A 143737-nucleotide genomic window follows, 5' to 3' on the forward strand; every position below is an offset into this window, starting at 1 on the left:
ATGCAACAGTATTGCAGGAGGTGAGTAAAGTAACTTACATCTCACGGTTTCTACAGCTACGAAGAGTGGATTATTAACAGGTTTTCAGAAGTCGATTACAAGGATCAGCGATACGAAACATATTTCGAATGATACTCCGATTTCTTCGAATCAGAATTAATTGACAACGCACTGGACGTTGATATTCATAATTTAAAGGATTAACGAGCCTGTCAGACGATGTTATAGATATTTACATTTCTTGGAATCTCGTAAAATTGTTGCATCCAGTAAGGGACCAAAGTTGCTTTAACGCAATATTTCATTTCGGATTACTCTTTAGCGAATTTGCGTTATTAAGTTCCGCCGAGTCCTCGTTGCAATTGTGAAAATGGAATTTCCTCCTCTGTCTGTTTCATACGGTTTGTATCACTGCGAACTAAACTATCTTCTTCAGATTATAGAAATACTTGTTGTACCGCTGATTCGTGTAACGAAGTTCTGCGATATACCTGTTATTTGTAACGTTTACGCGCAACGAAGTTGTTTGGATCTCAATGATCAGGCGACAGAACAAATGATAACGAACTAAATATCGATTATGTACATTTTTCGAATTTTCTCGCACAGTGTAAAAAGAACGAAACGTTTGGTCGACGCTCTTTCAATGGATTAATACGAGTTGTTCCGTTACATAACTTTCGTGGCTATCGAACGGAACCAAAATATTCGAGAAAAGACAGTCGATCGACTACGTCGCGGATTAATAATGGCCTTGGCGGGAGATAAAATTTAACTTGATATCGAGCTCGCTAAGGATACGCGTGCTGTTCCACGATTGTGAAGATAAACAATAGATCAGAGATTGGCTCACGGGCATCCAATGCGGTTATATTAAGTAACCGCAAGACTGGCTCGTAATCGCGATCGTATCTGGTCATAGGATGTCCCAACTTATAGGCGGGATATCCCAAGAATTTATGTCACGCGTTGCCTTCCGACAATCTACGCTCGACTCCACGAGACGGCCAAATTAAAGAAACACACCTCGCTTGCAAATCTTTCAAAATTCTTGTGTAACCAAGGGATAATAACGAAGAAAAATCACACAAGGTGTAAGGTGGTATTTAGGCCACGGAAGGAAAGCGACCAAGTTCTAAGAAGAAAGGATTTATGCAAAATGGTGCGCTTAATTGCATTAAACGATACTTATCTCGAAGACCGTCGTCAAAGTTGCGTCACGGTACTTGCGATTATAAGGGGGCCATCGAACGAATATCAACGAGGATACCGAGCCAAAGGGGCACCTGGACAAAGTTTGGATAAAAGCGCAAACTAGTCGCGTCGTTGTCCGGGAGATCGTCGCGCGATGGATTTATATTGGCAGTCGATTAAATTTCTCCGGCCAATTTACATCGACTGGTTTATCCATCGGATCGAGGCGGCCGTAAATAAGTGTACCGTGGTCCGTGCTGCGCCTCGAATATCACCGTTTACGACTGAATCGCCAGAAAAAAGAAAAGGGAAAGGGACGAAGAAGGGAACGGTTTAGGGACAGCCAGATAGAGAGAGGAGGAGGTGAAGGAGGAGGAGGAGGAAGAAGAAGAAGGCAAGAAAGAAAGGAGAAGAAACGAAGGAATCTGGAAAGCGACGGGGCTCTACGAGGAGTCGTAATTTCGGTGCAAATCGCGAGGGTGAGGATCCGCCGTGGAAACGGAGAGGAACGGTGGACAAACCGTCGCTGGACTTTGGATCGCGCTCGCGTGCACCCGCGACGACGCACCGCGAGCTGAACAAGGAGAGGGAACGCGCGGGGGGAAAAATATGAAAAAGAAAAACGACCGGGTAAATAAAGATCGACCCGTCTCCCACGCCCGTGACCATTGTTATTATATATCCCGTGGGGTATTGTTCCCATGGGAAAACTGGACAGGCCCGTTCTACCACCTATAAGACACGACGCCGGTGAGTGAGAGAATATGCACGCACACACGAGCTTTTACCTGAGGCCTCGCCAGACTTCAGGTAACACACACTTTCTCCTTCTCTCTCTCTCTCTCTCTCTCTCTCTCTTCTCTCTTCCCAACGACGTGTATGCTGCTCGCCTAATACACACACTCGCGGCACGGTTAGGTGGCGCGTGCGTGTAACCACACGCACGAGACAGGCCGCACACTCGAGCGCAGATTTGAGATATTGTGGGGGGCGTTCACCTCGCATCTCGGTCCTCGTGGTTCGTTCGTGTGAGTAACACTCATACACGGCAGACAAGCGGCGTTACACGTTCGCCAGGTATACGTCCGTGTATTTCGTCTCCTCTCTACGTTTCCGTGCAAGGCGTTGCAACGAGTATCCTCGTGGCTCTGTTCGATCGTATGCGAACGATCCGTATACGTACATGTATGTATACAGCCGTGTATACACACGACATCGTCTTATTCCACTGCGAACGTATACAGATACGCGAGGCTAGCCGCTTGTGCGTATATGTAGCCGTGGTGGTACCTCGTGGTGGATGCTTGAGGAACAGGGTGCGGCTCAACCCACCTCGCTTGACTTACCTACCCGTATTACTGTCTAGATAGGTATATCCAGGCGCGAGCCACGCACGGCCCAGGATACTATGCCATATTTGCATCCATGATCCAGGACACGTGTGTATCCGCGGGAGCGCGTGTGCGTCCTTTTTTTCCTTTCTCCTTCTCCTTCTTCTTCCTCTTCCTCTTGCTAGTTGTTTCTTCTTCTATCTACCTGGACCATTGCCTTCACCGATGCACCACCGTGTCGTGATCCTTGCTGTCTCTCTTCTGTCTTCTATAACCCTCTCTCTCTTTCTCTCTCTCTCTCTCGCCATCTCTATCTCTGTCTCTCTTTCATTCTACCTCTCCCCACCCCTCCATCTTTCCGTTTATTTTTTATCTGCTCGTTTTTATCTGCCTCCCTTTTTGCCGCGCTCTCTTCTCTTCCCTCTTTCACCCGGAGCCTATCCTATCTTCCTCGACGTATCTCTCGCGAGTATGCGTGTCTCTCGCTCGGAGGGATGCGTACGCGAGTACTGTTCCTCCGGGCGCAACGTCGGTTCCGCAGGACGACGAAGGATTATAAATCCCGGAGGAAGAACGGGCATATCGATACCGCGTCGTATGATCGCTTACGGACCGGATAGACACCTTCTTTACCCGCCTTTTTCTTCTTTTTCATGCGTTAGTTATGGTTAGATCGCAGATGTCTATGTAAATTCATATTTTTATGAAGACGATTAAAAGCGTAGAACCTGCGTAGAGATTTGTTGCACTTTAGATATTTCACGGATTTTTCCATATTTTGCATATTATCGATCGTGACGAGTTCCTTTTTGTTTCCACGAGCTTAAACCCAACCTTTGAGCAACCGCGTTATTTATGGGATGACTTAATATTTATAGTGATCCACACTTGGATACGATCCAATAGACCACTATCTACGTGTTAAATAAGATCGGACATAAAAAACAATTTCGTTAGAATAAACGCTTCGCGTGTTTACATTTGAATTTGAATGTCGAGTGTTAATCGTAAAACTGGAATCATTTAATTCTCGCTTCCTAAGAGAAATAACTCCAGGCGGACGCGTATCGATATATAATAAATTGCAGCGGAAAGTCTGTCCAGGGCTATTTTTATTTTCAAAGCAAGCATTCGAGCCTCGTCGAGTTGATACCTTCGCGATTTCAAATTTACCAAATGTTCAAGCAGCCAGATCGTAAATTAGGCACGAGATTCTGTACCTAAAAAAAAGAATGACTTGCTCTGCCTGTTACCGTCTCGCCAATCTACTTTTTGCCTCTGCACAGTACATATAGTACGCGGATGAAAATTTTCAAACTTCGTTCGAATGGATCGCAAACTCTGACGAGGTTGCTGTTCGAGTTTGTTGGAAAACCGAGAGTGTCACGGCCGCGTCAGTAATCAATAACGATAGACGACTGCGAGAGAGCAGATCCGATAAACGAGCTGGATACGCAAAAAGAAGATCGCGTGGAGGAACACTCGGAGACGAGGAGCAGTGATTAACACGTGGTCGATCCTGGAACTGGCCGACGAAGATCGATGAGGATCGGAAAGGTGGCCGAACGGTGTATCACGGTAGCCGACTCGTTATTCGAATTCCTGGGATTCCTGGCGTCGCGTCTGGAGCGACCGGCACGCAAAGTCTCACCCGGTACGGCCGATCCCCGGTCTGGCCACTCTCCTTGTCTTTCTAGCTTCGGACTTACCGAACCGGATGGCACGATCACACGGGGACCAGGGGACCGCGTAATTAATTGATATAATAATCGCGACGGCCAGTCTTAATTTCATCGAGACTCAGATGCCCGTGCACACCGCCGACGCCATTCTCGTCCCGCTGTATCGTCGTCTCTCCACCCTTCTCTGTCCCTTTTCCCTTTTGCATCAACGACTCCGACGACGGCGACGACGGCAACGACGGCAACGACGACGACGACAAAGACGACGACGACGACGACGACGACGACGACGACGACGACGACGACGACGACGACGAATCGACGTCCGCCGGCACAGTCTCACCAATAAGTCTCTTCAAGGTTGCCATCGTTGGACTACCATAATCCGCCTCGTAGATTATTATCGGCGAGAGAAGAAACTTGCGACACACACCGGTCGCGCTCGTTCTTTCCTCTTTCGTCCATCCTTCCCTACCGTTCTGTTTCTCGATTCCTCTCTCTTATGCTCCCCTGGTTGTCCGCTTCTTTCCCCCCTCCCTCCCCTTTTTTCTCTCTCGTCCACTCGGAGAGCACGGAATAATAAACCCGGCACGGTGATCATTAAGAAGAGGCTAGCTTATAGTCGTGGCATATCTGTGTTTGATTTGCGTTTGGCAGGACGACGTATAATTCCTTATCTTAATTGACCCGATTAGCATATTGTTAGAGGCTGCGAAGGAACGCTTTAAGACGCGCGTTGCACGCAATTCTGCGTGGCCGTGTACCGCCGGGTATCGCGTGCGTACGAGGCCGAAACACACGGCGCGGCGGCGACGTCCCGGCTACTGGAATTTCGTTTCACGAAGCTTCCTGTTTGGTCGATTAATCAAACGGGACGTAACGATCGATGAATATCCATTTGGAAATTAATTTTCGTTGGCCGGGACGGCCGATCGATTATATACGACGTGGAGATGTTGTCCCGTATGGTACTCGCGCGATTTCAAAATGCTAATAGATCGCCTCTATTCGTTTTAATTCGTCTCGTGCCTCTTGGGCTGGCTCGAGACTTGCTTGATCCTTCTCGGAACGATCGTGGCTCTCTGTCGGTCATACAGACCGAAGACTTTCACCGCGGCGCTCGGTTGTTCATTCATAAATTGATTATTAGAGGCTCGCCGGGCCCGTTCCAACGCGAAACATACGCGCGTACGCGGTGGCACGAGCTACGCGAACGCTGTTGCTTTTTCATCGTCGATCTCTCTGCCGGACGAATAAAATGAAGAGAATGGTGGTACGGCGCAGGAATCGCGAAACAGGCTGAAAAACCAACGAAAAAAAAAGATACTTCCGCGTTCGAGCAGCCGGCTATTAATTTGTCCGCTGTAAGGAGTACTTAGCCGCGCGAACAAGAAGCTTTCGTCCATTGGTTTTTCATCACGCGCGACCCGTCACCGTGTTCTCGGCTCCTCTCCACCGCCGGCGTCGCCATACTGTTATTAGCATTATCCACGTCCGAGAAACAGGCTTTTTAACGTAAAACTTACTATTACGCCAGTGGAAAAGGAAGAAATGGAAATAAACGCTTGTCCGAACGAAGATCGAGTAAATACATAGTTACACAGTCTCTATGCAACAAGTGGTTAAACCCGGCTTCGCAATTTTTATGTCTCAATCTCCTGTTCCGACCAGACTTTTCACGCTTCCAGAGAAACTATAACGTAGAATTGAAACGAGATAGTATTCGTATTAACGATGATTCTCTCGATTCGTGTATATTTTCGTTGAATTTAACAAATTGTTCAATGATGGAAACACGTCGCCAGGTTGAAAACGATCCAGCATCGCAACAGTGTTGAAAAGGAATGTTCTGTTTCTGTAGAAAATCTCTGTCGTTTTCATTTCTCGGAATATTTATTCGATTGGGGAGTGCCAGATAAAAAAAGAAAAAGAAGAAGTAAAGTAATTCTTCCAATTATTTGTCTATCGAACGAAATATCTCGACGAAAAATCACTTGCTTACTTAAATAAACTAACGCTTAACTATTTTTAAGATAACATCCGATCAAACGAAATAATGTATCGTTTAAATAATCAAACGTTTAAGCCGAATAACGTCCGAGTCTGACTTCTCTAAAGTAAATCGTGTTGCCTTTTAAAAATATGAAAAATCGTGTTACTCGTTGGTAACATGGAAACATCGGCTCGGTATCTGGAATTTCCGGCACAGATTTATGAACATATTACGTTTTATGGATGCTGCATTTCCGAGGAACGGTTCTTAAAACGGTTGCCAGCGTCTTAATTAAAGAATATATCGGCTATTAAGCGCGCCCATTGAGGAACGGAGACAGGAGATATCTGGTGGATCGGTCCCCGTGTTCTTCGGCGTGACAATTCGTACACAAGCACCAGACCGGACACGGCGCGGCATAGGCAGCGCGACGATCGTTTCTCCACTCGCCGGTTTGACCTGTGTCTAACGAGTTTGGCCGCGTGTGCACGCTCCGTCGTGCTAGTTTCCAGTGGCCAAAGATCGTTTCGATGCATTCTTATCGAAAACTCGAGGGTTTCTTTTTAATCCTGCGACGACGAAGGCTGGGTTAGTCGAGACAAACGCGGATATTTTAATACTTGGTGTTTATTATTCCCTAGATTACGTTTGTACAGCGGTTGGAAATAACGTTCGCACGTAGCCTTATTTTCCAACGAAGCGCCTTTTCTATCAGGCTCTGTACGTTACATTCTCATAGCGTCAAATAAAATCGTGGAAGTTGTACGACAGCATCGCTAAATGATACGGAATTTAATACGCTTAGTCGTAATCGATTAATATCTCAATGCTGTAACACGTACAATGATGAATACTTTTTATAGCAACTGTACTACTGTGCTATTATCCTAGCAAGCTATTGTAGTTGATTATTAGAGAAAATCGCGGACGAGAGATGAGACGAGATAAAGTTCACCGGAAGATAAAAGAAGGTATAGATTTCGTATCCAAAAGTGGAAAATATTGATCGACTACGAATCTATAGCACGTTTCAAAGAGTAATTTCATTTTGATTGATTTCAACGTGTTGTCCGTTTACTCGGATTAATTGGAAACTACATAGATCGTCTACTGTTATTCTGGAAGATCATTTTAATGTCCACTTTGCTGGTATCGTTTGAAATTATGATGTACAGCTTGCAATAAATATCGCGAGAAAAGGGTGAGGTTAGCACCGTCGAAGGGGCGGGGGAGGGGCGGTTAATCTCGAGAAGGCGAGCGGATCTTGCGACTCCAATTAGTACTTTGTCATTACTTATCGGGAGGAACGCGTGTTAGGTGTTGGTCCCATCGCGGCGCGTTATCGTGGCCGAAAAAGTGCCGGGGCTGGTCTCCAATTTCGATCGACTTATCCACGGCCGTCGATCTCCCATATTTACGTGCGGCGATCTGTCCAAGATTCAGGATCCTCGGCGTTGGCTTATCACGAGACCGACGAAACTCCACGACGAGTTGCTTGGCGAGAGGACGCGAGGGGAATACGCGAGTAAATCCAACGGAGGCGCATAAAGACGCGACGAAATACGAGCGAGGAGGCTTGGTGCCGATACCTCGTCGAAGCAGAAGGGATGTAAAGAAGGAAAAGAAGGTTGAGGAGAAACGAGAAAGACGAGAAACGAAAAGAAACAGAAGAAGAAGAAGAAGAAGAGGAGGAGGAGGAGGAGGAGGAGGAGGAGGAGGAAGAAGCAAGACGAAGCAAGAAGAATAAAGGAATAAATAAAGCAAAGAACAAGTAGGAAGAAGAAGAAGGAGAAGGAAGAGGAAAAGGAAGAGACAACGCAGCGAGGGAGAGATCTACTGCAAGGGCGCGGCGAGGGTCCAAGATGGAAAAGAAGGAAGAAAAGAGGTGTGGCACGAACCTCTCTCCAGCATTGTCCGCCCGTACAGCTCGCGCACGCCGGGACTGGTCCACGCACCATCCGAATCTATCTACATACGGCATACCATACGCGCTCACGCATAGGAAAAGAAGTCTCTCCTCGGGCCTGTCGTGGTACTGGTACGCGCGTGCTCGTCTACCGATGTGTTGGTCCGTTAAATCGTACCTATGAGTACTGTTCCTATATCAGGAATACGTGAACGAATGTGTGCGAGTATAAACGCGTATGAGGAAACGTGCGTGTAAAAGGGAGGACGCGTGTGAGTACCGTGGTTAACTCGACGACCGCAACACAGCCGCACGACAGACCCGACCGGTATTCAAAGTCAGAGCTCGCGGGAGGGACAAGAGGGAGAAGAAAAGGCAAGGAGCAAGGAAGAAAGAGGATTGGTAAGAGAGGGAGTAGGCACGAGCCTAACTGCAACCAGCATCCCACGCGCTTGGACCAACATTTAGTAGGCTCTTTCTCTTTCCCTCTCTCTTCCTCTTCCTTTTAGGACTCTTTGCCTCGGTCGAGCTCTCCCGTTCGCCTCTCTTTCTTCATCTTACTCCTCGATCTGTCTCCGTTGGACGCGCGTACATGACGAGACATACGTACACGGTCGACCATTAGACGCGAGTACGCTGCTTAAGATCGGTCTCTTCTCTTCGTTGGATGCATCTTGGTCTATCTTCCTCTCTTTTTCTTCTTTCTTTTCCTTCGGCTCGTTTCTTCTCCACTCGATCTCTGTCGATGGTCGGAGCGCGACCACGAGAGAATGATTCTACTCGGTCGTAAAGAGAGGCAGCGTTTCCATACGGGACGAAAGGAAGGCAAGAAAGTCGAAAATTCGTGTCGAGATTACGTGTTTCGGACCGTTACGCGACCCCATGCACGTGGACGATCTATCCAAGCACGCGCTCCGTATGCGCGAACAGTGTGAAATTAGATACGAACCGGCTATTAACTAAGTCGTATCGATGTCTTGAGGTTGGATCGCTTAATCGTCGATCCCCGTCCGTGTCGTAATTATACTTTTCCGTGCTGACGGCTCCAATCCACGTTTCCCTTTTACGGATCCCGGTTTTATGATTCCAGCACGAATAAAGCGCGTTCGCTTTTTGCCGAGAATAGACATTGCGTATCGCGCAGACACGCGTTGAAATAAAATTATACCTATCGTACGAGTCTTTCAGAAACTGATCAACTCCGCTTTTTTGTCAATTCTTCAATTTCATTACGCGATCATTAATTTTCAGTCCTCGACGAACACACGTATACGATATATATATATATATGACTTACTTCTATAAATTTATTCATCGTAAAAGCATGACACGCAGTTGTGGTCAAAAGAAAGTTTAAACTTGGAACTTGCATATGAGTATTAATAACTTCGTGCTAGGTATTTTTCACCGTGCAGGTGACAATCGTCTATTTCGGGATATACGTTACGTCATTGCTCGTATAACATGGAGTTCCGCTTTCTAAAATTACAATAAAATTAAAATAAATTGATACCTTTTAAACTTGCTTTCGTCACTGTAAGTAATAGTAATTCCTAAGATGGATTTGAAAAATGGAGTTTTCAATGTTACTACTTTCCTCCACGTCTCGATTTATGGAGTTGATCAATTCGATCTCCGAACGGCTGTAATTTGTAGACTACGAATGTTTACGTATCCTTGGGAAATTTAAGATTCCAACAAATTTACAGAACGCGCCTAATATGCAAAAATGTATAAAATATTTAAGGTAAAGCCCTTGTCATGATATTTATTATATATAAAATTATATCATATCGTACGATTAATAATATTACGAGATAAATTTCTACTTAGATTCCATTTATTTAATTACGTTCATAAAGATATAAAACTACACAAATATTCGCAGTTTCGTATATAATTTTCGTATGAACCGTCGTGTGAATCGTCGTCATAGAAAGATTCGGACATCGCTCGATCATCGTTGCATAGGTTGTACGTGCGTAGAGGAACGCACGATCGGATCGGTCTCGTCACGAAGCGTTCCATTGACCCTGCTAATTGTTGCGGAGGTCGCGAGAGTCAAGAAAGTCGAAAATTTTGAGACAGTGTCCGCGAGCACTCGCCATTTGTAAAGCTAGCCGGTCGTACGAGGATGTCCGCTATATAACGTCGAGAAAATTAATGGTCGTCGTTATTCGACTCGTTCTCGGGCCCCGGCTAAGATACGAGGATCAATGGCGGAACAACGAAGCTGTAACGTATAGGCTTAGAGAGGTGAGCTCGTCGAATTTTATTTCTTTTCTCTTTTTTTCAGAGTGATGTATTACGCGTGGCGCTAGTCAGCTCGCGTTGACGTATCGGTGACAAGATGTTGGAAGAACCACGGTTACTATCCTTCTCGTTCGTCGACCATGTACATTTTAGAACGTACAGAGGAAAAGAAGCTTCTTGTTTGTAAGGACACAGTTGTACGGCCATTCATTTGGCGAGTCGATTCACCCGTCGTATCTGTTCCGACCGATTGATACCAGTGAAACTGGTTTTCTAGAAAAACTATCCCATCGAAATTAATTCTTTTAAGTGTCGTGTACGGTTTTGTGAATTTTATGACATCCGTATTTTTTATCGATTTGCGTAAATGTATGTGGCAAGAAGGGATATTCGGCGAGAGTTTTATTCAAAGATTTTGAAAATTGATCAAGTTATCGTCGGAGAATTCAAACGTATCCTTCTTGAAACGCATTCTTTCTTCCCCTCAAAATAAAAAGGAAATTAATTTATGGAACAGTTTCTCGAAAATACATTTCTGAAAAGGTTTATCCTTTCGTGATAAAGCTATACCTATTCGCTCGCGATACTTTCACTGTTCACTGACGTATACATTTGGTCGATTCAATTATTCTACTCGTACGACTTTAATTGTAAATAACACCGTTGAAATATGTAGCTATTAAATTTGTGCGTTGAAGAAATTTAAGAAAAAGGACGAAACAGTGAATAGCGTGTTACACAAAGTCGTATTATTGGAAAAGATAATAAACGAATAGTGGAAGAGCGACGATATTTTAGCAGCAACGAATGTACGAAACGACGATACGAGTTCAGATCGTGAGACCTCTGCGTAGTATAAAATAATAATGTTGAGATAATACTGTTGATATACGCGACCATTAAATTTGTACTTCTGAATTTGTCGCGTCGAGAATGGACCCAAGGAAAGAGACAGAATGTGTTAGACGAAGTATAATACTTTTAAAAAATATAGCGAGATAATAACCATATCTATAGCACCGAAGAGTGAATATATTAAACGACGACAGGAGTTCAGACCTCCTCTATATATTATACTGCATATCTTTTTACATACAAGAAAAACCTGATTAAAAACTCAATCTTCCGATGACCGTCAAAACGTACATCTCACTTTCCCACACGATCGCGCGGTAGAAGCGCAGTTTCGTGAAACAAGATCCGGAGTGTAAATCACGGTCGATCGTCTCCCTCTTACGAGATCGCTTTCCCGTATGCTCGAAACACGAGGAGGATTACGATTTCGATCGCCACGACGACGCGTCGACGACGACCAAACGAAAGGGTTACATCGACGAACTCCACGAGAATTTCGTGGCGACGGTGACGATCACGGGAACGACCCCGTTCTCGTGTTGTCTCCGAAAAAAGAGAGCTTGTCGTGGCCTGACGCGATAAGGAACCCAGAGGAACGAAGAGGTGGAGGAGGGATATAATGGCCAGAACGAAATCGTATTAGGGCACGAGGGAACGTTCGCCCGGGTTTTTATCGAGCCGGATACACCTCGTTTTCTGTCTGTTGGTTACACCACTACAAGGCCGCGCGTACTTACGTGGATACCCAGGCGGGGAAATTAGGTAGACTCGATTTTTTTGTTCGGCCACCCTGCACGCCGAGGGTGATTTACAGGCGCCTCGGTAAACTTATTGTTGGAAGACCATCTAGTAGGTTGTTCTAAGCGGGAGGGGAGGGGGTCTTCCTGAATGGATACTTATGAAGTGCTTGCCTCTTTCTTAAACCGCCGTTTAGGTATTTCGAAGATTTATGGAAATTGTGGAGAATCTCGTATAACCCCTACATTTTGGAGTTACATTATATTCGTCGACTGAGAATCGAATACTGTATATGGTAAAGCTGAGAAAGCTTTAACTCTTTGACAATGTAATAAAACGAACGAGGAATTTAGGACGAATTTAAAGAATATGTAATTACGATATTTGTTCATCTATGAGATTTCTCGCGTTTTTTTGCTTCGATGATTTGTAGGAAATTGATATTGATGATTGAAGAGAGATGAGCCTCTGTTGGAAAAAGGAGCATCAGACAAAACGGTAGAAACGGATTTTACGAGAATTATTATTTGCTTATCATACGTATGGTAACGTTCAACGTGTAAAGTCTATACCGCGATGCTACAGTATGAAAATGTTAAAGACTTGTTAAAAAGGATCTCTGCTACGATCGTTAAGTTTTTCCACGCCTGTGTCGCGTGGAAAATCGATTAAAATGACGGACAACCCGTGTGAAACAGCCGACACGTTTCGCGTTCCCAGAAGATACTAAAGAGAAGTCGATTATCATAGCACAAGGTCGGTGTGGTTACGTCAGATGAAAGATATCAATTAAGTAGTTTATCGTGCGTGTTCATCAGAAATCAGAGTACCATGACTTTGATAATAACCCCGATGTCCGGATTTTAGATTAACCAAATCCATTGCTCGCTCGGTGGTTGCTCGATGTAAATTTAATATCTGCCTTCTTAAACCGATTACACCTGAACATAATTGAACTATGAGTCTTGTACAATCCTCAGCCATCGAATTAGGATTATTCGAAATTTTCTCAATATCTTTCCGCATTTTAGAGGAATAATTTGAATAATTTAAATAAATGAAACAATTTAACAGAAATATTCGTACAATACTATTAGATTAACGTTTGTATTATAGTTCAGAATTTCGCCTTTCTATCTGTTATCTGTCGGGCATAGATAATATTAAATTTTTAACGAAATCTATATTTCTAGTTCTATATTTTCGTACTAAACAAAATTTATCAAAGTTCCTTTGACATGTCTTTCTGACATTATATGGTATTCAAGGAGTACCATCTGTACATTTAATTTACTTTCATAAATTTATTATTTCGAATGTCTATTTATTATACAGGGTGGTTGGTAACTGGCGATACAAGCGGAAAGGGGGCGATTCTACGCGAAAAAAGAAGTCGAAAATATAGAATAAAAATTTTTCGTTCGAGGCTTTGTTTTCGAGAAAATCGACTTTGAATTTTCGCTCGGTACGCGTACGGTGCGTTATAACGGATCTCACTGTAGATCGTTGTCTCATGGAAAAATTAAAAAAAAAAATTTTTATTCTATATTTTCGACTTCTTTTTTCGCGTAGAATCCAGTTACCACCAGTTACCAATCACCCTGTATATTTAAATTTGTTCCAGTCAATAGGTCCTAGCTTTTACGTTTATGATTTTGAGACTAACTTATATTTTAAACAATTGATGGTATCCAAAAGCTGTAACGTACGCATGAAGAAATAAATGTACGGATGTATATGTGTCTAACATATACATACTTAAATTTGTATGGTTCTAATTCGATGGTCAGAAGCTGTACAGTAGCATGCATGGTCAAACTAGATCTCGTAACGCAAGAATTAACTAGAAGTTGTTGCGACTTTTGACGAGGATCGATTTAACATTAACGCGGCGCGGACAAACTTAATTTTCCACTGAGACACGAAGTTGAAGGAAACGGACGCGTGGAAAACGAGACTAACCGGCAGGAAAACGAACCAGTGTGAAAAATCGACCAGGCCTCGTTTACCACTCCAGACGGGCAGACGACGACGTCGATAAAGGAAACCTGGGGACCATTAGCGGAATACGATCAAACGGAATATGTAATTGTGTAATACGTTCAACATTAACTCGTGGCGGTATCCCGCAAGAGGTAGTTCAGTTGGATTCCATTGCGGTCGGTCAACGTGGTTTCAAGCGTCTCAATGAACCAGCAGTGAATTAAAACGTTGATTCGCCGTATGTACGACTTGACCATGGAATTCGTCACCTCAAGAACGATTGCCCTCTCGATACGTACCATTCATGGACGCCTCGGTTCGAGCGCACGCATCGATACCTTTGAACTTGCACGTAACGTACTTATCGTTAGAACCGAATAAGAATTCCTCTTGTCATTCTATCGATCGTATCGCTTCGCAGCTCGAAGACCAGAATCAACGTTGGGATCAAAATCCAATATGTGCTTATAGATTCGAATCGAATAATCAATACTCACGGCCGATTGCGGATCTTTATACATTTATGGGAAATTGATCTTTCTTACGGATATTTCCATTTTCATTTTCATCATATATAAATTGACGAGCGAGTGAGGATATTTGAATGCTTTCTGCGGGAAATATTCTACGTTCGTATCTTGAATTATAAGTCCGATCGTCTCTTTTGTGGTCTTTGAATTTGCATATCCTAAACTCGCTTCTGTTTCGACAAGCGAAGACAAAGTTTTCATGCGTTGAGAGATTCTTGAATAAAATTGAAATAGAAAATTATGTGTATGATACTTTCCTATTTTGGAAACTTTTTATCCATGAGAAAGTATTAGGTTGAAAAAAGCAGCAGAATTAACAACGTCGACGACGTTAATACAAGTAACAGTACATCGCGTATAGCATATTATAGCAAATAATAAAGTCGTTACGTTTTTTAACATGCAACTTAAATTCATAGTCTGCCGGTTCCATGACGAAACGCTAAACGAGCTTCTCAAACTATTAATTCGCACACTTTGTTCAACTTCAACCATTGTTCCTACAAATTGACCAAACTGTCCAAATACATAGAAACCTTCAGTAGCCACGTCTCCAAACGCGTTGTCTTGATCTCTATCTCGTAATACCATCCACGAATCCACGTGTAGTGCTACACGTATACTCTTCGATCTCCTCGCACAAGCTCGTAAAATCGAACTAAAAGAGTGTAAGCTTAATTGCACGAATCATCGGTTCTCTTCGTGTACAAGAAAGAGACGAAGAAGAAACGAGGCTGTTGTACGGAAAGAGATGCGGAGGATGCTGGAAAGAACTGGAAAGGTCTGGAGGCACGCGTCTGGGCGTTCCGGACGGTAGCTACATCACTGGATGATCCAACGTGCACGGGAGCAGCGAAAGAACATCGCCGGTAGTAGCAGGCCGGTCTGAATTGAGCAATTTTCTCCAGGCGATATCCGTCACAATATGCTTGATACGTGAATAGGATCCCGGTCCCGCGGCGCTCACAAATCAATCTTACCACCGTGAATGTTGCACCGCTTTGTTGTCAATCGCGAAACGTTCAGAATGTCGCGTTCAGTGCTGCCCAGACAGTGGTTGTGTTCGCTGCTTGTGGCTGGCTAGTTCGTTTCGCCCCGGTCGTTTTTACTCTGAACGCGCACGTGCGGGCCGAACAATAAACGATCGCCTTTCTAAGGTCGCGCGTTGCACTGTTAAGCAGCGACTTTTCTGTCCTCGCCATGGATCTGCATAAAACATAATAGGGGTGTAACGCTCGCGTTAAATCGAACTATTATCGAACCATGCTGCCGCGTTTCCAGACAGATCGTGAACACAAGAGCGACATTTGAAAGCTCACCTATGGCGATTATTAGGTGGACGGCCTCAGCTAACCGAGTATCCAAACTACTACGCTTTTATACCGTGATGCAATATCCGACAGATCAACGTTATCCTCTGAAACGTCAATGGTCTTTTAGAGCATTCTCCTACTCGTCTCGATCCGATTTTGTTGATCCCTTTTGACGATCATGCGCTCTTGCTGGCTCCCACAACCACAAAATTCACCTTCTCGCGTGAGAAATATACAGCTCCTCGTAAAGGTAAAGGCATTCTTACCGTAGAAAAATTTTATCCGCATACTGCGTGCGTTACGTAAAACATCTTGAAATGCTATTAGAATAGCAATGAGACACGATTGTCGTGATTATGTATGTCGATCTTTTATACCAATCTGAAACTACATGTAGGAATTACAAGCTATTTGTTGTAAATATATATTTGGTAAAAGATTAGAGTAAAGGATGAATAATCATTTGAAGCATATAACAAGTGTTACAGATTGTCCGATTGAGTATTGAAATTTATTAAGACAGTGGATAATTGTTTAGATACTCTTTTGATCTCTGTAAGATGTATAGTTGCACTATATCTGGTAATTTCTGCATACATTTTCGGAATCGTGAAAAATTGTATCAATATAATCGTGACAGTTGGGTGTCGTCACAGTACCAAGGAAATTTCAAAATGTTTCACGTAACGCAAGTGACATGTTCGTGAAACATGTCGACAAGTGTACGAATGCTTTCGCGAACCACTGTATATAAATGCGTTGAAGACCACGTTCTACGATCTACTGTCTCGATTACTCGAGTGCCGTTTAACCGAGTTTCCGTTCCGTATTATCCGAGGTGCTTTGAACTTTAACTTCAATTTTTTCGGGAACTTAGACGGGACGTAAGAAGCGCAAAAGTGTAAATAGCCGGATATCGTTAAGGCAGTTAATCGTACTTCCAATCGATTAAACAGTCGATTAAACTTTTGAATGCACGTACAATATTACGTTATCGAAATGTTTCTATGATTTTATGATTCGATCTATAAATACACATTCCGTATTATCTGAGTCGTCGATCGTTCGGTACACGTCACCTCGGATAATCGACACTCTCTCGAAACTGTAATAATCGAAACTGTATCTAAAAATAACGTCTAATTTTTCTGCCGATAACAAGTGTCTCTATGCGTAATTTAAATTCTATTTTATTCGCTATTCTCTCTTTATCGTTACTTATTTATTTCATATTTTTCTATCTTCCTCGCTCCCTTACGTTTCTCGGTTGTACAACTATGACGTACGCGTTTGTTTCGACCATTCCTATGTAGGAAAATGTGTACGCGAATCTACGTAACAAAACTAAATTACAAATTCATTTTCGAAATACGGTATAACACGATTATGCAGTCTTTATTGCGGCATTAAACCGAGTGATTCATAAAACCGATCACACGGTCCGATCGGGTAAGAGGACGAAAGGGTAAAGTGGCGAGAGCTATGGAATTTACGCGAAGGAAATGCCTTGTAATAAAACGCGATGTCACGTGACACGGTCTAAGTCCCGGAGAACGCTTCAGGAAATTCGCGCCGCTCGCCGAGCCGAGAGAAGAATAGAGCGAGTAGCTGACGAACAGAGTACAACGATATCTAACTAATCTTAAGGCGAGTGTGGAATCCGCGTTGAAGTTTCGGTGTACGAGTACGTTTATGGGATACCGCGCGATAGCCGAGAAGTAGCCGTTTCTGAGTTGCAAGATTTGTAAACGAGATTGCTAACCCTGCGCTTCTCCGATCTTTTCCGATCTCGATCCCGTTTCAACGAGCAAGACGACCTGTAACATTGAAAGGAAATATTTGTGGATAAAATTGCAATATAAAATAACACGTACTAACAGCGATCCCCTCGCTTCGTAATTGTAACATCGGCATAACGGAATATTCCGATATACGGGAATCGAACTCGGGCTAATAAAAGAAAATCGTAGCAACGACTCTTCACAGGCTAAACCGCTCGAATTTGCACGCTTCTGACCAGATTTTTTCGTGCCCATCTGAGATTCCCAATCGTCTTACACAGATAGTTACATGTTTTCGCGTCGAATTTTATTTTAGACCTTAAAAATCCTGCTGCTCGAAATAATCAGGTGATCAACGTCAAATAGCGAACGCGTAGAATTACCGAGCTACATATGAAACGACGAGACGAAGAAAGCAGACGAGACGAGCGCCGGGGTGCAACGGATGTAATTGAGAAAACAGACGATTCCCATGGAGAGAAAGAGAGGAGCCCTTGGCAAAACGAACAGCGAGGCGATTAGAATTACAGGCTTAATCCTGAGCGATCTGCAAGCCTGTCGCCGAATACGGTAGGAGGTGAATAAGACGGGTATACACATTCGTCACTCAGCAAGCGTCCCGCGGTATAAGTCGTAGGCCCGACCCTCTCGGTCCCTCCCAAGTCGCCGGTCTCCCTCCCGGCTTCGGTTCGAGCACGGAAGCCCAAATAAGGGGAAATGTACGGCGAATTAAGGTTCCCCTCCTTTCCTCTTTCGCCTCACTAGAGGCGCCGGCTTCAACCTCGGTCACGTGGCGGCCCGACACAATCGGCGCAGAAATTGATCTTCCTGATAGGAGTAAATTAAGAACGACAATTGGCCACCTCGTAATTATCCCCGTCGATATTACGACGAACACCCTCGAGAGGTATCCGGTGCTGGCATGTTCTTTTCAAAGATTACTCGTGCAGTAAATGCAGTACCGAGTAATTTGTATGTAAGTGCAGCATCGAGTAGGTATACAGGGTGTTTCAATATCGATGGTACAACCGAGTAAAAGGAGCGCGATTCTACGCGATAAGAAAAAAAGATGGAATATTTGCAGTCAGATTGTATAGTAGGGCGTTTCGTTCTCGTGAAAGTCGACTTTGGAAATTCGATATACTTGAGGTTGGCTAAGTTTGAGCTGGACAGCAGCGAATAATCGATAGGAGGTTATCGTACGCGTACGTACGCGCGAAAATAAATGCAAAATGTAGAATAATATTTTTCCGTTTAAGGATTCGTTTTCGAGAAGATAGAGCTTGAACTTGTTCGCTTGAGAATTAGCCCGGTGCACGTGTACTTGATCAGTTCTCATATTTTATTTTCTCCCGAACGATTCTCTCCGGAGCGCCCTACGAAAAAACGTTATTCTACATTTTTTATTTGGAGAACAACCCGCTATCCATTATTCGCTCCTGCTCGGGATTGGCCAAGTTCAACCGTACTTGACTACTTTTCAAACTCCATTTGCCCGAGAACGAAGCGTCGTCCGACAAAATTTTCTTCGACATTTTCCATTTGTTTCTTTACGTAGAATTAGCCTACGCTCGGTTATATCGTCGATACTGGGACACCTTGTATAAGTAAGTGCATATATCGTGTGTACGATTTTAATGAAACGACGCATATACGTACCGAATGATTCAGAGTCAAATTGGCCGGTGGATCGATCGAATGATTGGTGGACGATGGAAGAAAAATCGATGGCGCGAGATCGAGGGGGAAAAAGGACGGCGCCCACGCTGGGTGCGATCGGTCGAAGATCTCTGGCGATCTCTGGAAACGGCGTCCTCTCGGACGCTGCTCAATGGGAGGAGCTGGTCGGTCGCGGATTTTAATGGCGGATTTTTGCGACTCGCCAATCGCACACTACACGAGACACCGTCCTCCGTTTCCCGCTCTGTGATTCAACGATTCGACGATTTCACCGCGAAGAGAGGAGAGATATACATCGTGGCGAGTTACGTGATTTGATTTGAGGAGAGCTCCTCGAAGCAAGCGCGCGTGGGACACGCGCTCTGCCTTGTCGCGTGCCTCGCCACGTTCACGCTGGTTCTCAACCTGCGCTTCGATACTCGATGCATTCGATTAATCGCCACCGTTGCGCGGGAAACTTTCGCGCCATTATCCTGTGGTCCTATTACCGCACGTGTTTTTCCAAGCGAAGACTACGAGGGGAAATACGCATACGATTTCGTTGATTTTCTGACGTTGATGTTATCTCGTGGTTGGAAACGTGTACTATACAGATCCTACGATCTTTCGGTCACTTTCGATCCAATTATACTTCTTTTCGTCTTAAAGAATATATTCCACTTAAACAGAATTTGAAAAAAGTCTGATCGGTACGCGTTATTCTCGTTTCGATTTTCTGTTAAAATATCGCGTTGCAACGTTGTAAATACTTTTTGTGCGCCGAGATGAAAGATGAAAATATTGGAATTTGTGTATCATCGTAGTATCGTCGATTGGTTATTACGAGATTATCGTAGTTGGATAGAGGAGCAACGTATTCGACCGAAGAACATAAGCTCGTTAGCGACAGACGATAAATATACGAAGTTCTGTGAGAGAACTAAGGACGCATATAATAAGCAAACTAAGCAAAATAACAAGAAAAATCAACACTTTTAAAATCAATATTTCTCGAGAGAGAGTTCAGGTCAGTATTTTTTATGTAAATATTTTTCGAAAGAATCCCAATACCAAAAACTTACGAAAAGATAATTTTGGTAATACGCGTGATTGGTTGACAAGATGTTGGATTTTAAAATCGTTGTCATATGAAAAATAAAATATCTGACGTATCTCGTCTTTCTCCTGTTCGTATAATGTTGATAATATCCGTATAAAGTGTGGATTTTTTTCAGCCATTCTAATTTCATGGAACTGCTAAATATGTATGAATAAATACAGAGATGGATCGATGGATAGTTAAAACGATTCGATGGCTAATGGCGTTTCTGTTTTATAGTTTATGAGTTTACACGTTAAGAAAGCGCAACGTTCTAACGGAGCAAAAGCCCGCGAGAGATCTTGCACGGGGTTTGGCACATAATACGAGAATCCTCATACCGTTTCGACATTCGAATGATATCATCGCCCGCAGGAGCGGATTCAGTCATTTGTGGCAAGTCGCGTTCATCTCCTCCGTGACGCGGTAAGTGCTTCTGCGGCACAACTTGCAAATCATCTAATGTTATGACATTTGAAAGTAATCGAAGCATATTACCTCGTAACTCGGAGCGTATTTCTCCTCGTCACTTCCATAAAGTTCAGATTAAAAGAACGATTTCATAACGATACGATCGTTTACGTTTTCATTGAAACTGAACGTTGCATGTGACTCTAAAAGAAACGTCGTTCGAGTAGGAAATCCTTGAATTATAATAACAGTTGTATTCGACCTTGTGTTAACTTTTAACCCTTTGCACTCGAAATGGCAAATGCGCTGATACGATTTCTCACTAGGTACGAGAATATCCGCTTTAAGAAATCATTGAACGTGTGCTTCGTATTGAAAAATATATTCTTCTTTCTCAAAGCGCGATTCTATCCTCTACGCGATCGACTAAATTTTGAATATCACGGTTAGAAAGAGATCAAGCGTGAAATACGAGAGACAATGACGAAGATTCGGCAGTTTTCCTGATTTATTCCTGAGGAATTCGTGGAACATTTCGTTGCAAGAAGAAGTTTATTAGTTTCAATGAGTCTGCAACGGGATTTTCTAACTACTCTCTCGAGCAATCATTGGTGCAAACGTTTCGAAGATACCACGCTCTGAAACATTGTATAATTATAAAATATAAATGTACAGTAACAGATTAATGTATAGATTAATATATCTTAATCATTGGGAACAGGTAGTCGTAAATCTTTCCTCGTAAGTCCGGTTTCTACTTACCAAGTTCATGGAAAGAAACTTTAAAACACTTTCAAGCGGGAAGGATTAGAACCTCGTGTCAGTCAATAATATCGTTACCAGTATTTTCGGCTACACCGGGCGAATTATCCAGCGAATATCCGTGTTACAAAGTTGCTCTGTGGAGCGTGTAGAAACTAATGGCGTAGGAATCGAGATAGCGTAGGTACTTACTCGGATGCCTACCGTCGGAGAACAAAGAGAAAGGTACGCGGATAAATTGCCTATGCCGTTTACAGGCGAGTCGGGCCTGAGAACAGCCTAATTACCGCGTTTACGCACTGCGTAACGTGCACGAAGTATCGCTCGATCGCTTGGACAAATTGGACACGCGTGATGTTTTCATTTTCACGGAGCAACGCAGAAACTGGAGGCGTACGATTCCTTGAAACGAAAGTCGCTCAGTTCGAATTTCAAGGAACTGAAAACTTGAATCGAAAGTTTAAAAATTCGAGTGTTCGAGAGTTTTCGTACGAAGGTTCGAGAGGAAAGTCGAGTCAGATCGAATTTCAAGATACCTAGCGGAAACTTAAATCGAAAATTTAAGAACTCGAGAGTTTTCGCAATTTCGTTCGAAATATCGAAAGGAAAGTCGTTCAGTTTGAATCTCAAGGTACGGAAAGCTTGAATGGAAAGTTTAAGAATTGGAAAGTTTATTACACAGTTCCATTCGAGGCACGTGGAGTACGGTTTTCACGACGATAGACGCACGGCAGTTTCATCAAAATCTCACGCCACGTCGCACCATGTTCCGAGTATTCTAAAAATGTAAATGCAACAATTGAGACACGGGTTAACAATTGAGTCCAATTTGTACAAGTCGTTCGCTGATGATGTTGACCACGTGGACGCGTTGGACGCGCGTGGAATTTTGCAAGATCTTGAATTAATATAGGTTAGTGATGCGTAATTAGAGGCCGACCGATCGTTTGCGGTTATGGTGCGGTGTAATGCCGTAAATTATATTCAAGACCTAACCGGTACGTTAACTGATCGCGTAACGTTTCGGTTTACTTATCAGGAAGCGATTAACGACACCGTACGCAGGTTATAAATATTCACGATTGCGAAAGCACGTGTGTAAAAACACCACTGAAAGGAAAATCCGCTTGTGGAATGGCCACAGCTTTTTCTTACGTTCCTATATCCCCGGTTAATTTGCCGAGTGAATTGTTTTTCACGTTGTTTCAGTGACAACCATAGGTATTTTATGCCTGAAGATAAAAATATCATGGGGTCGTAAAAATTAAAGCTTGTCCGATAAGTATCACAAATTCAAGAGAAATACCTTGGAACGCGTGAAAGAATGGTCGTAGATTTCCTTTAGAAATTTATTCCGGTGGAACTAGTCGATGAATTAATTCACATTTAATTTGAAAAAGAAAAAGAAGATTAAATATCGTCACTAAAATATTATCTTATTTAGAGAATAGGATTATTTTATAATACGAACGGATAAAATAGTATTGATAAAATAATTATTAACATTGTACGATGGTTGGACTGCGAATGTTTATGCGAAATTCATAAGTATACAAAATATATAAAATAGGCCGCTCTTTGTAATATCTAACGGGTGAAACAAACATCTACGCGAATTTTTTTTCCTTTTTTTTACTAGATTCGTAAAAATATAAAATCGTTTAACCATCCGCGAACTAACGATAGTAGTAAAGTCATACTACCAGAATATCGTTAAACGTAAACTCTTACCATTGCAATATCGTTAAATATCACCTGTTCGTTATTTCATATGAGAGCTGATTTTCAAATCGTAAGTTTGTTATCGATGAGAATCGACAAGAAAATTTGTTGATGAGAATCGAGAAAGGAAATTTTCATCGTGTTTCACGCTGGATTTTTCCGGTCCGATGAACCGCGTACCTAGATATCAAGTACGAAAGAACATAACAGCGTTCGGAATCCGGATGACGGGATGGGATTTCAAGCGCTCGGCGCCAGATACATAGAACGAATTCGAAATGATTTCGAAACGTTTCGTCGTAAACGTCGCCTCGTCCACGCCACTACCGTTCGACACTCCCAGTTTCTAATCTCGTCTAATCTTCGAGGATCTACCTGTATGCATGCGCGTTCAATCGATCCGGCTGAAACGAATCGATTCGCCGTGTGTACCATTAGCTGTGTTGAACGCGACACGGCAACGCGATGAAGATGGGTTACGCGTTACACATAACTTTCTGCGTCAATTAAACGTTTTGCGCGTTTACCACGTTACCACGTTACCACGATGAATGAAGAAATGGATTTATGCTTTTGTCATTTGTTCTTCCTGCATAAATGTAACCATCGTGCATGCTATATACATGAGAATTATGTATATTTCTATACACTACCAGGCATAAGTGTTAGGCAATATTTCTTGATATTTAGTCCAAATTGGATGCTTTTCTCTGCTTCTGTTCTCCAGCTATTTTATCGTAGACGTGTTGTTTCATTCGCATTGCACGTATTTCATAACGTCAAATACTAATTGAAATAAAATTTGCAAACGTAATAGGCAAACGTAACGAGTAAGTATCGCGATACGTATAGCAAGCTTGTATATTTATATTTATACGTCGATAGAAAACTTTCTTAAGAGATTATCGATAAAAAAATGAAGATTTAATGCCGTGCGTAACGGAAGCTCGGTTCTGTTGACACTGTCCAGTTCCCTCGTGTTTCCGGGGAAAGTATCAGATTGTTGTATATGAAGTGGCTGCGAAATCATTTAGAATTTATTGACTGGAAGTGTTCAATATATATATATCGATCGAAGATTGCAGGAAAAATTATGATTATCTATATATTTCATTGTCTATAGTAAGTTTGTATATTCAACACGCTAGCAACTGATTGCTAGAACATATTAATGGAACCTTTTACTTATTGGATTTTGAGATTAAGTGTTATTCTGTCACATTTTATAAATATATAGACTGATTGTCATAATATTATTACATTTTTAAAAGATACTTGGTCATCGTTTATTCTAACTTATTATTATTTGTTTGATAATTTAAGAATGCTAGTAGAAAACATCGTAAGCGCCAAGGAACGAGATTTTCACGAGGAAAAGGAAATTTATTCATCGATGTAGTCCAAATTCATGGAAGTGGAAAGTGTATCTGTAGAAAATCCTGTACGTGTCACCTGTTAGTTGCAGAGAAAACTCAATGTTCCGTTGACTCGGATAGATGGCATAAACAAAAGCCAAGAAACAATGATCTAATATTTATTGGCATTATTAACAAGTATTTAAAAAGGGAAATCGCGCTTAAATTCTATACTGCGGTATTATCATTGGTACGTAGAACATCATCCGATAAAAGATGAAAATTTTTTTTAAAAAAATCAATTTATCTCCCTAAGGTTCGTACGTACGAAGCTAGCAAAGCATAATATATTAACTGATACGCAGTGCTCGCATCAGGATTAAGAACTTAGTCGTTTCATCCGCAATAATCCAATGATCGTTCTTCTTGGCTATTTCTGTGAATCAACTGATTGCGTTCGATACAGCAGAAATTCGCTTAAACCACGCGAACTGTGGGTGGTTTCGGGTGTTAGAGAAACGGCGAGCTGCCGCTAAAATACCGGTTTACCCTTATTGTCATCCCACCGTGGAATTATACCCCCACGTGCACGATTCGTCTCACCGGTGGCCGTTTTACCATTAATTATTATTTTTTGCAAAACATCCGGTCATTACGGTTGTAAAGCGGATAGAAACGAAATAACAGATCGGACGCGTGCGACACGGGCCGCGTTAATGGTCGTGACCGGATTGCGTTAGCTGAAACCAGCGTTTAAATTCAATACGTACCTCGAGGTGTTGTGTTGTGTCGTTTCGAGGTTTCTACGCTTTTCAACGGACAGCCAAGAACAAAAGGAATTTCTAGTGAATCTGGCATAAGTGGCAGGTTAATTTTTCACCGAGCCTAACGATACCGAGAAACTGGCCGTATGGTCTCGCAGCCGAGCCGAAGATTTATCGTGCATTTTGCGTGTGCAACAGGCTACGAGTATTTTTAGGTGTAAACCCGGAACGCATAACGTTATTACAATCGGCTATCTCGGTGTGTGAGCGTACGTAGGGTACTTTATTCCGCATTATCCGAAGCCATTGTTCTTGAACGGCAATCGGGCATCGTGGGATCAGCGAATCATCCGTTCGCCGATGATTTCTATCCACGGAAGTACACGATCGACGTTGTACCAGTATTTTTGTTAAGAAGACCTCTTTATTCGACTAGTTCGGCCAGACGATTACGTGGCAAACGATATTGCTCGACGTCGAAACTCGGGAAAAAGACAGGTTTCAAAAGAGTCGAGCGTTGAAAAGTGGGTGGGTGGGGGGGGGGGTTGTCGGATCTGGTAACGAGCGTATTCGAGTCGCCTATTCCCGATGTAATTGGACATTAACGGCGACTCCTGATGTAATGCGTTTCGCTTCATTTCATTTCGCTAAATCGGCCGACGAGAGTGCCAGCTTCTTGATGATATCTGGATTATCCGTGTCGTGTATTCGTTCAAAGATTCCACTGCGATATACAACTCGTAACACGCAGATATCTATACGGCCTGATAAAACGTACATCTTTGCGTGTATCGCTTATTGCAGTATGTGGACACTTTGGTCGGTTTGTAGCAATAACGCGCAATTTTAGCAGAGTGTTGAAATTGCGATGAATTAGTAATTAGGAGGAGATTATTAATACCTTTTCGTGGAATCGCCAAAGCATAAATTTAAGCTGGATATTTAAAAATCTAGCGGTAGTATATCTTACTGTTTGCTATTGTACGTACTACTACGTGTATTTACTATATAAATATCGCTATGTACCTGTACTACTGACGTCAGATGTTTTCCTATTAGTTTAGGAGAACCTTCTTAACCCTTCTGCATTCTTCGGTCATTTTCGACCTAATATTTTATTCCCAATGTGGCCAACGGAAGAAAGATTTCTCCAGTTTCAGACAAATATGTGAGAATCGCTTCGTTCGCATACGTAGTTTCATATGCGATTTCCAATTCCGAGTTTATGTTAAATATTTCCTCGGTATTTAGTTCGTACAAAATATTTTCAACGCGTATGATTCTTGATACGTTATCTTCCTCTGGTAGCTGATAGAAATAGTTGTTAGAAAAACTTGCATCGTATCTTGCACGAACGCAAAATCATGGTCGATTAATCGCTTCCTTAACGATTTAAACGAATCATCGCGTCTTTTACGAAGCCAGGAGGTGTCCTGCTCTACCGCTGAACGAAGGATGCGAGTATATTCGCAATACAAAAGGACGATCGACTTGCTACAATCCCAAAAGAGACAAAATAAAAATCCAATAAGACTCCGGTAGGATGAGCCACGAAGAAACGAAGCCAAAGGTTTAGAGACAAGCGTTAGGATCGAGCCACGGCCCATATTCAAAAGTCTCGACTCCAACCGTGTTGGTACTTCTCTTCTCCCTTCTCTCTGTCCGACGTTGCCGCGCTCGAGTCGCGCTTAACCGAAAACCAGGTGTCTTCCGTAGCCGGCGCGCGTACTGTAACTCGTTCTCCACCCACCGGCGGATGGGGCGAGGTAAGCAACGGTCCTGGAACCTGTTCCGAACCGTTTGAGAGTCTCTGCCCTACCTTGTCCCGTCGTCCATCCACCTTCGTCCCCTCTCGCCTCGACGACTCCCTTTCCCCCGTGCCACCGCCCCCGCCGCCGCCCCTTTTCATCTTACTTTTCTCTCTTTTCCCTACCAACCGTCTCTTTCTTACGCCGATCTCCTTCTTCGTTGCACTTTCAGGGATTCACGTTCGCCAGCCGGCGTAATATCACGCACATCATCGTCACGGCGATGTGTACGCGTGCTCGGCTGAAATCGACGGGCCAACGAAGACGTTCGCGCGACGAGAAGAACGAAACTCGCGCATAGAACGTTCGCTGGTGCGACAGAGATGTGTCTGGTGGAAAGCATCGGTGATAGTCGAGCGAGGAACAGGGAAAGGCGAAAGAGGAACGAACACGATCGAGGGAAAAAGAGAAGATTGGAGAGGAGAGAGGAGAGAGGAGAGAGGAGAGAGGAGGGAGAGAGAGAGAGAGAGAGAGCAGGAGAGGAGACGATGTTCGAAGCGTGCAAGAGAGCAGCGAGGAGGGGAGAAGGCGCTGGCAATCAGGGCGAATGGGGTACGGCACACGCCACACGCCATCATAATGGAATAATGAGGCAAAGACGATAGCAATCGCGCAAAGGCTCCTTTTCCGCGCGACACGTCCGTGCCTTGGCGCGTTGATGCGCGCGACCGCGCACGAGCTCTCTGGAACGTCGTGGACGAATTGAGCGAATCAGAGCCACATCCGATGAGGTCACTTTGGCTCTCTCGGCTGCTGCAGGACCGCGTCAGACTTCTCTTGCCTTGTCCTGTTTCTTTCTTTCTTTCATTCTCTTTCCTCGTCGCCCTTCGTCGTCTTGTTAGATCTTACGAATTCCTCCTTCCTTTCCCTTTCTCCATCAGCCACGCGAGATATCCCTGATAGTACAGACGTTTAGAGCTGCTTCATTTCATCGAACCGTGTTCGTCGATAAGATCACCGACGGGAAATCGAGAACGGACGTGAAAAGTTCGGGAACAAGAAGATGGAGGATTTAGATACGAGTTCACGTGATTCGGCCGTTTCCCGGTCGATGAAGAGATTTTTAATGGTCGTGATAACGAGTTGAATGAGAGGCTACGAGCATCCAGGAGAGACCGATCCGCTCGCACAGGGAGGTGGAATCTCGAAGACCACGCGAGGAGAGGCAACGTCAGAAGAAGTAAAGAAGCCGTGGCACGTGACCCCAGAGACCGGCAGAGTCAACTCGCTCAAGTAGCCGGGCTCTGCCCTTTGACCCAACCGACAATTTCGAATTATGTCTCTCCGAGAGAGCGGATATACTCTCGTCAGGGACGTCTTGGCCGGGAGGTGGCTCGCTTTGCTCTTCTGAACGGTGCTCCGTCCACCGAGGAAACATCGATCAACCGGCACACGAATTTCGAACACCTTTGTCTTCGTCAAATACCGATTCACGTCTATACGAACGAAGGCGAACGACGCGAACGAGAATATGAAACGCGAGAGGCTCGTTAATCACGTTTGAAATAAAAGATTTGCTTTCCGTCTATTAATTAGTCGTACTATCCCCGAAGAACAATCGCGGTAAATTTTATTCAAATTTCAGAACACACTGAGAGAGGCGAGCATCTCCGTGTAGAGAATGGCTCGTGCCAGCCGACGGAGAATCCCTGGAGTCCGCGATATGCGCAGTTGTTCTTCCCTGAGGAAGACAAATGATCCACTCGGACGCGAGACAGTTAGCGTATCCGCGGGGAGGCTTGAACGTCGTCGACGAAAGAGAAGAAGAAGAAGAAGAAGAAGAAGAAGAAGAAGAAGAAACAGAAGAAGAAGAAGAAGAAGAAGTTGGAGAAGAAGAAGACGAAGAGGAGAGGAGGTTTGGTCTCTCCTTCTTCGTTCCTCTGTTGCAGAAGATGAGCGCGCGCCTTCAGGCAGGCGGACTCGTTCGCTTGATCCCGTGCCATTACGATATTAATGTAATGCCGCTAAAAAGGTGTGTTTGCTCGGTTAGGAGGAGAGGGAGAGGCGAGCCGAGGCGAGGATCGAGCCCACGTAGAATAGTCTCGCCAGATATGGCGTGTGCCTGTGCCGCGGCCACCACCACGGTTATCGTCGTCGCCACCATCGCCGTCACCGTCATCGTCCTCTTTGCTCGTTCTCCGTTGCGGCTCTACACCCGGCTGATCCCCCTGCCGGTTTAAGGAGAACGATTAGACCAGTCGCGAAACGGGACCTGGATCGACATTTTTTTCTTCGCCTCAATTTGGTCCTTGTTTCTCGCATACAAGCGCGTATACACGACTCGTTCAACGTTCTCGATCATCGAGAACGCGCCTCGTATCTTCGGACTATCTATTGTTCCCGCGGTATCGCTACAACGGACCTGTCGGGTCGAAATAACGCCACGAATCTTTTGTTCGTTTAAAAATCGTACGAACGCCCGAGGGTACACCGGTTAATGGAGAACTCGGTCCGCAGCGAACGCGGAGAGCAGGGAAAAGGTTCTACTCGAGTAATCGAAGACCGAGAAATTATAGTGTCAGATATCCCTTGTTGCTCGCCACTCGTGGAAATCATTATCGTTGGATTTATGATTCTTTAAACGATCGATCAGGTGAGACGCGGCTGTACGTGTCGGTTCTTCGTTTCAGTTTCGTCGTGCACACCGATACGATACCGCTGAATTTTCGTCCCGCCTCATGGTGACTGTTCTCTTCCCTCCGGTGTCCGTCGTTCTTTCCTTGTTTCGTTCAGTCACGGTCGCTCGCGACCTCGTATCTTTATTCGGTCATGAAGGCAACGAGAGCGGTTGCGTGTATATTCACGCCGGTGATCGGTACGACGACGCCGACGCTGGTCGTCGCTGAACGTTCCGGGGGGAAGTTGCAACCCTTTTTAGCTAGAGGGTATACACGTCGGAATAGTCGTTTTGACATAATTGCGAAAACTGGACTGACCTGTTTCGATACCTCTATGCTCGCTGGAGGACATCTTCTGCCGGTCTTATCTTTCGAGCATCGCATGCAATTCTGCCTCGACGTAATGATAAAATTGTCGCGGCGTAGAACTAGAGGGAAAAAGAGGAGAATAGAAAGAGTAGGAGAGATTAAGATCGAATCGTATCGAACGTTGTGTCTGCTAGCGCGAAGGACGTCGTTAGCTTTTACAGTTGCAGCTACCACGCTCGTAAACGCGGTCTCGTTACCGGCCACTGCGCTAGGATTCCATGTTTGAAATTTAATGGCTTCAATTAAAGAATAGGATCTTTGCTTTATGGGAACTCTCGAGGGACATCTCTCCGTCCTATCTCCATCTTAATTCACATCGAATGAGTTTATCTTTTGACAGATTTTCTTCGCCCGAGCTATTTCTAACTCAAAGTTTTCACAGACCGTGGCGAGGAAACGAGTCCGTGCATGTGGCGAAGGAAGTCTCGATGGTGTCGTTCAAATGGTATAGTGTAGCGGCCAAGTTAAAAACGCGTCTACAGTTTCCGAGCGTGTCGCTTTTCGCTCGAGCATCGCTTTTTGCGGTTTCTCTTCCCTTCGTTTAGCCCGAAGACAGAGCATCGCGCTGCCTTTCAAACCGTAATACGCGTGACGCGCTTCTGGCACGCGTCGAAACCTGCACTTAACGAACCACTTGTGCCCCTAATATTACGTGCCAGCCAAGCGGATATTTATCCCTACGCGCGTAAAGATAATGCATGCGAGGCTCGTGCCGAAATACGCGTCGCTCTCATTCGCGCTCGTTGCCATCATTTCTCCGTTATTCCATGTACGAACGAATCTCTGTATCTGTAAACTATTCAGGATTAAGTCCGTTAACTATATATTTGCAATTGTAACGTCTACATATTATCTATATTTTCTCGTAGACAATCAGTACGTACGAAGACAGACGCTGGATTAAGCTACGATGAAAGCGCGAATGCTCCTTCTTTCCTCGTTTTAACGCGATCAAAGCGCATTCTCGCCTCGTCGCGAGAATCAGCTCTTCCGATGTGAACGAATCCTGTTTATTTGTATGTACATTGTACTTTTATTAGCAATCAGAATATGACGTATTCTGTGGTACAATGGTGGTATCTTAAAGAGCTGCTGGTATCTAAAATCTCGTCGACGAGGACTTCTGCGACGAGTAGATCTTCTCGTAAATGAATGTACGAACGGCGTTTAAACTAAACGAACACGAGCGAACGCTTGCTCGCTTGTTCTAAACGCAGCTTTACGAATCAACGATCCGAGAATCGAAATGCGTACACAAATAAGAATCTATGTATATAGGTATTCGATTGCTCTCGAAATGACAGTTCGTCAGAACACGCGCACACGCCGTAGCCTTGTCCGGCTAGGACAGAACAAAGACGAACGAAATTTGAATATCCAAGGACCTCCTTATTCCACGAGGATGCTTTTGTCCGACGGGAGAGACGAAGGATCGACTAGTCGGAATCGAAGGGAGGAACGAAGCGTGGACGACGCGGGGGCAGCGTGTTTACGGTAAAAGTCATCCAACCCGGGAGAGTATCGACCTCAACCTTCTCCTCGCGCGGTCGTCCCTCTCTCTGGACGCTCCAATTTCAAGGTCGCGACGCGTGGCAGACCGGACCGAAAATTTCCGCGAGATTCGCGTACTTCCGGCGTCGAAATCTGCCGCGTCTGTAACGACGCGGGATCGGGTAGGTGGTTTAGTAGAGGCGCGCGAGCGAGCAACGAAAGGAGATAAGTCGAGGCGAAGTTACCAGGACGAGCGCGAAGCCGAAGAGAAATGCGAAAAGAGAAGAAGACGAAGAAGAAGAAGAAGAAGAAGAAGAAGAAGAAGTGGAAGAGGAGGGGGACAAGTACGAGGCAGAATGAGAAAGAGGAGGGAGGAAGAAAGAAGCAAAGAAAGACGCGCTCTCTCTGGCGTGGGGGTGCGCCCACGCCAGTGACGTCACCCGGCGAACGTTGGCAGTGTTACCGGCGATGAACGCGTTGGTGTTCAAACCTCCGCGAGAGGAAACAGGAGGGAAGACCAGAAGGGAGAGAAAGAGAGGCTACGTAGCGCGCGCGTCGAGGAAGGGAATCATCGCGCGAGAGGAGCAAGAGGAACACACAGGAGGAGACGGTGTACGAATAAGCGAGACAAGGTTAGAGGCAAGACGAAGAGTAGGAGAAGGAAGGAAAAAGCACGCGAGGAGACGAGTCGAAGCGGGAGGATCACGAGTGGAAGAAGAACGGACGAAGAGGAGAGAGATGAAGGTTGGCGTGCTGTCGCGATGAAGAGGGGCGGCGGTGAGGCGGGAACAAGGGCGGGGGAAAGGAATGAATGGAAATCGCGGAGAGACACGCGGGAGAGACGGATGATTCGAAAGGAGCGGAGGAGACGAAGACGGTGCGCGTTGCCGTGTGCGTTTTAAAGAGAGGAGTAAAAAAAGAAACGTCTCGGACGAGGAGAGGAGGCGACGGACGAGGATCAGGGCGTCTCGAGGAAGAAGGAAAGGAGGGGAGGCCGGCGTATAGGTGAGGAGCGTGTACAGTATCGGGAGTATGCACGGGGTGATGTTGACGACACGTGACGCCAGCGAATCTCGTCTCGCCGGTCGCGAGGATCGCCGCCGCCGTCACCGCCACCGCCACCGTCACTGCCACCCGCAGCAACACCACCAGGAGCACCAGCAGCCGCGGCAGCAGCCTCCTCGCGCGCTCTCTCCGCGCGCGCGAGCGCTCTCTCGAGGCGACCGACCACTTCCCGCGCGAGCCGCTCTTTATTAGTCTACCGCGGACCATCGCGAACCCCTTTGGCTGCTTCGCCGGCTCCAGCATCCACGAACCGTTCCTCGACGTTGTACGAGTTCCTAAAGTCGTCGAGAGGAACGTCGCTGGTGGACCCCTTCATCGAGGGAGAAAGAAAAGAAACGAACTCTCTCGGGGAGAGTCCGCCGGTGATCCAGACCGGAAAACGCTCGGTGAGCGACAGAGACGGGCGGGCGGCGGCAGGCTGGTGGTACGGGAGGAAGGGAGAACCGACTCGGTGTGGAAGAAGAGGAGGAGAAGAGGACGGACAGAGCGAGAAAGAGCAGGATCCACCAGTGATACGATACCGGGCAGCACGCGCGCCGGTACGTCGGTTTATCGGGCGCGAACTACGAGCGAACCTTTGACTTCCGACCGAAGCGCGGAATTGAGAACGCTCCAGTGTCAAAGTCGTCCTGTTACTCCATCGAGGCAATAGTTTCTATTGGATTTCTACGAAGACGTCGACGGATCGATTACGACACTGGGTCGACCGGATCCACCGTAGTACGTTGGACGCTTATGAAGTTTGCGAGTTTCGGATAAAGTTTTGGGCAACCAGCATCTCTGTCGCGGAAAGATTTCTCCGACGCTTTCTTCTCCTCCTGATTAACAGGGAGAAATTTGATCCACCAGTGCCGCGCTTTCTACCTGTCGTTCGAGTGGCCAAAGGAACAAGAAAAGAAAAAAAGTATCATTCGACGATTCCGTTGGAACACCGGCCGCGTGAAAATCTCTCTTTATCCGTTGTCCCCGAGAGTGGAAACGCAAACATCTCGAGCGGTGGCTGTCCGCTGGCCTGTCCAAACGCTTCCGCGAGTGTCCTGTTCGTCGAACGAGGAACTGATCGATCGCGACAGTGATTTCGTTGACGTTTCTCTAACGGCGACTTCCTGCGGCCGGTTGTCGCGTCGAATCGCTCCGTTGATCGTCCGTCGCGCGCACAGAGACCGACCGGACGCGACGGTGACGCTCGCGTCGTCGGTGACGTCGTGACATGTGCGATAGCCTGGCCTCCTCTTCGTTACCACGCTCGTGCTCTTTATCGCGGCTATCGTCCTCGTCCTCGTCGTGGTCATCGTCGACGAGAATAAAGGAGTACAGGGTGCCGTCGGTGGTTGGCGAGCAGCGGATAGAAGGCAAGAGGAGCGAGAGCACGTGGACGACTGGCACCGCGACGAGGGCCGGCGGCGCGACAGGTTGAAAAGATGCTGGCACTGGCGATGCGCCGCGAACACACGACCGGGCGCAGCAATTACGAGCCCGCGAATCCGCTCGCGGGTTTCGACCACTTGCAGCATAACAGCGGCAATCCGTTCGCGGTGGTGCCCTCGTCGGAGGGCCGGCTACGCGAAACCGGCCCGGAGCCCGACGGCGAGTTGCAAGAATTCGTAGACATCGCTCAGGTACAGCAGCTCCTGCAGCAGCAACAGCAACAGCAACAACAACAGCATCAACAGCAACAGCAGCAACAGCAACAGCAGCAACATCACCACCACCATCATCAGCAACAGGTGGCGGCCGCTGCGGCTGCGTCCTGTATCTGGGGAGCGGTTTATCCTCCGCCACCTCCTGCACTCGGATACCATCATCACCACCATCACCATCACCACCCACCGCCACCACCTTCAGGTAACGTTATCACTCGGTTTGACACCTTAGTAAGTCGAGGCCTTTTAGGATTCATTTCACGTAGACGATTCCAGGAGGTGTCTCCTCGAAGATAGAAATAGCGAGCAGATCACGGTGATTTGTCGCCACTAAATCTAGAGTGCAGAGTCTAGAACCTCGAGCGTCGAGTGGTCCACGATACGGCTACGTGCTTCTTATCGGGAATTTCTTTATGGATCGAATACAACGCGAGGATGGATACGCTCAGCGTAGGCATAGCTGCGCCTCAAGACAGTTTTTCGTAGGATTGGATCGCCTCTTGGTGCGCGGGCAACACGTTGCTACCGGTATTGGCGCCGATCTAAACACTCGGTGATAATCGATCTTTACGAGCGACACGTCGAAACCTGTATTTCAAGACCGGCTATTAAGTTTCTTGTCACCACTCGAATGTGGCTCGAGGGCCTTCGGGTGTATCGCGCCAACGTCGACGGTGTTGGCCGCGAAACGTCGAACCGCCGGCCCCGTTAAGATCCTGTCGCGATTAACTTCGCCTCCGTTCTGAAATATACTATGAATTCTCGTTGGCACCGCGGATTTTCTCGTTCGCCGGACCGATACTCGCAGACAGAATGTTTCCTTTCCATTGTCTTATCGTGGACCGGTAGACGAAGTGTAAGAGATATTCTCTTTTAATTTAACGACAGCCTGGAATCTTCCGTGTGATCGTATCGATGACAACGTCGATGGATCCGAAGACTCCAGCATGGACTAATGGCTTTTACCTATTTCTCACCTGACCGTATTTTACGACGAGGTATCGAGAGCAAAAGTGGACTAATAAACCGAGTAATTCTCTATCGCCGACGTAATATTCGGTGTAACTAATTTCGTTATATTATGTGGACTTGATTTGGGAGAAACGAGTTCCTCCACTTTTATGCGATTAACCTGTTTTCAACGAGAATGATTTTCATGTAACAACTTTTGTATTTGCGAATCTTTTATTCCTTGATATGTCGCATCGTCTCTGGTAAAATTAAATTATATTTATACTTGCCAAGACAGTCTTTATTCGTTCTATAATTTCGATTCTCTTCTATCAATTTTTAACTCTGTAATCGCAGAAATGCTCGATTCAGCAACTACTCGGTTAACAGATTTAATAATACGTCTGTATAAATTAACGCAAAGGAAACTCGTATTCGGAAAAATGTGACTTCAATTTTGCTCTCCGATGTCTCGAATAGTCGCTTGCACCTTGTTCCGCTTCGCTTGTCAAATGCAAAACGCTCTGCTTTTTTTTCGCGATCTTCGCTGGTGACGGGTATCTTCGATTGGCGTCTCAACAAACAACGAGAAAAAGAACGATGTATCGGCGAATGAGAACGCGCGAACGCGAGCGACAGATGAACGCGATGTTGCCGTCGGACCGCGACAACCGCTGGCCCGCCATCCGTCGAGAAAGATTTCACTGACAACGAATAAAAGTCGTTTTAATCATCGACGATCAACGACCACAATGTTGATTGTTATTTTATCGAATAGACTGGAACACAAGGGTGAATATTGAGATTATTGCTCGAACGAACAGCACGCTGTTGGAGATAAGATTAACGATAACGTTGACCGGTGATTAATTACGCGATTAACCCTTCGGACGTAGCTGTCTATTGTTTGCGAAGTGTGAATATACGTGTTCTAATTTTACAAACGTCGACGACTGCATACCGTATAGGTACTATGAGAAATAAGCGCGTTTAATGTTGCCCGTTATATCTTTTTTATCGTCAAACGCGTATAGACTGTGCTGTGAAAAGGACAGCAGATTAATACGGCTATGGTCGAGGTGGTTGGTTAAATAAAGAAGTGGAACTGTAAAAGGAAAGTATCGATACTTGGTGCCCTGTGCACGACAACCTGATGAAGGATTTTCATTTATAAGCGAACGCGAAGGTCATTTGCGTGCGAAGATAAAAGACGATAGATTCTAAGATATAGAAACACGTTAAAGTTGAAGTAGGAAGAAGTGACATTTTCGTAGGTTTCCGTTCATTTCTTCGTTGGACGTGTAAACTCGAACGTCCGATCGATCTGTTAATTGCTTAGCTTGCCGCCGCGAAGATTATGCGATACAGCGTTTACGATAACGTGTGATACATGGAATGTCCGATTTTTATCCTACTGATTTTCCAAATATCCTCCATTGTTCTCTACGTTATTATAGATGTGTAATTATTTTTAAGATTCGACGAACAACGAGTATAGATATAAAATTCGATACAAAAATCTGTATAAATCCGTAGAAATCGAAGGTTTCGTATACGTACGGCCTAGTAGAAACGAAGATAATGAAAACATCGATAGTCAAGATCAAACGACATAAACACGGAGCAAGACCGTAGCAGAATACGAGTGGAAATACGGTAAACGTGTTTTAAGATGTTCGTGAAGCGCACATTTCTGACATTAAAGGGCACATACGTTAGAAACTTGAGAATGACGGCTCTAGGTAGGGTGACACGATATACCCGATCTATATGACTGGTGCTATAGATATACGCGTGCGGACGTTAGGGGTTGATGCGAAAGATAGGAGAAAAGAGGTCAGACAGCGCGGTCCTCGATCTTCTGACGCGCTGTAATGTCATTAAGGATGCCGACCGTGACGATTAATGAAAGAGGCTCGATCGTCAGTGGCGTAAAAAAGCTAGCGAAACGAGCTCGGGCGTGAGCGTGTCGTTTAAAGACAATGGCGAGAAACGTTGACTGTGGCGAGAGGAAAGGAGACCTGCGAATCGTGATTTGCCTTTCGATTTAAAATTGAAATAAATCTTTCGTGTACAGTACGGATGTTCGTTCATAGGTATCAGTTCAAGTTGAAAGCTTTGCGCTGTTTTTCTTGTCGCAAGTTTGACAATTATAGGAAAAATACAGCGTGTATAATTTTGTCCTTGTTTTGTTTGTCTCTTTGTTTAAACAAGAATCTCCCTCTATTTCATCTTGAGATTAAATACAAGTTGAACCAGCTCTCTAAGTATCTTCAAAATATCGATTAACGTAGCCATTGGTCCTTTTACGGAAGTTTCTTCTTCGTCGATTTGTCGTTTGTTTTTAAAAAATGTACGATATTAAATCTACGAGTTTCTTCCCTTTTCAATTAAACGAGAAGTTCAAGAAACCATAGCTTGCGATGTTCACTTCCATTGTAATTCATTTCCATCGTAGCGTGTGTCTTGTAACGTAAAATATAAAATATATTGTAGTAAAATTTGTTGGAATTTTCCAATGAATGCAACGAGTAGGTTACCTGATATTCGTGACCAACGATGCACTTTCGTTTATTCGTATTTTCGTCTGCTTTCGAAACTTTCCTCGTCGACTTTGATCGTTCGTGATTTACACTTCTGGGACGATTTTAAAGGAGAATCGGAAGGAAAAGTAAGGGTGCGATCGGTGATGTCTTTTAGGAGCAATTTGGGACACTCGAGCGTAGTTTATGTGTAGTGGCTTCGGTAAACCGAAGGGTCGACGCCGTCGGCCTGAATTCGTACGAAAAGAAAGATTAGAAGTCCAAACGATCCCCCTCCGAGAGGAAACGATTAGAAGGACGGTTGTTGCTGGACCACGCCTAACCTTTCCATCGTACATAAATAGAATTATTCGTTCCTACATGGAGTTTTTGATATGTGTAACACAAACGAGGATCTTCGCTCGGAATCAATCTGAATCTTAAACTGGTCGAGCCTTAAAAATTCTTCCATAAGCTTGCCATCTTGATAGTATAATACGTACACTGGATCTCATAACTGTTCGTAAGTATAAAACCACCGAAGAACCTTCGACTTACGTTATACGTTTACGTATAAATCTTGTTTTATTTATTAATTTTCTTTTAATTAATTTAATTTTAATTAATCTTATTTTATTAAATGCAATTTATCATTCTCTTGCCCCCAAGAAAGGATCGAAAAGATCATCGGAAAGGAAGAAAAACGGTGGGAAAGTAGTTTATACTTGTTTCTTTATAGACTACGGTTATTTATACGCATTTATATTTTTAGGGAGATAATTTAAAAAATGAAACCTGCACATAGGTGGAAAATCGTTTCGTGTACCAAATATCGTAACGAGTACACCATATTTTGCATATTTTCTATGTTTCTACGTATCATGTGCACTCTGTACGTTTTTGCATCTTTCAGTTTGCCAAAAACGCGCAAAAACCAACAGTCCATTCGTAACTATAGAACCTGCGTAACAGAATGTTTTACTACAGCAAGAAATTGAACTTTGAGCTCAAGATACGATAAAGTGAAATTCGTGACAGTAGCTTTCGTAACTGGTCGCTTTTGCATATTTCTAATTATATCTTATCGTTGTTTTTAATTACATCTTGCACTTCGTGCTCGGGTAAGAAACAACAATTTGTTTAACGCTAGAATTACCACATCAGTCAAATTGACTGATTTTACAATTTTATTTTAAAATTTCTACTTCATGTTATATTTTTTTCCACAGTGACGTAATGACTTTCGCGACGATAACTAAAAGAATAACATAATGAATTTTATTTCGTTTTTTACGTATTCAAACTCGAAATAATTTTGTATCAAAGCTACTTGTACCAACACCAGTCTAAATGGCTGGTACTCGTCAAAGTGTAAAAGGGTCCTGCGATCTGTCCATCGAACCCCAATCAACCAGATTCCTCGTTTTGTACAACTTGCCACACGTTTTTGACATTTTTACCGCGTATCGCTAGAAATCGCTAGAAATACCACACCAGTCAAAATCACTGACTCTACAATTTTATAAATGTGTCAATCCTCGTTTAAGGATCATAGTCGTAAATGGATTAACAATACCAAAAATATACTACGTAACATGGAATTCCTTCTGTAAGAAAGTAATAAATCAATAAATATAAAAATATTCCATTATTACGTATTTTTTAAAGACCAATTATTTTGACTAAAATAGGTTTTGGTAAAAATAGCTTCGTGTCGACTATCGATAGTTCTAGCGTTAAATGATATTATAGCTGCGAGACGCAAACTCGTGTGTCTCGTTCTTTCTAGTCGTTCATCTCGTCGTTTAATTCTTGGGATTTGAAAAAGTTGCATTGAAGTTCGATGCGTTAACAGGTGGTCGGTTCGCGAGGGTTCGCCTCCCTCGATGCGTTTGAACCCTCGTTTAACCCCTTCGTTATGCAATCGGCGCATTGAGCGTGGCAGACCTTCCTGTCAAAACCAACCGACCTCGACATTTTCAGTTCGTTAAACTGTCACAGTTGTCTTCTTCGAGTTCCAATACTACTATCTACCTACACAGTTTCAGCTACTTCATTGAACTTTTTCGAATACAATACGTACAATATGTTCATAGAACGAGCCATCATATCCTTATTACGAGAATAAATTCCTCGAGTTTGAGAACGGTCGACTCCATAGTGCCATTCACAATTTCCCAGCGAGTTCGCAGGTAGCCAATGGGAGACGAGATTTTTTTCTCATTCAGAATCAGTGACGGGACGAGACGTGCGGGCAGCAGCTTTCATAGATCATTGTTTAAAGTGTCGTGGCTTTGTATGGTAACGCGAAGTAAATCGTACGTACACTCCTGACATTTCGTTATTATTGTACGACCCATAAGACAGGAAATCGTACATCATGCACGAACCTACGGTGGGCGGGTAAAAGGGAACGAGTCACCTTCTTCTCTCGGCTCATTGGCGTTCCCCGCGATGTTAAGTGTTTATACGCCCTCCGTCTTTCCCTCTTTCCCTCGTCTGGAAACTGTAAATTCTTCGCGAGCCAACATTTTTCACCCGGTTCCTTCGTTCTCATTGAAAACGTTCGATTTTCGTGTTACAACGTACCAACGTACGATCGACGTATACGTAGCAAAGTTACGAATGTGAACAGATTTGCGTAATCCGCTGTGAACTTTGTAGAATATATTTTTGCGTCTTTGTGTCTTTGGAAAACTATACGAACGTACAGTGGCTCGCGAATATATTCGAACGCTTGTTGGCAACTTTTTTCGATACGTTTGAAATTTTGAAATTCTGTTACATACACTGGAAAAGTTTGAAACAAATCTGAAAATGTACATAGAAGTCGCGACATATTTAGCGCGAGTATATTTCTCGCAGAGATCGCAAAGCTGTTTAAACGATCGATCGTCCATCGTCAAGTTTCGTTATTATTATCGATTGAACCGATATAATCGTGAAAATCATGTAACGAAACTTGAAAACGTTTTACACCACACGTACGATATACAGGGTGGTTAGTAACTGGTGGTACAAGCGGAAAGGGGGTGATTTTACGCGAAAAAAGAAGTCGAAAATATAGAATACAAATTTTTCGTTCGAGGCTTTGTTTTCGAGAAAATCGACTTTGAATTTTCGCTCGGTACGCGTACACTTTATCGCGTCTCGTTATAACGGGTCTCACTGTAGATCGTTGTCTCGATGGAAAAATTTAAAAAAAAAATTTTTATTCTATATTTTCGACTTTCTTTTTCGCGTAGAATCACCCCCTTTCCGCTTGTCCACCAGTTACCAACCACCCTGTATAAACGTGAAAACTTTCCATGGTAAATATCCAGATACTTTTCCTGAGCCAATGTAATCGCGTTTCTGTCTCAACAAAAGTAAATATCGTCAAAAATATTCGTATGATTTTAGCAACTGCAAGAGTAGAAAATCTGGCTACAGTAATTTTGGCTGGTTGCTGGAATCGACGTCTCGAATCTCGCCGCACACGAAAGGGAAACATGTTGTGGAGAGCATGGAAATCGCGAAGCGTTACGTAAAAGCCGCGAGCCAGAGAGAACTAGGCTCCCGGGAAATTTGGCAAACGCGACGAGTCTCGGGCCAAGATCGACGAACTTACTCGAACGTGTTAACGCCATCCGGTCTGATAAAAACGAGTCGGCCGGTCTGGTACGATCGTTCATCGATCTGTTTCCACTTGACAACGAAAAAAATCTAGAGTATGCTTCTTGAGAGTTCATTGTCGTTCGTGGATATGGGTCACAGACGGAAAGTGGAATGCAGCTTGACAGACGGTTCGCTATTTCACGTACAGCGACGACTAGATGAGGGAAATGGGCTGTGGGAGGCGAGATGTCATTGTTTCGAGAGACTAGGGACGATCATTTCAATTGATTAACACGTTCGCTGCCACTAAAATACAGCTATTTCTCTGCAGAAGTTGCTTATCCCCTCCTTATCAGAAATTGTTTTCGGTTTAACTTTAATTCAGATCTACTACGATCCTCGAATTTCTGTATTTCGAAGAAAATGTTCAACCCACACCAGTGACAATTTTTTCACCTTTCACTCAAACTTGAGATATCTTTTAACGTTAGAAAAGTACAATTGAGCGGGAAACGATGGAGAGAAGGGAACAGGGTTAAACCTTTCTCGACTGTACGCGACGCTAAACAAGAAGCTGAACCAGTTGACTTAGTGAAATTTTGCGTACCGCGTGCAAACTTGGTGACACAATTACGTAACAGAGAAAATTCCATCCGGAGAGTTTCGAAAATTTCCAACATTCCGCGAAACTGTAATACCTACGATGACGTTGATCGTTTGATCCGAAATGCGTTTGATGTACACGTCAAGAATTATCGAGATTGGTTTGATAAGAGAGTTGACACGTGCAACGACGTCGTCGATGACGACAGCCATTAGACGTAGAGCCGTATTGGCCTGTTATCTGTAATCAAACTTGCGTATGAGTCGTTCTAATTTTTTATCGGCTAATAAAATTGTTCGATCGATTTCGCACGCTTATGTTAACCGACGTGAGTCATCGTGAGAGATTTCGAGCCAAAAGCCTTTTTGCACGTTCCAGTTGGAGATGCTTCTCCTTTTCCTCGCGCGATTTCCGTCGCACAATTTTGTTTTTAGTACTCAAAATGTGCCAAACACGCGGTTAAGGAAGTAAGCATCGATTCCAAAACGTTTCATCGTATAACATGTACACGTAATAACTCGAAACATACACGGCTCGCGGCTTGAGATTATAAACACCCATTCGTCATACTTGGCCGGCGATCCAACGATGAGCCAGTCGGTTGCTATTGCCAAAACCACTGTGGTCGTCATCGATGATGCATACGTCACAAAGTTGGATCGCGCGTTGCTCGTACGTCGTCGAACAATCTGAATCAGTGAACTGAAATAAACGTCGATTCTTTTCCGGTTTAATCATAATTTCTCGCACTGTTGGAACTATTTCTGCAAGTAATAACGGATGCCTTTCGGATGAGATTATGTTCTGCGTAGTAACTACGGTGAAAATTTCACTAGTTTGACCCGTGATATTTTAGTGTTGCAGCTTTCGTGCTGAAAATGCAAATTTCGCTCGGGTGAAAGAATTTTGTCCGGCGCATGTTCGAGATATCCTACGTTAAACTAGTACCATTTCGGTATACATGATCAAATACGCGTGCTGTATCGGGTTGTGACATACGAAATTTCAAATTTTTAAAAAACGATATCTCACTGAACTTTGAGAAAGGCGTTTCCAAAATCCGTCACTTCTAATCTTGTAGGATAGAAAATTGTGTTAATTTCATAACAGTCGAAGATCCTTCTTAATTATAATATATACTTAGTATTTTAAAAACATTTTCGTAATCCATAGAAAATCAATATCGACAGAAAACGAATAAAAATGTTTATATATTGTGTAACAGTGATTTCAAGAAAGAAAATGTTACATCGTAATTCAATATAAGGCTTCGATCTATTTTTTACAATATTCAACAATATTCTATGTGACAATCTGAGCATTTCAAAGCTGTTAACAAATAATTTCCTACCTTAAACTTTCTTCTTCGAACCAATTTCCTGGAAAATTTTCTTTCCCAAGCTTTCGTCGCTCTTTTCGCAAATACGATATGTAAAGTGAAGAAATACGACACAGAAAATTCCGAAATTTGAAACGATATATGAAATAATTTCTACAAAAAAAAAAATAATAATAATAATAATGCTGTTTAAAGAAAGGAATTAAAAAATTTGATGTTATTTAATAGAATAACGTTTAACTCGGTACGTAGAATCGAATAGTTAATTACGATATTTGAACGAGCGAACAAACGAAAGGAAAGATCATTGAATTGTAAGAACTGCGAAGGCAGTAAAACCTCGTGAGAGGAGTGCGAGACCATAAACGCGATTCGTCATCCCCTAACGCATCACGTAGACCGTGAACGTGGACTACCGTTTCTCAACCCTTAATTAAATTTTATCTCGCTAACGCAATAAACAACAATAAACAACAAATGACGATTGAATGTTATCTTATTCGTACAATATGAATAAAAAGGAGCAGCGTTAATAATCTCAATTGAAACGACGAAACACGATTCTCCGCGCATAAACTCCGGGAGAAGGTTGTACAGTGGTAAACGCGATTCGTCACTCTCGTCTACCGTCGAAGTCGTCGCTCGTCGCTCGTTACCGGATGTCTTAATAAACAATGCTAACGATTTCCCGCTGAATTACACGCCGTTGTCCGGTTGTCACGAACGTTGCGCGAATTTGCGCCAATTTAATACGAAGATCTTCAAATTTGCGTAAAAATGTTGCAAACTTTCGCAACTAATTCTGAAAGATCGATAGCCGTTTGGCAAGTACTTTTCGCTATAGTACAATTTTCATCAATAGAAATTCATTACGAAACACGTGAATCATTAAGTTTCTCTTCATAGTTTCTCTTACGATCTCATTTTCGACGAGATTCTCAAAGGTATCACAGCGTTTTTGGTAATCGGTAGAGTTGTCGCAGACTTTCATGCGTTTATCGGAAATTTAACGTTACAATTACAAAATTACAATGTTCGTTACAACGTTTACTGTGCGGAGGATCAGTCGAGGCTAGATATCGTGAAATAACGAGAACGAGATATTGCTATCGCAATCCGTCAAATACAGGGTGGTTGGTAACTGGTGGTACAAGCGGAAAGGGGGTGATTCTACGCGAAAAAAGAAATCGAAAATATAGAATACAAATTTTTCGTTCAAGGCTTTGTTTTCGAGAAAATCGACTTCGAATTTTCGCTCGGTACGCCTGCACTTTATCGCGTCTCGTTATAACGGATCTCACTGTAGATCGTTGTCTCGATGGAAAAATTAAAAAAAAAACTTTTTATTCTATATTTTCGACTTCTTTTTTCGCGTAGAATTACCTCCTTTCCGCTTATACCACCAGTTACCAACCACCCTGTATATTTCGAATAAATAAATAAATTAATGTACAGCCGTATACGTGAGTCGTTAGTACGAAATATAAATCGCGGTATAAATACTCGTTAATGTTCGTCGCGTAACTCGATAAATACTCGGAGATACTCTGTAGGATACTATTCGATACTGTTCGATACTCGATATATACTGTGTGATACTGTATCGCTCGCGATCTCGTCTTCATTCGACGGTTGTACGCAACGGTGATATTGTTTTGCCCGGAGTTTATTTGTTGTTATGTGCCATGCGTCAAGGTTAAGACAATGTCCTGAGGCAAAACAACAGCACGAGTCGTTCTCGACTCGCGTCGTCCTTTGATTCCCGCGCCGCTACAACTGATTATTCGTATTCATGAAAATACATCCAAAGTCTACTAAATGATAGATAAGTTAAATGGCGAAATATATTAACAGTATCTATGTACATAATATTTTTTCGTCTGAAATTGTCGTCTGATTATCTAGTTATATCTCCATCTCCAGTTGTAAGGATTTAGCAGACAATGTGTACCAGGAGAAACCGAGGTAAAATCGATATTTAAAAGATCATATTCGGAATGAAAGATTATATCCTCGCTATTCGTAAATTATTAGCAACAGGCTAATTGTACACGGCATCGAACGAGATTAACCAGACGATAAAAATTCCATTAAATATTAAACACGGTTGTAACAATGAAAATCGCGAGACATGCCAGAATCGACGACCGAACACGCGTGCTGGCCACCGTACTAATTAATAATTAAGCCGTGCGCTGAGTCGACGTGCCCTGTTGTTCGTCGAGAACGTTTCGTGCGACGTACTTGTGAAAAGCTCGCGAGTAAGAGTGAGTAACGTCTGCCGGGAGTTGTCGTTCGTGGAAATTGGTTTACCTGCGATGGAACTGGGAATAACGCGAGCCCCTTTGAATACCCACGGGTCATTACGTTACATGCGCAAACGACTCGAGTTTTACGGTTCATCGTCGGAACGACGCGCGTCGCGACGTTTCACGTTGAAGTTGACGCGACCGTATCTTGTGCAACGTTCATATTCGTCACGTTCGCGACAGCGTTCACATTCGTCAGTTTCGTTTCTGACAACGAAATATCGACGAGCATCGAAAAAGGAACAGGATTGTATCGATCGACGAAAGACAATATTTTAGATCTGACGAGGATGACCAACTGTATTCCATCGATCATCTTCGCTTCTTCTAGAAATCAATTTGATCGCTCAGATACGTGTTCCGGTCTTTTAGAAGTGAAACTGGTCAGAGATAATATCTAATGATCTTGTATTAGGTCGTTTGGAAAATTTATAGCGAGTATTAAGAAAGTATCAAGTGGAATTAGACTTTTAGTTTTTCTCCGTATGATTTTTCCAGGCTTCTGAAGCGTTTCGTTTCTTGCCTATGTCTTTCGGAAAAGTTTCATAAAGATACGATAATAGTGAGCGATAAACAACAACGAGAATAATGAGAATAATTCTAACGAGTAAGTGTTCATAGAAAACTGTAACTGTCAATGCATGTACATGATACACGAGTATGGAGGACGATTGAACGTGTTGGTGTATCTATCGATGAGACGAGTTGATACTTGGTGTAGTCAAATATATTAAAAACTGTTTGTAGTACAGAGTTCGTCGTCGTTCGCTAAGTGTTGCTCGTTATGCGTATACACGGTAATGAGTACGTTCGTTAGATGATAATCGCTCTAAGATCGCTCGATACTCACTAATTAACCGATTACTGACTATAAAAAGGCTCGATACCGACTGACTGATAACTGACTCTTCCAAAGACCGACTGTCTTAATTATCGTGTTCGTATATCATAACGGTGTTAATAATTCGGGGGCAAACCAACAACATGATTCGAATTGTCCTACGACTCATGTACCGCTACACGAGTATATATTTCACTGTTGGTCATCGATTTGTTATTTTCAAATAGCCAGTTTCCAAACGTGCATCACCGTAGAAAATTGTTCGTAATCGATTTTGATATATTACAAGATAAATTACTTAGCTTCGTTCAAATATCCTTCTTTTTTAAATAAACCAACCTTGTCTGTTCTATCATCCAGACAGGACAATATTCTTCCAGATTGCTGAAAAATCTTACTTGATTTTACCGAATTACAAGGCAAATTACTTAACTCGATTCAAATAATCCTACCGTACCTTGCCTTATTTCCTTCGCATAATGTTCTTCTAGATCGGTAAAAAGAATCGTTCATTACCGATTTTGCCGAATTACAAGGCAAATTACTTAACTTAACTCGAATAATCCTACTTTACCTTACCTTGTTCTATTCAAGCACGACAACGCTCCTCTAGGAATTGGTCATAAACGATTTTGCCGAATTACAAGGCAAATTACTTAGTTCCAGTGAAGTAACCCTGCCTTAGCCTATTCTCTTCAGACAGGACAATATTCTTCTTATTTATATACCTTCCCTTTTTTTCTCTCTTGTCCTCCCTTTCGCCGTTAAGCGCACTTAACTTTCGATAATAACGGTAGTAAGGCTGAATGATCGACAGGGAGCCGTTGGATTACATAAATCAGCCTGTGTACACTGCGCGAGCCGCGTGTTTGCGCTTACTTCATCGCGTCGCCCGTGCATATTTCTTCGCTCGCCACGCGAAAATCTTTTCGCTCGTTCACCGGTTTGTCGTCGGTCAATGACACGGACGAGTTGCTCGGGGACGGCGTATCGGATACGTTCGCGAATCCGTGAAAACGTTTCGCACGGAATAAAACCAATCTCCGGAAATCGTGGATCGGCAACAGGCGTTGAACATCGCGCGGCCCCGGCATCGATGCTAACCGGGATCGATCGTCGTTCCGTGTGATTTTATACGAAACACATTGTTATGCAAAACGGAGGACGATCGCTGGGAATGATTCCTGGTCCCTTCTCCTTGAATCTCTCGCGCGAATGCATTCCTCGCTAGAGAAAGAAATAATTCCGATCTTCGTCGCGTCCCCCCGCTCTCCTCCACATACTCGGATCCTCTCGACGAGTTTCATTTTCTACGGATTCTGTGGCGTTACAGGTATTGGTGAAGATAACATCGTCGAATTTGTATATTACGATCTGTACCTGTTTATCGAGTTTTTGTTTACGGATTATTGATGGTTATTGACAGTAGAGACACACTTTTTGATAGTTTCTTAATGAATATTTAAGGTAGAATTTTTTTGCCTAGTTTTACTGGAAGATGTACATTTATCATTTTGCCGATATCACCGATATTCGTATGCGAAAGAATTACAGTGACGGCAACAAGAATTTCTACAATATCGTATTTATTTTTCGAAAAGCATTCGCGTTAATTGATTATTTCCTGGATCGCGTAGAATGTAACGATCTTTATCTAACGCACATTTCACCGCGTAAAGTTCTCTGACTTAGATGATAATTATTATTATTAATGTAGACATCTTTGGTGTCACGCCTACGTCCCTTATCACAACATAATCGTCTAATTGGTAATTAGTGCCGTTTACTACGTTAATTAATATAACTGAATAGGTACAAGTATATTAAATTTCATTACTACAATCTCACGACTACAAAAATTTCATGCTATGAGAATGAAATATGAGACCCGGTGCAAAAAAAACTCTTGTACTATATCCATCTTATACCTCGAATTGCTAAACCATTACGATCTGTGCATCTTTTTATCATTGTACTTATATACAGCGGCTAGAAAAAGCGTTAGTACGTACCGTTATTTCCCAATGCCTTTTTATAGCCACTCTATATAACTAGAATTATAAAAAGATACGAAGATCATCATAGTTCGACGATTCGAGGTATAAGAATAAAGCATTCTCATTACATTTAGAACGGAGCACGTGTGCGCTGATTTTTTTTAAAACGTAGAATCGCTTCTTAACATGTTCCCTTAATATCTGTGCACGAGATATCGAATCGAGTATTCTATCGCGAACAGGGTGGGTAGGTAGGTAGGGAGGAGGGTGAACAGGGTAATGCAGCGCGTAACGCGGAGAGCAAAAATAAGCCTGCACAATGTAAAGTCCAACGTTATCGTCTATGAATGGTTTATAGAGGCGCGAGCTGCTTCTACGTCAGCATCGACCGATAAGAGAGCAGCGCGTTACACACATCGTCGTTGACGTCCAAGTGCACGGGCGAGACGTGCCCACGCCGGAGAAAAGGGAGAAAGGGATGAATCGATAGCGGGACAGAAATAGATACCCTGTTCCGCCACGCTGTCCGGATACACCCCATCGATTCGGATCGGTGTTTCTCAAACCTTCGAGTGTCAAGGCGAAATCGATGGGTTTTACGTAATTTTACGAAAATTGGAATATTTCCCGCAAGATTGCGTGAACACTGAAAAAAGGTTGAAATTTCAGCCCATGCGAATTTTGCTTTTCCATCGCGACGTTATTTGCAATCATTGCGAACAGTCGCCTCTATTTTCTTTTTCGTTTAATATCGAATAATATTCGTATAAATATTAATATAATAACATAACGAAAGAATCGAGCTTGTTTGACTTTAACGTTATCTAAGATGAAAAAATCCGGTGATATCTTTGATCCATCGATAGCATCGACGACAGCTTTTAAAGATTAATACTATGACAACACTAGTGACGCTTTGTTAACGTCAAATGCGTTAATTAAATATGTAAATGTAAAATACAAATATGTGCATATTGTATGTACATTCTCGCGTACAAATTTGGAGCAGCTTTTGCTCTTTAAACGAAGCAAGTTCTTTCGCTCGCTAAAATCACAATCATATTTTCTGTATGGAAACTATAAGCTGAAAACTAGTCGGTCGTTGTGCTATCAGGAATAAAATTAAATCACGATAAGAATTCTGCATATTTGGTGTACGTGACCGTTTTATCGTAAAACGATCGAAGATCTTCTGATCTTGATTCTTTCTACTTTCTGACTCGATGAGACGTGTTTAACGGTTTATTTCGCGTTTTACAATGGTAAAGTGTCAAGAGGACAGAGGGTCGCGGAGAGTATCGAGAATTGAACCGTGGCGCGTGTTCAGTATTCAATAGGAATCGGTTGAAAATAGTTGCAAGATTGACGTCCGCGGTTGAATGTCACGACGTGCTAACGAACCGCGCTCGAAACAACGAGCTTTCCAAGATAATCGTCCGTATACATACTCGGTGTGACGCAAAGCTGGATTTTATTAGCACTTTCGAAAGGCATCGGCAGTCGGCGTTTCCCGTTCGCTCGTTCGCCGGCAGATTGAAAAAAGGAACAAAGGAACTCGTTAGGTCAAGGATCAGAAATAATCCCAAGTACAATACGTACCGGTGTGGATCGTTAGTCGAATTCTTCCGGTAACTTGGAATGTGCGGGTCCTCGCCACTGTTTCTACACCCTCTAACGCGAAAACCAAGCTTCCCTCTGTCGAAAAATTCGCCATCTCTTGGTGTATTAACCCTTTAACTTCAACCATTAAAAGTGAGGAGCAAAGTGAGTATCGTACCAAGCGATTGTGCGTCATAGTAAACGAGCACGCTTTAGGAATACGATAGAATTCTTGGCAGAACTCGAAGAGATAGCGCAATTAAGCGCTATTTTCCTAGAATATTTGATCCATCAAGTAACAACGTTACATTTCATTCGCGGTCTTTCCAGTCGGTTGACGCGAATTTCTTGTCTTAATATCGTAACCAAGAAAGGTTTCTTAACTTAAGATTTAGGAAATTTTGTATTTTACTTCCATACGCATCGTTCCTTTAGTTTCATAATTATACACGTTTCCGTGGCTTGAAAAACTATAATCAATTTTCTATAACGGTAAACGCGGATTACTATTTTGTGAAAAGTAACAGTGGATTGTCTTGCGTCACGATTCCAAGTAGACTGATTTATACACACTTATAGAAAGTGTACAGATGCCAAAATACACAAAACGCAATAATACAGAAACTATGCGGAATAGAGCGTTCGTTATAACGTTAACCAAGCGAAGAAAATTCCTATTTGCCCAGCATTTCTTCGATTATATGAATTTGCGTAAAAACATCCTCATTGGACTGGTGTTTCGATCCTTCATGTCTGAGTTGAACGCGATCGCATCAAAGGGTTAAAGAAGAAACGAAGCTTCTTCGTGGCAGCCACCGAGTCTCGAGTTCACGGTGGAAATCTATTCGTGGCAAAAAGAGGCCGCAATGTCGAGGTAAACGACGCGTTTCCCTGTTTTATTTCATTGCCGTTTATTAGGGAGAGACAAACCCGCTCACGTAGCGTTGCGAGGGAAACAGGCGTGCAGGCGAGTCAGAGCGAGAAAGATCGATAGGACTCGAGTCAGAAATAGTCTCTCGGGACGATTGTGTGTGCCGTTGGATCGTCAGTCGAATTCCACCGACGGTACGTGCCTCGTCGATTGATGCTGTGTCTTCGAAAACGCAAGCCCGACCCCGGCTATTTAAACGCGGATCCAAAGATCCTCGTGCCGTGTTTCGGTGAAACCAGTGCCTCCATGGAACTTCTTCGCGATCGAACAAATGGGGTGAATCGTAGCAACTTGCGCCACGAGCCCCGTGAAACTTTATCGTGCCCATCGTCGCTCCGAGACGCTTAATTCTCAGGTAACTTTCGTTTCTCGTCGATCGAAACGACGGTCACCGATATTTATTCGTAGACTGCGGATTTTTACGATTTTATTGGACATTTGAAGATGTTAAAGTATATAAAATAATAGAAATAGTAATAAAATACTCGTTATATTTAATAGATGAAACGAGTCGCAATTTGTCATTCGTTTCTTTATTTCAATTCAGAAGATAATAGAAAACATAAACATCCGCAGTCCGTTCATTAAGTCATTCTGCGGTTTTTGCTGCGTTTTACTTCAACACCGCGTAAGTGTTGCAGATACTGTACGAATACATCTGCTTGTATTCTACGTGTGATTATGTTTCATTTAAAATAGATAGTTTCCAGCTGATTTAATGCTTTGAGAATTAAATATAAGACTTTGAAGAGGATAGCGAAACTTACAAAGACCGAATCAATGGGATATCGACGTTCTATCTCACCCTTCGTATTCCTCTAATTTATTCCCAACCGATTTTCATTTTTCCACGCACGTTCGATAATTTTCTTACGCAAAAATAATTTGGGAAACCAAATGGTATATGCACGAACGTTCTTGCAGTTTCTTTTCCTTCCGGATTAACGTTATTACGTACATAAAATTAATACATATCGCCAGAGATACTGTCGAGCATAAATTCGACGTTTTAAATAAAAATGTACAATTCTAAAGAAACTATATTCCTCAAAAGCGACTGTGTTAGAACTACGGAAACTTTTCGGATGACTTAATGCGAATAGCTTGCGATGACTTGATGCGAATAGCCGGGGTGAATAGCTTGGGATGACTGTGAAGTCTGTAAACGAACCAACTGTCGAAAGTAAGGACGAGTTAGGTGAACGATAGACTCATTGGTCGCGACAAATATATCTCTGTCGCGGATAAAAGTAAACTGGAACAAATATAGGATATTTATTCTTGGAAGGTGTTGTGTTAAAGCGACGAAACTTAACTTCGATCGAAGAAATGTCGGATCGAATTCGGAAAACCTAGGTATTTCACGTTGCACTCTTTCGTGTTTGAATCTTCTCGCGTCGGCCCTATTCTCCCTCCAGTTTCATCGTTTCACGCAACACAGCTATTTTGAACGGCTTATTTTTAAACCGTATTTTACATAAAGTATTTTCATCCGATGTATCCTAGAGCCATTGTATTTTTAGTGAGTCCAGTCTTTATTCCCTTTTTTTAACCTGACGTTGACGTTATCAGAGGTTTATTAATACGTGATCGCTCTTTGCTTCGTCTTATTTCGCGCACAGCCCGATTTGTTCCGCCGCTTTGTCGCGTTTATTTATTAATAGTGGAGACGAACGGGAAAAAGGAAAAGATCGCATAGGTTGTCGCATTATAACATCGTCGATAGAACGTGTAGTAAGTTTTACACGTACCTAATACCAAAAGTACACACTCTATCAGGAAAATATTTAACTTTACCGAACCTTTAACCCTGCTTCGTTTTCTCAGCCATTTTCCATCCAATCGTATTTTCCCAACGTTAAGAAGTATCTCGAGCCTGAGTAAAATATCGTGAATAAACGAATCGTTATTGGTACGTGTGATTTCTTCCGCTATTTCACGATTTCTCTCTGCCTCAACTTTGCCTTATTTTCTTAAAGCGTTATATTTCATAAATAAACCTCCATGCCAATTTTGTTATCGCATCTTAGATATTAGATGCATCGTCGCGTAATAATATTCTATAAATACAGCTGTAACGACGATAAAGTAATCTCGTGTTATTAAATCGCATGTTATCGAAGAAAAGCAAGGGACACTTTTGAACCATCTCGTATCTGGCGCTCGTACAAGAACCGAAAATTTTACGGGTATTTTTATAGTTATCGAATATATCGCGTATCGTAGCTTCCTGATGCTGAAAAAAAACCAATTAACGACGAAGGAAAAAAAACACGGCTGATTCTAAAACTGATTCAAAAAACAAAGCAGAGCTGACGTTCTCAAACAAATCGCAGCGTGGTTACGGTAAAGAAAGACAAGCGAGCCATAGTGTTGGCGTTGGGCAGTGCCGGCGAAAGCTGAAAAATGAAAAGTAAAAAGCAGCAGAGCGCGATAACGAGCGCGTCGATTCAGCGTGGTGGTTGTTTCCCTCTCGTCTCCGGCTCATTGTAACGAGATTACGCATTAAAAGGTCGAGAAACGAGGAAGTATGATGTAAATTACGGCTCTGGAAACGCGCGCGGTTCTCCGCTCGATAGTAAATTCACCTCTACGCCTCCGCGACAGTAAATTTACAGACTCCTTGGAAACATCAACTGTCACCGTTTTAAGAACGCGCCCCGTATCCCAGCCCGTAACGCTAATATCGCCCGTAAATACGTATTAAACGTATCCGTTGAAGTATTCGTTGTTATTAACGACATGTTTCCTATTGGACAATTATGTTAATTGCACAGATTTTCTCGTGCAATTCTCTTTTCTGCTCGATTCACGGCCGCACAGCCGCGCCTCGTATCCGCGGGCACTGTTCTTCCGCTTATTTTCCACGCGAACAACGCACGAACCAACGACTTTAAGCTTCTCCGCTCTGACTCGCGAACGACGTTGACCTATTTCCTGCAAATAGACGCGGCCGCGAACCGAACGCGTCTCCTGCCGTGCGCTCGCTACCGGAAAAAAAAGAAGCTGTCGATTCCTCGATAAAGCTGACGCGTCCAGGTAGCCTTCTCTTTCTCGCTCTCTCTTTTCGTCTCACTCTATCCTCGTTTGGTCGCGTGCAGCCCACGTAATTTCCTTAATGGGCCGGCGATTAAGACGAAAATCTTGATCCTCGCCGAAGCAAGCGCAGAGCGACGCTGATGGATAACGGAGGCAGCCGGCCGCGGGCAACGATTTTACGAGGGCCCTTGAATAGCCTGCGTTTTGTTTGATCGTCTAAAGTACTTCGTTCCTCTTCTTCTTCTTCTTTCACGCTGACGACGACCTTGTAACCACTACGCTACGTTACATCATCGAACTGTCGAAAAAGGAATCGCGCGAGGTTTCGGAAATCGATCGATATTTCTTTTTCTTACGAACAAGTTCGTTCTCTCTTTCAGCAACGATTGAGTCGTCCGTGTTGCCGAGGATGAAGTCATCGGTATTGTTAGAGCGATGCAACGAAGGAGTTTCAATGATCTTGGCCCTATCGATCCGACGAAGAAAAAAAAAAATAAAAATAAAAAAGAAAGGAAAGAAACGAATGTACGTGCTGGTTTGGAGTTGTCGACGCTATAAATAAAGTGGAAAAATCGTGGAAGGAAAAGAGCAATCAAGACGATCGATGCAATAACGTCGCAGTAAGGACGCGAGTGCGCAACGCTCCGGAAGCGGGCGCGCGACCAGCTACGCGGAATCCTGAGCAAACGCGCGGCTTGACCGGAAACGGTCGTTAATCGGCGATCACCGCGGCATCGTGCCGCGCAAAAACGTGCGAAAGAGGTTCGCGCGGACTCGTCGTCGTGACTCATTTCCAGATCGAGTAATGCCAACACTCGAAGCCAGGAACGGACTTAAAAGGACGTTGCACGCGGTCACCATTAACGCCGCTATCGATCAGTCGGCCTGATCGATGCGAAAGTATTTCCCGCGATGACACGTCCAAATTTCGAATCGTCCCGTCGACTTCAATTTACGATGCCGTACGTGTGTGCGTTTTTACATGCAAGATTACTGCATAAAAACATGCAGCGATAATTCTTAATGAAGCCTTCATAAACGCGACAAACACCATTCACTCTGCACCGGTGAAAAATTGATTCGTGACACGTAACGATCCGATCGGACGTTGCGCTCTCAACGGATCGCGCATCGTTTTACTCGGCTCGCGATTAATGCGCCCCTGAAACCGCGAGCGCACGTACACTCCCGGTCATAAGTATCAAGATACCTACTGCTAAAACGTGACAATTGCTTTAAATTATCATGGAAACGATTAATTCATTGATTAATTGATTAATCAAGATAACGATGCAAGAACTCGTGAGAGCTGCAGCAACGGAAGATTGGGTCTGCACCGAGGCAACAACGAGGCATTTTTCGTCGCTTTTCATCGCTGCATCGTCCAAAACGTTCACACCAACCAGTAACTTATGGAAACATTTTGTGCACACTGGCGACTTTCTCAAGAAAGAAAGAAAAACATGGAACAGCGACAAAAAGTTGCTCGTTAATGATTCGCAATGAATCGCGAACACTCGGCTAAGTATACGATCCCCGGAATATTTTGATCCAAAGCTCGTTAAATTCGAAGAAGTTTCGTATGAAATAGGTGCGAAATTCAAAGAAGTTCGTCTCTAAGATCGATCGAAATTCCAAATGAATTAAGAGCAAATACGATAGAAGAATGAATAACACGATTGTCAAAATTGGTCGAAGCAACGGCCAAAAGACCATCAAACGTCACCATAGAAGACGTCTTGCGTTCGCTAATCAAAGTCAAAGATAGCGCGACAAAATTTGTTCTCCATACATCGTACTATCGTATGTATATGCCTCGCGAAATTAATTTATCTTCACATAAGTTTCAAGCCGGCCGGATAATAATTCTTCGATAGTTTGCTAATCATTTCTGAGGATAACCCCGCTTTCCGTAACTGACCTAATACTTATGCGCGGGGGTGTACACGTACACACGAGGAGAAACGGTGTATCGCGTACGTGCATCACGCACGATGGGCTACAAACGAAAACACGCTCGTCCCTAATTGCGTTCGGATGTGGGTTACAGACACAAACTACGACTTCTTGTTCTCCGTTCTGGCGATTACTCCCGCTGGACGGGCATTGAGTAATCAATACGAGCGTCTCGAATCAGCCGCGAGAGGAAAGGTTCCTCGAGGCCTCGTTAACGCCAGGATTAAACCTCTCTCTCTCTCTCTCTCTCTCTCTCTCTCTCTAATTTAGCGAAGATCCTTCGTTGAATGGTCGTGACCCCCAATCGAGACCGTTCTAAATGAAGAACGACTCTCATCGATCGGGGATAATCGATTTCCTCGAGGCGTTGCCCTTGACGCGACGATTTTTCCACGGTCGCGTTCTCAGAGGAACGAAACGTTCCGCTTTAACGAGCGCCAACTACGAGGGAAATCGGTTCGATCGTTGACGTGCTTTATCGTTTCCGAAGAATTATTCCAATTGGCGAGTTAATCGAGATCCAGGCCACCTGGCTCCGATAAAATATTCACGATGTGAATATTGCTATCTGTCTCTGTCTATGTCGCTGTTTTCGGTGGTGGAATTTATGCCGGCCACTGCCAAAAACACACCACAGCGATTCATGAAACAGCGATTCGTGTATACTGGCCGTTACGAAATCTCGGTTGATTCGATGCTCGAAATACCTAGCTTCGCGCTGTTATAATGGCTAACAAGTTGTTAAGGAGCTTGGTTTAGCGTACCATCGTTATGCGGTTGCTCAAGACTGCTTGTAATCTTCGGACGAACCCACAATTCTTGTTCATGAATATTATATATGATAAAGGTTAGAAGACTTTCATAATCACGCATTGCTACGATTCTTCCACTATTTTCTTCGAGAATTCCTCGTACAAATAGTATAACACGTTTTAATCGTAGCTGATCACTATGTTAATATCGTTACGAAATCTTCCTTCTTTCTCGCTAATGTTCTTTATTTATAGTATCATTATACAGTGTCTATAGATAGACGTACAGATCTATCGAAGATATTTACGAAGATATCTCTCGAAAGACAAAAAACCGATCGGCTGCGTTCTTCCCAAATTTTTCAATTTCGTTGCGTCGACGCGCGACTAACGTCCATCTTTAAAAAAAAAGATTGTTTTCAAAATTTTGCAAGTCACATTCACCATCATGCTTTCACTCTTTGGCTATAAACCACCTACTTGTGACGATATCGTGCGAAAACGATTTTTAATTTTGTTTCTCCGGTTATTCATTACCGGTATTCCATATAACCGTGTACCACACTGGTACCGAAACTCAAATTACCAACAGCTCCCAGAGGATATTAAAGAAATAGACGAAATTTGCAAAGTAGTCCACCGGATTGACTCTCTTGTATCGAAATCATCGCACAATGTCCCATGTAATTCTCTCCCTTCGAAAACCAAATATCAACAAGTGTCGAATTCAGTTTTCCGCCAGGCAAGAATCACCCACGGCCCACATGTTCATCGTCAACGCTGCGCTGTCTCGTTGATACCGGCCAATTGAACACTCCTTCGTCATGTAGGCGAAACAATCGGGACCAACAAAGTGTACCTATCGGAGCACTTTGAAAGCAAAGAATCTAGAAGGGATGCCAAAAATTGTCTACATTGGTTGACTGACTCATCGTGGCCGTGTACGAGAGTTCTTCTCGAAGAGCGCGGTGCTAGTCATCCCGGGTATTTGGGGATGCTGGGCGGCTCAGGTGGTTGCGTGGCGGCCCGAAATAGAGGCGGTCGCCCGCGCAAAATCGCTGCGAGTCGCGCCGCGAATAGTGCGCGCCCACCGCCTTCCCGAGAGCCGTCGGTAATTTTAGAACGTTTTGTTTTCGTGCCAGAATACCGTGGCGGCCGGCACGCTACACGCACACGCGACCGCGTGCTGCCGCGCTCCTGCTGCCGCTTTCTTGCTCGTCCGCAGATTGCGCGACGATTACGTTCCGCGTGTCCGGTTTGGCCGCGTGCGCAAAGCGTCGAGATCGATGCACGCGCGACACCCACGCGACGCAACTCGCTTCTAGGAAGTTGCAGTTGGATAGAGTGTGTGTGTATGTGTGTGTCGCCTAATGTGTGTGGAGCCGGAAGATTATGGTTTTCGTCGAGTGTTGTGATGAGATCTCGAACATTTCCGATCGGTTTGAATTTGTGCGGGGTAAAGTGAGGTTGCTTGGGTCAGCTAAGACTCGGCGTACTCATCCTACTACGATTTTTATATTTTTATATCTTTATCTTGCTCTTACTTTAGTAACCAGAAAGGATTTGTTATGTTTGAGGAAAATGTTTGACGCAAGAGCGAATTTGTTTCATATTTTGTTCGAAATGTTGAAGCTGTATTTTAACGTTTCTTAATGTAATTGTGTCGGATATGGTCGAAAAGGAAAGCAATAGAATTACAATCGAATCTCGAACTTGATAAGAGACGGGGTAATATCCATCGTGTTTTTTAAGTTCCGCGGGAAGAAATATCAAACCGAGGAAATGATCGAAGTATACTTACGACTGGGCTATTCGAGTCAACGAGAAGATATTATGTTGTGGAACTATTAAAATGAACGACGAAATAACTTCCAAAAATAAAGTAATATCTATACACGTGTTATTGAATTATAATGATTACACAACTGAGAGTATGAAGATCGAACCAACTTCTTTCTTTCCGATCAATAGAAGTGTTACATCCTCGAAAGAAAACAATGTCGTCGAGGTACCAGTGTATGTATACGATATAAAATATTTCGCTGCTTGTCGCGTGCCTGATAACGAATCAAATATTCCGTTTTCAAATGTAGCTCGTTTAACAATTGTTTATAAGCGAATTTCGTTGAATTGCAAGGCAAATCGCATAGTTTGACTGAAATGTCGTCACTCGGACGCTACTTCGAATTTTCAGAATGCCGTAATCTTTGAAATTTCTGTATTCTGGTTTCCACCAGCTAACATGTGCTCGTTCGAAGCTCAAGAGGCGTTGCGTCGTACAGAACAGCTTTCTTGGCTCGAGTTTCTGCCGAGTTAGATAAGCGACTTGGCTTTCGACGCGGTCGAAAATTCACTGGGAAACAGATTGGTGCACGATCGCGAATCGGCCGCGTATCCGCTAACGTAACGCCTAAACGCGCTCGAAAGGCTTCTTATGAACTTATATATGGCACTGACTCATTATAATATCGCGCAACCTGTCGCCGCGACTATTCAACCATCGATTTGAAACGCCTGCGTTTTCAGGAAAAGTGTCGCGATAATGTGCAGAAAATTATTTCAACGTGATAAAATCGAAGCTAACCAAGTAAAGCTTTAACGATCTGCCAATTTTCCGAACAACAACGAAAACAATATGCATTTATCAGTTTTCTGTTTCCTTCTCCCTCTGTTGAAAATTTACCGGGTTAAAGTGCCTTTATCTGAGAAGTCACTGACAGCTTCCATCACGAGTGAACGCACGTTGCCCGATAAATGTTCTTCCGTTGTATGAAATCGCTTCCGTTTACGAGTCTCAATTTCCACGCGCGCGTGTCGCGAGTTTGCGTGGTAAAACGGGCCAGGAATTAATACAACATGGAAAGACGACGATTTAACGAATGGACGAAGACGAACACATCGTATGGAAGAGAAATCGAAGTAGTAGAAGGGAACGAAGTTTAAGCAACGGAATAACAAGCAAATCGAGAAACACAGACGCGCTCGTTTTATACCGATCTCCTGTCTCCTACTGCCTTGTGTCTTTTACTACCTGGCACCTGGGGATCGACAATGGCAAATGCAGCCTTTTTTAGTCATCGTAATTTATTCGACTCTCCGATCGTTCAGTCCCAAACTTCAACTCAGCATCGTTCGAATGGCGAAAAAAAAAAATTGAAGTGGTTGAGGCAGCTCCACTTTCCGATAATTTGTGGAAATCAACAGAAGCAATCAGGATTGGATCGCTTTTTTGAAAGGTGCTATAAACCGGGTCGCTCAAAGGCTAGTCGATTAACTCCATAAATTAAACTGTGGAAAAATATAACAGCAAGGAACATTATGTTTAAGAATTTATCTTAGAATTTACAATCATGTATTGTGATAAAGAAATTTGTGAAACTAGTTCCCTCGTTGCTTGAGATATACAACGCTAATTTAATAAAATTGAAAACTTCATAAAAGGTGGACTTTATCACTTTGGTATTTGTCAACTAAAAGTCGTAGCAATAAAGCTTTTGAATATGAAACCTATACCTCTCTCTTCCCATAAATAGCTTCAATTCGAATATTGTTTCTTTATTGTCGCAAACCCTTCAATCGAGAACAAGCCAAACAAAATACTTTGAATCGCAGCTAGAGGAAAGCTTTGAAAAGAGGGGTGGAGAGGAGAAGAGGAAAAGAGAGAGGGACAAACGGAGGCGTGCATGTGGAAAAGAAAAAGAGACAGAGAATGGTCGCGTGGCAGTGCGTGGCCCCAAATAGGGCATCAGGTGGTTACACGACGCCCGCGAGAAAAAGATCGTTTGCGCGTGCGCAGACGCGCGTGTGCCTCTCGTAACCGGACACACGCACGCATGTATAGAGGCGCGTATAGCTGAACGGCACGCGCGCTCTTACAGGTGGTGGCAACTGGCGCGGTGGCACAGGAAATTGCTCCTTTGCCGTAGCAAACTCAGTCCGGAACTTTGCGGGCCACCGTTCACCCGGTTTAGTTGCCGGAGCAATCGAACACCGCTTTCAAACAGATTCGACACGTGCGCGCGCCCGTGCAGAGAGAATAATCTCTCTCACCTGTTGCGCGTCTGTTTTCGCTTCCTTCGTTCGCTCTCAGCCCCGATATTAATCAAAAAATCGCGTCACCGGAAAGATCATTTATAAACTGGTATCTCTGAACCCATAGTATCGTCCATGGTATTCGAAATATCGCGATGTTTGATTAACATTGATGAATTGAATATATGTAAATAGTTTCGTTCGATGCTACAGGAATCACATTGCAAAGAGAGTTAAGGAAAACAGAATAAAGTAAAGCAATGTTTTAGGGAAGTATTAAAGTATCTTACACATTCTTGAAAGTATAATGTTTGATCGTGCTTGATCAATCGAATATACATAAGTCGTTCACTGCTACAAGAATCACATTTCAGACAGATAAGGAAAACAAAGTAAAGTAACGTTTTCGAGAAGTACTAGAGTACTTTACATATTCTGGCAAACATCATTACGTTCGATTATTATTGATAGAATAAAAATAAGTAGTTTCGTGCAGTGATATGTCAGACAGCTACAGGAAAGACAATTTCACCGTAATTGATAGTAACCTGTGGCTCGAAATCTAACATAACCTAATATCGAAAAAGTATATAATGCTATAGCGACTAAATAATTCTCACGTTCGAGAATAAGCAAGAGGAACGAACGAAGGGAAGTTTCGTCTCTAAGCGGACGCGCTTCGATCGATACATGTTTCACGAGAAGGGACACCGGTGGTGGCCGCAAACTCTCGAACTGACGATAAACCAACGTCTGTCACTGAGCGAACCGTCGGTACGCCGGCGCCATCGGCGTCAGCAGCTATGAGCTTACGCAGGCGGAAGAACGAGGGGTGGTGGACGTAGCGCCGCATTCGTGATATTATCTACCACAGATCGAATACTCGACGGTATACAACGACGGGAGAAACTTCCCTCCCTTATCCCAGCTTATTTAAATATTTTTACATGTTCCTAAAATTCGCTGTATCTTTGTTCTATATTTCGTTTTTTTCCTTTTCCTCCGCGTGACTTCTTTCCTGGAAATCCTCGAACGCGGTCTCGAACGCTGTCGATCGCAAGGGAGACGAGCGCGCGCGCCACGTCCTACGTCACGCCAGTCTACGTCACTGGAGAACCGAGAAACGCCGAGAAGGGGGCAGGCTGGGGGCAGCGGACACGTGGAGGGGAGTTAGGGGAAGGTGGGAGCGCGCGAAGAGCTGCACGGTGGGGGCAGAGATGCCTGCGAGCAGTGGCGAGCAGTGACGACGTGCTGGTTGCGTGGTGGGAGTAGCGGCGCGTGTGTACGTAACACATACGCGGTCGGCTATATACGCGGCACGCAGACAGGCGCGCATTGATAGGGGACCGCAGAGCGGGGATTGGCTGGCAGTCGACTCGCCGCTTCCAAATATGGGACAGTCTCCGCGGTCCATTCATAAAACTACGGGGCGCGCCGTCGCTCGGCTCAGTTCGTGCGCGACCCCCACGCATCGCGCGTCCTCCGACGATCCGAGCGCGCGATCTGCTGCCTCCGACACGCACACCTAACCGCGGAGAGGTACATATCTACCGAGGCACACGATAAACCCGACGAAGGAGATAGAAAGAGAGAAACGGAAAGAACGAGAGAGAGAGGACAAGGAGAGAGAGGAAGCGGTGAAGAAAGAAAGGGACGGAGGACACGGAACGACAAATAGGCGCGCGGTCGCGCGCGCGCCTGCACCTACAAGACACTCGCGCGCGCGCGAGCCAAATCATCGTCGCGTACAGGATTCATTTCGCGAGTGAAAGAATCATCACCTTGATATAATTGCGAATTCGTGAGCTTGGACTTGGACGACCGGCGTTTCGAACGAAAGATTCTAGAAGAAAAGGGAGACGAAAAGTGACAACCACTAACGTCTTGAAGGAAGAGTAATCGCGGTTCCGCGTTTCATCCCTTGACGCCGGCTCGAGCCGTGGATCCGCATAGTCGCGCATCTTCGTTGGTTCGTGGCGCGCGGGCGCGCTCGAGGGAAACGAACCGGCGGCAGTCCCTGGTGGTCAGACCGGCCGGCGTGGCGCGGCGCGGCAGCCGTTCCGGATCGGGACGAAGACCGAGACGAGGATCGGTCGCGATCCGGTGAGATTGGATTTTTCGAGAGTCTCCGTGCGTATAATTGGGTGGTGGTGGTAGTGGTTTGTGGTTGGTGGTGGTTGTGCGCTCGCGGTGGTGTATAGCTATCCCGCCGCCGCCGCGGCGACAGATCGCAGGCGCGCGCGCTCTCGCGAAAGAGAGTGGGATCTCGAAGGGAGAAGAGAGAGGGAAAGAAAAGGAAGGACAAAGAGGCGAGCGATCGCGAGACACGGTTTTTGCCGCCCGGCGTCCGCTCCCTCGTGTGTGTATACCTCGCTGAGAAAGAGAGACTCGGCGCGTGCCGCGCGACGGATAAAAAAGGGGGAGCGCGTGCTACGTCCGCTTGACTACTAACCCAGTGACTGGAGCTATACGGAGGGAAAGAGGGACAGATACGACCGATCTCAACGGACTTGACGTTTAGATCTATCGTGTGCTCGTGTACGAACCGAGAGTTCGTACCACGCGACCCTCTTCTCAACCCTTTCGACGTCGCGTCGGTGTTGTTGCACAGAGGACGAAGGGAAACTGATTCTACTAGACTAAGACTGAAAAGACGGATAAGGGCTAACTCGCGTAGAGCTTGTATATCCGGTGGGAGAGAGAAAGAGGCTTAACTGTGTCGGGACGACCGAGGAAGGACAACATTTTAACCATAATAATAGCGTTGAACGATACAACCGCAGGCGAGGACACGCAGTGCGGTACCGAGGAGGTTGCCACCGCCAGCCAGGGAGGCGACCAACTCCAGAGGATGACGATGGACGGCATGGAAGTTGTGGGCTCGCAGCCCCACGCGGCCACCAGCCCGTTTTTGCTCTCACCGCCACCCCTCGGACATCATCATCATCATCCTCATGCTACCTTCAATCTTCAGACAGTGCAGCTTAGTTTCGACGCGTGTCTACCGTACAACGCGGCGACATCCTCGAATTCGATCGTCTGTGGTGTTGGCGGCACGTCAACGCCAGCCGCTACCACTTGCACCTCGTCCACGAGTTGCAACAAAACGATTCCAACCTTGTCGCTGGCAACTTGCGCGCCCTTGCAAGCCCAGCATCAAAACAATACCGATTCCTCTGATCCCCATGGCCGACAACATCATCATCACCATCATCATCCTCATCAACGACTCGACGACCATCAACATCATCGACACGTCGATGCCTCCTCGCCGTCCAACGATTCCACCGACGGTAAAAGGCATCTGCAGACTGTCAACACCGAGGACAAGGACTGTCCCAGGGAGTGCAGAGACGATCTTCAGGAGCCTAACGAGAAGGATAAACCAGGTGACCTAAACACGCCGGTTACCACCAGCAGCGATTTACCGTCCTTCTTCGGCCCTTCCGCGCTCGTCGAGCCACCTCCTATTTCAGGTACCTACAATCAACAGTCCTTTAACAAAAAAAAAACAAAAAAACAAAAAAGAAACAAAAACAAAAAGTTCGATCAGGCAACGATAACTTCTTCTTTTCATCCTTCGTAGTCGTGACGTGGTAAAATAACTTTATCATCATCGAGTTTCCTAATAATCGAATCTTTCTCGTATGACAGAGATCCTTTGCGTATGCACGCTTCGACGAGGTCAAATCGTTAAAACGTGTTCCACGATAATCGAATAGCGGAATTCGAAACTCGTCGGACGCGAGACACGTGAAAATAAACGCTCGTCGAACAACGCGCACCAAACCAGTAGTAATCGGCTGTGCGATTCGAACTTCAGCGGCCTTGCACTTGCTGTGTTTCACGAACGTCCCAACTTTCGCTTTCTGCATATCTGCCAACTCCTGCTGCTGCTGTTACCCTCGTGGCTGCGTCAAGCACCCCTTCGAAAATCCGGCTTTTCCGCATCAATTTTCGAAAGTGATCGCGTTGCGAGTCCTCGGTCGTCGCGGCCAAGTGCATGATGTGCCAGCGTGACGTATATCGGTTGGCTCTCGCGAAAACGGCTAATATCGAACCTGCCCGCCTGTCGCGGATCAATACTCAGCGACCCCGACATTCAGAAACCCTTCTCCGCCCGTCCCTGCATCGCCGCCGCCTCCACCTCCGCCTTCACCTCTGTCTCCCACCACCCCTTGCCAGTTCATTCATGCTTCCAAGAACCCCCACCTCGTTCATCCGGACCGATACAACCACCCTCCGTTACGCCGATAGTCGTCTTTTCCGTGACTTTCTCGCTAACGAAACGAAGCAGATCGTTCGTTCCCCTTTATCGTTCCGTACATCGTAGTCTCCTCTCTTCTCTCGTTTCCTTCCGCTGTCGCGTTCATTTGCTAGCCGATAATCTATCCGGGCAACAACTTTCTCGCGGTTATACATGGCTACGTAGAAATCGTTGATACATTCGGCGCATGACACGATTCGGAGATACCTAATTCAAACTCGCATCAATTCGTAGAACACAACCGGATGACCGCGCATTTTTCTCACTACTGGGAGTCTGCCGATTTGATTTTCGGTAGGTCGTAAACGATTGTGTATGTGCGTAGAAAGGAAGTAACGAGACGGCAGGATGCAGACGACAGATAGAGACACCCGGTATAATCTCGCTTCGCAGATAGAGTCATCCCCGTATCGCGCGGTCCTTCCTGTTGATTCGCTTAGGCCGCGAGATGCACGCGCTAACTCGTGCCCGGAGTTGTTCCTGAGCTTGTGATCACGCGCAACCGCGACCTGCTCCGCCTTCTTTATGTAGATTTTCGAGACTGATTGAAAATTTGATGGATGATTTGTAGGCAGCCTGGCGGGCGAAGATCTATCTCTCGAAGAGGCCACGGAGGACGATGAGACGGCTACCTCGACCGGCAGGGATCATCGGCACCACCATCACCAAGAGTCTCAGGAACAGGGCACGCCTGGAGCTCCACCCTCCACTAGTCCACCGCGTCATCATCAGGCTCAAGAGGACGCGGACCGTTGCAACGTGTTACAAGGCGGAGTGATACTCTACTCTTCCCCTCATTCCACGTCTTCGGTGTCTTCAGCACCAGCGTCGAGCGTTAACATCTGCAACGTACCAACGTTGACGTACCGTGGCGTCTTCACCACCACTTGTACGCAATCCTCGCCGCTGAACACTCTTCAGAATCAGCAGCAGCCACCCCAACAGCAACAGCAGCAGCAGCAACAACCAACCGGTCAGGAGCTCTGGGGTCCTTTAACCTCTCCGACCTTGACTTTGACAAATTCACCTTTCCTACACTCCACCCTTCACCCAGCCCCGTACGGCGGAGAGACCGTCGAACTTTTACCGGTCGAATCGAAGCCACCCCCGCCACCAGGCTACCACGATACGCCAACCACTACTCCCGCGGCGTGGTTAACGACGCACGACGACCCTTACGATCCGAATCTCCTATCCCATCATCATCCCCATCACCACCATCAAGAGACGACGCTGAAGCAAGAACCCACGGGCGGCTACCCACCGGCCGTCCAACAGCAACAACAACAGCAGCAACCTCAACCCACTCAACAGCAGCAGCAACAAGCACCACCGTCGGCTGGTACAACGGGAGTGCAGCTAGCGGAATACAACCCCAGCACGTCGAAGGGGCACGAGATTCTCTCGCAAGTTTACCAGCAGAGTGCTCTGCCGCTCAGGCTGGTCCCGGTGAAGCCGCGGAAGTATCCGAATCGACCGAGTAAAACACCGGTGCACGAGCGACCGTACGCTTGCCCCGTGGACGGCTGCGATCGCAGGTTCTCTCGCAGCGACGAGCTCACCCGGCACATCCGCATCCACACCGGCCAGAAACCGTTCCAGTGTCGCATCTGTATGCGCTCGTTCTCGAGGAGCGATCACCTGACCACTCACGTGAGAACCCACACCGGCGAGAAGCCGTTCTGCTGTGATCAATGCGGCCGAAAATTCGCGAGGAGCGACGAGAAGAAACGGCACGCGAAAGTTCACTTGAAACAGAGGCTGAAGCGCGAAGCCACCCACGCCACCGCTAGAAATCACCCTCAGAGCCACGCTTCTCCGCCGTGCAATCAGTAAGAAGAATTTGAATGAACTGTGTCGCAGAATCGATCCACATTTTTCATACGACGATCGATGTCGATCGATCGTCGATACCGTCGATCTCCACGCTCATTCCTTTAATCTTGTCAATCATGCTCGTGCACGACGCAGCTTTTTCACCTTGCCAGGCGACGAGGAAACGACGGAGACCTTTAGGCGGAACAGACTGCCGTCACCGACTGATCCGTCATCGATCCGTCGTCGGCACCGTCAGCGATCGACGAGTGGGGCTCGACTTTAACGGATTAGCCTAGCGACCGAATCGACAAGCATTTTTGGCGGTATAACGAAGCGTGATACCGAGCCTCTCGGATAATAGTACGTAAGGAACAATCGCGGAGGATTTTCATAAAATCTTTGTAAATAATCGTGGATAATTTTTAATCGGGACTAGAATTTCAAAGCGGTATGTAAAATAAATGTCCGGTGTGATCGGTCCCGACGATGGGCTCGTCGCGTCTTACAGAACGGATCGATTCGAAGCTTTTCTCCTGATCTCGCTAAGCGAACCTTCGACGAGGAAACACGAACATTGCGGTAAATATATATATACATATATGTATATTAGACTCCGGCGGTTTTCCTGCGAGCTCTCATCTCAGTTTATTTCTTTCACTCCCGTCCCTTTTGCCTACGGTTAATACGTTGCATAAGGAAGAGAAGAAAATTGAAAGTTTACCACGCCAAGTTGCATTTAGAAGGAGTAGGAACGAATACGAGTGAAAAATCTAGCTTTACCAAGAGGTACTGTTTCCTCGACAATTGTCGGTATCGGAATGCTCGTGCTTTTAGCGGTAAACGGGAAGAACGGGAGAGAAAGAAAAAGAGAAGAAGAAAGTCAGGGAGGATGCTCGAAGCGAGCGACGCGTCGAAGATCGTTATTTACGACGGTTGCGTTTTATACCCTTGTTTGCGATCGAGAACGAGATGCAGATGCGAAAATCGACGTTAACCGCGCGTAGATACGTACGCGAAATATTCCGGTGTCACGAAATATACTGCAGCCAGGTTCTCCGACGAATCGCGTAGAATCGATACCGCCCGCAGCTTCCGGGAATCAGGGAGGAATTTACCGATGGAGAAGAAAAGAGAGAAAGAGACGGCGCACTCTCGATCGCATGCAAACGAGCGCGTGAAAAAAAAAATTGCCATGCGCGAGCGCGCTTCTTGAAACGATCAGGGGATCGCGTATCAACTTTTCCCAGCTCTCTCATGATCGGAACCGGTCGATGTTTTTCGATCCTTTTACCCGAGTGTTCGTTCCTTCGGCCAATAATCGTGCAATTTTCGAATCGTGCCCGATTCCACAAATGTTTTCAGGATATTTTCTAAGTATTTTTATAAATTACGACACTCGACGAATGAAAAAGAAAAAAGAGAATGAAAATGTAGTTCGATATCCATTACGATCGGCATCGCGATTCTATGAGAGGGCATAGACCCTGACACGTTTGCAAGATGCGACCGACACCGACGGACGATCGGTATTACATACACACACACTACTTTGCGTCCTCGAACCTTGTGTCTTTCAATCATACAATCGTAATAATCGCTTCTTACATATTTGTTATCGTCCTCTACCTCTGAAACTCGTTCACTCGTTCCTACGACACCCTTCGTGCCCCGGACACGCTAAATCTCGGACTTTTCCCGTGTCCTAGGGAACTCTCTTGCCACTCCTTGCTACCCGTTTCCCCCTTGAAAATTCCTTTCAGCGTTAGAAGTCACTTCGTAGAGTCCCTAAGCTTCTTGGAAGTTAAATACCAGACGCGCCACCCTTCCCCTTGTGAATTAACCCTCTTTTAACCGCCAACAAACCCCAAACGAGTAAACTGTAATTAATCGCGATCATCGTTGTTGAACGGGAGTTTTCCTTTGTAAATATGTATATAACGTGTTATACATATGTACACATAGGTTACATCTAATCGAATCGTGCCGACAAACAGAGAGAGAAACCCGTAAAATCTTTCACTTTCCTCCTTTTAATCTTGCCGCCCTACTTTCCCCCCCTTTCCTCTCGTCCTCTTCCCGCCCCTCCCCCCTCTCCATCGTGATCGTTTACGTGTATAAAATATGAGTTTTAGCGGCGATTAATATTATGTATATGTTGCTCTATTTATTAACAAAAAAACAAAGTCTCTCTCCCTAGTTACATGTATCTATATTATATATATATGATATATATAATATATATATGAACAGAGGAGATATATATATATATATTGTTAAAATTAAAGGATTATTTTTATTATGATTATTATATTATAATTATATTAAATAACAGTTATAATTAATAACGAAACGCGCGGCAACGCGTACAGCTTTTATGGATCCCAAGCGTTCTTACGCGCTCTCTACCTACTTCAACGATGGTTGCACCGACGCGTATGCGATATTATCCGCTATTGTTCTAGATAGATCGGAAAATATGTAGGCAGAGGAGCGTATAACGCGCACGCGCGTTCTCGTGAAATAAAAAAGCAGAAAGAGAGAAAGAGAGAGAGAGAGAGAGAGAGAGAAAGAGAGAGAGAGAGATTATGCCTGTGTCTGCCTGTATGTGTGTATGCGTGTATAAATGTGTACGTGTATGAAAGAGAACGAGAAAGAAAAAACATTTAATGAAAGAAACGAAGATAATGAGAAAAGAGGAATAGAGAGGACAATTTTTTTACGAACGATAATTACACTATAATTGGATAAATTATGTGTAACTATTCCACAATATGGTGCTCCGAGTGTGCAATGCACAGAAAAGAATCTCTCGACTACCTGTATATTTGTGTTGTAATCATCGTTGCCGTTTAATCTGGCCGGTTCCCCACGACGATTATTAACAAAAATACAAAGTTAACATTGAACAGCAACGCCTGGTCGTTCTTATTTCCCCGTGGTACGGCACAAACTCCTTGAAACGATACGTCGACGCTCGTAATCGTCGACCGCAAGACCCGTTGAAATGTTTCGCCTCTTCGTTTTATCACCTTTAAACGCGGATAGCGAGGAACAGAGTTTAAAGCTGAAAGCACGTTTCGTTTTCGATGCTCTCGATATACCTTCCACTCTTCCGAGGCTTTCGATATATTAGAGTTTATATTTCGAGTTTATCGGGGTTCGCGATCTGTGAAAGCTATAACGCTATAAATCGTTCGAAACGCATATTTATAATATGTTCATGAACATAATGGTATGCAATAGTGTCGTTTGTCACGTTGAACGATTTCTCGAGTGTCGTTACATCGCCAATTTATTTTTCCCTTTTGCGCGTTAGCGTCAGGCACATTCATCGACCGCAGACATCTTTATCGATCATCGACAATTACCGAATAGGGCATCGACGATCAAGGATGTCGATACAGCGAACCTCATCCTACGCGACCGAACTATTGTTCCTCCGAGGTGTGCGTTCAAAAGGCAGCCACCTAGAGATTAATAAGGACCGGTCCCCGTTGCAACGAGACTAGTCGATCTCGATGAAACGCCGCTCCGTTCTGCCGTGTTTTCCATGCAACCTTTCACCATAAACACGCGGTTGGCGCCTAAACCGATTGGACTTTCCGACTAACGCTTATCTCGATTTTTCGCTGCAGCGCGATACGAATCACGAACAACTGGCAATTAGTAGTGGTCGCGCGTGCCAATTTTTCTCTACCTCCATCGTCGATAGATTCTTTATCGATCGGCCATTGATCGAAGCCAGTTCAGCTCCGTCCGGTTCACTGCTGAAATTTCGTTCGTGATCGAGTTCCTTTTACGATTCCTTAACGAGAGAATTATTATTGCTTGGTTTTCCAAACTCGAAAGGAACGACGAGGTGAAAACGCGTGATCGAAATCTGGTACATATGGTACAATATGTAATACGGCCTGCGTGTAATACAAACAACGTCGCTTGAAGTTGTAAGATAAAAATTTCCAGGAAGAGAGAAAAAACGGTTTCAAGGTATGGTATGCTAAAACACGTCGGAATAAAAAATTCGTCTCGTTTGTTGCCCGGGGCGACGTTGTCTCTTCCATAAAAGGTAATCCATATGATTCAGAGGAGCCGAGAAAGACGACACGCCGGTTTGTGCTACCGGTCACGACGAAACCGTTCCGTAATATCGTTTCCGTAATCGGCTAATTAACGGAAAACGACGATGTCTTCCAGAAGTGGATAGGTTTCTCTACCAGCGGTGGCAGCCAGCGTTTCGACGTTCAACAGGAGAGGGTCCACGTCATCGATTCTTCGCGCTCGGACGAACGAAGTTTTGGCCGGCTCGCTGGCTCTCGCGTGTAGAGAACGTGCAATGGCCACTACATAGGTGTATGCACACCTATATAGGAGAGACAGTGCAAGAAGTGGGCAGGAGTGAGGCTGTGAGAGCACGTCTATAAATAGGACCAAGATCGAGATGAGGCCTCCTCTGCACTTCGTGATACCTTCTATCCTTCTCCCACCATCATTCTCCATCTTGTTTCGATCCACTCTTCCTCTACCCGACGTTCTTTTTCACCGCTCTTAACCATCCTTCTCCCGCCAACGTACTCGTCGTATCTCCCTCTCGTTCTTCGCGATCTCTGTCTCCTTTTCGCTCCTTTGTTTTACTCTCTTTCTCGATGGCGCCGTCCTCGTCTCGACGCGAGCTGTTTCCCGCTTTCTCTTTCGATCTTTCCATTTCGCTTCTACACCGAGCCATCAGATGGCTACATCTCGTTCTCGTCCCGTCTCCGTCTCGCTCCATAACTCCTAAACCATTTCTCCTTCTCCTTCCCTTCCCGGCACTAGACATCCCTCCCACTAACGACTGACAAGCACGACGATGCGCTCCTCGCACGACACATAAGGATCGCGTATACGCTGGCGCGCGTGCAGCCGAGCAAAAAAATTGTCGTAAAATATAGTTCCTCCGTGGATATGCAAGCTCCGGACCGGGCCCTCGAAGAAGAAAAATGCATGTTGGGTCGCGCGACCGGCCGGACGATCGAACGATGGGATGAGTCAGGTAACGTCGACTCGCAGCTCCGCGGTTCACCGTAGGTGTTGTTGAAATTTGATTCCCCGCCGCGACACTGCACCGACGCGACTTCCGATCATGCGCGCCAGCTTCATCCCCCTTACCACTCACCGTGTCTTCCTACATCTATTCATATCTCGATAAAACGTTCAAGCATTTTATATACTCGGATAATTTTTCCACGCTGTATTTCTCGATTTCTTTTCTCTTCGTTTCTCTTTATTATTTTCTGATTTATTTCGTTTAGGTTAGGAACGAGATAAAAGGAACGAGATATGAAATATGCGATAGGAGAGCAGACACAGGATACGTCGATTTTCCTTAGCCGAGCCAGAGAAAAAGACAGGCAAAACGCGATCACCGAGAAATCCAGCGTATTTATCTTCGTCCATCTTTTTCTTTCTTTTCTTTTTTTTCTAATTTCCAGGCCAGCGTCCAGGTTCTCCTCGGCGGACGAGTGGCGCATCGACGCGGCAAAACGAGCATTCCGCTTTCATTCGCGCCGCGCAACGATACCCAGTGTGTGTCGCATCGATCTTATAAACCAGCATCAAACGGAGGGCAGCCGAATGAGCGGAGCCGGCCAGCCAGTCAGCCACACCCCGACGCGATTAAACCTGTTGCTGCTTCGCTCGTGGCTCGACTCCATAGACGCGTACTTACACGTAGGTGTCTGGTTGCGAGTATATGCGAAGATCGGTGTGAAACTTTTCAAAATCGGTCACGGATGCTCTGTAAGTGAGCCGATATCTCGTGACGAGTTTGCGGTCGACGAGTTTCAGGAGACAATTTCTCAATGGGCTCTCGAAGATCAATAAAAGGACTGAGAAACAAAAATATGTACAACGCCTGAAATAATTGAGGGATCGATACCGGGAATGATTCTATCACGACCAAGTACATGGAAAGAAGATTTATAACGTTGATAGGTTGACACGTTCAGAAAAGCTTGATAAATTCATATGAAAAAGGCCAATTAACTGGCCGCGCTCAGGTTATCGGTTTTCTAGATGAAATAATTTATTTGAAGAAATATTTATGTGCTCCTGATCAACAAATCAGAGCAACTCTCTAATCTTTTACGTGTCTTCTATAAATTACATCATATCTACGATTCTAAGGACAGAGAAATCTACGTAACTGAAATTGATTTAGCTTAAAGAATACATTATCTTTCAATTGCACGATTATACAAATTTCTGACTAAGGGATGATCCGGTCAATAGGTTAATATGATAATTAAGATAAAAAAAATACAGACGCGAGAGAACGTCGTTCTAATTGTTTCCAAGAGCGTATACTTTGTTAAAATATTAGCAGACGATGACTGAAGAAAATTAGTGACGACGTTAGATAGAGTTTCAATACAAACAAGTGGAAGAATAGCACCATCGATCGGACGAGACAAAAAGAAAAACAATGCACGTGTAAGAAAAATCGAAGATATAAAAAGCCCAAGGAGAGACTCCCTGTTCCTCGCTGCATTTCTACCACCCCTCCGATCCATATCGCTTACCTTTGACTTACGGTTTTTGCCACTCTCGCGTTATCCGACGAGATCGATGCAAGAACAGCATATAACGAGCTGGTGAGGGTCTCGAATTTCGCGTCTCTGGTAACAGTATGACGCAATTCGGTAAGCCGGCCGCGAGGGGTGAAACGGCTGTTAGGTGGGCTGGTCAGAAGGACAGAAATTAGGGGGTAAGTTTCTCGTAATAGAACACAACGACACTATCGGTACTTTTAACCTGTCAAACGAGTCGTATGTGGAACAAAATCTTCTACAGCCACGAAATTAGAAATTCATTGATACGAATCAACCGATCGATGCTTTTTTCTATTTTCTAACGTATGTTGATATTTAAATATCAAACTCGTTACCTCTGATTAAAATATTCTACGAATCGTGCCGTCTCTAAGTTCTCCGTAAATACGCAATCATCCGCAGTCCAGCTATGATTTCAGATCATCTTCAGAACAAAACCCAAACGAGTGAGCACCTATTTCTTTCATTAAAGAAACTCGTTCGGCCCGTCGTACTTTCACCAATTACATTTCTCGCGTATGCGCCCGCATACCGTGGCTACAAAAGCAATTCGTAGCACACAGTTGTATTTATTACAGCATTTACATACCAATCGATTAGCCTTAAGTACGTGAAATTTCCTATCATTTGCCAATACCTAACCGAAACTAATCGACGCTATGAAAATGAAACGTACAACCTCGTCCCATGAAAGTACTACTAACTGATAGAAAATTTGATACACTCGGAACTAATTAATTAACGTGTAAATGACGCAATAAGCTGTGCGGATACTTTTCACATATCCGCTATACGTCTACATGTATCAACGTTCGACATTCTCCACGAGTAAAGAATGATCGAAACCAGAGAGAGGTGCAGGGTCGCGCGTACGGCCAGCATCCGGAGAAGTCCTCGCTGGGGGTTAGGGTCACGTCAACGTAAAAGCAAGGTAGAGAGCCCGTGGAAGCGGCGTATGCGGTGCCGGCGGTGGGGAAGGGCAAAAAGGTGGAGTGAGAGAGCGAAGGGGGATTCATTGAGGAACGGCACGTGCAGAGGATGGAGCTCGCGACCGCGAGCTCGATGGAACGGTCACGGCAGGGGGTAGAGGCCGGCGGCTAGAGGGGCAACAACAGGGTTGCCTGGCGACCGTCAGCCAACGGGTTGCCCCTGGCGACTGATTGCGTCACTGCAGCGCCGTATGACGTCACGCGACGCCACTGCCCTTGACCGCTCGAGTCCGGGGAGAGCGTCCTGACGACCCTCTCCTCCCCTTTTGCCCCTCTGCCCGTCCCTTTCCTCCCCGCCCCACTCACAGCCGTCATCCTCCACCCGAGTCGAGGGAACGAAGGGGAAGTTCTGACGCCGTCGTAATCCGGAGGGGTAGAGTTATCTGTGAAAGGGAGGAAACTCTGCACCACGTACATGCACGTCGCAAGTTGATCGCGCTTCCTCTACCATCCACCACCACTTACCACGGAGGGTTGCAAAGGTGTTGTAAAAATAGTCGACTCGTACGTTCATCGTGGATATTTTAGGAATTACGTTGATCGCCGCTCCTTATTTTTATCGGCCACTTTCTGCGCCGTTGTAACGTTTGATTTGTGCATTAACCAGAGCCAGGGGATGGGGTGATAATGAATAGGCTTGGGCATATTTATGTAGAAACGTATTTTTATGAAGGATGATGCAAATCGATGAGCAATTAGCTTTAAGGTCAATCGATAGGGACGATCTTGGTTTAGAATGTATATATATATATATATATGTAGTATGTAGTTACGTTTCTGGTAATATTAATGCCGGCTCGTTTAATTATTTTTGGCATATTTCTTTTAATACCGTTTAACCGTATGCAACGTATTTAGATGCGGGTATATTAGAGGCGAGTAAGCGTTACAAAGGTAAGTAAAGAGGAATAAGATCTTTGCAGAGATTCGCTTCACTTAATAAATACGATACTGTACTTTGAATATGTAGTACACACCCCCGCTCGATAATCTTAGGAGAGTTATATTTACTTGAAAAGTAGAAAATATCGAATGATCGTTAAAAGTTACGAAGAATATAAATAATTTAGCGTGCTGCTTTACACGACTGTGGAAACGGTTTATGTATAAGGTATTAATGTATTAACGAGTTTTAAAAATGTTTGTAAAAGAGAGTTTATAAGCTAGACGAAATATCAAAATTTCATTAAGAATGTCCTATTGATTTTTTATAAACATGTCCTATAACTTGCAAGAGGAGTATATTTTTGTATATTACACGCATTCTATGCGATGAAATTTATTGTCTTGAAAGTTTCCGTAAACGATCATAAAAATCCTCGATTTAATAACGAGATTAGTCGTATACTAACATGACATCGATTAGAGCGATTACATCGTTTCAACGATGTCATCGGCTCTTTCCGTTCCCTAAGTACATTAACGTCAATGGGATTCCGTTCCTGTGAATCGATTTTACAATGAACTCGATGCAAATAACACCTGCCACGTGCGTGCATATTTGCTTTCCGCGAGGCGGAGGTAGAAATTGGAGAGATTGAAAATTTATGGCAAATGATTTTATCTCACGATTATTTACGTCCGATAAAATCAAACCGTTCGAATCTCACCCTGGCGAATGATGGAGGCTGCGAGTCAACCACTCGATCTTCCTGTTTGCTGAATGCTGCAGCCCGTTTCGCTGACTCGATCGCGATAAATAATTTGAAGGAAAAAAAGTGTAACGCCGAACGAACGTTACGACTTAATATCGAATGCTTTATGCTTCATTAAAATATTTTTATGGCCCTGCAATGCAACTATTGGAACGGGATCGCGACTCGTGGGCGGGAAACGTACGCGTGTAACTTGCTGTTTCAAGCCCACTGCACAATGAAAAGCAGAAAAAAAAGACGGTTACTATCCGACTTTCTACCATTTACGTCACAAGTGAATCTCGTGAAAGAAATCGAACGTGAGTATGTATCTCGGTTCTTGTCCAGGGCATAGGATTCAGTCATATTGTTTCAAAGTCGTGAAAAAATACAAATATTAATAAAACGTTTGGAAATACGAGAACGTAAATACTTTCTATCTTTTAGTTCAGTCGCGTTATGCAGTTTCACGTGCTTTATTATTATCAGCCATTCCGTGATGATATTTCACTTGCGATTGTTAAGAATATCAATTGCATATCCCAAAAAGTGACTCTTTCAACATACGCGAGAGAGAAAGTGATTCTAATATACCTTATATTTTACAGGTAGTCAGAAGTTGTCAAGTATCTCTATGTGTGCGTACATGTTCGTGTGTTTACCGAACCTACCCAGCTGACGTCTGTTCATTCACTTTGCTCATCCATTCATAAAATGCAGTGGAGTATCGCGCATGCGCGCATTATCGCTCCTTTTTATCGCTGCAATTTTATACCTTATCGATAGCCGAAACGATTGTTTCGATTTTTCAATAACATCTTCCAACGTTTTATCTGAGAATTTCGAAGGAATATGTTTATCTAGAAAAATATCACTTCCTTTTCGATCAATCTCTAGTGAAAAGTTCGTTTATACGCCAATAGATAGCAGAAGTAGTTTCGGTTCCATTTAACGCGAACCGTGTATAAATTTAATTTTATTTCTCATATAAAAATACAATTGCTGATACTATTTTCTCTTATTTTTATGGACAATCGTCTGAAATATATAGAATTATTATGAATTGTTAAAGAGTGATAAATAAAATTATCTTAAATTATCAACAGTTGATAAAAACTTTTCTATAGAAATCAATAGATAACAATTTTTTTCGATCGTTGAGGATAATTCGTTAAAAGCATAAGTGTCCGAAAATAATATACAAATTTGTTTTCCATATGTACATGTGTGTGAATTTTTAAATATTCAACACTTATAATGTTATACTTTGTCATTAACTAGGGACAGAATAGACGTGATATCAAACGGAACTTTGTGTGTCGGATTGTGAAATACCCACGCGTCAGAAAATCAGAGTGTTTTTCACACCCTCTACGATTTCTTACGGCGAACATCGAAATTATCACAAACAACTCATCAGTTATTATATTATCGACGAAGTACAGAATAGTTTTAACATTTATGACGGCGGCCTACCGATATCTTGCTGTTTTATCGATATAGTTACTAAGAATCCAGAATAGTATTTAGTATGAACGTAAGCCCTATTATTACCCCTGATATCAGCAACCATCGAAAGGAAAGTTGCTCCTCCACGTAGACCAACCTCTCCCCTAAAGCGAAGACAGCATATAAAAAGGCCTTGTATCACTGAACCTCGCATCTTTATTTTTTCATTACGAAATCTCCTCGAATTTCCGCGATTCGAACAATATATAAATACCTTTCTTTTTGAGCTGATATTGATATTGTAACTGAACATGTAAATTGGATTTTTGATAGTATGCAATGAAATAATTCTTTTTAAAGTATTGTAGAAGTATAAAATTATACTTTCGTCTACCGTTATATGTAAAATAACCTGTTCTGTTATTTAAAATTTCATAGGAAAAATTAATTTTAATTTAAACCATTCTGATATTGAATCGATAATGTCGCATGTGATACGAAACTTGTAAGGGGCTTAGGTGACTCCCAAAACGTGAAACAAGAAGAGGCATTAAATTGTCAGATCTATCATATTGTAATCATATCGCAACTGCATGTATGTTCGATCGAGTCGCATCGTCGCGTGTCACGGTGTATTATAGTACTATCGCATCGACAAGTAACGCGTGGAACGATTTGTTACTTGTCCGTAATGTTAATCGGGTTAAGCTTCTTATGATATTCGTAGTAATGTCATTAACAACAATGTGAATGCACCATGTTAATGGAAGGAATAAAATTGCTTTGTTTCTACCCAATTATTATTCTCTTCAACATCGGGATATTGAATAGCATTGGTGGAGGTTAGTAATTAGGTTATAAATAAAAACGTTACTTGATAACGATTTGTAATTAAACAATTTTTCCTATGGCATTCTCTTATGGCACCCCTACAGGTTCTTACATCAATACAAGTATTGATCCGGATGTGTTTTTTGAAATTATATATCCACCGGAATTGGGATATACATATAAATTAAGGCCCGCGAAAGATTTTGGAGCACCATTTGTAAGTATTATAAATATTTTAGAATTGATCAAAATATTACAAATATTGCAATATATATTTACAGAATGCAAGTTTTTTGGAGGAAGGAATCCCTTTAGTTCCAAATGACCCTCCTCATGGCTGCCAAGTAGCAAAAAATGCCAAAGAATTAAAAGGTAGAATTGCATTAGTTGAGAGAGGAGACTGTAGTTTCTTTGCTAAAAGTATAATGGCTGAAGAAGCTGGGGCAAAAGCTGTAATCATAGCGGATTATCACTCATCCTCTTTTGATGGATTACTAATCAATTCTATATGGGCTGACTATTATTATATAGACATGATACGCGACGATACTATTCCTTCAACAAAGACAGTAAACATTCCTGCTGGATTTTTGCGCGGTATGAACGGCAAAATGATCCGGCAAACTCTAAAACGATTGAATCAACCATTTGCCTTAATTAATATCCCAGTAAACTTAACCTCTTTTCACGGACGCCGTTCGTTGTTTTGGTGATTATCAATAGGATTTTTCATTGATTTTCATATAATGAAACAAACGTATTGATTTACAAAGAATTAGAGTTTCAAAAGTACTAAAAAATATAGGATTACTTGTAATCAAAGTAATTATATGAACAATTTATTGTGCATTGTACTTGTAAAAATTAAGAAATGCAATCTTATACAATTTATTAATTATTTTATAAGAGATTTAGTTTCTCTCTCTAGCCACTTGAGTGCTTGAGCATTTTCTGGCCCTTGTAATAGAGGTTTTAGAGTATTCAAACATTTTGTATGATAATTATTTAGATATTGAATCTGAAAAAAGATTTACAATCAATTATCTTAAGGCGATTGATATACAGAAAATAAATCGAATCTATACCTCATTATCTGTTAATAAGGATACATCAAGTAGCTTAGTCTGTATAGGCACCAGTGTAACAGTTTCAAATGTAAGAAAGCCACGATTCTTGTGATTGTAGGGTGTGTTTGCCTTTACTACTAATTCTATATTTTCCAACCTAATGCCAAATTTCTCATCCTCATAGTATCCTGGTTCTAATAATTTTACCACATTTAATGATATTATTAGAATATACATATGTACGTGTAATGACAAACAATACTTTAACTTTGTACCATTTGATAGAAACATCCCAGGTTGTAAACCTGGATCATCAGGATATGGTTTCCAAGAAATACCAATTGGTCCTTCGTGAACATTTAGATACGAACCTATTCCATGTCCGGTACCGTGAAGATAATTAAGACTGTAATTGTACATTTAGGTATAAATAAATAATATTTTCCATTTTATAATCAAAATAGGTATATTTACCCAACACTCCATAAATTTTCCCGAGCAAGCGTATCGAGATAATTTCCCTGTATCATTAAAGGAAAAATGGTCGATGAAAGGCGACATTGTCCTTTAAATACTCTTGTAAAACATTCGCGCTCGAAACTCGTTGGATTACCAAAGTGCAATGTTCTTGTAACATCTGTGGTACCATCTCGATATTGTGCACCAGAATCGCAAAGATAAATTTCTTTGTCTGTAATTGGCACATTTGTTTTTGGTGTTGGTAGATAATGAATTATTGCTCCATGTGGCCCAACTGAAGATATTGTAGGAAAACTGAGCCCAATAAAATGTTCCTGCTCCCTTTTGGATAACATACATTATATATGTATAATAGAGAGAACTGTAATTTTTATATCAAAATTTTGTAATGTTGCATGCAAATTCTCTTACTGTCTAAATTTTTCAAGTTGAGTCGCTCCAGATATTTCTGTGATAGTATTTTCCTTATTCTTAACCTGATCTTCCAACCAAGCAAAGTATTTTATGAGTGCAACTGAATCTCGTATGTGCGCCGCTTTCATTCCTTCTATTTCAGTATTATTTTTTATTGCTTTCATAACGCTTATCGGGGTAATTTTTGTATGCTTCTTCGCTTCTCCACAGTCAGCATGTAAAGCATAACTAGAACCATTACTTATCCATATTTTGTCATCATTTGCATATGAACTTGCAATCTTTCTCAAAAAATCATGTATATCTCCATACGGATGATAAACTGCATTTACTTCTTCACTAATTAATTGTTGCTGAGCTTCCTCTGCAAGTTTGTTTTTATCAATGAATAAGTGTAAATCGTCTAATGTAAGAATGATATATGCAAAGAAAACAGGGTTGTAAGGTATATCAGATCCTCTTAAATTTAGAATGTATGCTACTTCGTCTAAAGCTGAGATTACAAGTACTTTCACATTGTTTTTGTTCATTACTTCTCTACACATTTTCACTTTTTTTCCTGCACTACATCCAGAAAATTGCAATGGCTGAGGTAAAACAACATTAGTTGTAGGTGCAGGTTGTTCATCACCCCAAACTTTGTCAATTAAATTTTCCTCAAGAGGCATCAAACAATGACCAGCAGCAGCTAAACTGGTATGTAATACTGCCCATTCTGTGTAACTTATTAAATTAGGATCAGCCCCAATAGTAGACTTGGGAGGTAGATTAGAAATTAACCATGCAGCTCTGGTTGGAGTATCTAATAAACCTTCTTTCATTAAAGTCCATGCCTCTGGTGGATCGAATTCTGCTAAAGCTTGCATATAGTATCTTCCATCAGTCCACAGTATAGCTTTATTTTGTGTAATAATTGCAGTTCCAAAAGAACCAGTGAAACCACTTATGAAACGAATCCTTTTATCATACTCTCTTAAATATTCTGATTGATGTGCATCATCTGAACTTACAACTAAGGCTTGAATACCTTTCCCTTTAAGACCACCTATTTGAACAGCTTCCATTAATTTTCGAAGCTTAGCTAATTTAGTAACACCACTTCTTTGTGCCATATTGATGTTTATACTATAACAAGTTTTTATCAATATATGATGTACTGAAACAAAATAATATTATTTAATTAATATAAATGTAAATATCTTAAATTATTATGTGTGTATTTAAATTAATATGATGCAATTAAAAATAAAATTTAATATACTTACGACTGGTATATGTATTGTATACACGGTGAATATTACTTAATTTGTCCCATGTATTTCGAATAATAACAATGTCACCTTGTCTTATCGTAACAAGATAATCTTATCAAACATTTTACAAAAATATCAAACAATTGTATTCTTATTCCTTATTATGAATATAAAATATAAATTGAATATTGCATATATCGATGTTTCAAGTTTGAAAGTATGACGTTTTAAGTATCGACTATTGTGTTTAGTACGAGGTTAGAAACGATATGATTCCTTTCAGGATTCAGTAAAGTACAAAAATAAATATTTGTCGGTAAACAATACCGATTTAATACATAATTCTTTTACTCCTATCTTTAGAATAAATTTAACATTTGTTATTCTTATAATTTAAAATAAAACTGTATTAGATATCGTAAATTTTGTGGTGTTATCGTAACAATAACTTACTTGATAATTCATAAAGTAAAATTTCCATTATTATCAGCTTATCAGTATATAGTCTAATGATCAAAAATTAAAAAGTCATTTTCTCCAATTTTTACAATTTCAGTAATAATTCATTGGAATACATATGCATTAAGATGTTAAATTAAAAAAATGTATAGAAAACATATGACTACTTGTTTATATTAATTGAAAAAGTTGTTAGCTTATAAAAGAACAGTATTATATTTATATACAAAACATAACATCACAACAATGTAAGTATATTTGCATGTTTATGTGTTAATATTACAATTTACTGCAAACTTGTGATCTTTTCTAGCATGTTGTATCTAACAAGGTATTGCATATCAACAATAACAAGAAACGGTATAACAAAATTTCTACCAATTAAACAAAATCTATATACATATACTCCAAAATCAGCAGTTACAAATTCAACCCTTACTCTTATAAGAAGGAATGTCATTTTGCATAAGGTGCTACATATTAATTTTATAAATTTAATGTACAAATAATAATAATAATAATATAACTTTAAGTAATTTTTGTGCGATATTATCATAGGATTTACTTAAAAATGGTGGCATCATAGCAAAAGGTTTCTCAACAAAATCAGCTGAAAAATCAAATAAAACTGTAGGCAAATGGCTCTTAACTTGCAGTGGCATGGTTTTTGTAGCTGTTGTTCTAGGTATAATCTTTTACTGTTTTTTTTACTACTGTGCTTGTACTATTATAAAAGCAATTGTAGATAAGACCTATGGAAAATAGTTTTAATAATAGTTATAAAAATTACTTTTAAAAGTATACTATTTATAGCAAATTAATATATATGTGTAATATACCAATATATGAATATATAAACCTTTATAAAGTATGATATGTAAATAAAGAAATTGAAAGAAAAAACCATAATTACTCGTCCTTCCTTATTTTTATGCAGGGGGTATAACAAGACTTACAGAGTCAGGTTTATCTATGGTTACTTGGAAATTACTTGGTGAAAAAATGCCTACTACTGAAATTCAATGGCATGCAGAATTTGAACGTTACAAACAATTTCCTGAATATAAAATGTAAGATCTTTATAGTATAAAATAATTGTATAATACATCAAACTATATATATTTTATACAAATTTCTTTATAGCAATAATCAAAATATGACGTTGGAGGAATTTAAACGTATTTGGTGGATGGAATATTTACATAGAATGTGGGGACGTTTGATAGGTGCTGTATTCATAATTCCAGCAACTTATTTCTGGACGAAAGGTATGCTAACACCAGGCATGAAGATCAGGGTAGCTGTTTTGGGTTCGTTAATTGGCTTACAAGGACTTATGGGTTGGTACATGGTTAAATCGGGTTTGGAAGATCGTTTCGTGGAACCATCAGATGTACCACGCGTCTCACAATATCGCTTGGCTGCTCATTTAGGAATGGCATTTATTATATATACAGGATTTTTGTACAATGCTCTAGATTATTTAGTTCCTGCTCAGAAATTAAATCTTGATCATTCAAATGTTGATATTAGTAATCTGAAGTCGAAGCTAAAGAGATTCAGAATGTTAGTTCACTCGACAAAGGGATTGGTCTTTTTTACTGCTTTGTCGGGAGCTTTCGTTGCAGGGATGGATGCAGGTCTTATTTATAATACATTTCCGAAAATGGCAAATAAGTGGATACCGGATGATGTATTCACGTTATCACCTCTACTAAAAAATTTTACGGAAAATCCAACTACTGTACAATTCGATCATAGAATATTGGTATGTTTTGGGCATAATAGCCAAATTAATATACGGTACTATAAATTTTCTCTTTTTTTACAGGGTATCACAACTTTATCATTAATAACTTACATTGCAATTGCATCTCGTAAATATAAACTTCCTGGTAATGCAAAAAAAGCTATTGTAGCTGTGCTCTGTGCTGGCTATTTGCAAGTACTACTAGGAATTTCAACATTAGTACATCATGTGCCCTTACCATTAGCTGCATCTCATCAATCTGGCAGTCTTATTGTTTTAAGTACAATGATATGGTTGACTCATGAATTGAAATATTTAAAATATGTCTTAAAATAAATTTATAATATTATACAACATTTTATTATTTTATACAGCTTGAAAATTAACAAAAAAATACTACAATAATTTCTCAACATTATGCTTTATTTGACAATGTGTTAAGTTATAATCAATAATAATCAATATTCATGAAAATTAATTTACATGTGTTTGTTTTAAAGTAATGTATCTATTACGATGAAATTTTAAGCATTTTTATATTACTGAAAATATATTTTTAATTTCATGTTTAAAAAAAAAACGAATAAATACCTTTTTAAAAATAATATTAAACAAGTATCTGTAACAGTTTTTGGATCGTAGTTGACAAATCTGACTACACTCAATTATATCTCTAACATGTAAATTAAAAAAATTCATTACTAACATCAACTGTCCTTCCTTATGCTTAGCATATATCAAATATTTAATGATGTTAGTACTGGCACCTAATTTCAAAAAACCAGCTTTGGTAAGTAATATTATTTTGTTCAATTAGTTTAAAAAATGTGTAAACCCTGCTTAATCAATAATTGCTATCTAATTGTAATAATAATTTTCATTAACATTCCAAAGTTTCTTTTTTAAATGTTTTATAACTTCTGATTAGCAATACAGTGGATTCAGCTTTATTTTTATTGGCAGTTGTTCTACCTCATCTCCAATCAGTCATTCTTTGATTTTTTGTATTTTTCACTTAAAACGTCTTATATTGGTCCAACATAGCATTATTAATATTAAGCAGTAGCAATATTTAATAGACGTTTTGAATTGCACTTTCGTTATTATAACGCTTTTTATTTACACTCGTCATATTTTCACTTTACTATATGACAATTGCGCCGCATCACATATTTCTGTTTAATATTATACAGACATGAGTATTAACGGAAAATGTATATTATCATTCATACAAATACAAATTATATCACTTAAAAAACGCAACATTTATATTAAAATCTTTATACGAACATGTGTGAAAAATATAGTTTAACTGATACTATACAAAAAATAATCTTCCTGTATTGTTTGAATATCAATCAAAATGAACTTAAAATGCAGTCTCTTGCAATATGTTGCAAATAACTCAAATCCTAGATTGCAAAACTAATATCAGTCTGACAGAATTTATTGTTCCATTGAGAATCTTATGTCTTTAGTTCCTGGTAACGAATGTCTCTCTATAAATGCGATATTACCATTCCCATTTTCGTCGCTATGAACTAAAGCCTAATTGCACATAACCAATAGAACAAATGGAACACATTCCATTTTTGACTATTTCAATTATTATACATTGGAGATAGGGCTTTAATCAATCACATGAGCTAACCGCCCTATACTTTAGTCTATTGTTAACTATCGGTCATTTGTGCTTAGGCTAAAGATCATTTAAAATAATACTTTAGACAATGTTACTGCTTTATCAAAGAAATCACATGTTGGATCAAACAAGAATTCCTTCATTGCATCATTACAGATTATTTTACAAGTTTTATTTCTTTGTATAAAGAAGTGTTAGTCCTTGAACACAATTAACACGTAAATAAAAGACTGATCTATCTGAAACTCTTAAATTTAAAACAAGTGCTCCCTTTATTTGCACTAATTTTTATAATATGTCAAGGAAATGCATAGTTAACACAAGATTTCATTTTTTTTTTTATATGAACAGGGTTTTATACACTTATGTTCATATCTTTTAGTGGTTGCTTCCAGTCATTTTTTTGTCATTATAACTTGTATGCAATTACCCAATTTATAAATAAGTTACTTATAAGATTAAATATGTTTGCTTTGACACTCAAATTGAGAATAGTGGAACCAACGTATGTACCTGTATACATACATATTTAATATATTACGTATTATACATACACGCACACGCAATACTATATATTATAATTTTATGATCAATGCATATGAAAAACAAACTTTATCACTGCTGTGTTAGTACAGTCAATAAATTCACACGCATAATATGTCATTTTTTATAATTATACTTTATATCATTTTTGCTTTCTGTGTAACATGTGGGGCAGAAGTAAGAATTAGGTGCTATTAAAATTGAACTAGCAATATTGATTTTACTGTGTTGATCATTTTATCATAAGCACATATAACACAGATGTGAAAGTGATTGTGCTGATAAAATTGTATAAAAATTATACGTTCTGCACCACATGTAATTTAATTATTAGTCTTACATCTTTTCTCGTGCATTATTCAGCTATGTAGACCTTATATAATATCTTATTAGTACTTATAGGAAGGAATCGAAGATTTTAGGCCACTAATAGGCCAAACATGTACTTTTGTGAAATAATTCAAACTTATGTCTTATAGACATTCACAATACGTTTACAAAAGTTTAATGAATTCGATCAAAAGAAAAACATCATTGAACTGTATATTTCACACATTATGCAACAAAGGTTGTTAATAATCTTTTCTATTGATTTATCCTTAGAAAAATTATAGTTATTAATTATAAATCCAAAAAGCCTAGAAAATAAAATCTGTAAGAAACACAACAAAAGAATGCAATTTAATAATCAGCATATACCTTGTTCATTTTTTCACTATTGTCCATTGTATTTTTATATTCATCAATATTTCCGTAATTTTCTTATTATTATTATTGTTATTATTATAATCTTTTTTTTAAGTGTATGTTTTTATTCTTATATCATATAATTATGCAACATGGTTTAATAAGCAGCATAGAATAATTTTCTACATGTATACTTAGTTTCCCAAGTGTTACAGCACCAGCACCTTCGTTGGTAGTAACAAATTAGTATAACAACATTCCTGCTATGAGGTAAATGTTATTAATTACCAATCGTGTTTATACTTCTTTTTGTATAAGTATGTAACTTATGTTAATAAACCAATGTTAATAAAGACTCTTTAAGAGATTATTTCGGCATGTATTTAGCACTGTATTTTTCTTTTGAGCTAGTATATAAATTAATAAAAATTAAATAATCACAACCCACAATTTAAACGCAATATTATTTAATACTTATAACAATTATATATTACGAGAATTATGTTTTAAGTGCATTTTATTATAAAAAATCACTTCAAGAATTGCTGCTTTGCTCTTAATAATGACACAATATAAAATTAAAAAAGAAATATATTCTTACTTCGAATGCAGGTAAGAATGTGCTTATCAGAGAAAGATGGTTCAATATGACTTGTATATCTTGTATAATATTAGCTCAACTTGTTTTCACAGGACTGTCATCCAATTTTTCTGGATTTACAATTACTTGTATTACATAACCTGGTTGTATCTTTGCTTCTTCTATATGCATTTTATCACCTAATAACTTTCCACCAAAAAACCACCTTTGACGAGATGGTTCAAGACCTTCCTGACTCTATTTATATAAATTAAATCATAAATTAATGCAAAATAAAAAAAAGATATTAATTTATATTATTAATTCATACCTGCAATTTCTTTTTAGCAGTAGCTATAGTGTCCTTACTGTAAACAGGCAATTTAACTTCTCCTAATGTAGTTGATAATCTCAGCTTCAATGTCTGCTCAACTCCACTATCAATAGGTTCTATAATTAAGTAAACAATGTTAAAAGTTAATTGCCTTTCTGAGAACATGCTTGAATTCCTTTACAATTCTTTTATTGAATTTAATTGCATTACCTGAACAATCAGCAGGAGAATCTCTTCCACTATCTTCTTTTACAATATTAATAGGATATGATAAACAATAAATAGGGACTTGATATCTGGTTCCCAATTCATCATAACATTCTGTTAAAAAACCATTTGGCACAGAAATATTAGCTCCATCTAATATAGCCTGTGCTAATTGATAATCCTGGGCCTCTGCTGCCGTTGCCCCAGCTCTTAATGCATCCCATATTTCTTTACGTCCATCAAATGCAGGTGCAGTATCCCAAAATTCATCTCTTTTACTTCTTAGCTGTCCTTCTGTCAAAGGTACATCTGATTTCCACCTAATTGCCTCATGGCATAATGGATGATTCTTCCGTGAATTTCCTGTGTAAACAAAACATTCTTTTATAACATAAGTAATACATTTGTTTTTTTATTCAAATTAAAAAATTACACAAAAGGCATATTACAAAGCTAATAAAAAATGGAGATAGTTACATGAAAACTTTTATTTGTGTTATACAATGTAATATGTATAATGATTCCAAAGTATAACAAAGTGACAAGCAATTTTGAAATTCTTATATTTTTAGTAATAAAGTTGGAATGACAAATTTGATGATAGGGGTAATAAGTATAATGATATTTTTGGTTAACTTGTTTGACATCGTGAATCATTATAGTACATACATATAATTGTTCGTCAGTCGTTTTGTGTAAGAAATAATATGCAAATTCTAATACATAATACGCAATAAACGTTAGGTAGGAAGGTAAGGAAAAAACCAGAACTGTCTTCAAGGTTAGCTGTTGTTGATTGCAATTTTTACGCAGATAATTTCATTATAATTTTTACCTGAATTTACTCTCGTGGAATTTCCCGTACTGTTGTCGACAGAGGCATTTCTTGCCCTCGTTATGCCTATGCAGCCTCCCATCCTAGATGGCTAGTGTAACCAAACATTTCACTGAAATTTAACAACACCTCACATGCCATTTTCGTCCATCTTATCCACTAAATTATAAATCAGTACCATTAGAGGCGCTATAATCGAATCTTCAGTAACCTAACCTGAAATGTTAACAGATATAAATGGGTTTCAAATCTAAATAAAACAAGTTTTGCAAACAATTTTTCAGTATATTTAATATTTCATTGACACGTATCCCAACAACATAACAATTACTGTCTGACACTTTCTGATCAAATTATCTTTTGTAATTTCAAGTGAAAAAATTAATTACGTTCGGCATTCAATAGAATTATATTTTATTAATATACTAAGGTTAAGTAATACACACACAGTACGAAGGCATGTTTTGCAATGGCTTCACTTACAAGTACCGTTTCTGAAGAAAGATTTCTTACTGCTTTTGAAGACGATCAGGCACTGGACACAACGTGCCAAGAGATCGCCTTAGGTATGTATTAATTACCATGATTGTTCTTCCTATGCATATTGATGATTGGCTTTTATGTTTTGAAGAAAAAACTAGACACACACAGTAATGAAGCCTATTTCTGATCTATTAAAATATTATCTATACTAATGCCAGTAAAAATGGTATATCTTCCCTCAAAAATATAGCTACATATTTTTAAATATATAGAACAAAAAATAAGTACTTTGTTTAACATCCATATTTTCTGAAAATAATTATTCTTTTTAATTTAGAAATACAGTCTGGTCATACAAAACTTTATGCAATTATAGAAGAACTTAGACCTTTTGTAACTGAAAAAGATGTTACAATACGAAAAAACGGCATCTCTGCCCTTTCTACTATTTTATTTCATTTACCTAAGGATTTTTTGAATGAAGATGAATTGTGTTTTATAACATCATTTTATTGTGACAGATTAAAAGATCACCATAGGATTATACCAGCAGTAATAAAAGGAGTTTTGACAATTGTAAGTTTTGGGTTGTATTTTACAATTATATTTAGATAATAGCTATATATATAAACTAACATAATTGTTCCAGGTTCAAATGGATCATTTACCTAAGGATTCACCTGAATGCTTACTTAGGAGTCTTTTTGAAAATGTGCAGTGCCAATCTCAATTATCACTTGATCGCAGAAATATATATTTTATATTTACAACATTATTGGAAAATAGAATAGAAGATTTAAAAGCTATGGGGCCAGATTTTATTTATGGATTCATTACTAGTATAGAAACAGAAAGGGATCCTAGCAATCTTATGATATTATTTGACGTACTTCCATATTTTATGAAAAAATTGTCATTAGGCCATTTAGCTGGAGAAATGTTTGAAGTCATTGCGTGTTACTTTCCAGTTGACTTCCATCCTGTAATTAGATCAACCAATCAAGATATTAATTGCTCATCATTTATGAATATAAATTGTAATTTGACTTGACATTTTTCAGCGTAGAACAGAGGGAATAACACGTGATGATTTGGCAGAGAAATTGGCACCTTGTCTTTGTGCCGTACCAGAATTTGCCGAATTTTGTATACCACTCATAATTGAAAAATTACTCTCCAATCTTAAGATTGCCAAGTTGGACTCTTTGAGTCTGTTATGTAAAAGTATAAAGACATTTGGTGTGAATGGCATAAAAATATATTTGACCGAATTATGGATTATCTTAAGAAAAGAAATTATACCAGGTGCAGATTTAGAATTAAAAAATGCAAGCTTGAAAGCAGTCACCGCTATAATTGACACTATATCAAGTGATGTTGAAGTTCGTGAAAGTTTCATTAATGATATAACCACAGATCTAGACTCATCTTTATATGATGTGCAACTTAGTCTGTTTAGACCATCTGTAAAAATACTAGAATGTGTGGCAATGATCAATAAAGAATCATGTATACAAGTATTAAAAGCGATAGTACCAATATTTCTTGGCCAATATTCTACTAAGACTGCAATAGTTGATAAAGTAATTTTAATTGAAACATTAAACAATTTTATTAAAACTGCTTCTGATCATGGATTTACTATTAAGGGTAAATATATACTTTACATACTTTGAAATATGTATTTAAAAATGTTTTAAAATGCAACATAAAATCCTTTTTTAGATGTTCCAGAATTAGCATGGACAGATATACCAAACCTATATTTAAATGAATTATCAACAGAGAATATGGAATTACAATCAAAAATATTATTTGGTTTAACAATACAAAAAGCGTATTTAAATGAAGTACATCGTACTCTACTTTATGATAAAATTTGTAATCTAATTGGAACAAATTGTAATGAAATAAAAATACTCTGTCATTCGGCTCTTTTAAGTTTTGCTACATTATATTCAAACGAGATATCAACTCTGATCAAAGAAAAGTTTCAGTTAAATACTGGTAAATACTTAATACTTGAATTTAGCGAGCCTGGTTGTTTTAAACTATTTATTATTTTGAATGTTTCAGATGAGGAGAAGATAGAAATACGAATCCGTAAATTAAAAGTACTAGCAACTGTTGCTAAAACATATAAATTAGGAGTTGAAGTTCTTCCACAGATTGTATTGCAAACAAATGTTGCGAATTTTGACATAAGCTTTGCAGCTCTAACATGTCTTCATAGGCTAGTCGCTACAACAGCTATTGACTATAATATTCTACAGTATCTATATAACGAATGTCATATTATTCAAAAATTAGCTGCCCTTAATATCAATCCCATGGATGAAAGATTAGATTTAGTTTTAAATATTTGTCGACTAATTGTACGAAATCTTATGATTGAAGAGCAACAAAATCTTGTCAACAAGTACATTTCAGTTTTAAGTAAACAAAGTTCAGAATCTGATGCTGCTTTAGTAATGAATATTTTCATCCCCTTATACCAAGATGTTGATTTAGCAATAAATGTAAATTTATTACAAAATGTACATAATTTAGCACTTTACAGCCAACATCCAAATATAAGGCTAATAGCATGTAAATTTATTGCTGTAATATTAAACAAATTTGATGATAGTAATAAATACTTCCAACATGCTTTATCATATTTTAAAGAAGCAATAAATAATAATTTAAATTCAGATACTAATATTGAAATAATGCAAGCAAGTGCTTCTCTACAAATATGGCTAACAAAAGCTATAATTATAAAAGGTTCCCGCGATGTTGAAATATTTTTAGATGAGGTATGTAAAAATTTTTAGTCTTCCTCAATATTTCATATATAATATTTAATGTTTTTTAATATTGTATCCATAGCTTACCAATATTTTGAAACATGACCGAATAGGCCAGCATATAGTACAAGAATATAAGATCTTGACAAACAGACACGAAGATACTTTAGTGGTGGAAAATTTTTGTAATGTCAAAATTTTGTATAAACAAAGGGTATTTGAACACTTAATTAAAAAAGATTCTGAGTTTAAAAATATAGCAAGGCAGAACTATTTAAAGACATTAGTACAATTATTAGAAGAAGTACCCTTGGAGCTGTTACTTATGTATTTAATTAAGGTATTCAGTACATGCCGACATAAATATCACACAACACAGCTTATATCAACAATAAATTTTTGTTTCAGTTGGTCCCCCTTTTGATAGAATCTTTATCTCTTGAAAATGAACAACTAATTTTTTTAACATTAACAACATTGAACCTCTTATTGGAGACTAAACACAGTATTTTTTCTGATATGATACAAAGTTTTATTCCGAGGTTATTAAAATTATCTACCTACAGAATAATGGTAATATTTTATAAAATTGCTTGGTATCTTCAATATATATTCAATATATATTGAATATAATATATTCAATATATTCATTTTATAATTTTCATATCTTCATATATTGCAGAGAGTCAGAATAGCAGCTTTAGACTGTTTAACAAATTATTGTAATTATCCAACAATATTCATTAACACATACAAACAAGATGTATTGGAAAAGTTAATAGTTCCAATTGACGATCGAAAACGCTTAGTTCGAAAAGCCGCAGTAAAAGCGAGATCACGATGGTTTTTAGTTGGTGCGCCAGGGGCAGTAAAAAGACAATGATCTGTTTATTTATACATTAATAATTTTTACATTTTATAACTCATAGATGAATACATTTATGTTTGTTTAATACAAATAGATATAAATTTTATTCTAATATTGTTTTGTATATTTTTAAAGTTATACACACAAGTCTACTTTTATATATCCATTTATATACATACATGTTAAAGCAAATGATTTCTCTTGCTGTACTACTTTTTCTTGTAAGAGTAAAGAAACTGATTCATCATATTGTACTTATCCTATATGTTGTATATAATGTACATAATTGAATAAAGAATTGATTTCTGTAATGGGATTGAAACCTGAAAGTTACTCTTTAATGCATTTAGTACACTAGAAGCATGGGTGATGGTAAGACATAACTTACTTTTCTCAATCTAAAAAATGTAAAAGTTGTGTAAAAATGTTGTGTTACATCAAAGTTTATTTATAGGTGTAGTAAAGAATGGTGCATACAAATATGAAGATGGTACAAAATATATTGGGGATTGGAATTCAAAGGGGTTGAAACATGGTGCTGGTTCTTTACTCCTTCCTGATGGAACACGTTATGATGGTGGCTTTCAAAATGGATTGTGTTCTGGCTTAGGAGTTATAATATTCCCAGATGGAGCAAAGTAAATATCATAAGATATTACTTTTTATAATTATTAACTTTCTAATGTACTTTATATATTAGATATGAAGGTGAGTTTATGCAAGGTTGGTTTCACGGTCATGGTGTATTTTGGAGGTCAGATGGGATGAAATTTGAGGGAGAATTTCGTGGTGGGCGTGTATGGGGATTAGGTAAGTAAGATTTTAAATGTTAAATTTTTCATATTGAATTAATAAATTACTGTTTCATCCAACTGTAGGATTAATTACATATGCGGATGGATCACATGGTTTTCCTAGAAATGAAGGATTCTTTCAAGATTGCAAACTTGTACGTCGTAGACATTGCCCAGATATAGTACAGAAGGCACAGAAGATTTCTATGATGGCACGTGCCCAATGTAATTAAATATTAAACATAAATATTAGTTAGTTATATTAAAACTTAATAAAGAGATATAATATGTCATACTATAATTTCTGTAATTATTGTGTTTATTGCTTGTCATCAGATATATGTATGTATGTGTGTGTATATATATATATATATATATATATATATATATATATATCTTATATTACATAATACAAGTTTAATCTCTACTATGTAAATAAAATTATAATATTTATAATCTTATTTACATTTTAAATAAGTAGATTGCACGTGACCATGGATAGTAAAATAATACAAATATACACGTATATTAGGTATAAGAAATAATAGATTCTCTCATTCAGAAGTTTATAATGTAAGTATCTGGAAATGATTTTATGTATAGTAACAAATTATTATTTTCTAAGAGAAAGAGAGAGAGAGATTGAAGTTTTTAAATTAATTACAATGATAATAAAGTACTAGTGTAGTTTACAAGCTAGTGCGATGTACCGATGTGCGATACTTACTTACGATGCAGATTTTAGTAACATGGATTTATGACGTCAGTAATCTGATGTTATACGTGGGCGTGGGGATAAAAGAAATTAATATTAAACAGTTCTACGGCTTCACGTTCTTGATACATCATACGTCGTACATTGTACCTTGTTCTGAAAATTTAAAAGGCAAATAAGGCTTAAAGGAAGGAGTACAAAAACTAGTTTTTAAGATAGTATTAACCAATAGCTATCACGCGATATTGCTAAACCTACATAAACAGTGATTGTGATGCAAGTTTTATGAAATTATATAAATTGAATAACATGTCTAATAATTTAGATACTTTAAGTGAAACTACGACAAATTATAAATCAATATTATAATAGTACTAGTTCATTAATGAAACAAAATTACTACTCAATAATAAAATAGTCAAGCGATCAACTTAAAATCAATCTAAAATTTAATCATTAAAAATTAGACAATTTCTTAACAAATTTCCTTAAGAAAAAATTAATTGTTGTTTGAAATGGCGTCTCCAGGTAGGTATTACTCGTTTTTCATGTCTTTGACTTTTATTTAGTGCTACTACGTGTAATACCGTACGCGACACAGTTATAATTTTCTATCGCTTTGTGTAGCGTTCATCGACATTAAGGTAGTGATTGTATTTTGTTCTCTTTCGTCTTTGGTCTCTCGTGTTTTAATTAGCCAATCGTCAATATCTATGCAGTGTTAGTGTGTTACTGCATTTTTTCTGAAATTTAATATAGACTCGTCCGTCATAATTTCGTAAATATACATTATCTTTACATGTATTTGCGTACATAAGCCGCCGCTTCTATAATTCGTGATTTAAAATCGTCAGAAGTATCAGTAGCGTTACCTCGCAAGTACTATTAACAATTATTTATAATTCAAAATTAATTAACTGTATAAATATTGATTTAATAGCAACAATACTGTACACATTAATCTATCATTTTAATAATGTATGTCAATATAATTAATTTTTATTTGGCGCATTTGAAGTGGTTCTTTGTTAACCGAATACAGCAATAAAGTCATAAAAAAATTCAATTTTTATGAATATAGTAGAGTTACAGTGTAATAAGTTACATGTAAATGTAAATCGAAATTTTTAGAACAACTGTTGAAATATATATTTTTGATATCATCAGTTTGAGTTCAGTATAAAGCACTTTTAAATGTAATCTACTAATGTTTTTAATTCATCTATAATTCGAGTAATATTTAATATTTGATACAGCAGAGAATGTGAATAGATTTTATAATTTTTTTAATTTACTAATTCATGAGGAATGTTTAATGGTTCAGAAAATAACTATGTTTTATATTGTTGATATAATTTTTTTGTAATTTTCAGTCAAGGAATTAGATATTATATTAAAAAGAACTGTAAATGACTCGAAGAACAGTAATGAGTCCTCAAACTTATAAAAATCATATTACAACAAAAGCTATGGCATCCAATGGTTATACTGATTCTGAGACTCCAGTCAAGGAGTCCAAAAACCATTCATCACCTTGTGAGTTATACAAGTGTATGTGTGCTTAGAGTAGCCATTTTTATTCTTTTATTATTATTATTGTTATAATATTATTATACATGAGGGTATCACTTTGAAATGATTGATTAATAATTATTATTGGTTATATGAAAATATCTTAAATAATAATTGCAATTTAAAGTGATTCTCTTATATGCATATATTGCTTATGTATGCCTATGATTTGATTTCCTTATTATTATATTTTTATATTTTAATGTTTATGTTTTTGTAATTATATTTGTATTCTTTTAATTTATTTATGCCGTAATATTATAGAAGCTTATTTGCATTTGTAATCTGTTATTGTGTACATAAATATATGTGTATATTGTGTGCTTTATATATTATTTACATTATATACAAATTAATCCATTCTTGCAATAGTTGCATTTCGTTTGATTATGCATTATTTAAATATTTCTGATCTTTGTACTTTTTCAAATTAAGGGTATTTAAATAATGGTTTTTATGTTTTTAGCAATGCCATGGTTTGGTATGGATATAGGAGGTACATTATCCAAATTGGTATATTTTGAACCAAAAGATATTACAAGAGATGAAGCAGATGCAGAAGTTGAGACTTTAAAAAATATTCGACGATATCTAACTAGAAATTCAGCATATGGGAAAACAGGTCATAGAGACACACACTTGCAAGTATGTTTCATGTAATTATTTCTTAAATAATCTATTCAACACATTCTTACAAAAATATGTTATGTTATTCTATTACAGATGGATAATGTTTGTATCAGAGGTAGACGTGGTACATTACATTTTATTAGATTTCCTACAAGTGAGATGGGAAATTTTTTAGCATTAGCAAGGTCTAAAGGCATGGCAAATCTTGTCACAACAGTTTGTGCTACTGGTGGTGGTGCATATAAATTTGAAAAAAATTTTAAACAAGTGAGATATTTATTTCTTTATATCCTAATATAGCTTAATATATAATATATACACAGTATAAATCTGAATAATGTGTACATTGTTTCTGTAGGAAGTAAATATGAATTTAGCAAAATTTGATGAATTAGATAGTTTAATACGTGGTATGCTCTACATAGAAACAACAAATCCACACGAATGTTATTACTGGTCACATCCTACAGATGATAGTAAATGTCAGAAGGTTCCCTATGACTTTTCTGAACCCTACCCGTTTTTGGTATGTTGGATTCTTTAGAATATCAAACTGTACATTATTTATATATTGTATATACATATTTTATATATAAATAATTTTTATAGCTTGTAAATATAGGATCAGGAGTAAGCATATTAGCAGTTTATGGGCCAGAAAATTATAAAAGAATATCTGGTACTAGGTATGTATCCCTTTTATAACAGTATAAAAATATGTACTATTGAATTACATTTTGATTAAATTTGATTTCATATTTAGTCTAGGTGGTGGCACATTTTTAGGATTATGTTGTTTACTAACTGGATGCAACACTTTCGAAGAGGCAATAGAATTAGCAACTGGAGGTGATAATACTAGAGTAGACAAATTAGTTAAGGATATTTATGGTGGGGATTATGGTCCATTTGGTCTTCCTGGCGATCTTGTTGCAAGCAGGTAGTATTTTTAATAACTAAATAAATATTATTTTTGGTCTTGTGTTTTTATAGTTCACTTTGTATTTAATGCGTATTATTTTAATTATATGTACAGTTTTGGACAGATGAATTCTAAAGATCGACGGAATGCAGTTAGCAAACAAGATCTCGCACGCGCAACACTTGTTACCATTACAAACAATATTGGTTCTATCGCGCGTATGTGTGCCGTCAATGAAAAAATTGAAAGGGTAAAATATATTCATAATTAATGTATCTATCATACTTAATTTTTAATAGTAACATTATCTGGTAATTTTAGGTAGTATTTGTAGGAAATTTTCTTAGAGTAAATCCTATATCAATGAAACTTCTGGCCTATGCTATGGATTATTGGTCTAAAGGAACGATGAAAGCTTTGTTTTTAGAGCATGAGGTTATATATGAAATAGTCTTATATAAGCTTGAAGAATTTAAAAGAATGTATTTATATTCTTTTCCTTTTCTAATTGTAGGGTTATTTTGGTGCAGTAGGATGCCTACTTCAATTTAAGGGTGAAGCAAACTAATATTATAGAAAGACGGATAATATATATAGCATTCCATTTGATATTCTAACTTAAATGAATCTTTTCATGAGGGTGGTTATGTAATTATTCAACATAATTATTTATTTTTGTTATGTAATATCAACTTTCTCAGGTAGTATTGTATATGTTGTATATGCAATGTTACATCAAATTTTAATAATGGTATAAAATTAAGGTCAGGACTGTATAATCTTGAAATGTGACTATATTTATTAATGAATGAGCACAGTATAATTATACACAATATAATCATTTTAAAACGCGTTACATAATTATTACATAAAGACCTAATGTGGGCACAAACCTTGCACGAGTTTGTATAAGAATTTTCAATGGACCAAAACGCATACAATTTACCACACAATATTCTTTGTATCGGTAAAATGAGTCTACCTCATATTTTACTTTCTAAATGTTTATGTAAATACGTATATACCCAAATTCTTACAAACAAGGCATGATATTTATTATTATTGATATTACACGATTTTTCAATTGTTCACAAACAAAATTGTGACAAAAAAAATTGCAAGAAAGAAATTGCATTAATGAGTACTTAATATGTGTTATTACTAATGACTTCATTATTGATACATTTTTATTTTTATCATTAAAAAAAATATAAAATTATACTTGATCTATGATGATAATGGTTAAAATTAATACAAAGCATATTGGTTGGTGGCTACTTTTATAGGTTATTTACATGCATTTTTTAGTTATTTGAAAACTACATTGAGTAATGTGCATTCATTATTATTAAATATTAACGCGTTATACATACAGTGCTTCAAAATGTAGACACGTAGCATATTGTTACACACTTTTTAATAGAATAATTTATAATGTGATAAGCAATAGAAAGATAAAATACCTATTATCACAATATTTGTACTATAGCACTATAAAAAGAATGTTTTTTCTAAACATATTTTATGATATGTTTAACGTTATAGCCAACATTTATATGAATTTACAAATACAAAAAGAGAACAAATTTGTTTATAAGCTTATTTTTATGGAATAGAAACAAATGTAATTTTCTTATATCAATAAATAATTCCTTATTGACCTCGATATATTAGGAACTTTAAGCTATTATTGTAAAATATTGTTTCGATTACGTTAAATACATTTGCATGCATTTAATGTGTTTTCATATTATTTCATTTATATACAATAAAATTATATGGTTAATGTGTAATAAAACAGTATTTTCCTTCCTATTATACTATAAAATCGTACATATTCTGCATGCATTGACGCTATAAAATTTTGGTTACTTAGCAACTAATCTGACAAAACACTGTATAACTTCACGTTGGAAATATGTAGTTGTCTTTACGTTTATTAATGAAATTATAAAATAAAGATATCGATATTTTAAAGTAATAATTGATATTGATATACTTTATCACCTATTTTTATAAATTTTTATTGATAATCATCGAAATTGATGACAAAATAGATATCCATTTTCGTGATATCCAATTCTCGTGATACTCTATTCTTCTGATTTTAATTTTTTATAAAAATGGTGAGCCTTTAAATTTTTGATTGCAAACATTTAATCAACAAAATCTGAATTATGCATATATAAATTATTTTACTTTTATAGGGACCTAAGAAAGCAAAAGTACCTGCTACTGTTGATGGTGTAGATACGTCGAAAATGAATAGAGAACAATTAGAAGTTTATGCACACAAGATACTTGAAGAAATGGAGCGTGAACGAGAGGAAAGAAATTTTTTTCAACTTGAAAGAGATAAGATTAGAACTTTTTGGGAAATTACGAGACATCAATTAGATGAAGCGCAGGCAACTGTCAGGTATTTTTCTACATTTAATTGTAAATTTAATGTTAATGAAATTTAACTGATATGTATATGTATTTTTAAAGAAATAAAGAACATGAAAAAGAAGAGTTATCAGAAAAACACGAAGCAGAGCTCAAATTATATAAACAGAAAGTAAAACATTTAATGTATGAGCATCAAACTAATTTGTCAGAAACTAAAGCTGAACATATGGTTGCTCTTAAAATGGCACAAGATGATCATACTCTTCAAGAAAATGAATTGATTAAAGATAAGAGAGAGTTAAAAAGATTGCAAAAAGAACAAGATTTGGCCCATATAAATGAAATAAAAGCATTAAAATTGGTACGAAAAAAATATCATATACCTTTTGTTACTATTAAGCATTTTGTAAATTGAAATTTACTATTTAGCAACATGCAGAAGAAACAGATAAGCTGATAAAACAGTTTGAAACTGAAGCTCAAGAATTGGAACAAAAATATGAACAGAAGTTGACGAGTCAATATGAATCCCTTACTTTAAAACATCGAATGGAAATAACTGAAGTAGAAGAAAGAAAAAATACACAAATTGCAAATTTGATAAAAAACCATGAAGTTGCATTTGCAGAAATGAAAACTTATTATAATGACATTACTCTTAACAATTTGTCTTTGATAAAGAGTATGAAGGTATAATTAATTAAAAAGCAAGTTAGTCATATATATAATAACATTATTGGATTTGTAGGACCAAATGGATGAAATGAGAAGTAATGAAGAGCGTATGAAAAAACAAGTACGAGAGTTAACTATCGAAAATAAAAAATATTCTACTGATATAAAGTCATATGAAGAATCCTTAGCAAATTACACTCGCCAACTTGCAAATTATGATAAAGATAAACAAAGCTTAATTGTAAGTATTTAAAATTTTGTCACATATGTTATGTGGGTTATTTTTTGTCCAAGACCTTAATTCTTTTAGAGTACTAAAAAAAGATTAGTAATAGCTACAAAAGAGTTAGAGAACTTAAAATGGGAAAACGAAGTATTAGAAGTACGTTTTGAAAAGGTAAATAAAAACATATATGTTCCTTTCTAAATAAAATTACGCTTATTGTGAAGTCATTATAACTTAAATTGAAAAGTCATGTTTTTTTGTTTAGTGTCAGTCTGAAAGAAACGAATTACATTCAAGATTTGTCTCAGCAATACTTGAGCTCCAACAGAAGACAGGTTTAAAGAACATTCTTTTAGAAAAGAAACTTGAGAAATTATCGGATTTATTAGAACAGCGTGAAGCACAGATCAGCGAAGTACTTACTGCTGCTCAACTAGATCCAATGGTCGTTATTAATGCTAATAAAAAATTAGAGGTTTGTAATTTTTTTCCTTTTCTTTTTTATATAAATGTTCTTTTTTGCAGAATATTCTTTATGCCCTCTCCCCTTTTTTTATATGCAAATGTCTTTTATCTGCAGGGTATGCTCTCTTTTCCTCTTTTTATGTAAATGTTTTTTCTTCTTCTTCAGAATCTGTTGAATAGAAAAAACAGTGCCATACAAGATCTACAATATGAATTAGCAAAAGTTTGCAAAGCGCATGACGATCTACTTCGAACGTATGAAACTAAATTACAAGAATATGGGATTCCAAAGAGTGAACTTGGTTTTCAACCATTGAGAGTAAAAGGAGTACCTACAAAGTTAGGATTAGGACCAGCTGGTCTTGTTACTTTAAATCACTAGTCTACTAAGATTTTAATTTTTTTATTTTTGACTGATCATACAATACATTTTCACTAACAATTAGTGAAATGTAAAAATAATAAAATCAGATTAATGCAGAAAGATTCAAGCAATTTCTGATGCAGAATGTTTTTATTTTGTGAAACAAGTAAGTTTTAGAACGCATCTGCTTTATTTTTTTATAAATTACATAAAATTATCACAGAATGTACAGAGTAGATCATATTGGTGCCTGATAGTTGTATACTTGTACAATTTCATCTGTTCTATCATTTACTTAATTTCGTTATCATTTATTTCAATTGTAAATCATCATGCATTTCCATAGTACATTTTTTTATAATTATTTAACAACTAACAGGCACAATTATACTGAAGATGCTTTATATATATATGTATGTATATATATATATATGGATGTATGTATATATATAGATTTTATATATAGATATTATAACATATATAGACATAGACACATTTACTATTCTAATTTACAAAATATTATAAATTGAATATATCAGGTCACGTGGTTAATAAGGTTCAAACACTTATATATGTGTATATATAAGTATATATATGTATATATACATATGTATATTGGGTTTATGTAAAATACCTTTCCTTCAAATCTATTGATTTTTTCTGTTTCAAAAACATTTGACTATTAAGTGAAGAAATAAACAATTCATTGTTATTTTTTTTTATGTTTTGTATAGCTATAATCTTATTATGTATGATGTATATACGCATACACGTATAAGCGAATGCATATACTTTTTTTGTGCAGACACACAATTATATATGTATGTATACATATATATTTTTTATATATGTATGTATATTAAGAATTTGGCACAATAAGAAATAGAATCACAGTTGAAATCATTGTACATCATAAGAGCTATGGTTTGTTAATACATATTTCCTTTTTTCTATATCTGCAAATCTGATTGTAACTTTCTTCACACTTGAAAGTCATCTTAAATATAATATATATAATGCAATATAACTATATCTTATTTTCAGTTGCTATGTTATATCACGAAATAAGTAATTAAGAGATCATGATTTCAGAAATAATAGTATAAACATCCAATAATTTCATTGCTTAAATTCGACCACTGTAAAGTCTTCTTGCAGATTTTTGGATTAGTCTCAGTTCATTGGTTCATTGTGTCAAAAGAATATTGAATCTATTTAATTTCTCAGAGCCGCATGAATCATAGATAGTAAAAAAAATAAGCATCTGTTTTAATTTTAGACATTAGTGGTCCATCGTTCCATTGTATGTATATATTCCTCTTCTATGTATATTAGATTCTTATATATTCTTCAAAGTATACTACTATTAAAGGTGCAGGGGTTGCTAACATTTTCATTTCATAGTGCCATAATTAAGTGAAAAACTATGCATACTGTTTCTAAATATGTAATTTGCCAGCGTTATACTTATACTATTTTGATAAAAATTTTGTAAAATATAACGCTACACTTTCATTTGGGTTTTTAGAAATTGTTGAAAAGATATGAGTATGCAATAAACCTTTCAATGGCAAACTTTACCTTTTATGATAAATATCTATAAGCTGCTTTTTTACTATATTGGAATAATAAATAAAAATTTTGGATGTTGTATTTAAGAAAAACGTTCTTCTAAGAAATTGTAAGCAGTAAGCAAAACGTTCGTGCTTAATAAAAAAATGTTATAGAAAATTTTGTAGCAATTTTAATTTTGAAAGAAATATAGATAATGTAATCTTTGCATTATAAAATTGAACGAAATAACTTCGTATAAAAAGTATTTTCAATAAAATATTTGTACACGATTACTTTTAATTTGAGATCCATAGAATAATTTTTGATTTTTGTTCAACTCATTATCTTCCAGTTTGGCAAAACTTCAGCAATTAATGTAGAAAAGTATGTTGTTACATTATATACAACGGTTTCACCAGCAGCTAGAATTGCGCCAAACGAACCATATGTACCATAATCTATAATACTGTGATTACATGCTGATAAAACTGCAAGATCTTTGCCTGGACCTCTTGCATTCATATCAGACACGAATTTAATTCTATGTCTTTTACTATTCAAATTATACTTGCACCAAACTATATTATCGCTAGTTACTACAAAAACTACATTACGATACTTGCCAATAAAGTAATCCATTGCCGCAAAATAATAGCTGACTGGTGCAGGTCTAATCTTTAATTTTTGCCATAAGTAATCCACATAATCTGTTCTTCGTATATGTATGCTTACAAATGTTGGTTCAGACAAATTAAATTCCTCTGCCACCTCTTTCAATACTTTTTCTGCATAAGCTCTTAAATTTGGCTTGAATGTAAATTCTCTTCGTACATCATCCAACCACACCAGAATAAGAGACCAATAGGCTGCATGTCTGTGAAGCAAAAACATTAAAAACATAAAATATCAGTTGTGACAAATGAAATAAAATAGCCTACCTTGGTATGATGATATTTTGTTCTGTACTGTTCCATTGTCCAAGAGAATTAACAACTTGACTAACATCTAAGTTACATCTTCCAATGTAACTGAGTGGTGGAATACTGAGATTTTCAAAGTATTCTTCAAGAGTTTTTAATATGCATCGTGGCATAAATGGTTCCAAGCCGGTCCTTCTTGCAGTAGCCCACACCGATACATACTCCCAGATCTGATTCCCAAGCCTACCACCTTGAACTACAGAAACTATTCCATACTTGGGACAAGGATTCCTCCACTCTGGTGGTATTCTGATATTCTTTAAGGTAGTGCGACAAAGAGCTTGTTCATATGTTGAAATCTTTATATGGCGGGCTGGTGGGTTGGATGTGTACATGGGAAACAGGAAGACATGGATGCCAAAGACCACTATCAGAGCAAGAACTATTGCACTTGCAAGTACATGCTGCTGAGCGTGACTCATTATCCTTATATATTCCTGTATGATGTAGTCACTACGTATGGCTCAATTCTTTTTCTATCTTCTACTGCTTTCTGATTATTTATTTTCTACTCTTCAACTTCCACTAGTCCGGCATTTCGTATCTACAGGTGTGCCATGTCCTTTGCTTTTCGTCGTACATCTTTGCAATGATAATATTATTTTTATTGAACAGTACATGCTACTTAATTGTAGATGATTACAAGATATGGATTGTGTAATTAATGATGATAGTAGAACTAACTGAAAAAATGTTTATTTAAAAATGTTATGTAATGTTTTTAATCCAATTAACAAAAATATTGTTACTATCTCGATTAGGATGTCAATAATTTTTCGTTCGGCTAGAAAATGATAGGTAACGTTATTAAGTAGTACACGTCGATGTTGGTCAGACAGTGAAAAGGACATGGCCTAGCATATTTTGTTTAAAAGCTGCTAATTTAGCAAGGTTTTATTGTACAAAGCACGATACATATAAATGAGAATTGTTTATTAATATTTGTTTATTTTGAATCTAATGGAATTATATTACATGTTATATATGATACTATAAGGTAGTAACAGGTGGTGAGCTTCAGATATTACACGAACTTTGTTATATATCTATATACAAGAGTAATATTTACTATTCATATAGCTACATACAGCATGTAAATGATATTGTAAAGAAAAAAGATACTTACACTGAAGCGACAAAAAAATGGTTAAAACATATGATATATATAATTAAGTGTTAGAAACAATCGAATTACGTTCGACATTTGAATCGAACCATCTTAAATATAAACGACGACATTTTAATATCCACTCACCTGTCGCATACAATGATTGACATTCAATTCGAAATGCACTACCATCCATAAGATTTACATTCACCACTTTTTTATTTCTATCACTCATGTTTTCCCGGCAAAATCGATGCGTATCTCGTGCATCAACGCTTGTTGCGTATCTACACGGGATGTTTAATATTCGCTGAAGTGTTACTTTTTTCGACGCGAATAATCACAGTGCACACATTTTCAATATTACGACGTTATTCTCGATATTTTTCGTAACGAATTTGTTCGGACAATTTGCTGAACGATCAACAATGTTTAGTTCAAGTAGAACTTGCATCCTCGGAACGAGGGATGTTGTCCCAATTGATGACGTCATGAGGAACTGTTACCGTCACCCTTGGATAGTACAGTCACAGACGAGTAAAAGGGTAGACTTATCACCTTATTCAATTTCGCATTTCATGCTCTGAAGTACCGATTGCGTAAAACATTGAGAAGTTTCGATCACTGGATTTTTGTTATAAGCTAATTTTTAATCTTTGTCATTATATATTTTATTACAATTTATAAATTTTCTCAACCTAATTCGAAACATATATAGTTATTCATCAATTACTTCTTAAATATATAAATCGTTTATATAATTAGTCTGACATAATCCGTTCAGTTTTATACATTAATGCTAAATCTTTGATTATCTTTTATGCAGATCATTGCTTGACTATGGGGATGTCTTCGGAAAATAGTAACCTATAGATTTCATGACATTTGATACAAAACGTTTGGTAATATTTGATTTATTTTAACAAAAATGGATGTACAGATACGTTTATATAATTTTTTGATTAATTCAAATTATAATATTCCACGCTTTGTTACAGATCTTTTTCTACCCTCTCCTTCTTCCAGGGGATTGATGATTCTTATTCGATGACAAGCTTCGCAATAACTTTTCTTAGGTCAACGACACCAATGATAACGTTTTTCGCACCTAACCGTGAGTCGCACGCATTTATGTCGCTCAATTATGTCGTAAGAGGAAAGGTCCGAATTGGCAAGGTGACTAGTTGTATATTGTATTAAAGTAGCGCGCAAAATTCAGATAGTGGAAATTTGTGTTAATCAACCAGCTGAATAGTTTTGGAGTAAATAACTATTTTCATAAAGACGAATTGTGAATGGGATAAAGATACTTCCAAATAAAAAAAAAAAAAGAATATGCGGTTATCACGTATATTCTAATGACAACGATCCTTACACAATATTATTCTACTTTTATCGTTACTCTTATGACAGGCTTTCGTTACAACTTTAGCTGATAATCGAAGTACACGTAATAATATGATAATATCATCGTACTACGCACTATGCCCGTAATATTTACGCTTGCGAAAGAAATTTTTGGGATGACCTAATATTCATCGATATGTGAAATGGTACTAGGTTGCTTCGTGTTTTATCCATGAAATAGAATGTTTTTGATTATTTGCACTTTAATCTTTATTTCATAATGCAATTCATATATCGGAAGAAGCCAGCTCTTTGAATGTAAGAGATAACATACTTAACCCTTTAACCTACAATTATGGACATAACCCGTATTAAATGAACGGGCACAACCCGTATTAGATGAACGGACACAACCTGTATTAGGTGAGCCCCATAGCCCCATCGGGCATAGCCCGTAATACTCTATTTAAGCCTTTGGTAAGAATGTCAGTGACATTTTCAGGACTAGGTATATAGGCGGTTCTTAACATAAAAATAACGTACTTGGATATGCTTAGAACTTTCAACAACTACTTCATCCTTTGACCATGAAATAGCCCCGATATTATTACAAAAAATCTTGCAAGGGCGAGGGCAATATGACAATTGACCCAACTCCCTTAACAATAAGGAAATCCACACAGTTTCCCTTGCTGCTTCCTGCATCACCACGAACTCCGCTTCGCATTGAGCTATAATTTTATCTTATTGAAGATGATCGGTACAGTAGGGAAGCACGGCGCTGGTACTATACCATACCTCGTCGGTGTTATAGGAAATACACGATGGTTGTTGGTAGAACAGATCCTACCCTAATCTAATCAACTCTTAATTCTCATACTTCAGGTGGCGCTAGTAACTCAATTTGAAATTCAAGCTACCCCTTCAACCTATCAACCCTTCAGCTATCAACCCTTAATTAGAATTTTTACATCATGATCCAATACTGAAAGCCAAAACTTGGATCTCTAACAAGAAAAAGAAATCAACGAATCATCTTACCCATACTACAAAATCCAATTCACTTAATTAACATCCTTACTCACGTAACAACTCAATTCAATCACACCCCCTCTAACATTACCCATAGAGAAGTACCTACTCTAACTACCCCTTCCTCTATATATATTTCCTATTTAAATTCCAGATTGATTCTCTAAATATCATCGTCAATGAAGGACAAAACGAAATTTCCGTGAAATGCGGTTATCGCGAAAGAGCCGCTAACACGAGTTCGAGGCGAATCGTTTATTAATTTCGTTTGCTATTGTAATTAGTTTTGTCATATCTTTGAAGCATAAACGACGTTTTCTTTCCATTCTCTATAAAAATGTCCGATTTAAACTCCCTATTTAAAAAACGATCAAGGGACGATCCTTTGAAATATCGACCATGAAACGGTGCAAGAACACGGTACGTCCGCGATCCAAAGACGAATCCCGCAAAGAGAGTCAGAGTCTCGCGCGTGAGACTTCATCAAAACGCAGTCAACGGAGCGCACAACTCGGCGCCCCCGGTTGTCGTCGACAATAGGTCGCTCAATGCTACCTAATTCGCAACAATGGCCCCCGCGGCCATATATTAATGGTCCGTGCCCGTATATATTCGCCGGCTGGCATTATATTGTCCTGGAGGAGAGCGGGCATGCTCGCGCGCGTGTTGCCCCTCGTAGGTGAGAGCGTGTGGCACGCACACTCCTACGGGTTCCGCTTTGTCAGCTCGGAAGCAGAACGGGCCGGACGTGTACGGGACCGGGGGCAGATGCGACTCAATTTCGTGGATGACAAATCGGGCCCGTAACGTTGTCAGGCGACGATTAAAGGGCGCGGCCCCCGGCCGATTTAATGGCGCCCGTGATTTCGATTAGCCTCACGAATAGACCGGTTTACGTATACTATTATCGATAGGATTCATCGGATTCTTACGGTTGTAGGGTTTTCGAAACGAGATAGATCGATTGGATGATTAGAGATTTTTCAGAGAGATTCTTTTATTGAAATTTTCAACGCTATAACTTGCCAAGTTTGTACTTTTTCACGATATCAGAGTATTCCAAGAGCTAAATGCAAAACTTCGAAATTCCAAGTCGATCCAACATCCCTACACGGTTTTCTTAAAATCATCTCGTTTTCATACACAATGCGAGTACTATCTTTTCGTAATAAACGTATCAAAAGTTTCCATATGATTTTGCCGGGACGAATATCAGAATATGAGAATTTGATGGTGGAAAAATCGTAAGGTCAGCGGTTGATCGGAGCCGATGGAGCGGTTTATAAAGAGCAGCCAGGCGGCTCGTTGACGGAAGCTAATTCCATCGACGTGTAATTCGATTTCGAGACGGGGCGAGCCGCGCATTAATAAGCGAGCGGACACCGCGGGTGATCGTTCCGCGGCGGCGTGTGTGCGCGCGTACTCTCGTCCCGGGGAAATTAATGAATTTCGAATCGAACCACCGCGAGTAGTTAATTTTCGTGGAAGCCGTCGCGGAAGATGGCTACCTGCTTCGAGAACACGCTCGTTTAATGCCACCGGGTACTAATGGCGTTTCGATTGGCCTCCGACCAGTGGCGTAGCCACTTTCTTCCTTCTTTAACGTAATAAAGTTGCTTCGCAATGAAATCTCTTCCAACAACCAAGATCTTCACACATATTTCCTAATTTGTTCGACATTATTTCGGTTTCAATTGAAACTCCGTGCTGTGGCCACGCTAGGTTCTCTTTTATCCCGACGAATAATAAGAAAAGAAAATAATAACAATTGTAATAACAGTTATGAAAGAATAACAATTAACACACACAACTTTCACAAATAAACATTCCTCGTTTTTCTGTTTTATTTCATTTTCTGTCGAATTTTTGTTTCCAACATTTTCGTAAAAGTAAAGAGTTTGGAAGACAACAAGTTTTCGTAACTCGCGGGAAATTCCACCGCTTTTAAAGAAATCAAGGATCGATTTTTATTTCCAATTTCTGCGAAACTTTGCGTTCGTGAGCTTCTTAGATTAGCTGTTGCAAATGTTGGTTCCAATTCTTCGTGATCTTTGATCTCGCGTAAGAACACGCGAGAACTGACGGTGGGAAGTTGCGTTTCTGTAACACACTGTACGAGCAGGACATTAATCACAGTAGTAATTGAGATTTCCTCGGCGATTTCTTTTTGAAAGATTACAAGATTACTTTACCCTTCTTAAATGGAACGGCGCTATATTTGTTCCTTTAATATCGCGCAAAGAATTAAAACAAGTTCAGCGATCAATCAAACGCAGCACGGTGTAATTTTTCTGTACTTTTAATATTATGCGGTCTTCTTTCTTTTTCTCCAATTTTTCAAGATGGAAATGACTCTCGTTATACCGAATTTTTATTTTAGATTTATCAGATATCGCAACTATACTCTCGTCACGATACTCTGAACTTTTAAGTTTATTAAATTTTCGTTAAACTTTAGTTATACGTTAATCAATCTATAAATTCCAAATTATTATGAAAATTACCAATTACATTACGTTAAAATTATTTAACTCTCGCTCGTTCCTTGTGCCAATTTGACACATTTCTCCGGTAAAAGAATATATTATTCCACCATTTATAGAATGATATTTTTGGAACTTTTTCGCTTTGACGCGCGAATGAAATCCTCTGCCTTTGAAGAAGAATTAGCGTGTACGACAAAGGGCAAAATTAATTATTTATCCTTTCGCTTCATCGATGTTTCACCATCGTGTCCATTGTTTTTCTTTATTATTTAACTTGTACTTTACAATTTGTCCAGTTGGACATTCGGTAAATTTTTCTAGCTTCGTGTCAATTCGTCACACGAAAGACACATCGAGTTGCGAAATGTTATTTCACGTTAAACATGATAATTATCTCTAAACTATTATAACTTTACATTTTGCAAAAATCCACGACAGCTCGAGCATATAAAAACATCGAATAAAATAAAAATTCCCAATTACTCCCAACCTAGTAGAAATCAGCAAGTCTAAGTTCGAAATTACCAACGAGCATCCCAAGAATAGGTGAATTTCCAATAAAATAAAAAGCCTGCAATAACTTTCCACGTCGTATCATCTCCAAAAATAAGTAAATTCTCGTTCGACACCTTGTACGGTTCCTCTTTACCTAATTTCCAACATAAACACGGTTCCTTCGTCTGATTCTTCGCTGTGAAACGAACGAGCGCGCATTCTTTGAAAGTAGATCGACTGGAAAAACCGAGCAGAGATCGGACATTTCCACAGAACTATCGGTGAACATACGGACGTGCTGGTTTCCCGTGGCGATACTTGACAAACGATGCCCCATAATGTCCCGGATAACAGGGCACCATTGACTCTGGCCATTGTCGTATGGGACATCGTCGAGCATCGGCCACCAGGCGGTCCCTGGCCACGGCCACTTACTTATTTTCCCCCATTGTTCTCGATCCTCGAATCCGCCCTTGTCCCTCTTCCACATCCAACAGTTTTCACGCTCGATGTTTATGGCGCTTCGTTGAAACGGTGTCACGTTCCTTTCCCTCTTCGCCAGCCTCGGCTCTATTAACCGGTCAGGGTAGCCGGTCCTTTCTCTGTAATGAGATTATCTGCTGGTTACGACCTTGTCCATGCGAAATCCGAATAAAATCAGCCACGGCTAAATTGCGCAGGTTGCAGGCCAATCTTAAGGCGAGGTCCTGTTCGAAAATTTAGATGAGATCTTGAATACCGGTGATGCGGATGAGCTTCAGAGGTTTGATGTATAAGTTTAGGAACGATCGTGTACGAATCGAAAGTTTGCAATTTCGTGTTCAAAGATTCTCACGAGTTTCGAATTTTTAAGTAGCGAGCGTACAGTTTATTAGCGTGGAAAGTTTCAGATGAGATCTTGGTTGTCTTGGCGACGGTTATATCGGTTACGGGGTGAATGCAAGTTCGGAAAGTTGCGAATAGGAAGTTTGGAATTCCAGGTTCACAGACTTTGAAGTTTCCAATTTTTAAGCGAGAGTATATCGCAGTTAGGATTGTTTAAGGATTCAGATGAGATCTTGATTGACACGTTGCCGATGGTTATATTGGTTACAGGGGTCAGTTCCAGTGCTAGCTGTTGAGGGCTGTACGTAGAAGAAAACTTGGAAAAATTGGAAATTACATATTTCCTTTGAACGTCTATCAATGCGTTCGAACTTTGGAATCAACGTTCGCTTGTTCTCGACGTAATGTCCACTCGACTACCTTTTTACAGATTATACATATTGTACAATTGATCGTGCACAGAAGTACCTTTAAAATTGTTATTCTTCCTTCGTTACAATCTACCACCAACTTTCAAATCTTTTTACGCTATTTCCCCCATCGTCGAATTTTCCAAATGCTTTACATTTCAGAGAAAGATCCCCAATAATCTTCTCTTTTTCTCTTTTAAAATTGCACAACAGCCAATATCAAGTCGGAGAATCTATAATCGCACAAAGGCTAAAGTTTACCTACAATTTCACTGTTCCGCTTTAACGACTAAAATGCAGTCTCCGAAAGCGATTCGTGAGTTTCGTCGAATTCCACGTTTGACGAGACAACGGACGAAGGAATTTTAACAGCCGCTGAAAACACGTTCAACGCGATTTTACGCCGTTCAACCTTCCAGTGCTCGGCTCACGGTCGAAACGTCCATCGCGTAGGAATGTTAACAATCTTCTAACTACCGCCGGTTTTATACAATTCCATTATTGTTGCAACGTAGCTGAGGGCCATTTTATCAGAGGATATTGCGCGATTTCGCGTGTTTCTCCCCGTTAACGGAACCTTTCCAGACATTATCCACTTTTGTATTCGTACGACGCGGCGGCCATCAGGACCGTTTTACTGCTCGAAACGCACACGCTAAACGATCGTTTAGCTACGCGGCCTCCGCCAATTACATTATCTTCCTGTTATTAGAATATTCCACAGGGCCCGGGGTAATTTTAATGGCCACCTAATATCTGTGATCAACGAGGCTGTCGTTATTCTATTCGTCGGTCGTACGACGCTAGTTTTTCCATTCGATCGTTTTCACCCGATAGTAATCGCTCCTCATTTCCAGCTCGTTGCCGCTTGTCTCTCGTTGTCATTACGTTTGTTGCCGCAGGACCTTCCCTGTATCTTAACTATTCTTAACCGATTACGAGAAAATAGCGGAAAACGTGCGCGCGTATTCTACCGCGGCCACTTCCTGTTCTGAATTATCGAAGGATGGATGAAATAGCAGGGTCATTAATAGATATTTATCTGCGGATTTTTATGCATTCGCGGGAAATTTGAAGGTGGAAAAATGCGCGTATAGATATATAATTTGTTGTCTTGCCTCTCGGCCTTGAGAGGGTTGCGAAAGAACCAACGTGTGCCTTTCTTGCGATATTTATGATATTCTTCAAGATACCGAGCTGGCAAAATTCAGTAGGCGTTTTTATGTCGGGAATTTTCAAGGCGGAAGCTCTCAGAATTGGAATTCTAAAAGTCGGAGCGTTTAACTTAGAATTCCGCTAGTTGGAAATTTTTAAGCTTGTGTTTCTGTCACTTAGGATTCTCTCAGTTTCGCATCTTTCGACGTCCGGGCTTTTATAGTTCGCTATTCTCGCACAACTTGTATAGGAATCTCCGAAGTTTTCAGCGTTGGTAATTCAAGATCTGGATAACTTTTAAGTAAACATCCCTTAAGTCGGAATCTTCGGAATCTGAGCTCGCGAACTCGGGATATTTGTAGCTAGATTTTTCTAAAATCTGATTTAGAAATCAGAACATTTCCTGTTGAAGTAGCTACTTCAAAAAAAACTCTACATCTTTATTTATGTATATCCGTGACCTGCAGACTGCTATTACGCAGGAATATTCTAAATAAGGAGAGGTGCATATTATTGTACCCTTGAATACGCATTATGTTTCGGGTTGCAAGGTCTAGGAACAAAGGAACTAATAAACAGATTTCTATTTATGTTCCTTGTAGCCTCCAGCCAAAGCTATAAGGTTAACCTTTTTGGTAATGTCCTTTTGCTATAAATATATGAACGTGTTCCCTATCATTCCATTGTCTAGTAACACTAAGAGAGTAAGGATCTGCATCAGCATAAACTTATACCTTCAATTATTTCAATATACTTTTCTATTACAAATTCATCTACTCGTTCTTCGATCAGTCAACTGCAATCTCAACATTTTACAAATTTTCCCAAAAATTCTAAGGGCAGTGCTCTGTACATCTTGCACCTGTGACGCGAACAAATTCTTCAAGATCCTATTCACCAAACACTCTTTTTAGAAAAAAAAGGAAGGAAAAGAAAAACACATTTTCCATGATAGGATCGACGTATATTCCGAAAAAGATGACCATAGGTCGCCTAACAGAACTTTCCTAATTTCTCTCAGTTATCCGGTAAGAATCTTGGAAGGATCCCGTTTCCAGAGGCACGAAAAGCTAACGGTTCCCGAAACGCGAAAAACCTGGACAGATTTACAACCGGCTACCGAACGCGTGGACCTAAGAAGAGCCAAGAGAGATCCAGCCAGATCTGACTACATCCCCAACTGTATTATAGATCTTGCAAGGGAACGTTGATTAACGACGATCTCGATCGAAACGATCTCGAAACGCATAATTCGTTTTCGTTTTTCCATTTCGTTGTTGCCCGTTGGTCCAAGCGGACACCTGCAGACCCAGCGAGACCCGTTATGCTCATCGGACAGAGATTCCGGCTAATAAAGACATAATTCTAGGAGATAGAATCTACAGGGTTCGCGCGAGACCGCGGTGGCCATCTTTACGAGTCGAGTCCGATTCGAGAACAGATCGAATGTCGGGTTTGCTGGTTTCATGCATCTCTTTTTCTTTTTTTTTTCTTCTTTTTCCTCCTTTTTTTTTCTTTCTCCCTGGAAAAAGCAACGCTTTCCTCGCGGGATTTATGGCCTCGTTAACGCGATCCCGCACTCGCACGATGCTGTACAAGAAATTGATTATTAAACCGCGACCGCGTAGGTGAGTCTTTCTTGATCATTCTTTCCTTTCGTACAGGCTTCTCGTACAGTGTAATTCTATATCTACGGGAATGCAGACACGTTTCCTCGATTGTTCGATGGCCTGTGGCGGAAACGCGTTTAAGCGATTAAGGGCGTACCGTGTTTTTGCAGGGGATGTTGTCGAACTCTCGTCGTCAAATTTCTTAATTTATAAATTATACCTATCTATAATAAGTATTAACTTATTGTAAATAAACAGCCATGTCACTGCGCCACGCCAGGAAAATTACTGAAAATTCTCAACGCGAGAATTGATTGTAATTTCAACAAATAAATAAAAAAAAAAAAAATTTCTTAATTTCTGAATTTCTCTATTCAGAGAATGTTTCTCGATTATACGTAGATAATTTTTCGGCCGTGTTTGCGCAATGATTTATCGAATATCGATATCAGTGAATTAGCAAGTTGTATTACGAGTTGTAATGTCTTGTAATTTTTCATCGGATGGAATAATTAGTCGGACAATTCAACTTATATCTTATAGGAAGACTGTCAGAAAATTTGCTCGCATTATCGAATTTATCGCTGCTATGAAAAGATATTTATTAACATCGGTAGATAGTAATTTCTAACTAGTGTCTTGTAAGATCTCACCAGCAAATTCTGTTCAGTTGTGTATCAAGGAATCTTGATAATGAAATATTTAAAAAATATGAGAGTTAGAAGAAAAGAGCGTATTAATAGCTGTACTCCGAAGGTAATGTAATTTATTTTTTCAGAAATAAAATAATAATAATAACGATAAATACAGAAAACAAAAAAAGGTATTTATCATGCAGATTGGAATAGATTGATCTTTCGGTTCATATCGTTGATGGTTTTGGTGGCAGATGGATTGTTATTGGAGATCGTCCATTTCTTTGGCTAAATAAAGAAATACGGAGGAATTTCAAAAATAATGATGTGAGAATGTTGTTGGAATGGATTAGGTTATATAACGGAAATCCAAGATGTGTCTGTGCAGTAGGGAAAATGTTTGAAATATATACGATTTATCTTGGTCTTTTTTTTCAGAAGAGTTTAATAGATTCAAACTATTTCTTTAGGATTGCGATCATAAATTTTTGGACCATACCTTTCAAAAGTGAAGCTTTATAAATGCCTACAAATAAAAAACGGTTTACTAGAATTAGATCTTACGAATGCCAGGAAACTTTTCGCTGTTGAAAAGATAAGACGAATCAGATTTTAAGCGAACTTTTTTGCAAAAAGAATTTACGAAGCAATTTTCTAAATCATTTCACGAACTTACTAAACTTTCTCATTGACTATTTTTTAAAATCGTACCTTACGTATACAACCTTTGTTGACAAACGATATTCAAACCACGATATTCCCAACAAATCTTCGAATTATTCAAAAAATTCGGAAGTCTGCTTTGCTTTAACTCAAACTTATTTAAAGCCAAGAAATGGCCTGCAGAGAAACAGATGAAAACGTTAGTCACGCGAAAGACAAGATTAAATATCTCAAATTTCAAAGTACAATTTTTCCACTCCTTAAACCGCCATCCTTTCAACGCATTTATTGGAAATCTTACCAAACTTCTATTAAAAAACGAAAAAAAAAGAAAAACAAAACCGAGAAAGAATAGAAAGAGAAAAAATGGTGTAACACAAGTGTCAAATTCGAGCTCGTTTGCCGTGGCAATTCCGCGCAAATCGCCGCGAAAATCCACCAGGGAGAAAACAACCACGGCCGATGGTCCGCGGTCCAATCGCCCGCAAAATGGCCTCACATTCCGCACGCTAACAACAACTTGATGAAACGATTAAAAGCGTAACGAGGGCGTCGTGCCGCTCTTCCATCCCTTTTCATCTTCATATACCATTTCGCCGCTGATGGCTGTTGTTACGGTAGCGTGTGCATGGACCGCGCAAATTTCCACGCGAGAATTTTCCCGATTCGCATGTATGAACGGTCGCCGTCCCACAGGACGCGTCGCCAGCCTCGTTGACAGAGCGTTCCTCTGGGAACAGCTCTGATAAATCTGTCCAGCCGATGTTAACTGCGATTTCCGTGGACTGCCGCGCGAAAACCCCGCTCGATTATGCGAATTCAACCCTTAGTGGCTCTTTACGAAACTGTCGAGAATTTTAGGGAATTTTATGAAATTTTATGGAAATTTTGGATAAGGTGATTAAGTGATAAGAATCTTTAGAATTTGGGAAACTGCGCGGAAAACTTTTGTTGAAAGAAATTACGTGCATTCACCCTTTACTGCTTCTTTTCTCATCTCTGTGTAACGTTGAAGAATTTTGGCAAAATTTTATGAAATTCCCAGGGAATACTAAATCTTGGTTCTGTTCTTTGTTTCGCAAGTGAACATTCTTGAATATTGCTAATTCTCAACTACAGAAATTTCATATTTCCTCTACCTTGCATCTTCTATTTCGTCTAATCTTTCGTCCTTCATTTTCTCCAATCCAGAGGCTGTGAAACCTTCGCTATTTTTTCAACCTCTTAAAAACACAAAAATAATAAAAACGATCCAAGAATAAGGAAAAAAGGAAAGAAGGATAAATCAAAAGATATCGCGAAGAATTCCAAATCCAGCATCGAATCAACGCAATCATTGTATCAATGAATCATTGCGGGTAGCCAAATTCCTGCACCAAGACCAAACGCGTTATTATTGTTACAAACAAGCCGGGGTTGCACGCAACCGAACCGCGAGTCATCAAAACCACCCATAACCGTATCCATCGCCACCGCCATTACGCGAAACGAGACGTGAGCGTCGCTCAAAACAGGATGTTAACCCGTCGACTTCCACCGAAAAGCTTTCCCGTCGTGGCATTAAGATATCGACACGCTAATGTTCGTCCATTAAACGCTTACCAACCGGAAACGATTTAATCGTTCTCAGCCTTAGAAACAAGCTAAACGTGTTCCATCGTTCGTGTAATTCCATCGTCTACGTGGTTATCATCGAGGTTGCTCTATAGCATGGAAATCACTCGTCATCGTTGAAGAAAACAATTTTTCCCATCAGGTTCGTTTTCCATCAGGGAGGCAACGTCGATCTCGTCGCCAACCGTCCCGACCGTATTAACATGGCGAACCGTGTGCGGGGGAGACTAGGCGCGATAAATAAACCCCGAGCCCATTGAAGTAAGTGGTTATGTTTTTAACACGTGCTTCAGACTAACAGTTCACCACCCGCGCCCCTTCAGCCCGGTATAAACCACAGGAGAACGCGCTTCGCCATCTCCATAAGCCACGTCTTTCCCAATGGCGTAGCCTGTCAAGATTTTGTATTCCATAATTCTTCACTATTTTTTGGTCGCATTCTCGTGAATTTGTGAGTATTTCTTTGCACCATCTATTCTATATTCTAGGTTCTTTGGATTTTTGTCGATTTACTGGCTTTGCCAACAGTTTTGGAAGCTTGTGTTTCAGACTTTGGCCAATTTGGCAGTTTCCATGTTACACGTACTTAGGTTTCTCAAGATTTTTGTTAATCCGTTAGGTTTGCGAACATTTCTGGAAGTTCGTCTTTTTTACTTGGCTTCTTTGGTCAATTTTGTAGTTTCTGTATTATATTCAGGTTTCTTAAGATTTTTGCCAATTTTTATCGAGCTCGCGAACACTTTTGCAAGCTTATATTTTATATGGACATCCGTATTTAACCTTCTTACAGTTTTTCTTAATTTATCGAGCTCGTAGACGTTTGACAAGTTTGTATTCTATGCTTAGATTTTCCGGGATGAAGATTCCGAGGAATTTGCATTTCACATTCGTCGATGAGTTAGTTTCGATGTTAGACAGATTGTTTTCGATTGATTGATTGGTTTTATGAAAATTCTTAATAGTTCGCGAGGAATTCGGGGTAGCTAGTACCTTTTGCAAAGACTCGATAAACTCAGATTGGTGAAGCGGATGCCAATGGATGTTTAAAATATTTTCCAATGAAGAAATTTCGGATCCATTGAAAAATCACGATAATAGGAAGAATGCCGTAAACTTACAAAATTAACTTACAATTTTTTGGACGACCAAGAGATCTCATGACCAACATCCATAGCCCATTCTCCTGAAGGATCCAGCATCGCGTCATTTCCCGGATCACAGGAAGCCCTTCTACGCTACTGGTGTCCAAGCAGGGCCACAGAAGTGCTACGCGCGCGAACATCGAGCTGACAACGAAGAGTAAAAGAGACGAGCCAAAGTAAGAACGAAGAAGAAACGCGTATGAAGCGAGAAGAAAATGGAAGAATGGTGAAGGAAGAGGAAGAAAGGGACAAAGAGAGAGGTTCTCTCTCGTCGAGATGGGAGATGCGCCGACATAACCGATAAATAACAACGGCAACGAGCCTGTCAGACCCTTGTTAAACCATCGTGCACACGCTCGCTCAGCCTAGCACGCATGCATTCACGCATTAGAATACGTTTTAACACATCCCTCTCGTTCTTCGTCTTTCCTCCTCGTTTATTCGAGAGAGAAGGGCGTCTAGATGTTTGCCCCTCGGGGGTTGAGACGCCATTGACGAATATTACTGCGGTCCTTGGACCGCGAGCAAATGCTAATTAATTCCACTTCTTCGCCGCAATTAGCATCCGCGCTTCGGGATGGGATTGATCGTTCAGCTGGCTGCAACCTTTTTTCAATTGGATTTTTTAAACGTGCGATTTATTTATGGCTCGTGGATATTGTTTTGGAAGAATCGGGCTAATTGTTGAATAATTTGGAAGCAACGCAGAGCACTCCGCGTGGTTTGCAAGATTGACATGGTTTGTGGATAATGGAAGCGGATATCGTGGATTTTGGAAGAAGCGGACTAGTTATGAAATAATTTGAAAGCAATGGATGCTCTGTATGGTTGGGAAAATTGAAAATGTGAATTCTTTCCTTGTTATTAGGCTTTTCACATTTTTCCATATTCTTCAGTGGAGTCTTTGTATGGATTTTTATTGTCAGATTGTATGGTCAACTGGTATCCCAAAATGTAAGACATAAGACGCACGACTAATACCACAAATAAAAAGCGTATAGTTTAAAATCGCCCAAAAATTTCAAACGCAAGAGAGAAACCATTTGCAATATGACGAAGCTTCTCGATCAGGGGAAGGACGTTTTTATGGTTTCCGAGCAGACACAGAACGGGTTCCCGTGGTCCCTGTCGATGACTTTGCCTCGAAGATAGGTTCAAGAGGAACGGAGGAGACAGGGATACACGGTATGACGTGCCAAGAGTTGCACTTACGTGGATGCATCTGCCTCCGTTCGCACGAGCCATCATTTTATCCGGTCGACTTAACGCAACGCCCGTTTACGCTGAAGTTACGAGCTCCCTCTCCCCGCCTTGCTCATTCCTCTCCCTCTCGCAACCTCAAGAGGGTCCCGTCTATCTTAAGGGTACGTTTTATGAACTGCACTTTATGAATTTGTCGAAGAGCGCCTCGAGATGGTATCGTTAACGCGCCTCCAGCGTTCCAGCGAACAACCAAATGGAAGAGAGAGAGAGAGAGAGAGAGAGAAAGAAAGTTAGTAGAGGAAGAGGTTCTTTCTTTCCTTTCGCAGAATGGTTCGATCTACGGAGTACGAATCTTTGTTTTCTGGACAGAGGTACGTGAAAAGGATGGCGGAAAAATTGTTTATAATTGGGCAGACGAAAATAGATCTTTTTAATGAGCAAGATGGCAGATTTTCATATAGAATACGGCCGAAACAGTTATAGATATGTTCAGAATAATTTACCATAGCTTTGCTTATGTATTTTTTAAAAAAAGTTGCAGGAAGAATAGCAGAAGATTGTTTTTAAATATTTCTTTTACGTGCCATTCGTTTGGAATTTCTTTCTTTTTAGAAATGGTCAAGTTAGATAATAGAACGGAGACAAAAACAAAATAAAATAGGTTAAACTAAGATAGCTGGAATAAGAACTAGATCAATAAGTGTCACAAATGTAAAAGAAAATTAGTATCGTTGTACTGTGTGGAGTTTATGTACGGTTGCAAGTCTGACAGCTGGCAAAGCCACGAATTCAATGAAAGTGAATATAATAATAAAATAAATAACGGAACAGATCTTCGTATTCTCGTCTAGGGTTACGTAGAAAAGGTAGAGAAAGAATTATCGACAATTCGGATATAAATAAACGAAAGATATTTTTGTGAAAAGAATTCCCAATGAATAATACGTCATTTTATCACACACGATATCATCTCGTGCAATTATAAAGACCAATTCTAAAAAAGCTGAGAACGTAATAAAAAGTTAAGAGCACCTAAACTCTCGAGGCACCAGAAAAAGAAGAAATTCGGAAGAAACTTTCTCTCTCAGCCACATGAGTACATATTAAAAAAAAGAAAAAAAAAAGAAAATAGAGAACAAAATATTGGGCACGTGCTTTCCTCCGAACTGGAACCAACTTTCTTTCGAGGAGTATAAATTAGCGACACGACAACGTTGCTCTCACCCTTATCTGCCGGCTTATTTTCACCAGTGGAGAAAGAAGAGCCTGGCACGCTCTACTCGCGATCGACTTTCGCTGCGCATCTGTCGGTCGCGAGGAAGAGAGGACCGTGTAGCCCTTATCTCGAACACGCCCGTTGTCGAAACACTTAATGTTACCACTCGAACGATCGGGTCGCCTTTGATTTCGATGGAAACACGGCCGAAGCGAAATCCACGCCGACGGAACACCGTGTTCCCGCCGGTTTGCCCGGCAATTAAATTTCCTCCGACAACGTGCGCCGTTTCTTTTTCGCGGTACTTCGGTCCTTCGTGGAATTTCGCCGGTTCTCTTTGCATCTGACAGAATTTTAACTTTTTAGAAATCTTTCTCAGGGTTCTTTTAGGTTTCCCTTTTACGTTCGTTTGGCGGGATTTCAAGATTTTTGTATGTTTTATGCGACAAGCAGGAGATTTGGAAAGTTTGCGATTGAAATTGCGAAAGGGGTGGTAGTTTAGGGAGCTGACAAGAGGGCTGATGCTGGCTGAACTCTCTTGTACAGTCGAATTTATATCATCAGTGAAATATTAGCTTGTAATATAAATTCGTCTTACTTTTATATTTGTTACAATATATTATGTAATATGCGTATAAAAACGGTACGAATTTACATTACAATTTGATATTTGATGGAAAATCGCAAGTGAGAAGCGTAAGGGTAACTTATGATTTTTGTAAATGTACTTAATATTTCGTTGAATCATTCGACTGTCAAAATAATCAAACGTAAAGTATTATTCACTTCTTTGTAATTCAAACTACTTCGCTTTCGTAATTTTATTTGCCATTCTAAATAATAATCGCACATTTATTTCGCATCGATCCAACAACCCTTTAATCCCTCAAACTGTCAAACACAGAAAATTATTTAAACCGTGATCCTTTAAACCATTCATTTACCAATTCGTTTATCCATCTTCTCATCTTGTGAAAAATTTTACTCCAAATACATACATACCAATCTTCGCTAACTAATAACACTACTATTCTTCTTGTTACATTAAACTATAATGTAACGTTACTCAGCTTTTAGTCCCCAAGATCGATTCGTTGTTATTTTTCCATTATTTCGCCATTATTACTCCCCATTACTCCAACTGTGCTCCCTCTTCGTCAGGTTCCTTCTACTTAGCCGGCGATATTTTCTTTATTGGCTTTAATGTTATCTACAAGGCTCGCCACCTGGCGCCGATACAAAACGGTGTATCGCTTTCACCGGCCCTCTGAAGGGTTCTGACGGACCCTCCTTGGAATAATATTTTCCCAACACCGAGACCCTGTTTATAGTGTCAACGCAGCAGCGACGGATTATTCGACTGGCTTCCGGTTGATCTGCGAACGCGTCTATCATCGCGCAAAAATTTCTCTTGTATACGCCATTAGAAGGTTTCGATAGCATCATGAACTTTCGAACAATTATTTCTAGTACTTTTTAAGCATCTTCTTTAAGTATATGTTACTTTCGATAATTATACAGAAGTATTGGCGCCTCACCGTTTCGATGATTTTTGAATATGTTGTAGAAATCAACATTTCGAACAACTTTTTCCTATACGTGTACCTCGTTGTAAGGTGGTTAGCAACCAATACTAACGCATATATTAGTGTAGGTTTTAACAGTTATTATTAGGAGGTTTATTAAGAAATCATCGAAATCTGTGAGCTGACAGTATTTTTAAATATATCTAAGTAATTGTCGGCTATTTTTATATTCCAATATATATAATTTCATCCGAGATTTTTGTATCAACCTTTGCGCAGTATGCAAAAGCGTTAATAAAAATCGGAAGAGGAGTATCTGTATAAGAAAAACGAATAAGAAAATTACATTCTATCGCTAGAAATGCTTCAACATAAAGGATTTTCAAAAGAGACGATTCTGTAACTGAAACGAGATTGTAAAAAGCGAGGATATCGATATGCGTGAAAAATTCGAATCGTTTCCCCGTTTATGAAACACTTTTAGCAATAAACGCGCTATTAATTAAAACACTATCACACGCATTCTGAATCTAGAAACCTGACAAAAACCCGCGCACTCAACCCAAAAACCACGTTTCCAAATATACCGAGGTTCATAAATCCTACCAGACGCGTCTCTAAATCATCCTCCTCCGAACGGTTCTCCTAACAAGCGATTCGATCGAGCTCGTTAATTAAACCTCGGCGAACCTGTCCTCGTTTTCCAAATTCCCTCTGCCATTCGTCACCTGGCACGAAAAGCCCGGCCTCTCGTTTTCTAAAGCTACAGTCCGAATCTTTCCGAAAACCACGCGGTTCGTGGAAAGATAAAAATAAACGAGAAAGTTTGAAAGGGGAGGAAAGAGGGAAATTGGTCGGAATAAGGGGTGGAAGTTTCCACGAACGAAGAAAGATGGCAGAAAGGGGAAAGGGAGAAGATCAATTCCAGGCAATATGTAGAACGATTTCTCTCCGTTTCTGGATACGAGTCGTAACGAGAATTCACGACGCCCCCGCGGTGTATCCTTTATTCCAGCCGACGATTTATCCTCTGTCGGGGGTGCGCGACAAAGGGGGCGAGGGGGTGGACAGAGGGGACAGGCCATCTTCTCGCTCGGAAGAAGGTTTTATTGGGCTTTTTATGGGCCGAATAAACGGTCCCGTTACGCGGATTTGCATGGAACTTGTTCTGTGATTCACCGCCAACCCCGTCTTCTTCCTTGTCATACAGTCGAGGAAAAGGGTGGATTATGGTAACACAACGCTTCTTCCATTGTTTGTTACCAACTTTGTTCGGTGGTTTTAGAGAATCTAGGTATCTTTTTGAGGACGATTGAGAACGTCGGATTCTGTCGTATCGAATTTCTATTATTTTTTACGATAAATAATTGTCATACATTTGACGAGAAGGGCGGTTCGTGGCAACAGAACATTTCTTCTATTGTTTGTTGCGGAGTTTGGTGATTTTAGAAAATTTAGTTATCTTCTTATAGTCGTCAGACTCTGTGGTATCGACTTTCTATTATCTTTTATAATAAATATATTTATCTTCGTGGATGTGTCATGACATATCATTTCAAAGCTGGGAATCATCTTACTGCATGTAATCTTTTAACATCTTATATCATAGCATTCACATCCTAATTAACATCTCCAATGTGGTATCGATACATGTATCGAGGAGGTAGAAGACCTTCGCTGAGCAATATCGATACATCATACCGACATTATTTTCCTTTTAATATTTCTCTACAATACACAGTGTGTTCTAAGCATCTTTTAAGTAAAACGAAGTAAAAGGAGATTTTTCTCAACGTTTCTCATGGAAAGTAGCAATCGCAGAAACTGTTTGCGTTGAATGTATTAATTTACGTCGAAATAAATTTTTCTTATCATTTAATGATACTTTCATGTGACCATAAAAAGTGGATATTATGAAAATGAAATGTAGAACCTGAGAAAAAAAAATGTCTCATTAAAAGATAAGGATATGTAAGAATACTTTTTACAGCCACTCTGTGTCGTAACGTGAAATTTGTTTAGTAATTGAAGTTTCTATATCGATTAATGTCACTAAATTTTGCTAGAACGTCACCAATTTTGAAACCTTCGGTAGATATAAATATATACGTAAACTGATAAAAGCCCCCCTCTAAGAAAAAACGGACAAGATGAAGAAGAAAAATATGGACAAAGTATTAACCAAGAAACAAGACAGAAAAAGATTATCGCCTGCGTAGCTGATGTAATTATGATGAAACGTTGTGGAATGGCGTATTAGATTATCTATGGTTCCGGTTCACAGGCAGCAAGCTGTGCTTCTTAATTGGTTTATTGACGCTTCGACCGCCTTAAATTACCTAATTAATATCAACGCTCACTCAGATTGTTTTTTCTGTTTGGAATTTCGCAATCGTGGGGCGCGAATCAAAACGTACTTGTTTTTCGTTCGAGTTGCGTACAGAAATGGTGTCAATGTCCCTTGATCGACGCCATTTAGGCGATCGAATCTCCAGCACCGTTGATAAATTCTCACGATTCAATTTCCCGATGTTTCTTTTACGAACCTGCAAAAATGGAGTAGCTGCATTAAAAAAAAAAAATGTTTAAAAAGATTTTATAAGAAGCATAAAACGTATAGACGATAAGATTGAGAGTAGCAAACAGATTGGTAATTGATTGAAGCTGATTGGACTGGTCGGAAGATTATGTATATGGGCTATCGAATGATGGAAGCTTTCTTTTACAATGTCTGGCAGCGCGGAATTTGTATAATAAAGTCTGAAAACGCGTATTACAATAAATGGACCGAGTGATTGAATTTGTTTGCAACGTTTGTTGTTAAGCAGGTATACGCTGGAAGCGCAGTTTTGCAAAATAGTTGCACGAGGAAGATCTCGCACGCCGTTTCACGCGGCGCGTTAAGCCCGGTGCACGCTTGCAATTTTCTGCCATAATGTAATCTGATCGTATACGACGCGGGCCTGGCTGATTTAATATTACATCACGTCGTTTTACGCAAATTCGAACTTCGCGCGAAGATTGGCTAGTTTTGGAGCCACGAGTTAAGCCACGACCACACTTGCGCTATTCGACCATACAGAAATAGAATTATTCAACCAAGTTGCAGTGGTATTTATATTTTTTGATACGAAATATTACGACTAAAAAAATGTAGCTGATGTACTAATAAATTAGAACACGCTATACGCCATTTATTGTATGCGTGGTTTATATTAAAATAGATGTTCGCACCGTGTGAAATGTCTTTTTATTCTCCATATTCGGTTATCGATGATCCCAGTAAAGGAACTTCCATTCTTATTTCAGACAATATACTTAACAAGTGATTATAACGATACAGTGGAGGTTCTTCTCGAACTTTTTAACTCCTCAAACACTTTATTAAGAATTTAAAATCGCATACGAAATAATTTAAGAAATATGCACTATCTTAATATTCTATAGAAAGATCATTTAAATAATTTAATATTGACGACGTTCTTTTTTGAGATCGAATTGTCGTAGTATGCAGAAGGTTTTCAGCGAAAAGAACGTGCTAATGAATGTGTTGGAGTATGATTTCAAGGTTGCATTACGTATCAACTTTCAAGTGCGAATGAGACTTTAACCCGCAGCGAGGTCGTTACGATTTTTTCGGTCGCGCGTATCGAGAACGTGTAATTTCGAGCGATTCTTCGAAGTTGCGAACATGATGGTGAGCAGTATCGACGTTAAATCGTATGATACTTAACTTCGAAGGTGCTGCAACATCCAGTGAAGTCACGTTCCATACCTAATCACACGTTAACTCAACGTAAAAGACACGAACATCGAACTATGCACCCTATTCCAATTTTATTCCACGACTTATCTGAATCTTACAAAAATTTCTTCCAACATCGAACGTTAAAATGACCGTTAAAATTCGTAGAAGGACGTTGAAGTTTTATTGTTTGCTTCTCGCAATCGATGATTCGTGACCGGAGTCTAAGAGATGATTAAAATCGACGATTCCTTCCATTTCCGAAAAGAGAATCGATTTCGAATATTCTGTAACAAGCTCGTTTCGTACGGTTCACTCCATAGAGCACAAAGAGGCGAAAGAAAGTAAAAGGGCGTCACGTGTCATTTGATTTCAATCCGCTAGCCTATGGGCTACGCAATAATCCCCATTAAACAAATAGACCCGGGGATGCCCCATTGCGTACCACCAAGAGCGCGCGTGTGCGCACACTTCGCGCCTCGTTGCACTCGAAATTAACGCAATTTGAGTAGAGATCGATGAGAGCTGAGATTAATCAATTTTCGAAACGAAAACACCACTGTGTATATTAATTATAGATATAAAGGTTTAATTATAAATATTTTAGATTATTTTAGATTATTTTAAAGAGGGAGATTCAGTTTAGAATGGAAGTTTGTCACTTTACTTTCTAATGGATTAGAATCTTTGGACTTAGAACTTGTTCAATTAAATGCTGAACAAGAATTCGCAATTAATAGCAGAGAAGGAGGCAATTAATAGGAATGGAAAATAAATTTAAAACGCACGCCACCTAACTTTGATTAAATTCATTTCAATCTTTACAAATGTAGATCGATTACTATTATATAAGCAATGATTCAACCCGATAATGTTACTTTCTCAGATTAAATTATCCCAGTAGAAGATTCATTGTTTAATTATTAAATATATTATTTTCACATGATCTGTTTTTTAAAAGACAAATTAAAAATGAAAAATCTATGCGTTATAAATCCTCTGAAGGAACAAAGTTATAACCAACGCAATGTAGCCAACAAATGAACTCATCTTTTACAGTTAATAGATGAAATGCCGAGTAACCGAGGCAACGCAATTACAATTATTTCACCGATTATGCAAGCAAGCGGGAAAGAAATCACTTCTCCCCTCGCGGACAACGCCATTATCATTTCCATGCGGAAAATTAGTTTCACAGCCGATGAGCCGCGTTATCACCCCCGTTATCACGATCGATAAGGACGGGGAACGCGTGCAAATACGGCTCGTTTGTAAAGTGCACAGCGTGTTACGAGGTCCCCGATGATCGTGAGGGGGTTGGAAAGCTCCAGCCCACCCCGCAATCGGCCCCAGAACGCGACCAGCCCTCCCATAATGCAATTTGAGTTAACTGCCGGGGGATAATCGCCGGCAGCCACCCTATAAACTGTAAGCACACAACGCGTAATGTACTCGGCGCGTTGGGACTCTCTTTTCTTCCACGACGATGTTATTCTTGCCGCCCCTTTGTGCGACACACGGGGGTGAAACATCAAGGGACGCCTTTGTGGACTCTGGACAGACGTGTCCTTTTGATTTTTGACGAATCTTGCGGAATTGTTAGGGTCAAGGTGCAGGTCTGTGGAGGTTGGATGGAATTGGAATTTTCAGATTCGCATCGAAAAGTTGGGGAACTTAAGTTTGACAGATTCGCGATCTTCCGAATTGTTAGATTGGAAATTTTGCAGCTAGAATTTCGATTGGAAATGTATGAAGGCCGGAGATTCCAGTTCGACAGATTTTTATGATTTTACGAAGCTTTTATGATTTCACGAATTTTTAATTGGAAATTTTAATTAATTAATTTTTTAATTGGAAGATACAAATTTTAAGTTTCTTTACGTTAAGAAACGTCACGTTGCGCGAAGTTGAAGCATTTATTATCTGGAATTTTTAAATCTAAATATTCGCAATCGTAAAAGGTTTCAATGCTTGATAGAAAGTTTACAATATCAAGTCTCAAGGTTTTGAGACTCATAGAGCTCAAAGTTCCAAAATTAAATAGATTCGAATTCCAAGCTCAAGAGACATCGAAGAATTCCCAGAATGGAAAGGGAAAAGGAAAACGAGTCAAAATAACTGTTATCTGTAAAATTTTATTCATAACTGATCCCTGCGTAACTAACTTCGTTTACTCGAGATTACCTATCCGATAAACGCTACACAAGCGATAGTCCCTGTTGTAATTACAGTAAATCAAACTAATTAAATTCACAGAAAAACGGCTCACTTCATTATCGAGTAATAAAAACCATTAAAAAAGAGAAATAAAATAAACCATAGAGATGATAAGGATTTTATGAACAGTGGCCACGACAACTTGTGTTTAAAACAAAATGGACGCGTACTACGAGCTTTTTATCGAGTTTACCAACACCTTGACACGACGCTATTCCGCGAACCTCGCTAATTGCCGTAATTGACGCTGTTTTCGCGTATCTCTGTAATTGTCGACGTTTTATAGCGACGTGACCCACGTTTTCGAGATCCGACGGACCGATCTCGTCGGTTAAATCGGTCTACGAAATTAGCAGGGACATCCGTGATTCCAGTTGGAATTTATCGTCGTTACGGAATCTCTATGGAGATTAAACCCCGCGAGATTTATCGTTGCGACGATGGAAATTTTCATGTAAATCAGGTCGACGTTTATTGGGAAATTTTAATGGGACGAGTAATAGTGGGAATTTTGAAATGATGCAGCTCTAATTGAAGAAATTTGAGATTTTTAGCGTATTTGGATCGAGCATTCTCGAGAGAATTTGGAATTTTTGAAATTTTGGCTTTGAAACTTTGAAGCTTGAAGCTCGGGAAGTTGAACATTTTGCAGATTTAAAAAGATTATAGAGAGAATTCTAATAGTAAGAATTTATGAATTTTTGAACTAGTATAAATACGCAACCATTGCGGTTTAATTTTAAGCTTCAGAACTTCGAAAGTAGAAACCTACAAGTTTCGTAGAGTTTTTTGGTTCAAAGTAGATGCTCGATGTTGTAATATTCACATGGTCCAAGATTTGAAGCTTTGCTCTTGCGAATACACAAATCTCCCAACGTAAAATTCTCTTAAATTTATGAAACTACAATTCGCCGAGAAGTAAAATTCTGCGTCCTCTAAATTTACAAAGCTAAAATATCACAGAATAAAACTTCATATTCCCTTTTATATTCCTATTTACGGAGCAAAAGTTTTACAACATGGAATCCACGTGAAAATAACATTTCGACATCCCCCATCCTTTAAGCCTCCTACGAGTGGAAGAAACATAATTACCATTTACCATTGTACCAGAGAACGATATTATCACGAGCGTACCGTGCGTGAAGTATCGCCACGGCACGACCCACATCACGATCCGAAAAATTAACAACGCCATTGATTTTTCTTGTTTTAATTAATGTTTACGGCTCGGCTGTAAAGCGGGTCGGACACGGGCATCGATTTTAATGGGAAGCCGGGTATTGTCGACTTTTATGCGCCAGCATAAATCGCTCGTAGAACCGGAGACCCAGCAATCGCCACGACTCCTTTTAATTCGACCTTTTACGCCGCTTATCGTTTTCAAATCGAGTCCCGCCGCCAGCCCGAGGATAATGGACAGAAATTGAATTACTTTGCCCATATGAATGGCCGCTTTCGTACGTGTGTATGCAACACTGATAAAATAGTGATCGAACTCGGCTCTATAAATGGCTGCCGGTTTACGAGTTATTCGTTTAATGTTTCTTTAAATCACTCGTGGAGTAAAGTATAATTTATAATTAGTATTCTGCGTTCAGAGATTGTGATTGATAGACGAAAATAAAAATTTGGTTGGTTTTAAAGAGATTGTATTAAAAGATTGTTGCTAAAGGTTTTAGTATTGAAGGATATTGGTCTTTTGGATTGTTCCATTTTTTAATAGTCGAAATGAATGGTTTGCGGATAATAATTTGTTGATATTAATTTTATATTAGCCTTCGTGATTATTTTATATGTACCGATTTTCATTAACTTTGTATTGAGTTTAATGGGATCACGGTATGCAATTATTAAGATATTCTTTTAATTTTATTTTACCAGAGTTATACACTTTATTATGATGGTATATTGATTCTTTACTGATATATATAATATTTATATGTGTATTTATATCTTCAGCAGGAATCTATATTTGATTTAATTACTAGGAAATCCTCCTTATGCATTTCATAAGAAACAAAATGTAAACCTATATTAAATATTGTACATAGATACACCTACATATAATAAGGAACAAGTGGATGAGGGAGCCTTATCAAGATTTTCAAGGATTAATATACTTCTGTGTTGTTGTACGTAGTTGATTTACCACAAAATTCTTCTCATATTTATGCGATCAATAAGAAACAGAATATACGAACGAAACTTGCATTAAATTGCATTAGACTCTCTTGTTCTCTGTCTTCTACTTCGAAGAGGATCTTTCTAAATAAATCATACTCCAAAAGAAAGTATGCTTGCGAGTATATTCGCAAGCATTCGATATAAAAGAAGATAAAAACGATGAAAGATAAAACGACAGAAAATCCATCACAACGGTCATAAACTAGCGAATCGCCTGAAATCCACGGGAGCGAGTCTCGCGCAGTCTTCTCACTCCATCAGGAGCGTCCCGGAAACCATCGAAGCTTCCTCCATTTTGGCGAACGTTACTCGGACCCGCGAAACCTCTCCGCGTGGCAGTAAACCGCGCTGCACGGAATTGCAACCACAATTTCAACTCGTTCTCCCGCAATCCGGTACTCTCGATCTTCGCTCTTCCTCGGAAACCAACGTACCGACCGAGCCACGGTATCGCGAATTCTAACAAAAAGAATTGCCCTTACCTCTTCGAACTGAACTTAAAGCGAACGAAAATCGAAAAATACGAAGAAAGACTAAAAAGAGAATGGGAGAAGAAAAAAAACGAGAAAATAGCAGGATCGCGCGTGAAAGAGAGCCTGAACGCGGCGGAAATTGCGAAAATCTTCGACAGGGTAGTTTCGTTGGGCGGAGTGGCCGGTTAAACAAACAGTAGTTGCCGAGCAATCACGTAGGAAGCGGAGGATCGTCGGAGAAGGCGGCCGTGTAACATTCTGAAGGGGATATGATCGTTGGTAGAAGAGAGAAGGAAGTGCAGGCTGCGTGGAAGGTGAAAATTGCCGGTTTGCCGTGGCGGGACGCGTCCTCGGGATGGTAGCCACGGTTGGTTCGGTTTTATCGGCGCAAATTGGCCGGAAAGTCGGCGCTTCGCCGCGGCGCACGTGTGTATCCACGCGTTTTTACCTTCTACGGGCCGCTCTTACACCCTGCTAGCAGAAAATTGTTTGTTTGCACAGAGAAATCGCTATGAAAGATTACGCAGAGGGTTTTCGAGTCGAGAAACCGAATCGAATGTATCTGGTTATTGCTGGACGAGTCGTTGAGAAATTGTGGAGGATGAATGACGATGATGGATACTGAAGCTGCGAACAGTGTGAGATTTAACTGACCTGGTTCTTGGAAATTTGAATTTTTTGTTTCAATCCGAAGTAGCTATAGGTACAGGTTCAATTTGTGAATATCCTTTGGAAAGGAGTTCTTCGATGGGACGATAAGTAGATAATAAATCTTGTCTAAGTAGTTGATATATCTGTCAAGTTAATTCATATCGTTACACTATTCTTTGAATTATCCACTCTTCTCTAAAGCTTATCGTTTATTTAGAGAATAACAGAATAATTCGTTGTAATAGAATAAAATATTATTGAAAATATACTTTGAAATTTGTAATATCTCTGTTAGAATTTTCATTATCCTTATACCTTTTCATATTTAATGGAATATTTTTGTATTTAATCTTTTCAGATGTGTATCTTACAATCGCCCAAACATCTACTACTACAAAAATCCCACCAGACAGAAATACAAATATACATAAATTCCAAAACTTCAAACTCTATCAACAAACTTTAGACATCTCCAAAGATTTCCTTCTTCTCAAATAACTTCTTCTCCCACAATCAACGCCCCCTTTCAGGCAAAACCACAGACATAAGAGCGAAACAAATCACCATACCGTCACGCACAAGTCGACCTTACAAAAAATTTTCTGATTCTAGGGACAGGAAGGAAAAATAGTTTCAATGTAACCAAAAAAAAGGAAAACGCCTCGTGCACCCTATAATACTACTTTGAACGCACACGGCTCATTAGCGTCGAAAGTCGTTGGATATGGAAGAAAGTTTGAAAAGAGAGTAGTCGATAAGAGAAAAGTGTCGGCTGAAACTTTTACGATCGCGGCTCTTTTTTACGGCAACTTTCGTTGAAGGACGCGGCCGCAATAAAACGACCGCCATACGCGCCGCGATATCTCGTTTTCATCCCCTTTCATCCTCCTTCATCCCCTTTTCTTCCTTTCGGTGCAACGCCCACCGTGTTTCGACCAGCCGGCCCCGATTACGTTTCGTTACATTTCCAGCTTTTACGATTTTCCAGCTGGTTTGCATTTCACGTTTTCCACCCTTTTCCTCGATACCATTTTTCCAACACGCTCGGCGATCCTTCGCTTTTAAGCACCCTCCACACGATAATACCTAGCCGCGTGATTTGAAATCAAGTCTTACGATTGGATTCATCGGAACTAAGTTTCAGAAATTGTTCGACCAGTAGATCGATATAATCTGAAAATGAGAAAGTTGACTATTACGATTTTCAAGTAATTTAAAGGGTTTTAGAAATTACAGATATTCCAAGGACTCGAAACTTATCGAGATTCGAGATTTTGTCAAGGCTTACGAAGAATTTCAAGATTCCCAACAATCCCAAGGCTTACTAAGACTTTCCAGACTTTTAACAATTTCAAGATCATATACGAATTTTAAAGACTGAAAACTGAAAATTTATTCGAGCCTATCAAGAATTTCAAGATTTATCACGATATTTTTCAAACTTACACGAATTTTAAGTCTTCTCCAAACTGTAAAGATTCCTGTCGATACCTAAGAAACCTCTCAGTAGTCGAAACATATCGAAATTATTCAGAATTTAATACATATATTGAATTATGTTCCAAATGATTCAATTTTATTGCCAAATGTGTGCAAGGAACTTTATTCAGTCCATCCTGGAGCAAGGGGAACCTTCGTTTCTAAGTGTCGGGGTGAGAGAATCGTGAAAGGTGGGGTTTTACAAAGGATTCCATTTTCTCAAATAATCCCGAAAACGCGATAGAAAGCTCGTAAAACGGGCAGGCAATCTTGCATTTACGAGCTCACACTCGTTTCCGCTGTCAACGCGAGGCCGTTGCTCCTTGAAATACGGAAACCGCCACTATGGCGTTGCTTCCAGATCAAGATTATTTCTTTTGCGGATGAGGTTGGGTAGATGGAGGATCGAAGGTGGTTAGGTTTAGTTTGGGGGATATTGTTCTTGATTGTTTTCGTTGGTTTGGATGGTTCGAGCAAAGTTATTGGACATAATGGTTTCTGGGACCAATGTGTTTGACGCAAACGATACGAAGTTTGAGCAAGTTTTCTTGAAGATGATATGTTTGTTGATACGTAGTTTGTTATATTGTTTGAAATTTAGTTTGAGAGACTCTGTTGGCTGGACGTGATCGGTGTAAATGGATTTAACGTTTAAAGAAGTTTTGTAGTTTGTAACATCGTTTGGAGAAGTTTGAGCAAGTTTGACCAAGTTTGACCAAGTTTGAGTAAGTTTAGGTAGGAATAATATGCTTGTTGAGAGAGATTTTTCATGCTGTTGTTTGAGGTTGGTTGCATTAGAATCTTTGTGGATTGTGTGTGAATTACAAACATAATTTCAGATTTCAGATAATTACGTATTTCATAGATTCTTCTATTATTTTCTTTTTACGAAGAATAAACAGAAAGTTGAAACTGCCTGAAACAATAGAAGGAATAAAATTTCACCGTGAAGTATGGCCAAAGGTACTTATTTTCCGCATGACCGAAGAATTTGGGTGTGCCTGGCCACCAGGAACACGTTGGTCGGTCATTATGAGCCCATTAGTCGTGTCAAATGACGAGCCATGAATTCGTCTCGGATTTCATTCGGTAAACTGAAGAAGTGGCTTCAAAAACACAGCTCACCCTTTCCCTTCTCTAAAGAAAGTTAAAGGAGACCGTTGAAATCAATCTCGAATCTCTCATTTAATTTCATTTCTTCACCGAAGCTTGTCACGCCAATCATTATACAAAATTCGACGTACAAAAAAGGAGACTTCAAAGAATAAATTATTCTCTTTCATCGAAGACAAATATAACGTTAGACGGAAGAATTGGAGAACGAAGACGAAGATTCGTTTAGAAATTTTTCTCGAATTTTTTTAGAATATCGTAGACTGATAGCGGGGTCGTTGAAAAATCCCATAGTAAATTGTGATAAATCGTTGGGACTAAACAGGATACGAAAATCTGCAACGTAACGAGAGACCGCGCGCCTCTCACTCCCGCTTTTTCTATGTTCTTTTCTTAGTGAACCACCCACGGTGAGCTTCCAACCTGGAACAAGAAGGAAAGCCGCGCGACCGCCCGATTTATGGTTTTTCAAAGGAATGGGAAACGAAATCGGAGCACGACGAATGTGTCGGTTCTAAATGGAGCCACATGTCAAGCCCAATGTTGTCGCTAATTTCGGCAATTAACTAAACGTCTGTCCAGCTCGAACCTCCAGCTTGTTTAATTATTATTAATTACACGCGTTGTTCGAGTGAATTCTTGGAAAAGACCAACGAAGCTTGAAATCGTACCTTTTGGTATTTCCAAAGATTTTAGAGAAACTTGTATGATGATTATTAATTATATTCACTGTCGACGTAGAAATTTTGGAAAAAATACATTTTGAGAAGAAGTATTTTCGTGTAATTCTTATAAATTCTTTTCCTCGTTGAAGTTTCGTTAAGATCTTTTCTATCATCTTCGATTATAGTACAATCAATTTCTTTTCAATAATTAATTTTTGCAATCGCTCATCTCGAAGTTTATTCGTTTATTCAAAAAACAAAAAACTGACCTTTTGTACAGGCGAATCTTCCTATTCTCTTTACATAAATAACATCATATCTTTTTAAAGAATTAATCCGTCTAAATTGAACAATATCTTATTTATCTACTGTATAAATATAATTATACAAGCTGATCCATTCGTCCTATTATATACCTTATTTTTTGTTATTTAAATAATGATTAATAATAAATCCTCTTTGTCATTTGATCTTCAGTCTTTGATCCAATTACATTAACTCTTTTATTCCTAAATTATTTAACAGTCACAATCTGTGTATACTTTTTTCTCCCTGTTACACGACAAATAAACTTATAAATTACGATTTTTACAAGATCAGCTTCTGATCAAAGTGACACCTTACGATTCTATTATCTATTTCTTCTTTTTTTCTATTATTACACTATTTATTTCGTAGTTCCATTTTGGCCGCGTCGACAGGAACGAAAGGGTGAAGATAATAACAGTAATAACGCATCTCTTTTGGTCGAAAATGTAGGGTGTTTTAGTGTCTCTGGAGTGCTCGGACTCTTCGTTGTATTAGAGTGTGTCGTCTCACATTGCCAATGTAACCGGAAATCATACTGCTGCGCAGTATGGCTGGTCGTTTTACCGGACGTTTGGCGTGCAGGTGATGTACCATTGGTTCCGGTGGTTTCTTCTTCGTCAATGGCGTTTCCCAGAAAGTCTGATCGATTCCGAATAACTCTCCGTCCTTTAACAATTAACTTTCAATATTGATATAACCATCGTAAGAATAAGCTATTTACAGCGACTAGCGAAATTATATCATGCGAAATATATTAATATATTATGCATTCTATACGAAACATTTATGTTTCATCAAGTAGAGACTCTTACGAGTTTTCAGCATATTCTAAGAAGGAAAAAAATATTTCAGAAGGAAATTGAAAGGAAAACACCCGCATCAACGATAATTCTTCAAACTTAAACAATTTTTTAGCAATTATAGAAAAACACGATACAGTCGGAATTGATTCGAAGCACGCATCCTTAAAAAAGGACGTACAATATCCAAAGCATAGTTAGCACCGAGGCTCTACTTTCTTAATTTTTAGACTGCAGACGTTTTCACGGTGCCCTTAAACTGTAATCGCGAGCTTTTCATGTCCGATGCATTTCTCGATAGATAACGCTTGTTAAAAAAGTCCCCTAAAAATTCATATAACATCTTCGAACGTTCTAAATTATGGTTATCGTAAAACTCGTGCCAAATAACATTTTTTAGACGTAAATAAAATAAAGGTTTCATACCCACTACCTTGCGAGAAATTTTCAACCCGGTCGAAATAACTCGGCCACGAAGCACCCACATTTACGGTTTAAGGATTAATTATATTGTTGAAAATAAGTATTTGCATAAAGAAGCACAGTCGAGTAATCGGCATTACCATCATCGTTTGGGGTAGTTGTTCCATCAGTGTTTCAGGAAGGAAGAGACTGAGAGATCCAGCAAATATACAGCACGTGCCAAGGATGATCATCGGCAGATTGTACATGAATTCGCTGGAGAAGGCGATGAAGGGGCTGCAGATGGAAGTAACGTATCCTGTCATGTGTATGAACGCCACGCCCTCGCCTCGTATCACCGTCGGTAGTAATTCAGCCGCGTATTGCATCGCGATGTTCGAGGCGATATTGATAAAGAGTCTGCCACAAATCGCGAAAGAGACGAAGACGATCCCTATCGAGACGCTGGATGCGAGTAGGCTGAACAATCCGGAGAGTATCACCGCGACGAACAACGTCCATCTTCGACCAAACACGTCGAGAGTGTAGATGATTACCATCTCGGCTGGGAATTCGGTCGCGGATGCTATGGTAAATGTAGTGAATATATTCATGCCGAGACGGTCCAAGCATCTTATGTGACCATCGTAGGCCATTTGAATGGCGCCCCATACTGCAGTTAATAGCAGCGTGATTCTTCTGTGGAGGATTGCATCCGAATTGAAAGGAAGATGTTAAGAATTGTTCAGTTTTGTAGCTCCTTGCGAACGAAAAATTCTTGCAGGGTACCTAAGCAAAGGTCCAAAATAACAGTTGTTTTTGACATTTTTTTAGGAAAGAGGTACTGAGTGAAAATTAATTTTTCTTTAAACAGAAGCTGGTTATCAGTGAATCACAGAGAAATTTGTCAAAATATTAATTTCTACCACTAGATTATTGCTATGCGAGGACAATAGGCAACAACGATCTTGTGATATTTTAGATTCATACGATTCGAAACTTCGATTGATTTACCACTAGGACTCTTAGGGGATTGTAAGTTTGACCATTTGCCACCTTTTCATCTTTGCACTTATTTCTTTCCACTTTCCTATATTTTGGATAAATGCTAATAAATATTTTTTATTCCTTTAGAGATGCTCCTAACGCCCTGCAAGAATTTTTCGTTCGTTAGAAGGTCAAAAAATGGCCACTTTTTAACATCCTCCTCTTCCTCTCTATTTCTATCGAATTTCAAATCATGTCAATTTTTAGATCTTACTGCTATTGCAGAGTATTAGACGATTATAGCAGTTCATATAACAGGAAGAATTTCTATATCGAGATTATCTACATTATTTATGTTTTCTGGTTAACACAATAGCAGTCCATGTTTCGACGAGTTAATTTGAAGAAGAACTGATTCAGTTACTAATTGGCAATTTTTGTATATTGTGTAACGCCTGACGAATGAATTATACAATTTAATTAAGTGTAAGGGTATAGTATACAGCGCAGAAAGCATAGTGCAGCGCTCAAGATAAAATATTGTAAATACCTTAAACGTTTTGTTTTAAATAAATCGAGAATGGTGTGTTCCTCCATAGCCAAGGTTTCCGCAGTTCTCCCGCAATCTTCCAAAAATTCGTTATATACATCGTTAGGTATCGTGCGATTATTTACTTTCTCGATCTTCGAGATGATCTTCATAGCTTTCTCGATATGTCCCTTTCCAATTAACCACCTGTTTCATACGACTTTATTCCTTAACTCCCACGAAAATTATATTAAATTTTCTCTTAACTGACGTTAAAAAGGTCTTAGTTAGACTTACAGAACAACGTTATTCAATTTCACGCTATCTAACAAATTGAATTCAAACGAAGATTTGTTTCGCCTAACCATGTATTATTATGAATAGTATATTTTAGATATTTTCACCTGTAAATTTCCTATGGACGCATACACAGCCGCATTTACGATATAAATGGCGGAATAGAAATTACCTGACGCTCTCAGGAAGAACGAAAGGTGCGGCTATAACAGCACATATTGGAACGGTCGTGATCAGAGAAAAAGTTTGCCAATTGGCGACCCCATAAGCTATCCATGGTATAGTCATCGTGCCAATGGTATAGAATATTCCATAGGACATGTGACCGATAAAAGTTCTCCATCTGGGGCCCACGTATTCCAAAACTAGTATATAGGCCATCACGAAACTGTTGTCATAGGCCACACCAACGATGAATCTACAGATGCAGAATTCCCAGAATTTGGTTATGTATATGGTACAAATGCCACCGACAAACGCAAAAACATTGGTTGCAATTAAGATCGGAACTCTTCCGTATTTGTCAGCTAGCCAACCAAATATTATGCCTCCAACAATCGAACCCATAAAAAAGATACTCTGTGCTAGTGTCGCTTTGTAGCTTTCGTCGCATACCTGATTTGGTAGAAATTTGTGTTAGAAAGTGAGAAACATTAAATTCAAGTTATATTAGTAGACAGTAATTTTGATAATATTTTGGATAATATTTGATAGAATAATATTTGCAAATGTTGACAATGTTTTGAATAATTTTTGATAAAATTTTGGATACTTTGTGACAGCGTTTCGATAATATTTTGAATAATTTCCGATAAAATTTCGACGATACTTCAAACATTTTGCATTATATCTCGGATAATATTTCAAATTATACTCGATAATATTTGAAATAATTTTCGACAAAATTTCGAGAAATTTCAATAATATTACGAATAATCTACAATAAATTTTTGTTAATATTTCCAATAATATCCATAACAAAGTTTCGTATAATTTGCAATAAACTTTAGATAGTATCTTGAACAATGATCGATAAAATTTCCATAATATTTCGAATAATTTACGATAAACAATTTACGATAATTTTCAAATGACTATTGCAATAGAAACAATTAACGTTAATGAAAAACTGCTCGGTAATTTAATATTAATTTTATTATTACCCATTTCTGTTCTGCGGCTACGGATATGTAAGGCACGTCAGAAGCGGACAATTTAAATTCCCATTCGTTACATTTCTTCACCGGCCAATTTGCATCCGGCTGACGTGCAGCGATCGCTTTTTCCACTGCTATATCGTATACCCAGCATCGGGAATACGCTAAATGATGACCTTCGTAAGGGACCATTTTCGCGCTAGGTATCATGAAATCCCTCAATTGTTCGGCGGTAAGGTCTTTGACTTGCGGAAGTTTGCACCAAAATTCCGTCGGTACCACGACGAGAAACGCTTGCGCGAGATAGATGAACGCGATAAAAAAGCAGGAGGACATTAGCATGACGATAAGGTAGTTTTGATAGATGCCAAATTCGCCTAATAGTGGAACAACATTGTAATCGAATGCATTCAGAATCGAAACCGAAGAATCGTTTATAATTAGAAATGAGAAGTGTGCTTTGATAAATTAGATTTATCGACAATCAATAATAATTTGTAGAATTATACGAAAAAGAGAAGAAGAAACGAGATTAGCGGTTTCGTGTGAAATATTATGTTTTTTACGCTTGCCTAGATAAATCAATATATCGTCGAGAGTCACCGCCTCGTTCGGTGGTAAAGCCCACAAAACCGGATGAGACGCAGTTTTCATCTGTGATGAAAAATATTGCACGATTCTCTTCCAGCGAGGAGTTTGACAGATCAGCTATGTATATAACCTACTCATCGATGGACTGTGTAACTTAAAGTACACAGCGAAAGAAATCGAAAAGTATCGGCACAAACATCGACAAATATTCGGACGATTTTCGATCGGTGCAATACACAATATTCACGTTGGTATATTTCAATGTTATTTCACTTATTCGTAATTCCAACATCTTAAAGAGCGAAGGAATCTTCGTTGAAACATATCCCTGAAATTTTATGCTTTGCAAGATGTATCTTTCTACCTACAGCGCTTCGCGAGAATAAAAATGAAAATAGCGTACCAGATATTAATTTCTATATCTCGAAATGCTCAATTTTCCACAAAGGAGAAAGACATAGGAGTACGAACAAATTAAAGCAAAGGAAATATATTTTTAAAAAATCTGTTTTTGCATATGCGGGGACGCTAACAAAAGATATTCAAAAAATCCTATAAAATTCTCAATATTATACTATACTATCAACAAATCTTTCGAAAAATCATTGTCTTCCCTTCATCTTCCAATTTCCCCTATTAACAGTTGGGGTGCAACTGGAATTAACTCTTTGGCTGTAAACGCAAGTGAATTTGAGATCGCTCGATAACTAAACGAGACACGTTTCCATTGGCAAACTCAATACTCAATGAAAGTCGCCCTTTACAACCTAAGGAGATAAGGAGATCGTCCTGAACTTTACTCCGCACTCCCAGTCCCACCCCAACTGTTTGACCTTAGAGGGTTGATGAAGGCGCAGCTCGTAGAAGGGAGCCAATCAGAACCGCCGTTTAGCTAATGCGTGTAACGCGACCCGTGGGACGATCCGACACGATTCTGCGCTTGTTTCACGCTCCTCGTTACGCTACGGGCATGGTTCTATCTTACACTTAACTCGCCCTATCTCGTTTCATCGCCAGACGTTAAGGGTGGCGCACCCTTCTTAGCCATGGGTGCTAGGCATCGTCTGCTCTGAACTATCTTGGCATTCTCTATGTGGTTCGAATGGATTTGTGGGGTTTTTGAAAGAGTTTTGAGATGTTTGAAAGTGTTCTGGAATGTCTGAAAGTGTTTTGGAATGTTTGAAAGTGTTTGCGTTTTATCAACTTTGTATTTAGAACAGATGTCGTGTGCTCTGAGATATTTCGATATTTTCTGTATGATTATTGGAATGGATTAAGCCTGATTCACACTAGCAGTCAAAGTCATGGTCAGATTAGGATCCACCAAAAGCTAGGATTTTACCGAGATATTCACACTAAACGATCAGAAACAGTCAAATCTCGGCGCAGTCTCATTTTTATTCTATTATTCTATCTCGATTCATAATTTCATAATTTCATCATTGAGATGTGTGACAGTAGTATTTGTGACTAAAATCATATAGTTCGTTGTAATTTCCTACAAGTTCAATTAAACGCACGTTCTCCACGTTCCTTTTCGATTGTTGACCGGGGTCTTGATTAGCAAACCGATGTCACGGCCAATAGATTCTCATTTGACTCGCCGAGCCACCTACCGTGAATGCTCTCGTTGGATCACGTGTGAGTGACATTGACTCTGTGTCTGACTTGATGTGATTGCTAGTGTGCATCAAGCTTTAGTAACTCGTTTGGAAAAGGTTTCGAAGGTTTAGGAACACTCGTATTTGCACTGTTTCTGATTCTACGAAAACAGTAATTACCATTTAGGTATCGATGAAAATGTTGCAATAAATGAGGTTTTACTAAATTATTGATTTAGTAAAATTTTTTCTCGTTACATAATATTAAAAAATAAGGCGATGAAGAAAATATACTGTTTAATGCGGAGAAGCTATTTTTACTTGTACTTTGCACAAATTTCTAATTTAGAAAGATGATTAGTATTTTCTAAAATTCTTCAAGAACCAAGAAATATCTTGAGCTTTCTTTACCGCGAATATTACCAAATTCGCATGCAATTTGTAATTTTCTATAAAGCTCGACGAGACGCTCTCCCTGCAAGTTTATCAGGACCACACTACCTTCAGCCATGTTCTATTTCTAAGTTTCAGGGACCAGTAATCCGACGATTTACATAACTTCATAGTAACGATAACGCGATCTTACTCGAGAAATCGAGACTCTGTCTTTTCAAGGGCTCACCAAGGGGTGGATTCCTCCGGAGAATACAAATGGCCGTAATTTAAGACTCTCCTCATTCAAGATTGCTCTTTTCTCCACGAAATTGGCGAAACCTAATTTACGACTAATTTCACGATAATTTTCTCGTGACCTATGACACCGGAAGTGTTAACAGGGGTGATTTAGTTAATTTCACGCTGTACATGTTAATTTGGCAAAATTAACCTAATTTAAGCTAAAGGATTTTTTTAGAGAATCTTTATTACGAATAATTGTTACGCAAAAATGTGTCACGTGTACTTTATTCTTTATGTTTGTTGCTCATAGGGGTAATTTTGTTCATTTCGTATGTATATTACATAGTAGTTTAATAAAATAGGTTAATCAAGGGTGGGACATATGTAGAATAATATACACCCTTTGCTTTCTTATAAAACTTTTATCACCAATAATAATTGCGCAAGATAAATTTCTCCACTTACGTCGTTTACGTTTTATTCTCTATATTTACGCCTGATACGAGTGACTTTGTTAATTCTACGTGGTAAATAGTAATTTGAGAAAGTTACCATTAAGGGTGGGATGTAAAACGCCTGCGATTTTCTTTCCACTTGTAATCTATGAACTTGAGAGGGTTAATAAGGGTGATTTTGTTGATTTTATGAGTTTAACAATCTGCCTGTTATAAAATCTTTATTACGAATAATTACGAATAATTGTTGCGAAAAAGTATGATAAATTCACCCACTCGCGATTTATAGTTTACAGCTATTTACAGTTATTGTAATTTATTCTACGTAATATGATACCACGCATATAATATTCCCTCTTGTTTATTGTATGATAATTATGTTTCAAAATTTAAAGAATGCAGAAATAAGCTCGTCAATCGTTTAAAATTCTACGATTTCAAAGCATAAACATTTTCGAGGTACTAAGACTCGGTACCAAGACATAGTCCCATCGGGCATAGCTCGTATCGGGCATAGCCCCATCGGGCATGGCCCGTGTCGGGCATAGCCCGTATCGGGCATGGCCCGTATCGGGCATGGCCCGTGTCGGGCATAGCCCCACCGGGCATAGCCCGTGTCGGGCATAGCCCGTATCGGGCATAGCCCGTATTAGATGATCGGGCATATCCTGAATCGAAATTTCTAAATTCTAATTCTGTCCAAATCCTAAAATTCTGAAATTTGCGAATATCTCTAACATTGATTACGCGTAACGAACGAAACGCGTAAAACCTACCTGTCTATAATTGTTAGCACGTAAGTAAGAAATTACTGTGATTTCCAGGTTCCTACAAAGCGGTTCTCGTTAAAATCGCTGCCGTTTCCGCTTCGTTTTAGCCAGAATTAAGCGTCCTGTTGGTGACGTAATTCGCGTTAAGTTTCCTCGTTTTTCGGATCGATCCGACG

At 39.8% G+C, this 143737-nt stretch overlaps 11 protein-coding genes across 20 annotated transcripts; 7 read left to right on the forward strand and 4 right to left on the reverse strand.

Moving 5' to 3' along the window:
• Positions 1–32431: 32431 nt before the first annotated feature.
• Positions 32432–69791, forward strand: LOC117205589 (dendritic arbor reduction protein 1-like). 2 transcript variants are annotated; one of them, XM_033444159.1, is made up of 3 exons: positions 32432–34527; positions 63578–64183; positions 65633–69791. In XM_033444159.1, exons 1-3 carry the CDS (start codon positions 34104–34106, stop codon positions 66895–66897), a joined length of 2295 nt encoding a protein of 764 aa, XP_033300050.1. In that variant the 5' UTR covers positions 32432–34103; the 3' UTR covers positions 66898–69791. The 2 variants fall into 2 exon arrangements, with proteins under 2 accessions (XP_033300050.1, XP_033300049.1); XM_033444158.1 differs by having other exon boundaries at positions 32434–34527; positions 63578–64270.
• Positions 69792–77933: 8142 nt separating this feature from the next.
• Positions 77934–79544, forward strand: LOC117205738 (PRADC1-like protein). Its single transcript, XM_033444448.1, is given in 4 exon segments — positions 77934–78279; positions 78281–78380; positions 78474–78586; positions 78651–79544. Coding segments are annotated over 4 exon segments (789 nt in total). The 5' UTR covers positions 77934–78135; the 3' UTR covers positions 79083–79544.
• Positions 79193–81864, reverse strand: LOC117205733 (xaa-Pro aminopeptidase ApepP). 2 transcript variants are annotated; one of them, XM_033444438.1, is made up of 6 exons: positions 81596–81864; positions 80328–81486; positions 79911–80237; positions 79712–79842; positions 79455–79630; positions 79193–79387 (listed from the first exon to the last, which is right to left on the reverse strand). In XM_033444438.1, exons 2-6 carry the CDS (start codon positions 81440–81442, stop codon positions 79265–79267), a joined length of 1872 nt encoding a protein of 623 aa, XP_033300329.1. In that variant the 5' UTR covers positions 81443–81486; positions 81596–81864; the 3' UTR covers positions 79193–79264. The 2 variants fall into 2 exon arrangements, with proteins under 2 accessions (XP_033300329.1, XP_033300328.1); XM_033444437.1 differs by having other exon boundaries at positions 79455–79842.
• A 275-nt stretch (positions 81865–82139) lies between these two features.
• On the forward strand, positions 82140–84163 carry LOC117205735 (cytochrome c oxidase assembly protein COX15 homolog). 2 transcript variants are annotated; one of them, XM_033444441.1, is made up of 6 exons: positions 82140–82290; positions 82356–82512; positions 82601–82727; positions 82980–83112; positions 83186–83810; positions 83874–84128. In XM_033444441.1, exons 2-6 carry the CDS (start codon positions 82357–82359, stop codon positions 84126–84128), a joined length of 1296 nt encoding a protein of 431 aa, XP_033300332.1. In that variant the 5' UTR covers positions 82140–82290; position 82356. The 2 variants fall into 2 exon arrangements, with proteins under 2 accessions (XP_033300332.1, XP_033300331.1); XM_033444440.1 differs by lacking the exon at positions 82140–82290 and having other exon boundaries at positions 82357–82512; positions 83874–84163.
• Positions 84164–85670: 1507 nt separating this feature from the next.
• Positions 85671–88781, reverse strand: LOC117205739 (ubiquitin domain-containing protein 1). 3 transcript variants are annotated; one of them, XR_004487285.1, is made up of 5 exons: positions 88621–88781; positions 87789–88148; positions 87576–87694; positions 87266–87502; positions 85671–86927 (listed from the first exon to the last, which is right to left on the reverse strand). XR_004487285.1 is itself a non-coding variant. In XM_033444449.1 (4 exons), the coding sequence occupies exons 1-4, from the start codon at positions 88700–88702 to the stop codon at positions 87341–87343; spliced, it is 723 nt and encodes a 240-aa protein (XP_033300340.1). In that variant the 5' UTR covers positions 88703–88781; the 3' UTR covers positions 87112–87340. The 3 variants fall into 3 exon arrangements, 1 of the variants encoding a protein (XP_033300340.1); XR_004487284.1 differs by having other exon boundaries at positions 85671–87071; XM_033444449.1 differs by lacking the exon at positions 85671–86927 and having other exon boundaries at positions 87112–87502.
• A 72-nt stretch (positions 88782–88853) lies between these two features.
• Positions 88854–93076, forward strand: LOC117205732 (MMS19 nucleotide excision repair protein homolog). 2 transcript variants are annotated; one of them, XM_033444434.1, is made up of 9 exons: positions 88854–89186; positions 89441–89679; positions 89753–90085; positions 90165–90753; positions 90829–91110; positions 91180–91901; positions 91975–92232; positions 92301–92465; positions 92575–93076. In XM_033444434.1, exons 1-9 carry the CDS (start codon positions 89090–89092, stop codon positions 92773–92775), a joined length of 2886 nt encoding a protein of 961 aa, XP_033300325.1. In that variant the 5' UTR covers positions 88854–89089; the 3' UTR covers positions 92776–93076. The 2 variants fall into 2 exon arrangements, with proteins under 2 accessions (XP_033300325.1, XP_033300326.1); XM_033444435.1 differs by having other exon boundaries at positions 89046–89186; positions 89625–89679.
• LOC117205740 (MORN repeat-containing protein 4 homolog) lies at positions 93013–93855 on the forward strand. Its single transcript, XM_033444450.1, has 4 exons — positions 93013–93132; positions 93215–93398; positions 93461–93570; positions 93639–93855. The coding sequence occupies exons 1-4, from the start codon at positions 93123–93125 to the stop codon at positions 93785–93787; spliced, it is 453 nt and encodes a 150-aa protein (XP_033300341.1). The 5' UTR covers positions 93013–93122; the 3' UTR covers positions 93788–93855.
• Positions 93856–94700: 845 nt separating this feature from the next.
• Positions 94701–98286, forward strand: LOC117205736 (pantothenate kinase 3). Of its 4 annotated transcripts, none has more exons than XM_033444444.1 (10): positions 94701–94797; positions 95643–95805; positions 96308–96486; positions 96565–96738; positions 96830–96997; positions 97081–97157; positions 97235–97411; positions 97508–97643; positions 97715–97828; positions 97908–98246. In XM_033444444.1, the coding sequence occupies exons 2-10, from the start codon at positions 95679–95681 to the stop codon at positions 97959–97961; spliced, it is 1206 nt and encodes a 401-aa protein (XP_033300335.1). In that variant the 5' UTR covers positions 94701–94797; positions 95643–95678; the 3' UTR covers positions 97962–98246. The 4 variants fall into 4 exon arrangements, with proteins under 4 accessions (XP_033300335.1, XP_033300336.1, XP_033300333.1 ...); XM_033444442.1 differs by lacking the exon at positions 94701–94797 and adding an exon at positions 95102–95148 and having other exon boundaries at positions 95643–95820; XM_033444445.1 differs by lacking the exon at positions 95643–95805.
• An 832-nt stretch (positions 98287–99118) lies between these two features.
• Positions 99119–102454, forward strand: LOC117205734 (dynein regulatory complex subunit 4). Its single transcript, XM_033444439.1, has 8 exons — positions 99119–99519; positions 99601–99812; positions 99884–100145; positions 100214–100474; positions 100533–100700; positions 100770–100856; positions 100951–101160; positions 101317–102454. Exons 1-8 carry the CDS (start codon positions 99517–99519, stop codon positions 101530–101532), a joined length of 1419 nt encoding a protein of 472 aa, XP_033300330.1. The 5' UTR covers positions 99119–99516; the 3' UTR covers positions 101533–102454.
• On the reverse strand, positions 101682–105661 carry LOC117205737 (galactoside 2-alpha-L-fucosyltransferase 3-like). The gene is made up of 3 exons (XM_033444447.1): positions 105304–105661; positions 104007–104630; positions 101682–103942 (listed from the first exon to the last, which is right to left on the reverse strand). Exons 2-3 carry the CDS (start codon positions 104468–104470, stop codon positions 103402–103404), a joined length of 1005 nt encoding a protein of 334 aa, XP_033300338.1. The 5' UTR covers positions 104471–104630; positions 105304–105661; the 3' UTR covers positions 101682–103401.
• Positions 105662–135719: 30058 nt separating this feature from the next.
• On the reverse strand, positions 135720–139893 carry LOC117205764 (carcinine transporter-like). The gene is made up of 5 exons (XM_033444471.1): positions 139533–139893; positions 138542–138984; positions 138094–138279; positions 136718–137255; positions 135720–136020 (listed from the first exon to the last, which is right to left on the reverse strand). Exons 1-5 carry the CDS (start codon positions 139866–139868, stop codon positions 135811–135813), a joined length of 1713 nt encoding a protein of 570 aa, XP_033300362.1. The 5' UTR covers positions 139869–139893; the 3' UTR covers positions 135720–135810.
• Between the last annotated feature and the right edge of the window lie 3844 nt (positions 139894–143737).

Source organism: Bombus bifarius, unplaced genomic scaffold (genome assembly GCF_011952205.1).
Source record: "Bombus bifarius isolate JDL3187 unplaced genomic scaffold, Bbif_JDL3187 scf7180000007992, whole genome shotgun sequence".
In the NCBI taxonomy this organism is placed as follows: Eukaryota; Metazoa; Arthropoda; class Insecta; order Hymenoptera; family Apidae; genus Bombus; species Bombus bifarius.

Excerpts from the sequence above, each read along its gene's own strand:
- LOC117205736 (XM_033444442.1), top strand. The coding sequence starts at position 95,679 with ATGACTCGAAGAACAGTAATGAGTCCTCAAACTTATAAAAATCATATT. Across the intron at positions 96,998-97,080 it reads CTGAACCCTACCCGTTTTTG|CTTGTAAATATAGGATCAGG; the intron begins GTATGTTGGATT and ends TAATTTTTATAG. Across the intron at positions 97,412-97,507 it reads GGCGATCTTGTTGCAAGCAG|TTTTGGACAGATGAATTCTA; the intron begins GTAGTATTTTTA and ends TTATATGTACAG.
- LOC117205735 (XM_033444441.1), top strand. The coding sequence starts at position 82,357 with ATGTTGTATCTAACAAGGTATTGCATATCAACAATAACAAGAAACGGT. Across the intron at positions 83,113-83,185 it reads CAATTTCCTGAATATAAAAT|CAATAATCAAAATATGACGT; the intron begins GTAAGATCTTTA and ends ATTTCTTTATAG. Across the intron at positions 83,811-83,873 it reads AATTCGATCATAGAATATTG|GGTATCACAACTTTATCATT; the intron begins GTATGTTTTGGG and ends CTTTTTTTACAG.
- LOC117205740 (XM_033444450.1), top strand. Across the intron at positions 93,399-93,460 it reads ATATTCCCAGATGGAGCAAA|ATATGAAGGTGAGTTTATGC; the intron begins GTAAATATCATA and ends TTTATATATTAG. Across the intron at positions 93,571-93,638 it reads TGGGCGTGTATGGGGATTAG|GATTAATTACATATGCGGAT; the intron begins GTAAGTAAGATT and ends ATCCAACTGTAG.
- LOC117205739 (XM_033444449.1), bottom strand. The coding sequence starts at position 88,702 with ATGGGAGGCTGCATAGGCATAACGAGGGCAAGAAATGCCTCTGTCGAC. Across the intron at positions 88,149-88,620 it reads TTCCACGAGAGTAAATTCAG|GAAATTCACGGAAGAATCAT; the intron begins GTAAAAATTATA and ends TTGTTTACACAG. Across the intron at positions 87,503-87,575 it reads CTGCTAAAAAGAAATTGCAG|AGTCAGGAAGGTCTTGAACC; the intron begins GTATGAATTAAT and ends TTATATAAATAG.
- LOC117205733 (XM_033444437.1), bottom strand. The coding sequence starts at position 81,442 with ATGGCACAAAGAAGTGGTGTTACTAAATTAGCTAAGCTTCGAAAATTA. Across the intron at positions 80,238-80,327 it reads CAACTTGAAAAATTTAGACA|GGAGCAGGAACATTTTATTG; the intron begins GTAAGAGAATTT and ends GTTATCCAAAAG. Across the intron at positions 79,388-79,454 it reads CCTTATTAACAGATAATGAG|ATTCAATATCTAAATAATTA; the intron begins GTATAGATTCGA and ends ATCTTTTTTCAG.
- LOC117205732 (XM_033444434.1), top strand. The coding sequence starts at position 89,090 with ATGGCTTCACTTACAAGTACCGTTTCTGAAGAAAGATTTCTTACTGCT. Across the intron at positions 92,233-92,300 it reads TACTTATGTATTTAATTAAG|TTGGTCCCCCTTTTGATAGA; the intron begins GTATTCAGTACA and ends TTTTTGTTTCAG. Across the intron at positions 92,466-92,574 it reads TATCTACCTACAGAATAATG|AGAGTCAGAATAGCAGCTTT; the intron begins GTAATATTTTAT and ends CATATATTGCAG.
- LOC117205737 (XM_033444447.1), bottom strand. The coding sequence starts at position 104,470 with ATGAGTCACGCTCAGCAGCATGTACTTGCAAGTGCAATAGTTCTTGCT. Across the intron at positions 103,943-104,006 it reads CAAAATATCATCATACCAAG|ACATGCAGCCTATTGGTCTC; the intron begins GTAGGCTATTTT and ends TTTGCTTCACAG.
- LOC117205589 (XM_033444158.1), top strand. The coding sequence starts at position 34,104 with ATGCTGGCACTGGCGATGCGCCGCGAACACACGACCGGGCGCAGCAAT. Across the intron at positions 34,528-63,577 it reads CCCACCGCCACCACCTTCAG|GCGAGGACACGCAGTGCGGT; the intron begins GTAACGTTATCA and ends ATACAACCGCAG. Across the intron at positions 64,271-65,632 it reads CGAGCCACCTCCTATTTCAG|GCAGCCTGGCGGGCGAAGAT; the intron begins GTACCTACAATC and ends GATGATTTGTAG.
- LOC117205764 (XM_033444471.1), bottom strand. The coding sequence starts at position 139,868 with ATGCTAATGTCCTCCTGCTTTTTTATCGCGTTCATCTATCTCGCGCAA. Across the intron at positions 138,985-139,532 it reads TAGCCGCAGAACAGAAATGG|GTATGCGACGAAAGCTACAA; the intron begins GTAATAATAAAA and ends CTACCAAATCAG. Across the intron at positions 138,280-138,541 it reads GTTCTTCCTGAGAGCGTCAG|GTGGTTAATTGGAAAGGGAC; the intron begins GTAATTTCTATT and ends CGTATGAAACAG.
- LOC117205734 (XM_033444439.1), top strand. Across the intron at positions 100,475-100,532 it reads CTTTGATAAAGAGTATGAAG|GACCAAATGGATGAAATGAG; the intron begins GTATAATTAATT and ends TTGGATTTGTAG. Across the intron at positions 100,701-100,769 it reads AAGATAAACAAAGCTTAATT|AGTACTAAAAAAAGATTAGT; the intron begins GTAAGTATTTAA and ends TAATTCTTTTAG.